Source organism: Myotis myotis, unplaced genomic scaffold (genome assembly GCF_014108235.1).
Source record: "Myotis myotis isolate mMyoMyo1 unplaced genomic scaffold, mMyoMyo1.p scaffold_m19_p_8, whole genome shotgun sequence".
NCBI lineage: Eukaryota > Metazoa > Chordata > Mammalia > Chiroptera > Vespertilionidae > Myotis > Myotis myotis.
Window position 1 is genome coordinate 9,350,396 of NW_023416390.1, and position 130,928 is coordinate 9,481,323.

The 130,928-nt window shown below is 38.4% G+C and overlaps 6 protein-coding genes across 28 annotated transcripts; 3 read left to right on the forward strand and 3 right to left on the reverse strand.

Annotated features, from left to right (window-relative positions):
• Positions 1–308: 308 nt before the first annotated feature.
• Positions 309–7,742, reverse strand: PPIL3 (peptidylprolyl isomerase like 3). Of its 8 annotated transcripts, XM_036319638.1 has the most exons (8): positions 7,133–7,176; positions 6,939–7,029; positions 6,462–6,529; positions 5,044–5,118; positions 3,950–4,043; positions 3,519–3,586; positions 1,138–1,256; positions 309–718 (listed from the first exon to the last, which is right to left on the reverse strand). In XM_036319638.1, the coding sequence occupies exons 3-8, from the start codon at positions 6,462–6,464 to the stop codon at positions 592–594; spliced, it is 486 nt and encodes a 161-aa protein (XP_036175531.1). In that variant the 5' UTR covers positions 6,465–6,529; positions 6,939–7,029; positions 7,133–7,176; the 3' UTR covers positions 309–591. The 8 variants fall into 8 exon arrangements, with proteins under 8 accessions (XP_036175531.1, XP_036175532.1, XP_036175528.1 ...); XM_036319639.1 differs by lacking the exon at positions 6,939–7,029 and having other exon boundaries at positions 7,074–7,216; XM_036319635.1 differs by having other exon boundaries at positions 6,462–6,595; positions 6,939–7,209.
• On the forward strand, positions 7,383–22,832 carry NIF3L1 (NGG1 interacting factor 3 like 1). Of its 5 annotated transcripts, none has more exons than XM_036319630.1 (7): positions 7,383–7,512; positions 9,758–10,218; positions 11,060–11,222; positions 13,358–13,484; positions 13,745–13,883; positions 15,995–16,078; positions 22,342–22,832. In XM_036319630.1, the coding sequence occupies exons 2-7, from the start codon at positions 9,783–9,785 to the stop codon at positions 22,524–22,526; spliced, it is 1,134 nt and encodes a 377-aa protein (XP_036175523.1). In that variant the 5' UTR covers positions 7,383–7,512; positions 9,758–9,782; the 3' UTR covers positions 22,527–22,832. The 5 variants fall into 5 exon arrangements, with proteins under 5 accessions (XP_036175523.1, XP_036175522.1, XP_036175520.1 ...); XM_036319629.1 differs by having other exon boundaries at positions 7,480–7,561; XM_036319627.1 differs by having other exon boundaries at positions 7,495–7,619.
• Positions 22,833–23,825: 993 nt separating this feature from the next.
• ORC2 (origin recognition complex subunit 2) lies at positions 23,826–53,657 on the reverse strand. Of its 6 annotated transcripts, none has more exons than XM_036319620.1 (18): positions 53,435–53,657; positions 49,341–49,395; positions 48,114–48,220; positions 47,515–47,658; positions 46,415–46,504; positions 42,275–42,367; positions 41,580–41,611; positions 39,334–39,394; positions 38,407–38,600; positions 37,105–37,203; positions 34,797–34,906; positions 33,106–33,238; positions 31,907–32,003; positions 28,525–28,671; positions 27,521–27,692; positions 27,166–27,227; positions 26,417–26,535; positions 23,826–25,185 (listed from the first exon to the last, which is right to left on the reverse strand). In XM_036319620.1, the coding sequence occupies exons 3-18, from the start codon at positions 48,211–48,213 to the stop codon at positions 25,099–25,101; spliced, it is 1,740 nt and encodes a 579-aa protein (XP_036175513.1). In that variant the 5' UTR covers positions 48,214–48,220; positions 49,341–49,395; positions 53,435–53,657; the 3' UTR covers positions 23,826–25,098. The 6 variants fall into 6 exon arrangements, 5 of the variants coding, with proteins under 5 accessions (XP_036175513.1, XP_036175512.1, XP_036175515.1 ...); XM_036319619.1 differs by having other exon boundaries at positions 49,341–49,422; XM_036319622.1 differs by having other exon boundaries at positions 48,117–48,220; positions 49,341–49,422; positions 53,435–53,656.
• Positions 53,658–60,788: 7,131 nt separating this feature from the next.
• On the reverse strand, positions 60,789–102,647 carry FAM126B (family with sequence similarity 126 member B). Of its 7 annotated transcripts, XM_036319028.1 has the most exons (15): positions 102,544–102,647; positions 94,887–94,986; positions 93,724–93,802; positions 92,631–92,736; positions 91,251–91,352; positions 90,439–90,494; positions 85,476–85,655; positions 81,367–81,447; positions 79,318–79,433; positions 77,164–77,259; positions 73,983–74,099; positions 72,950–73,037; positions 69,163–69,322; positions 68,262–68,429; positions 60,789–63,918 (listed from the first exon to the last, which is right to left on the reverse strand). In XM_036319028.1, the coding sequence occupies exons 7-15, from the start codon at positions 85,560–85,562 to the stop codon at positions 63,317–63,319; spliced, it is 1,515 nt and encodes a 504-aa protein (XP_036174921.1). In that variant the 5' UTR covers positions 85,563–85,655; positions 90,439–90,494; positions 91,251–91,352; positions 92,631–92,736; positions 93,724–93,802; positions 94,887–94,986; positions 102,544–102,647; the 3' UTR covers positions 60,789–63,316. The 7 variants fall into 7 exon arrangements, with proteins under 7 accessions (XP_036174921.1, XP_036174920.1, XP_036174918.1 ...); XM_036319027.1 differs by lacking the exon at positions 90,439–90,494; XM_036319025.1 differs by lacking the exons at positions 90,439–90,494; positions 92,631–92,736 and adding an exon at positions 101,760–101,793 and having other exon boundaries at positions 102,544–102,601.
• A 198-nt stretch (positions 102,648–102,845) lies between these two features.
• NDUFB3 (NADH:ubiquinone oxidoreductase subunit B3) lies at positions 102,846–111,423 on the forward strand. Its single transcript, XM_036319030.1, has 3 exons — positions 102,846–103,003; positions 106,850–106,997; positions 111,133–111,423. The coding sequence occupies exons 2-3, from the start codon at positions 106,852–106,854 to the stop codon at positions 111,287–111,289; spliced, it is 303 nt and encodes a 100-aa protein (XP_036174923.1). The 5' UTR covers positions 102,846–103,003; positions 106,850–106,851; the 3' UTR covers positions 111,290–111,423.
• A 7,837-nt stretch (positions 111,424–119,260) lies between these two features.
• On the forward strand, positions 119,261–119,695 carry LOC118661708 (elongin-C-like). The gene has a single exon (XM_036320025.1). It carries the CDS (start codon positions 119,356–119,358, stop codon positions 119,692–119,694), a length of 339 nt encoding a protein of 112 aa, XP_036175918.1. The 5' UTR covers positions 119,261–119,355; the 3' UTR covers position 119,695.
• Positions 119,696–130,928: the final 11,233 nt, after the last annotated feature.

A 130,928-nucleotide genomic window follows, 5' to 3' on the forward strand; every position in this document is an offset into this window, starting at 1 on the left:
TTTCAAATGGATCATCTGTTGAACTTTATCCTGCCATATTTTAAAAGATATATTTTAAAAAAATGTTCCATGGGCAAATCAGTTGGGAAATTTTGAGTGTTTACTGGACTCTAGGATATCTCTGAGCCCCTATTATAAATCTAAAGACCAAAGAAAATAGCAAATGTATTGGCTGGCCTTTCTATATACTTCTTCATCTTGTCTTTCTTCTTTGTAACCTCACAAAGTGAACAATTAATGGAAAATAATACTTCCACGATGTGGACTAGATATAGCAGAAGTTTATAATTAGGCTGCTCAAAAATGACTGATTTGAAACTCAGCATTTAAAAATGATTGTTTTTATGTAACAAAAGGTAAACATTTTTTTAAAAAAATTAAACTTAAATACATTGGATATAGTTATAGTAAAGAATATATGCTCAATCAGAAGAGTATAAGTTATTTGGTTCCCCTTGGTATCACGGACTCAGAAGATCTTAGTTGTAAACAAGCAGGATGATACAATCTCTGACGTAATTCAAGCTGGGTAAACCGCAATAGGTGTGTTCCTCAAATAGTCTGCCAAGTATTTGTCCATGCCTATTATAACTATTGAGCAAATGGGTTGGCATGAATAGTTATATCCTTAATGTGTACATCATTAAGAGGTCGGTATGTCTTCTCATTTACTGGTAACTTCTCCAATTCATCTAGAGTCTCCAGACCATCTATTACCCTGAAAGAGAAATAATATAATGGATGAAAATTTTCTGATTGAAACACAATATCCATATATGTATAGCAATTACAGTATCCTTAAGAGAAAAGGACCGTCCCAGTCTATCTTGTTTAAGCCACTGTTTTTCAGATCTGTTAGTTGCTGTAAAATGCTATCTCAATGAAAAGACATATTACTGTTAATTTGCATAATGGACCAGAAAAAACATATTAACCTGTCTTGGAGAAAATCAGGAAATAGGCTGAGAGAGGTTATAATTTCCCAAGGTCACAGGGCAGGTTAAGTTGGGCTTACATTCCAGGTAAGTTTAGTTCTTAGACTGCACTTTCCATATTAGTTATGCTACTATCACAGCCACTCATACGCATCCTTTGCAATGAAATTCCAAAGACGAATATCATAACCAGGATACTCACTTTCCAAATACTGTGTATTTCATGTCCAAATGTGGCTGCTTGCCATAGGTGATGAAAAACTGAGATCCATTGGTATTTGGGCCATTATTAGCCATAGATACAACACCTCTAACGTTGTGCTGCAAAAGATAGTCCAAAGTATTATTTATCTATGTTTTTAAATAAATATTCCAAATACCGGACTAAAACAAGACATGCACTCTTTAACCTCCCAATATTTAAGGAACCAAGAAAACATTTAATCAGCTTCAATTTGGGCAAACCCAAATATTCAGTTGCTGTATTATCTGTATCACTGACAACTTATATTGTTTATATATCAAATCATATCCCCCAATTAATTTCATTTTCACTTTGGAGACATATAGCCACGAACACTTTAAGTAGTACCAATGTATAATAGAAATAATCCTTACATTTATGTTATGCTGGAATGAAATGATCAGGCAGACAATAAAACCAAAAGCCCCATAATCTCTTCACACACACACTGGATTCTGGCTAGTTTATCTGTAAAACAAGGGAGTTTGGACTAGTTCTGGGTTTACTCATAATTCAAATGCTCACAAAGGTCAGCAGATAGAAAGTTGATGAGTGGGCAGAATGTAAACATTAGGGAGTGGTGGAATCTGGCTAAAGGAATAATATATCTCTTGCCCAATGTCTTTAAAAATTTTTTTTAACTAATGGCCATATAGAATGCATCTTTGGGTCTTCACCCATTGCCAGTCAGTTCATAACCCCAGGACTAGGTGATCTAGGCTATTGTAGGAATTAACAAGGAACCTTAAAATATAATCAAGGTGGGATCGGTCCTACTGATGATTTTTCTCTATATTTGGGAGAGGGGGAGGAGAAGGAGGTAAGGTCCTACTTTTTTATTCTATTTTATATATTTTTATTGATTTCAGAGAGGAAGGGCGAGGGAGAGAGAGAACATCAATGATGAGAGAGAATCACTGATCGGCTCCCTCCTGCATGCCCCCTACTGGGGACTGAGCCTGCAACCCAGGCATGTGCCCTTGAATAGAATCAAATCCGGACCCTTCAGTCCCCAGGCCAATGCTTTATCCACTGAGCAAAACCGGTTAGGGCTACTTTTTTATATTTTTAAAACTTCCACTAGTGAGTCTGTAACAGCAGCCAACGTTGAAAACCACTGGTTTAGGATTACAGATCAGTGTTATGAAAACTGCCATTAATTAATGTCTAAAAGGTTGTTTTGTTTCTAATTCAGGAAAGGATGATTTTTAAAATAATGTATCACTTCCTAACCTCAACTCCTATAACAAGGGTAGTATTTCTTTATGATAGAAAAGCAAAAAGATAAAATAAATTACTCCTAGTCTAACTGTCCAGAGGTAAAAACTGCAATTTAATTTTTTTTCCAGAAAATCCACGGTATATTCTAATGTAACTGAAATATAATATACTAAATTACATATTCTGATTGAGGGGAATTTGTCTCTCTTGTTTGTTTATTTGTCTCTCTTTTTTAAATTATGAAGTTATCATTCTGTGCAGATACAAAGTTTAAAAGACAACATAATAAACTGTTAATTGATGTCACTTCTGGGAAGTGGTTTTATTTTTTGTTTTAGAGAGCGAAAGGGAGAGGGCGGGGGGAGAGAGAAACACCAATCGGCTGTTTCCCACGTACACCCCGACAGGAGATCGAGCCCACCACCTGGGCGTGTCCTTGACCAGGAACCAAACCAGCGACCTTTTAGTGCAAGGGTCGACACAACCAACCGAGCCACATGGCCAGGGCTGATTTTGTAAAATAGGTACGCATCAGTTTTTTAATTTTAGAGAAAAAAAATCTTTAGAAAGTTTTAGAAATAATATGATAAAGAAAATTAAAATCCCTAATTTTACATGCTAACGATATATTTACATGCACTTCTCTTTTAACCTTGCTGAAATCTACCTCAGACATTAAGTAACGTTAACATAGGGATATTTAAACATCTAACAGATGATAAAAGTTGGATATTGATAATGGCAATATTGCAACCAGGAGGTCTCCCCACTCTCAAAAAAGGCCAATGGTTCATGTCATCCAACAAGAATTTTATAGTGAGACATGTAAGCCCCTTTGGTATGTTACTGATTAAACATTTCAGGCCGGACCCAAAGATGAGCTCACTTAATATCAACATCCATGTGATGGTGAGATTCCAGCATATATTTTAGGCTAGAACTGCCATTTATATTTTCCTCCTGATATCATTTATCAAGTGTGCAGAAACTACAAAAAGAGTGGGTATATATGTTCACTTGTGATATTAACTTATATCACATATTACTACAACACATGTATCAAAGTTTCCAAGTATATACATGGCATGAAAAAATAATTTTAAAGCTTGGGGACATACCTTAAGATATTCACTGTATTCATCCTCAAATTTCTTGCCCCAGATACTGTTACCTCCTCTTCCGGTACCTATATTACAAGACAAATAAAAGAAGTATCTAATTAGAGAAAGGCTTTATTTTCTAAAACTTCAAGGCTTTTTGTAACTCTTAAAGTACAAATAAAATTTGATATGTCCTCTCTTACATCCCAAAATTTCACTTTATAAACCAGAAAAATAAAATATCTTCTACAAAAAAACAAAAACTCTCCTTATCAATATTCATCTTTCAGAGCCTGGTGCTAGTAGCTTCAGCTTAAATACTGCTTACTATTATAAGGTAGCCCAATTATAAATACTCCATGTGCTTTTATTTTTCTATTCTTTGTCTATCCCCCGCCCTCTTCATACTATATACCATTAATTCTCCAGATATTAATGGGATAACTTACCTGAGGGGTCTCCTGTTTGAACCATGAAACCCTTGATATTTCTATGAAATATACAGCCATTGTAGTAATTACTGGCACAAAGAGCCAAGAAATTCTGAAGAGAGTAAAAAACAATGATTGAGAAATCATGTAGCAGAAACACTTAAGGTAAAGAACTCAGTGTATTTACTAAAAGCACTATAACAGCATATTTCAACTATGTCTTTTAGGCATTACTTTGGATGATGTTGCTTCCCTGCCTAAAGCACTTTTATGGCTTCCTCCGGGTTTTGGAATAAGATACAGACTCCTCAGCAGGGCCTACCTCTACATCTCTTGATAATGACCCCTCCCGTGTGGCTTACTATGTTAACCCCATCAGCCTTCTGAAAATTCATCCCACAGAGGCAGGCTCTCCTACCTTGAGGCCTTTGTACCTACCATCTCTATGCCTGGAATGTTCTTTTATAGCTTTTCATGGAGATGCCTTCATTACCTTTCACACTCAGTTTAAGTAGTATCTCTTTCTTGGCTAGGCCTGCCTTCACCTTCTTTTAAATAATTCCTTCCCCATTATTCTCCATCTCAACATTTTATTTCCTTCAAGGCATTATCACGCTCTAGAATTAGTTTTTTTCTAGAATAAATTCCCTCCCCCCTATCTGTCTCCCCACCTAGAATATTAGCTCCACAAGTGCAAGGAATGTGTCCTGTTCATCACTGTGTTTCCAAACACTGTCAAGACAGCCTTTCACAAGTAACTACTGAATGAGTAAATATGCATAGCTGACTTTTCTTCCTTCTATCCTTGTCATTTAAACAAGTGAAATAATGTAACATACAGTTCTCTTACCTGATATCTAATGATTACTTATGTTTCCTAAGGAAAATGAGCCAAAAGGAAAAGATGCCAGCCACCCTATCTGCCCTTCAATATCAGGAAAGGTAAGTGGAAATCAGGCCAGAAATGATGATGGCTGGTTTTTCCTGACAGTGACTTCATACAGAAGTGTTTCAAGTTTTTTGGGACATTGTTGGCTTTTTAGATCAGTCAGTTTCAAAATGGTTATCCTGCTGCATTAACTCATTTTTTGTTTGTTTACAACGGTACTCACTTCACATGCTTTGGGTGTCCTCTCGCAGAAGATTTCTATTTTAATATCACCTACATCTGTATGCAGTGTCACCGACTAAAAAGGAGACAGAATGGGAGAACAAATGAGATTTCTTCAGGTGACTTTATGCACTGTATGACTTCCCTAACTAGATATTAAAGACATTAAAGACAATGTAAATAAAAACAGAAATACTATTTCAGAGATGACCTGTCCACAAAGCAGCTCTTAGAGAAACTGTAATCCTTCAAAATTTACTTCAGCAGTAGAAAAAAAGCTCCAGGAGATAAATATATGTTAGGGTAAAATGGTGTCTATGCTAAAAAATTGCGGAGCAAATATTTTGATTGAAATAATTATTTTAAGTTTGAATTTTTCATCAATAAAAACAAAAACAATTGCCGAAACCGGTTTGGCTCAGTGGATAGAGCGTCGGCCTGCGGACTGAAGGGTCCCGGGTTCGATTCCGGTCAGGGGCATGTGCCTTGGTTGCGGGCACATCCCCAGTAGGAGATGTGCAGGAGGCAGCTGATCGATGTTTCTCTCTCATCGATGTTTCTAACTCTCTATCTCTATCCCTTCCTCTCTGTAAAAAATCAATAAAAATATATTTAAAAAAAAAAACAAAAAAAAAAAACCAAAAACAATTGTAATGTTAGAATTACTTATTTAAATGGCATTCACCATCGTTAATAGTTATTGAAAAAGGGTATGAGAATGACTTTCAAAACATTGTTTCCACCCTTTCCCTTATGTAATTTAATTATGAGGGACAAAGTTAAAAATTCCTTTCTCGACCAAAGGCAGGACACAAGAAGCATCAGTGTTTCTAGATTCTAACTATGCAGAGGTAACCACAGTTCTTCTTTTCCATGGTACTCTTATTTTTGTTTTTTGTTTGTTTTATCTGTTGCTTCAGTGAATACTCCTTTTGTTATCCACTTCCCAAAAGAAGGAAAATCATTATTCTGGGGCTTCCTTGTTCATTTCTCTTCGTTTAAGATTAGTATCTAGCAGTCAGAGAGTATGGCCAGGTTGAGGATAGAAAGCAGGGGCGTGTGTGTTGGGGAGAGGGATGGGGGTCATTGCTCATTGCTGTTTTCCACTTCAAGCTCTAGTTGCCCCCCTTAAATACAGAGCAAAGGGTTCCCGTTAAAATTATAATACCAGGGCTAAACCCTTCTGCTCCGCCTACTCTCCCTTCTCATCTCTATCTACCTTGTAGTCAATCTCTTTCTATAAAAGGAAAATTCTCTCAAAACATAACTTAAAAAGTAATGCTGCTTATTTCTCGTTTTGTTTAGAACCATTTTTCACTGCCTTGCCATTGATATTTCCATGCAGTTTTCTTTCCCTTGACTGAATTTCTAGAAATTACTTACAATGAAAGACATTCATAAGAATTCTATAAAACTTACCATTTTTCTTCTTGATGGTTACTGTTGCTTAATTTCTCAGTCTTACCGAGAAAAGTTCAAAAACGAATCTCCATTCCCAAAAGAAAAAAAAAATTAAGTTCATTTTTTTCTCTCTTCTCGCATGCTTATGTTTACTGCAAATTTAAAAGAAAAAGTCTCGAAGAACACCCGCCCCCCCCCCCCCCCCCGGCCCCAAGTAATAAAAATCGGGTGTCGGAAGGGGTGAAGAGACCCTACCCGACTTGAGCGCCAACCCCCCGACGACCCGGCCCCTCCCCCAGCGCCGCCGGGCGAGTCCTCCCCGAGCCGGTGCGCGGCCGCCCCCTGGGCCCCGCCCGCCCTCCGCGCGGCCGGCTCTCTCGGACCCTGCAGGGCGTGGCCCTCCCCTCCAAGGCGCCGCTTAAAACGCCCTAATCGCAGTGCCTTCTCTGCTTCCCTTCCCCAGCACCGGGCCTGCTACACCACGTGCTTTCTTACTTTATTCGATCTGCTGTTTCAGCAGCAGCCTCTCCACCCGGAACGCTCACGCGAAGCAGCCGGAGAACGAGAACACACGCCCTGCAAGTATCTGAATAAACCAGCGAAAAATGAGCGCGACACCCCATACCTTACCACTTCGGGGAGCACAGCTGCGGCCGAGACAGAAAAGGTGCAATGGCAGGTGCCCCCACCCCAGGTCTGAAGGTTCCAAATTCGTTTCGTGAGGCCACCGGAAGCCGAGCACCGGACCCGTCCGAGAGAACGCCCCTCGCGGGCCCGCCTCCTCCGCCCCCCCCATTGCCCCCCCCCCCCCCCAAATCGCAAACCAAAGCGACTGGCACTAGGGAGCCGGTGTCAGGTAGCCCACCTGGGCCACTGCCGACACGGAAAGGAACTCTTCTCACACTAGGGCAGGAATCCCACCCGGAACTACTGTGGACAGCCTCTGGCAGTGCCTGGCACTCAGCGGTAGAATGGGAGGGACCACTTCCGCCCGGCGCCTGCCCCAGCCAGTTCCCACGAGATCCCGCCCGGGGCCGGAAGTGACGCGCGAGGAGCGTTCTCGGGACTGGTGAGTCTCGGGCCATTTGAATCTCGGCGGACGAAGCTGCGGACCTCGGGTTTGTGCGGGCTGCGGCCGTTCTCCGAGGGCTGCTGTGAAAGGGGGCAGAGGAGGAGGTAGGGACAGACACGGGGCTGCCGCGGGAGAGCCTGGGGCGCCCGTGGGCTGGCCACCGGCTCTTCACCATGCTGGCCGTGGCCTGCATGTAGACGAGGTAACCTAGAAGGTGCAGTTTTGCAGCTGTAAAGTGGGACCTACTAATGTTATTCAATAAACACCGTGCTGACTCGAGGTCAGGTATGGTCACCAGCTTTACGTTTCAGTATTGCGACCAACTATGAGCTGGGCACTTCCTTCTTCAGAGTTGGAAATCGCAGTGGCTAAGTAACTGGTTACGCAGCTGTGACTCTGGCGCGGGGGGGGGGGGGGGGGAGGATGGGGGAATGGTCAGTATGGCGTTAGAGTCCTTGCTCTTGTCCAGCATGCTATGCTGCCTCTCATCGTGAATTCTGGCATCAAGCTAGGCAGCTTTGCTGTCGCCTGATCTGTGAGATGAGGAGTGTTGGTTCCAAAGGCAATTTCAAATGTAACTTCACTGCCCCGGTTGCCAGATTTAGAAGAGCCTGGAGAGTGGAGTGCTGTCAGGCCGAGGACTCTGGAGGGTGGAAGAGGTATAAGGACATTAGAAGATCTTCCAGGTCCGTAGGCTGGAGTGGTTAACAGAGGCTCCTCAGCACTTCAAATCATATATTGAATAAATACACACGTCTCATCTATATATATAAAAGCCTAATATGCAAAGTGTCCCCTTGGGAGTTCCATTGCTCACTGTGACATGCACTGACCACCAGGGGGTAGCGTGGAACCAAGGAAGGCCCCGGCTGGCAGCTGGCAGCTGCTAGGGACCCTACCTGGGCATGAATTTCGTGCACTGGACCTCTAATATTAAATATTTTTGCTGTAGAAATGTCTTAAAATTGCTTTTGAAATCATTGGGTTGTGAATCTTTTAATTAAATTTACTCTTCGCTATGCTTTCTTGTTAATTATTGCGCAGACTATGAAATGCTTTTCTTCAACAATTGAAGAATGGAGTTGGCAATGTCATTTTTTGTATTGGATATAGCTGTCTAGAACAGCAATTTTCAATCGTTGCCACAAGAGTTTTTAAAACATGCAAAACCTGACTATTTAGTCAGGAGCATTGACCTCTTTTCCCATAGATTGTCAAATAAAAATAACAACAGCCAACACAGCAATAGCTGTCGGGGTGAATGAATCAACATTATACAGTATCTAGGTTTTTTGTCAGATTGGCAAAAAAAATATATTTTTTGGTGTGCCGCAGAATTTTAGTAATTAGTTTATGAATGCCATGAGATGAAACAGCTTGAAAATTGCTGCTCCCCTAGGCTTCCAGGCTCTGAGCACTCCCACCTCTTGAGCCTAGCGTTCCTGTAGCAGGTGTGGGCTCAGGGGCAGCAGCCCTGCCTTTTCCTGTCTGGACCCTGCTCATTTGGAGTGACTCATCTGTGCATCTTATAAAGTACTTAAATTATATATATATATATATATTTGTAATTTTTTTTTAACAAATTAGTTTTTAATATACCACCCTAATTCCAAACTCTGCTGAGATGGGGTGGGGGACAGTGCCGGTCTGCAGTAAGCGTTTAGTGCTGGCCTGTGTTGGTGATACTGAGATATGTAAAAGATCGTTCCTGTTTCCCAGTAGCATTAGCACACTGGGGAGACAGACATACAGGAATCTAATATTATGAGACTACTTGGGCAAAATGGGGCGGGGCAGGAGAGAGACACCGAAAAGGAAGATCTGTCAAGAAAAGGCTTTATTTTAGGAAGTTGAAGGAGACCTGGAAAGAAGGGTAATGTTTAGAGAAATGGAGAAGGCAGGAGTGGGGCTGAAGCAGGGATGGGGAGAACTAGAGCAAGGGTGAGGTGCTCTGGGGCGGAGGGGTGAGCGTCTGTGTAGTAGGTACCAGGCTTGTGCCGGGTGACTTACACATAGGAATGCACCTGCTCCTCTCGATGGCCTGAGGTGGGTTGTAGTGTTTCTGTTTTATAGATGAGGAGCAAGCTCAGAAAGGTTACGTAACTTACCTAAGAAAATGCTGGTAAGTGGCAGGGGCGGTGCCTGCACCCAGGTATGTACGACTGCAGCTCCTTTGCTCCTGTCTTGCAAAGGTACGGGCCTAAAGTGTGCATGTGTACCATTGTTTGTGTTTTGACTTCAGATAGTCAGTTTTTCCCGGTTTCTGTATGTTGTCATCTCACCTACGCCTGGTCCCCACGAGAGTCCAGCTTGTTCGTTCCCTGGTCCGCAATCCTTCCTCTTCCTTCATGGACCTGAAGGCTCTCCTTTCCTCCTTGAATGACTTTGCCTCCCTCTCCTTTGCTGAGAGCTGGGACAATGTTGGATTACTGGTGGAACCAAGCCCACCACACACGGTGAACACACTCTTCCTGACCAATGATTTGACCGAAGAAGTGATGGAGGAGGCACTGCGGAAGAAGGCTGATTTCATTCTCTCCTACCATCCGCCCATTTTCCGGCCCATTAAGCGCATAACCTGGAAAACCTGGAAGGAGCGCCTGGTGATCCGCGCTCTGGAGAACAGAATCGCCATTTACTCTCCCCACACGGCCTATGATGCCGCACCCCAGGGGGTCAACAACTGGCTGGCTAAAGGGCTCGGTGAGAAGCCTCTTGTTCTCTCATGTTTCTTATTCTCCCTATAAATGCTTTGAAACTTTAGAACGTCTTTTCAGTAGAGTTTTCACTGCTCTAGGGTAGGATCGTTATTGTGTATGCAAAATATATTTTAAAATAATGTTGCTGAAATCTGGCAACCAAATGACATTTGAAAAATAGCATTTTTATGACTAATGAACGAGGCGAGCCTGGGAAATCCTCATGCTAGTCTGAGCTTTGTGATTCCTCACTCAGGTGGCATAGTACCTGCCACCCGGCCACTCCAGAAATGCTTGTTAAATTGAACTGAAAGCTTGGGCCTCTCTGGCACATACTTAATATGTCACTCATATAGAGCAGAGTTTTAATGAGGGAATTCAGCACATGTGTTTTAGCTTTACTTTTAGTACGTCTTTTTATAGTTTACTTGTTTTGGGCTGAAGCTTTTATAAGGCTATAAGCTGGATTGATGTGGTCAAGTAGCTGTGAGGATTTACACACTGAATCATATTGTACATGGGTAAATTTAATAAGCAGCACAATTGCACGTATCATCTAAAACTGCATCAGTCTTTCTTGTCCAGATTTTTGTGGTATTTAAGAATACTGGAAAATAATTCAAAAAATAAATTTGATTTTGTATGTCTGTATTAAATCCCCCATTGTTGGGTAACATTGGTTGTATAGGAAAAGGATATGTGTATATGTGTAGGGTATATAAGCATCTGAGAATGATTTTAAAAAATACTAATTTCTTGTAAGTTTGGGGCATAATAGTTTATCTTTTTAATTAAAAAACAAAACAAAACACAAAAACTCCCATTTTCCTACCATTTTTTTCAAGGCGTTTGCACCTCCAGGCCTATACATCCTTCCAAAGCACCCAACTACCCGACAGAGGGAACACACAGGGTAGAATTTAATGTTAACCACACCCAAGACCTGGACAAAGTCATGTCTACAGTGAAAGGAATTTCGGATGTTTCTGTCACTTCCTTTTCTGCTAGGTATAGTATATTTTCCTCTTTTCTCGGTGGGTACTTATTTGTAAAGATCTTCCTTACAAATTCTATAATTCTGACATTTAGGTTTGAAACATGGTTTTCCCTGGGATGTGTTTACAAAACAGCCTGCTTCTCATTTGGGTCCTCAAAGGAGGAGAACCATGGGAGCTTTTCAAAGCAATAAAGATGATAAGTAACACTATTTCCTCTGTGGGAGGGACTGTACTACACATTTTACATGCAGTGTTTCTCATCCTCCTGGTAATGGTGAAAGGTAGTTGCTTTTACTTTAGGGCACAAGCATACCTCAGAGATGTTGTGGATTTGGTCTCAGACAAGCATAATAAAGCAAGTATAGTTAATAAAGCGAGTTGTAATCTTTTTCCTGGTGGAGGGTCTTGTCTTCAGTTTATAAAGAAAGACAATACTCGTGTAGTTCAGTAAAATGAGGTATGGCTGTTACTCAGTCCCAGTATCTTCAACTCAAGTCTTTTTCCTTCCTTTCAGAGAAGTGAGTATCTTTCCAAACACATATAGCGACATAAAGAAATGTATAGCTTTGTTTTATTCGTTGTTCTCTTAATTAAGTGGTATTTGCCATATTACTAACAATATGTTTAGAGATCTTCCCATGTAGATATATAAGATTTCTCTTTTTTTTAAAAAAATATATTTTATTGATTTTTTTACAGCGGGAAGGGAGAGGGATAGAGAGTTAGAAACATCAATGAGAGAGAAACATCGATCAGCTGCCTCCTGCGCACTCCCTACTGGGGATGTGCCCACAACCAAGGTACATGCCCTTGGCCGGAATCGAACCTGGGACCTTTCAGTCCGCAGGTCAACACTCTATCCACTGAGCCAAACCGGTTAGGGCTATAAGATCTCTTTTTAACCGCTGTGTAATGTTTCTTATTACGGATGTACTGTAGATTATTTTCTTCTTTGTTTTGTTTTATTTATTGTACTGTACTGTAGATTCTTTAAGCATTCCTCTTCCTACCTGATGCCCCCCCCCCCCCCCCCCCCCCCCCCCGTTTTTTAACTGATGCACATTTAGTTCATTTCGAGTTTGACCACATCACAGTTAATATCTGGGTTTGACCATTAGTCAGGGCCCACGCATTGTTTTTGCTTTTTCTTTTCAAAGCTCCACAGATGATTCCAATATTGACAACACTTCCAGATTATATTTTAAGGTGCCTTTTAGTTCTAGAGTTCTATACTTGGAGTTTATGGCTAAATTGCAAAACTTTCTTGATGCCAGCCTTTTTAGAGAGTCTCTAGGGCCCTGTTCGGCAAACTGCGGCTCGAGAGCCACATGCGGCTTTTTGGCCCCTTGAGTGTGGCTCTTCCACAAAATACTGACTTCTGCGCATGGGCCACGAAGTTTCAATCACACTGTATGTGCGCGCCCGCACGTGGTATTTTGTGGAAGAGCCACACTCAAGGGGCCAAGGAGCCGCATGTGGCTCTCGAGCCGCAGTTTGCCGACCACTGCTCTAGGGCATTGCTTTTCAAAGGGCGATAAGGACTCCCTGCCCTTATGAATGGGGTACTTATGAAAAATGCAGATTTTTTGCTTCATCCTAGATCTGTGTAATTAGAATGGGGTTTGCCTGAGAATCTGTCCAGGAAATTCTTGTATGCAGTGTTGTTTGAAAATTAACTTCTCTAGGGCTTTAAGAAGAATTCAGTTTGCCCCAGCCCATTCACAGATGCTGTTTCACTGGATCTGTAAAAGGGTCCAGCAGCTGTCATTTTAGGAAGCGATGCACGCCTGGATTAAGAGCCATTAGAACCATGGTTTCAAGGTGAGGTCCTTGGACCAACAGCATCAGCATCCCTGGGAACTTGTTAGAAAAGTAAATTCTCAGACCCCCACCTAGACCTACTGAATCAGAAACTGGGGGTGGGGCCCATCCATCTATGATTTAAATAGTCCACAAGGTGATTTCGATGCATTTTAAAGTGTGAGTAACACTGTTCTAGAAAATAATTTGGTTTGGGATTGAATCCTAAATGTCATATAAATCTAATCTATTATAGGGAGTTGTAAATTGTAGATTACTTAAAATACATTTTGATTATATTTATCCTGGACCAGCGAGTGACTTTTCTTTTTACTCTTTTTCTAGGACTGATGATGAGGAACAGACGCGGGTCAGTCTGAACTGTAGTCAGCAGGCTTTGATGCAGGTGGTGGCTTTCCTTTCCCAGAACAGACAGCTTTATCAGAAGACTGAAATTCTGTCACTGGAGAAGGTAATAAAAATATGTTACATTGCCGAACATTGTCTGGCAAATTCATTTGTAAATTGTTAGATCAGTAGGCCTTCCCAGGAGACTGAGCTCCTCCAAGTCAGAGAGTGTTTTTGTCAGATCTGTATCCCCTGGACACAAACGTTGGCCTGGAGCTGTGAGCTCACAGTGTACATGCTATATTGATCTCAGCATTTGCTCTTTGTTCTAGGTTTGTTTTCTAGGACTGATGATGGACAGTTTCTCTAACTCCTGTTTTTCAGCCTCTGCTTCTGCACACTGGAATGGGACGGTTATGCACCCTGGATGACTCTGTCTCCTTGGCAACCTTGATTGAGCGAATCAAAAGGCACCTAAAACTATCTCATGTTCGCCTTGCTCTTGGGGCAGGGAGGACCTTAGGTAAATACGTCTCCTTTATTTGTCCAGTATGCCTACTGTTAACACTGGGCAAAAGTTGAAAAACTCTTCATTGTATTGTAAGTGAAAGAAAGCCTGTAAGTAGTTATGGGAGATGCCTGACTGGTTTACGCTATCAATCAGGTGTCTAGGTTGTGCTGTGGTGAACATCTCATTGGCTACCACAAGATTTATTTCCCCACAGTCTGTTCATCTCAAATCGGCAGGGCAAGTCTGCCCGTTGTAGGTGGTCACTGTTGCAAAGGGAGAGTCGTAAACCGTCATGTAAACATTCTAGCCTAGAAATGAACTTCCGTTTAACTCATAGTCGAGTTGGTCACATTGCCCGATCCAACCCAAGCTGGACATGAAGTAACATCCTAGCACGTGCTTGGGAGAGAGCTGGGAAGCGGGACTGCTCCGGTTTCCATGCAGATCTTGGTGTTTTACGATCCTGGTGATGTTTTATAGGGAGGTGCTACGAAGTGAAGTGACCACTGCAGTTTCTGAGTCTTGTAGCCACTGTCTTTTCTATCGGCTCTTCCCAGTACTTTCGGGAAAAGGAACCAACAGAGCATTATTTGACCCCTGCAGTTTGCCTAGCAGTGTTATGAGTACGTTAAAGTATGTGAGTTCCCACTGCAAAGGGGCCTAGAGGTTGTGGATTCCGAGTGTCTTGGGTGAAATTTATCTACTTGCTGCATGACTTTGACAGGTTATTTAACCTTCTTGTGTCCCGGTAGCCACATCTGTGAAAACTGTGGTGGTAATTAAACCTAACTCATCAAAGTAGATGTACAGTCCACGTGGCAGGGCACAGTAAGTGCAGTAAGTGCTGGCCTTAGCTCTGTGGTAGGTGTCAGTGTGGTAGGTGTCAGTGTTCCCATTGTGTCAGTGAAAACACAGAGGTTCAGAGATACTTATTCAGAAGTCTACAGTTGGATCAAATGACTTGTGGGCGTTAATTTCCAAACAAAACAGATGGCAGAGGTGGGATTTGACTTCCAATCCAACTCCAAAGTCCCTTTTAAAATAGCACTATTGCGTGACCACTAATGAAGGGTTTATTCTCGAAACATAAGTGCTAAATACTTGTTGTATTTGGGCTTGACAGTTTATTTCACTCTTCAGAGGATGCTCCTTTATTTATTTTTGTTAATCCTCACTCAAGGATATATTTCCATTGATTTTTAGAGAGATGGGAGAGGGAGAGAAACACTGTTGTGAGAGACACACATCGACTGGTTGCCTCCCACAGGGCCCGACCAAGCTGGGGATCGAGCCTGCAACCGGTGTACTAGTATATGCCTTTGACCGGAATCGAATCCGGGATCCTTCATTCCGTGGTCCGACGCTCTAGGGCCAAACCAGCCAAGGGCCAGAGGATGCTCTTTTAAAGTAAATATGGTGCCCAACTGATTTAGCTCAGTGAATAGAGCATCGGCCTGTGGACTGAAGGGTCCCAGGTTCAATTCCGGTCAAGGGCATGTACCTTGGTTGTGGGCACATCCCCAGTGGGGGGTGTGCAGGAGGCAGCTGATCGATGTTTCTCGCTCATCGATGTTTCTAACTCTCTATCCCTCTCCCTTCCTCTCTGTAAAATATCAATAAAATATATTTTTTAAATATATTTTTAAAATAAATAAAATAAATACGATATTTAAAAATGTGTCAGATCCATTTGTAGCATTCCTCAAACTAGCCCTTTCAGTTCCTCTGCTTCCTCACCTGAGAACAGAGATAGTACCTGCCTAACTCTCCCTGTTGCCTGGGGACCCAGTAGGTTACTTCCCGTAGTAGTGCTACAGTACAGCCAAGAGCTGTACTCTTAACATTATTCAGTGGGCGCCTTATATGGGCTTGTGCAGCCATGTATGTCTAAGGAATAGTAACCCTGCCTTGAGTTAGCTATGCTATGCAATACCAAAGAATAATCTGTCTGCTATATGAGGACATGTTTTATTATTTTTTAAAGTTTAGTAAGCAAAATTTATATACTGGTGATGAGGGCAAGTGTGAAATCTGCATTACATTTAGGATTTTGGGTGCAAATTGTAATATTAAAATGAAGGGGACTTGTAAAGTACTGGTCTCTTGCTTCCTTTATCTTGCAGAGTCCCAAGTCAAAGTGGTGGCTGTGTGCGCTGGCTCTGGGAGCAGTGTTCTGCAGGGGGCAGAGGCCGACCTCTACCTCACAGGTAGGGCAGCCTTTGATTTCTCTTCTCCCCTTTTGTGTGTGTGTGTTCTTCCCCAACCGTGGTTTATCTTTTACAGGTTAAAAAGGCAATTTTAGGACTGCCCCTGACATATAGATGGAGCTAATAAACTTTTTTTGAACCTGAACTAAATAGGAACTACACCAAAATTGGGGACATACCTTATTGTTTGTGGAGAGAGAAAAAAATCATTTAACAATTTATTATCAGATTATTTAAAAATACTAATGTTTAGCATTTCTTTAACCTATCTTCTGTTTGTTTTTTTAATTGTTTTATTGCTTAAAGTATTACAAAGAGTATTATATATGTCTCCTTTTTTTTTCTCCCCTTGACCTTCCCCTAGCCTCCCATACCCCCCAGTGTCTTGTGTCCATTGGTTATGCTTATATGCATGCATACAAATCCTTCGGTTGATCTCGTACCCATCCCCTGCCCCTCCCAACCCTCCCCGGCCTTCCCACTGTAGTTTGACAGTCTGTTCAATGTTGCTCTGTCTCTGTATCTATTTTGTTCATCAGTTTATAATGGTCTTAATTATCCATAAATGAGTGAGATCATGTGGTATTTTTCTTTCATTGACTGGCTTATTTCACTTAGCATAATGCTCTCCAGTTAACCTATCTTCTTCCTAAACATGACTTCTCTCAGATTTCATGTCACTTTCTATGTGTTGCCTTAGCTAGAAAATAGTTCTTCTTACTCAGCCCTAGAGTCAACCATCAGTTCATATCAGTTCTAGCTCCAAAATCTTTCTAGAACAGGGGTGGACAAACTTTTTGACTCGAGGGCCACAATGGGTTCTTAAACTGGACTCAGAAGAAGGAGCTGCGGCCGTGTTTCCCGACGTTGCCATGTTAACACTGCTGCTGGTGAAGGAGCGGAGGGGAGATCAAGAGAACCCTGCGCTCTTTCGGCTCCGCAGGCCGGATAGAACAGCCAAACGGGCCGGATCCGGCCCGCGGGCTGTAGTTTGCCCACAGCTGTTCTAGAACCTTCCCCTTATCTCTACCCAGGCATCATCATCTACCCGAAGAATATCTTCAAGCCTCTAATCTTTTATTTTATTTTAAAATCCTCACCCAAGGTAGCAATACTTATATCAGACAAAATAGACCTCAAAGTGAAGGCCATAACAAGAGATAAGGAAGGCCACTTCATAATACTAAAGGAATCGATATAACAAGAGGATATAACCCTGATAAACATATATGCACCCATTGCAGGAGCACCCAAATACATAAAAAAAACTCCTGGAAGATATCAAGGGAGAGATCGACAACAATACAATCATAGTAGGGGACTCTAACACATTGTATGCGGGAAACGTGTTTATACGTTCTACCAGTGTAGTAGAGCGCGGGACACGTATTAATACATTTTTTATAGACTAGCGGTAGAATGCGGGTAACGTATAAATACGTAAACCTAAAGTTATCGTAATTTTACTGAACCTGAACGTTGCCATTTGCACAAAAAATTAGCAAAAATGGCCCGTGCCACCTGTTAGCGCGCGATAAAAACTACCCACAAACAATGTGTTAATACACCACTGACATCACTGGATAAATCCTCTAGACAAAAAATCAGCAAAGAAAACAGCAATCCTAAATGACTCACGAGATCAAATGGACTTAACTGACATCTTCAGAACATTTCACCCCAAAGCCACGGAATATACGTTCTTCTCAAGTGCACATGGGACATTTTCAGAAATAGACCACATATTGGGTCACAAGCAAAGTCTCCCCAAATTCAAGAAGATTGAAATCATATCAAGCATTTTCTCAGACCACAACGGCATAATATTAGAAATAAACTACAATAACAACAATCCCAAATATTCAAACACTTGGAAGCTGAAAAGCATGCTATTAAACAATGATTGGGTTAACATAGAGGTCAAAGAAGAAATTTAAAACATCCTGGAAACTAATGACAATAAAAACACAACAATCCAAAATCTATGGGACACAATGAAAGCAGTCCTGAGAGGGAAGTTTATAGCTCTACAGGCCTACCTCAAAAAAACAAGAAAAAATGGTAATAAATCATCTAACTCTACAACTCAAAGAATTAGAAAGAGAGCAAGAAAAGCCCACAGTATCCAGAAGGAAGGAGATAATAAAGATCAGAGCAGAAATGAATGACAGAGAGACCAAAAAAACAATACAGAAGATCAATGAAACCAATAGCTGGTTCTTTGAAAGGATAAACAAGATTGATGAACCTCTAGCCAGGCTCACCAAGAAGCAAAGAGAGAAGGACCCAAATAAAATTAGAAATAAAAGAGGCGAAATAATAACAGACCCCACAGAAATACAAATGATTGTTAAAAAATACTATGGATAGATCCACTCCAACAAACTAGACAACCTGGAGGAAATGGACATATTCCTAGAAAAATACAACCTTCCAAAACTCAATCAGGAAGAATCTAAAATCAATAGGCCAATAACTGTGGAAGAAATTGAAGCAGTCATCAAAAAGCTTCCAGCAAACAAAAGCTCAGGGCCAGACGGCTTCACAGGGGAGTTTTACCAAACATTCAAGGAAGAACTAAAACCTATCCTCCTCAGACTCTTCCAAAAAATTCAAGATGAAGGAACACTTCCAAGCTCATTCTATGAAGCCAGCATCACCCTCACCAAAACCAGTTAAAGACAACACAATGAAAGAATTACAGGCCAATATCCCTCATAAACATAAATGCCAAAATCCTCAACAAAATTCTAGCAAATCGGATCCAGCAGTACATCAGAAAGATCATACATCATGACCAAGTAGGATTTATCCCAGGAATGCAAGGATGGTACAATATTTGCAAATCAATAAATGTGATACATCACATTAACAAATTGAGAGATAAAAATCACATAGTCGTATCAGTTGACACAGAAAAAGCATTTGACAAAATCCAACACCCTTTCTTGATAAAAACTCTCAGCAAGGTGGGAATAGAAGGATCATACCTCAACATAAAAAAAGCCATATATGACAAACCCACAGCCAACATCATAATCAATGGGCAAAAACACACCATTTCCCCTAAGAAAAGGAACAAGACAGGGATGCCCACTCTCACCACTCCTGTTTGACATAGTATTGGAAGTACTAGCCATTGCGATCAGACAAGAAGAAATAAAAGGTATCCAAATTGGAAAAGAAAGAAAACTGTCCTTATTCGCAGATGACATGATACTGTACATAGAAAACCCTAAAGACTACATCAAAAAAATTATTAGACTTAATAAATGAATTTGGCAATGTAGCAGGTTACAAAATTAACGCCAAGTAATCTATGGCATTTCTATACAGCAATAATGAACTTACAGAAAGAGAGACTAAAAAAGCAATCCCATTTACCATCGTACCAAAAAAATTAAGATACCTAGGAATCTTACTAAGGAGGTAAAAGACCTGCATGCAGAAAACTACAGGACACTGAAATAGGATATAGAGGAAGACATAAACAGATGGAAGAACATACCATGTTCGTGGATTGGTAGAATCAACATCATTAAAATGTCCATACTACCCAAAGCAATCTATAGATTCAATGCACTCCCCCTTAAAATACCAACAGCATATTTCACAGACCTAGAACGAACTTTCCAAAAATTCATCTGGAATAAAAAAAGACCTCGAATAGCTGCAGCAATCTTGAGAAAGAAGAACAAAGTAGGAGGGATCTCAATACCAGATCCAAGCTGTATTACCAAGCCACTGTTCTCAAAACAGCCTGGTACTGGCAAAAGAACAGACATATAGATCAATGGAATAGAATAGAGAACCCAGAAATCGACCCGCACCAATATGCTCAATTAATATTCGACAAAGGAGGCATGAACATACAATGGAGGCAAGACAGCTTCTTCAATAAATGGTGTTGGGAAAATTGGACAGATACATGCAAAAAAATGAAACTAGACCACCAACTTGCACCATACACAAAAATAAACTCAAAATGGATAAAGGACTTAAACATAAGACGGGAAACCATAAAAATACTAGAGGAATCCACAGGCAGCAAAATCTCAGACATATGCCGAAGCAATTTCTTCACTGATACAGCTCTTAGGGCAATGGAAACTAAAGAGAAAATAAACAAATGGGACTACATCAAAATAAAAAGCTTTTGCACAGCAAAGGAAACCATCAACAAAACAACAGGAAAGCCCACTGCATGGGAGAACATATTTGCAAATGTTATCACTGATAAGGGTTTAATCTGCAACATTTACAGGGATCTCATGAAACTTAACAAAAGGAAGATAACCCAATCAAAAAATGGGCAACAGACCTAGATACTTTTCGAAAGAAGACAGAAGAAAGACCAAGAGACATATGAAAACATGCTCAAAGTCACTAATCATCTGAAAGATGTAAATCAAAACAACAATGCGGTACCATCTCACCCCTGTCAGAATGGCTATCATCAACACATCAACAAATGACAAGTGCTGGAGAGGATGCGGAGAAAAGGGAACACTCCTTCACTGCTGGTGGGAATGCAGACTGGTGCAGCCACTGTGGAGAACAGTATGGAGCTTCCTCAAAAAACCAAAAATGGAACTCCCATTTGACCCAGTGATACCACTTCTAGGAATATATCCCAAGAAACTAGAAACACCAATTAGAAAGGATATATGCACCCCTATGTTCATAGCAGCACAATTCACCAAAGCTAAGGTTTGGAAACAGCCTAGTGCCCATCAGCAGATGAGTAGATTAAAAAACTGTGGTACATCTACATAATGGAATACTATGCTGCGGTAAAAAAGGAGTTCTTACCATTCGCAACAGCATGGATGGACCTGGAGAATATTATGCTAAGTGAAATAAGCCAGTCAGAGAAAGATAAATACATGATCTCACTCATTTATGGAATATAATGAATAACATGAACTGATGAACAAAAACAGGTCCAGAGACAGAGAAGCATCGATAAGACTGTCAAACCACAGAGGGAAGGTAGGGGAGGTTGGGGGTAGAGGGGGGGAGATCAACCAAAGGACTTATATGCAAGCATATAGGCCTAACCAATGGACACAGACAACAGGGGGGTGAGGGCATGAGTGTGTGTGGGGGGGATGGGGGTAATGTGGGGATAAGGACACATATGTAATAATAAAGAAATTTAAAAAATAAATTCTCACTCAAGGATATGTTTTTATTGATTTTATTTATTTTTTTCTTAAAAATGTATTTTATTGATTTTTTACAGAGAGGAAGGGAGAGAGATAGAGAGTTAGAAACATCGATGAGAGAGAAACATCGATCAGCTGCCTCCTGCACATCTCCCACTGGGGATGTGCCCGCAACCCAGGTACATGCCCTTGACCAGAATCGAACCTGGGACCTTTCGTCCACAGGCTGACGCTCTATCCACTGAGCCAAACCGGTTTCGGCTTGATTTTAGAGAGAGGAAGTGAGAGAGAGAGAGAGAAATATTGATCAGTTGCCACCATGTAAGTGTCCCAACTGGGGATCGAACCTGCAACCTGGATATGTGCTCTGAGTGAGAAATACCTTCTTACCTGGCTGACTTTAGATGTCTATGATCTATGAAGCATCACTTTGGCTATAACTTCAGGGATGAGAACCATCAGTCAAAAGACCAAATAACAGGCCTCTGCTTCCACTTGTCACCTTCCTTTGAGCTTGACATGGAATTGGGTGAAGGGAAATATATCCTAGACAGACCAGCAGGTGAGGAGCTTGCTCCTTGCAGATACTGTATAAACGCTCTCATTTGCCTTTTCTTTCCCACAGCTGCCAACCTGTACCAGGCTTTTCTTTCCTTTGCTTTCAGCTATTATTGTAGGGTCACCAAGAATTTCCCCACTTTCATGCCTCCTCCAGCCAGTGCTTTTATAACCTGGGCACCCAGACTCGTTCCTAAAGCATGGCTTCTAACTGGGCCACGTTAGTATCTTTTTCTCCTTTTTATCTTTACTATTATAGATCAAGATGCTTTAATAGGTGCTTGAAGAAAAAGTATTTCTTATAATGAAATGACACATATGAGGGGTAGAAATGTGGGCAATTAAACATTCCTGGGGGAGGAGGGTAACTCTTTTTCTAAGAACCTTTTTTCCCTTATATTTTATGCCTTTATATTCCTATATACATTTCAAAATTATACTTCATATAGAAGCAAACGTAGTCTTTCTGCTGTTGTGGCTCAGCATTGCAGACTCTGAATCTAATGTTTAAGTATCTGCTCTTTCCTTTGCTGGCAGGTGAGATGTCCCATCATGATGTTTTAGATGCTGCTTCCCAAGGAATAAATGTCATCCTCTGTGAACACAGCAACACTGAACGAGGCTTTCTTTCCGATCTTCGAGATGCGCTGAGTGTTCACTTGGAGAATAAGATTAATATTATCCTGTCAGAAGCAGACAGGGACCCTCTTCAGGTAGTGTGATGCATACGGCACAGAGTGACTTCTACTTTACAAATCGTTTCCCTCCTCCTCAAACGCACATGATCAGTGGAGTCTATCCTTCTGGAAGAATGTTTAGAATGTACATTGTCATTTCTGGTTTGTTAATCTGCTTCACCAAATGTTCTATAGTTTTTAGGGTAAACACTGTAATGTAACTATTATTAAAGAACAGATATTTAGCCCTGACTGGGTCGCTTAGTTTTGAGGAACTTCAATATGTTTTTACTGAAAAAAACAATACTATAAATAAAAGTGATTCTCTCCAAATTGGAATTTTATTAATAATAAAGACTACTGACATATTCTTCTTGCAAATAGTATGGGCACAAAAATTATAAAAATAAACTAGTGGATATTTTAAGGGCAAATGTAAAGTTTACACATTAGATCATTAAAGATTTTGTGTACTTTTTTATACTGCAAGTTATAAACTAGATATGTTAATAAAAAAAAAAGTGCAAGCCAGTAAGTATATGCTATCATTTCTGTTTTTAAAAGGAAAACAACAGACAAAAACCCTTATCTGTGTATAGACTACCTCTGGAAGGTTAGGCTATCAATGGTTGCCTAAGGCAGTGGTCGGCAAATTGCGGCTTGTGAGCTACATGTGGCTCTTTGGCCCCTTGAATGTGGCTCTTCCACAAAATACCAACTTCTGCGCATGGGCCACAAAGTTTCAATCACACTGTATGTGCGCGCCCGCACATGGTATTTTGTGGAAGAGCCACACTCAAGGGGCCAAAGAGCCGCATGTGGCTTGCGAGCCACAGTTTGCCAACCACTGGCCTAAGGAATTGGATCAAGGAATAGAAAAAAACTGCTTTTCATTAGCCGTTGGTACAATTAAAAGAAGTTTTAGCCCTAACCAATTTGGCTCAGTAGATAAAGCATCGGCCTGCGGACTCAAGGGTCCCAGGTTCCATTCCGGTCGGGGGCATGTACCTCGGCTGCGGGCACATCCCCAGTAGGGGGCGTGCAGGAGGCAGCTGATTGTTTCTCGCTCATCGATGTTTCTAACTCTCTATCCCTCTCCCTTCCTCTCTGTAAAAAATCAACAAAATATATATAGTAAAATTTTAAAAAAAGTTTTAGAGTCAGTAATGTATAAATTCTTAAATATTTTAATAGTAATTGTCTTTAAGATTAAACCCTTAATTGACGGATTTAATATAAAATTGATTAATTATATGCCACAAAGAAATGATTTAAAAATTCTGAGCATTTTGGGAAATATTTTCATGAAAGGCATTTACAAAATAAGAAATGAGTAAAAAATGCTGATGTGATATATACTTTATTACAGTGATATTAATGATGATTTTCATTTCCAAGTATGAAATATTTCAGGGAATATGTGAAAACTGTAAGCTGAGTACAGTGACCACGGTTAGCCTTTTTTTCTTAAGAAAAAGGCTCGTGTAAATATTTAGAAGGCTTGAAATTGTCACTAAGAAAAAGACAAATGCCTTACAGTGAGTTTTAGATGTACTTGATAGAGAAATCAATTAATTTAAAGCCAGCCTGGCCCGCGTGGCTCTGGTTGAGCGTCGACCTATGAACCAGGATGATTCCCAGTCAGGGCACATGCCTGGGTGTGGGCTCGATCCAGGGGCATGTGCGGCATGTGGGAGGCAGCCAGTCCATGATTCTCTCGCATTATTGATGTTTCTATTTCTCCCTCTTCCTTCCTCTCTGAAACCAATAAAAAATATTTAAAATTTAATATAAAGCCAGCTATTAATATGCTACTCACCTGCATTTATTCAAGAAAAGAAATAGATCAATATACAAGAATACTTAAATTTTTATTTTCCATTGTCTTGAAGATAGTGACTAAAAAATTAAAAAGTATTTCTCTAGCCTGGCTTCTCACTTGTATCATGAAGGTGTGGCACAAACATTAAGTGTTTCATATTTTTCATGTGCTTTCTAGGCTGGGTATACACTCTACATACTTGTTATGCTTTTCCCACTACCCCAACTGAATAGTGTCATGCACCCCCCGCCTCCACCCAGTATGTAGTTTAAATCCTAAAGGAGAAAGCTGGATCACCTAGTTTTCGCCAATTTTATTCCTTTCGTTAAGCCAGTTCAGAAACAGCAAGTCTTCTCCATTTCACTTATCAGCTCTGACACAGAGCAGATCTGTGTGATGCCAATGTCTCTACTTCTGCACGCTGGAACAAGCAGCCCCAGGAGTGTTAAAAGGCCCTCAAAGAATCAGGAGTAGTATCACCTCTAATATAAAAGAATTAAAAACATCTAGTTCCAAATAGTCCCTGAGCACACTATTCACTCCAGCAAGAATCTCCAGAGAGGTAATGAATGAAAGGCACAGTTTCTCCAACTTGAGGACCACTGAATAGCATAGTACTAGAGCTGGTAATTAACTAGCCAGGCTAATCGAGGTTCTAATTCATGACATCCCCCTCCCACTTTTAAATCTTGTACAATGGAAAGAGTCTGGTGCTGGATGTAAACACAGTTTAGACTGCAGGAGAGGCAGCCGGAGTACAACCTTCCACAGAATATTCAGGAGTAAAGGAGGGCTTCAGGACTCCTCTTCCTCCTTTTCCAGGAACTCCGACAACGTCCCATTGTCAATAGGAATGAGTAAGTATTCCACTCCATCAGTTCCCTAAAAGACGTAAGAATACCCTGGATGTTAGTCATTTGTAAGATAAATTTGAATCCTATCGTAGTTTAAAAAATGGATTTAATATTTTATATAAATTTGGCAGTATAAAAGTTAAGGGGAAAGGGCACACAGACACACACACACATATTTAAAATACACTGGGTTTTTAGTTAGGCCACTTTCTAGTGGAAAAGAAGTCCAGCGGGTAAGTGGATTATTTTCTTCATCCTCTTTTATAGAATCTTATACTATTGATTTTTTTGTTCTTTAATTTCCCTTTCAAGTGGATCCATTCCATTGGTTTTAAAATACATTTAGTATCTCCCATTATTAAGTAACCTCATTCTTTTCCATCTATCACCCAGCCTCGGCACCTTTTCAGAGAGTTGTCTAACAATGGTGGTCTCCATTTCCTCACTTCTCCCTCAACCCAGTCCGACCGAGCTACTGCCACTATTATGTCACCAAAAGAGCTTTTGTTTAGATCGGTGATTTTCAACCTTTTTCATCTCTTGGCACACATAAACTACTAAAATTCTGTGACACACCCAAAAACATCTTTTTGCCAATCTTACAAAAATAGGAATAATTTTGATTCATTCACTGGATAGCTATTGTATTGGCTGTTGTCATTATTTTATTTGACAATCTAAGGGAAAAGAGATCAGTGCCCCTGACTAAATAGTCAGGTATTACATGTTTTAAACATTCTTGCGGCACACAGTGTGCCGTGACACACCGGCTGAAAATTGCTGGCTTATACCAAGGGATTCCATATTCCTAAACCTAACCATCTGTTTAGTCCTCCTCTACTGGCCGCTCAGCAGCACCTGACTGTACTTTCACACTGAACAAGCATATTTGCAAACAACTGGCTCCAGGAGCGTTAAAAGGCCTGTTCTGCAGACCGTTCTTTTTTTCTTAAAACATGCTTTTCTTGGCTTCTGTAACATCATGTCCTGGTTTTCTTCCTCACTCTGGCTGTTTCTCTCACCTTGTAGGCTTATCTTTTACTTGGCCATTAACTGTCACACTTCTAGGCTTAGTTCCTGGCCCTCTAATCTCACTACCTTATCTCTGTACAGAGCTCAAATGGCCCACTGCCTAAATGGATCCTTGACCACGAAGGAGCCTCAGTAACACAATTGGATCTCGGTCAGAGGCACCCTTGTCCTTAAGTAAACAAGCAATGCTCTTCCTGGAATATAAAGCTGTAACAGCAAAGTCTCACCTTCTTGGTTCTTATAAGCTTGTGGTCCCTAAATTCAGTTAACTGGGCCCGAAGTGTCAGATCACTATTGACAAGGAATGCCTCCCGACACTGCTGGTAAAAATCTTGAAAAGCAAGTCCTGGAGAGTTGAAAAGCAGATGTGAACATAAGTCAGCATTTCGGATAGAACCCCATATACGGATACCCACATCAAAGAGCACAGAGATAAAGTGCTGTGGCCACAGTATTGCAAAGCAGTCATTAAGTGTTGATTTAAAACCAAGGTAAGTGCCTCTGGAAGAAGCAAAACTAGAGAATACTGTGGCTTATATTTTTTAAACAAAAATAATTGGTTGAAAATAGGCAACTGTGACCAAATGTTGCATAACCCTACAGGCAGTTTTAAATAGTGTGAATAAAGTTGACTATTAAAGAGGGAACTAACAAGTAAGTCATGAGAGCTGAACGATTATTAAAATGTTTAACATATTATTTTTACTCAAAGGGAAAAAAATCTCCCAAGATGCCCAATGTATGAAATGTATGTAATTGGTAGACACACATCCATAATTAGCACACGAAATTTAAAAAGCAAGCGGGGTTTGCTTCTCAATAGGGTTGTGAGGATATTTGCTATGTGGCAGACACCAAGATCACAGAGCAAACCATTTATTCACTGCTGTGAAAAACTGCAGTGCTATTAGATTCCAGAAAAAGGAATTTATGGGGTGAAACAAAAGTGACACAATTTAATATAAATATTGAATACCTAGGTAAGAAGGGTTATCCTGGTTATCCAGCTGATACTTTATTAGTAGCCTGAAAATCCCCCTAGGGAGAAAAACACACAGGAGCTCAAATCCAGAATGTTAACATCAAAAGATAACAGCTAGTAGTAAAGTACATGAAGGGAATGTGGAATACTTGGCTTGTCTATGTTAGCTTCTGTTCCTTTCTCCAAGGAATATTACATACTGGCCTCATCATTGATGTTTCTATCTCTCTCCCTTCCTCTCTGAAATCAATAAAAATTAAATAAATGAAAGAGACCTGGGTTCTAGCCCTAGCTCTACTACTAAGTAAGTAAGTAAATAGGTAAAAGAAACTATAGTTTTCATTCTTACCTTGCATTAGGGGTAAGGCTTCGTAAGACATGAGTTAGGGAACTAAGTGGTAGTGATCCAGACTGTTTAACAAGAAGAGAATTCTCATAGGAGGTTTCTTCAGTATAAGGACTATACGTAGTGGTTTCATACCAGAGCCAGTTATAAAGACTCTGCTTTACATGATCCCACACTAAAGCACAAAATCAAAGAAATAAAAACAATTACTAATTATTCTCATATTGTCCTGTTACTAAATTCTACTCCAGGAAAGAATGAGAAAACATTAAATAAAAAAATGAATCCTATAAACTTTTGTTTTTGCCATTTCCCCATCCAAATCAGTACCTGACAATCTCATGATCAATCAGCATTTGAACCTTCATTAGTATGTTAAATACAAGTTAAAATATATTAGTGTTACCACGGCATTCTTTTAAAAAGCTTGAATAATTTTTAAAAATATATATATTTTATTGATTTTTTACAGAGAGGAAGGGAGAGGGATAGAGAGTCAGAAACATCGATGAGAGAGAAACACCGATCAGCTGCCTCCTGCACACCCCCCAATGGGGATGTGCCCGCAACCAAGGTACATGCCCCTGACCGGAATCGAACCCGGGACCCTTGAGTCCACAGGCCGACGCTCTATCCACTGAGCCAAACCGGTTAGGGCAAGCTTGAATAATTTAACATTTTGTTCAATAAGATTATCACAGTCTCTAAACTAAACTGCATAAAATAAATGTTGCAATACCTCAGAGTAGAAAAAGACCAAAATAACAGTTGAGTCTCCTCTCTTTCGAGGTTTAGGTGTAACACACTTACTTTAGAACTCGAATTTTTATTTCCAATAATTATGTTCTAAGTCAGATTGAGGACACCTAGATTCTTGGCTACCTGTGTCTTTAAAAATACAACAAAAATAAAACTGTACTAAAAATTAAAAATGCTGTGACAACATTAAGAAAATTAATCTTGTAAAGACTGATATTTCAAGAAAGAAAAAGTTATATTTAACTTACTGAGAGGAGCATTGAGGTGATCAATAGATGCTATAAGATATACGTTACGTAAAGATGACAACTGTGCAATAATTTGCTGGCTTTTGTCTCCTCTCAACATTTGGCTATCCAAATTGTGGATAAGAAGGAAGAGTTCTAAAGAAGAATCTAAAAAGAAAAATAATTCAATTATTATTTGCAATGAGTATTTGTGAAATCCCCACCACATACAATATGGATTAAAGAATATATCAAAGGACAAAGTAACTATTGCTTAGGAATATACAATTTATTTGAAAATATGTCAGTCATTCATAAAATAGGCAAGACATTATTAAACTCTTTAAAAAAATAAAATTAATTGAAAATCAATAGGGAGTAGAGTAATTAGACTTAACTGGAATGGTTAGCACTTGAATCAGACCATAAAGAAAGCCATTTTAATAAGGTATAGGTAATAAGGCAAGATACATATAGATTGGAGGTAAATCTGTGCATGATGAATTGCAAGGTTGGAGTGGAGGGGAAAGACACACAAGAAAGAAGAGAGAGAGAGTTCTCGTTAAGCATTAAGATTAATATAGAAAAGCCTTATTATCACAACAGCCGAAGGAGATAATAAAAGAGAGGGGGAGGCTTAGGATATTATTGCTCAAGGAATCAGAAAAGTGAGAGAAGTAAAATATAAGTCAGTGAAGGAAGAATTTGGAGGATGAAGCTCTCCACACCATCCAATACTGCAGATCAAGATAAAGGATGAGCCAAGGCCAATGTTTAGTAAAAAGGAAATTACAGGTGACCTTCAAGTATACAGCTTAAGTAACACAGAAGAAATTAAGAAGGAAAGAGGTAAAGAGCAGAAGGCGGATGTGTCTTCAAAAACTCTAAAATCATATTGAAATAGGAAAGTAAAATAGCATGGAAGGGTAGTAGAATCAGGTAATTGTTTCCCTAGGATTTCTGGAAGAAGTCCTATACATATTTTTAAAAGCTGTTTGTAAGTCTCTCAGGAGTTGATAAGAAATGGGCATTTGGTAGTTATGATGAAGGATGAGCCCTTTAGAGAGAGTAAGTACATTTCTCTTGCCCTGGGGATAGAGGGACAAGAGAGACAATATAATGACAAAAATTCTGAGATGACACATTTTCAAAGACTAGGGTTCCTTGAATGCAAGAAGCCATCAGTCAAAAATTTTAAATTATACATAAATATAAATTACACATAAATAACATATACTATATTTACAATTGTAATTACATATAATTATATAACAAATATACACTGAGTGGCCAGATTATTATGACCACCTGACGTATGTAGACAAATTAGCTATAATTTCACGCTGAAGTTGCTAGAGGGCCAGACCATTATAAATAGGGAAGCAGGTTGTTTACGACAGTAGAAGTGATTTTTTTCTGAAAATATGGGTAAACAATGCAATTTAACAGCCTTTGAATGTGGGATGGATATAGATATATATATATATATATATATATATACACACACACACACTGAATGGCCAGATTATTATGACCACCCCATCAGTACTTCGTTGGGCCACCTTGTCTTCAATACTGCGGGGATTCTTCTTGGCACTGACTTCACGAGATTTTGAAAGGTGATGCGAGGAATCTGACATCATGCCTGATGAATAGCACTGTCCAGTTCTGTGAGATTTGATGGTTGTGGAACCAGCTGCCTGATGGCTCTTTTAACTTCGTCCCACAAATGCTCAATTGGATTGAGATCTGGTGATTGTGGGGGGCCACCTAAGCAAGGTAAAGCCTCCCTCATGTTCTTGAAACCACTCCTGCACAATACGAGCACCGTGGCATGGCGCATTGTCTTGTTGGAAGAAGCCATCTCCATTGGGATACGCCATCAACATGATAGGATGAACTTGATCAGCAACGATACTTAGGTATGTTGTGCTATTCAGACGTTGTTCCACACGAATTAAAGGGCCCAAATCATGCCAGGAAAACATGCCCCAAACCATAACACTGTCCCCACCAGCTTGAAGGGTTGTACTCATGCATGTGGGGTGCATGCTTTCATGCTGTTTCCACCAAATTCTCACTCTGCCATCTGCATGATGCAACTGGAAACGTGATTCATGGGACCACATGACTTTTTTCCAATGCTTGGCTGTCCAATCCTTGTGCTCCTGTGCGAATGGGAGACGTTTTATCTTGGTAACTGCAGACAGCAAAGGTGTTCGAACAGGCCTTTGGCTTCCATATCCCATATGATGCAGTGTACGGCTAATTTGCCTACAAACATCAGGTGGTCATAATCTGGCCACTCACGTTTAAATATATCCCATGTTCAAAGGCTGTTAAATCGCGTGGTTTACCCATATCTTCAGAAAAAATCACTTCTACTGTCGTAAACAACCTGCTTCCCTATTTATAATGGTCTGGCCCTCTAGCAACTTCAGCGTGAAATTATAGCTAATTTGCCTACAAACGTCAGGTGGTCATAATAATCTGGCCACTCAGTGTATATCACATATAACATGTATTATATATACAATATGTATCTAGTACACATATGCATATATATGAAACGACTTTGGCATCTATTTTAATGAGCATAAAAATGATACCAAAATTACCCATCAAATCAAGCATAACAAATTACTCCTTCTAATTCTTAAGCAATGACTGACTGACAATTGTTAAAGCCTAAATAATTTTATTTCTAATTTTCTGAAATGCTCACATAACCAGAAAATTCACACCAAAGAATAACAAAATAAAAGTTTTTCTCCATTCCATATTTTAGTTTATGAAATTACTGAAATGCAATATTTACTCAGAATAAATAAGAATTTTTAATAAAAATATTAAATATAAGAGTATCACATAAAATGTACCAATCGACTGGAGGCACTTTACAATCACCAATGAAACCTGAAAATTATTCTGAAATAAGAGGCTTTGGCTAGCCCTAACCGGTTTGGCTCAGTGGACAGAGCGTCGGCCTGGGGACCGAAGGGTCCCAGGTTCGCTTCCGGTCAGGGGCATGTACCTTGGTTGCGGTCACATCCCCAATAGGAGGTGTGCAGGAGGCAGCTGATCGATGTTTCTAACTCTCTATCCCTCTCTCTTCCTCTCTGTAAAAAAATCAATAAAATATATATATATATATATATATATATATTTTTTTTTTTTTTTTTTAAAAAGAGGCTTTGGCTTATAAAAAAATCAAAGTAGTAGGAATACTTTTTTCTTGTTAGGTAACTAGTCAAGTTCATAGAAAAAGAAAACACAATTATTTTAGAGTAATCTAAATCAGCATTGAGAAAAGGAAAAATAATCCTCATTTGTGTGTATACTAATACATGAATAAGTGTATGCTTAGCTTCACCCTAAAACTAGAGCATCTACTTCATGTTACCTTCTTTAAATTTGTTTATTATCCAGTCTAGTTGATCCAGTACATTTCGGAAAGTACCCATATGATCGAGGACTTCTTCTGTTATAGAATTCAGGATCTGTATCATAGAAGTGCAAGAGGTACATAAATTATAACTTATTCTGCATAAAAGATAAATACAATTAGCAAATCAATCCTTTTTTATAAATTAAAAATGAATTTAGATTTCCCTCCAAGTATGAAAAAAATTACTTTTTAAAAAATGCTACTGGGCCCTGGCCAGTGTTCTCAGTGGTTAGAGCATTGGCCCTCAAGGGTTCGATTCCTGGTCAAGGGCATGTACCTGGATTGCAGGTTCCATCCCCGGCCTCAGTCAGGGAGACAACCAATCGATGTGTCTCTCTCAAATCAATGTTTCGCTCTCTCCTTTCTCTCTCCTTCCCCCCTCCCTTCCACTCTCTCTGAAAATCAGGTGAGGATTAGCAAAACAAGAAAGTTTCCCGGTACTTAAGTATATCTATCTTCATAAATATATATATATATATATATATATATATATATATATATATATCGCATAAGTTAGAGCTAAAAGGAAGAAAACATGGAATAGCAAAGATGTAAAGATAATAAGAGGGATGCAACAAACCCTACCCCCCCAAAAATACCAACAATATGAGAAACATTAGAAAACTATTGATTTATCAAAGGAAACAGAACAGAAACACTGACATTTTTAGAAAGGCATACTACATCAGTTAATATCCAGCACCCAAAAGGTTCATATTAATTTTCAAATGATGAAAAAATATGAACATTTGGAGTAAAAATTACCTATAAATTATTACAAAACTACGAAGTATTACTTATATTTTTATTAGAGTACCAAAGTGACATAAAAGCCTAATAAAAATTGAGGTCCCACATAATCCTGTCCTTCAGAGAAATATTATTAGTATTTGGTACAGTACACAAAGCTAACTTTTCTCTAAGATTTAATACATTATCAGTTACGAAGTAGGAAATTCAAAGATGGGGATTCAAAGCTATAAACTTCTGAGTCTAAGCTCATCATCTTAATTAAGCAGGATGCAATCCTACTAGTAGGAAGTCTAAAAACAAAAACTGAATACTCCAGAATGAGAAGTAGCAACCTCATTAACGTGGAGGTACAGACTGGCAGGAGATATGATGTGGTTCCTTTTAACATTTTTGAAACTTACAGATTTCACACTGATTCCAGGAAAGAAACCATTGATGACAATATGAATGGAATCTTGCAGCATGGTGGCTCGAAATCTTTCTAGTAAATCTCTCTTAGAACCCAAACCATAAAGCACAATGTTGAACCCCAGGCTGTTAGGAAAGATAGCATTCATAAAATTAAAGTTCAGTACCTGTTATTGCCAATTTTATAATCAACCAGTTTCCTTATTTAAAGCTTATAAAAAAATACAGAAGAACTGGGATGGCTAAATAACTATAATGATTCCCAAATTGTACAAGGTAAAAGCACAATTTTATTATTAGTACACAAAACTTAAGCGGTCCAATTTTAGTAGCTCTCTCTCCAGCTCATTCTACTTTCAACCTGCAGATGCTGGGGGTAGAAGGACAACATGGGAGGTGCAAGGCACTAAAACATTTCACAGGCTGCAGCAGCCTTTTAATTGGTAGATTAAACTGCAAAGGTAAGCAGGGGCTAGGTCTCAAAGGTCTTGGTAAGTCAACTGACATTAATTAGATTTTATTCCCAAGACTATGAGCATTTACTAGGAACTAGTTAGTTGGTAACTGAAAGGTTTTAAGCAGGAAAGTAACATGTTCTTTTTAGAAAGATCACACGGGCTAATGGGAGGAATAGATAAGGAGGGACAAAACTGACTTGAATTAGGTGTCAAGGAGAAAAATGTAAGGTGTCAAAAGCTATATAGGTGAAATCAATAGGATTTGGAGAGTAATTGGCATAGACAACTTTACATGAATGGGGTGGACAGGAACTGTGCTAGGCAGCAGGGGCAGGTGGGAATGATGGATTTAAAATGAGTTAAATTTTATGTATGTTGAATTATTTACAGGGACATCCACATGGAAATCTCCAATATTCAGATATCCGTATTTACTGCTGAAGATTGTGATCTGAGCTGGGTTGGGCTGGAGCTAGAGTTATGAGAGTTATTCGCATACAAAAAGCAACTGAGGCCAAGAGAGTAAATGAGATGAACCAGAACACCACGCACTAGGGGTCAAGCTAAAGTTCAACTCCATGGTTGTTTATGGAGGTCAGTCAGAAACAATATTTATGTGATGCTCTGTGGCAATGCAGGATAGCCTAGAAATAAACAGAAGAGAGATAAATCCAAAGGTAGAGATTAGCAAGGTAGAAATGGCAGAAAAAAAAGAAGGGAATTCAGAGAGGTAGCAAATACTCAAGTAGTTAACTATGAGGTATAGGCTGGGAAGCAAAGCAAATCAAGTTATAGACGTTGACATACTAGAAGAAAGAAGAAGGGGGGTTGGGGAAGGAGATCAGAGTGAAGAGCTGCTTTGTACATTTATAATGACAGATCATAAAGTGTTACTGAGAGGAGCTGAGGCCTACCAGGGAGGATAATCATTCTCTTACTAGCATAACCCTTTGACCTGTTATTGGCAAATTAAATTAAATTTAGAAAAGACAAATTTCTAGAAAACTAGAATTTCTGAGCAGAGCCATACAATAATGACAGTCCACATTTGCATCATAAAATTGAAAAAACACCTATTTTTTCAAATTTTTATATATAACTAAAAATATATATCAAGCTTGTTGCAAAAAGAAAATTAAGTTAAATTACTTTGATTTTAACACAGGCTTATATAAATGTACATTATTCTTTATTTTACAAGGGTTTGCAATGATGATAGTACTTACTGTAACTGCAACATCCATTTATGAAACAATTGTTCATATTGTTGATTTAGTTGTTTAAGTTCAGCAGAAAAGGAAGGAGAAACCTTGCTCAATAAGTTACGCAGAGTTTGCTTTAAAAAAAAGGAAGAGAGGGAAGAAAATCACTTTCAAACCAGACATCAAATTAATCCAAACTAAATATATTTTCTTACAGGTAGAGGTTAGGAGAGGAGACATTAATTTGGTAATGAGTGCATGAACTGAGTATATATAATATCTCAGATATGATTTAAATATCCTATCTAATAATAGACAAAGATGCAAATTGACCATGCCTTCGCTATGCCCACCAATGGCTAATCAGAGTGATATGCAAATTAACCATCAACAAAGATGGCAGCTAATTTGCATATACTGACTGGGAGCGAAGACTGAAGACTCCGTAGAACAGGGGTGGGCAAACTTTTTGACTCGAGGGCCACAATGGGTTCTTAAACTGGACCGAGGGCTGGAACAAAAGCATGGATGGAGTGTTTGTGTGAACTAATATAAATTCAAAGTAAACATCATTACATAAAAGGGTACGGTCTTTTTTTTTTTTTTTAGTTTTATTCATTTCAAACGGGCCGGATCTGGCCCGTGGGCCGTAGTTTGCCCACGGCTGCCGTAGAAGGAAGCCAAGCAACGGAGCCGAGGTAGTGGAGACGGGCGGGAGAAAAGTGGCAGAGAAGGGCGGGGTAGGAGCGGCAGAGAAGGGCGGGGTAGGAGCGGCAGAGAAGGGCGGGGTAGGAGCGGCAGAGAAGGGCGGGGTAGGAGTGGCAGAGAAGGGCGGGAAGCCATATTCTTGCAGGAATCTTCCTGCAACGGGCTTCTAGTTTGTTTATAATATTCTTTTGGGTACAAATATGTGATAGCAGTAAAGAATTTGCTAAGTTTTCCCCCAGAACCATTTACATGATTATAAGCAGATATTAATACCATCTCTTCCTTGGAACAGTTTGGCTTCTTTTTTTTTTTTTTTTCCTTTTCACTGAATTAATCGGGTGACACTGGTTAACAAAATTATAAAGGTTTCACAACCTTTGCACATTTCCACAACACATCATCTACACACTGTATTGTTTGTTCACCACCCCAAATTAAGTATCTGTCTATCACCATTTATCCCCCCTCTATCCTCCTCCAGCTTCCCCCACTCCCCTATTTGTCTTCTTGATATATGTTTTCAGCTACTTTCTGATCTGAGTCTCAATACCAATACACCAGGTCACAAAATACAAATAACCACACAGCACTATGTCATCCAGGTCACAGAGACTTACCCTATATTTTCCTCTTTTCTGTAGGTTGAAAACTCTTGTTAAAAACCCTGAACACCTTAGAAAATTGCACTAAAATCTAGCTTGCAGAGAATAATAAATCTTGATACTCTCTGAACTAATAATCACCTCTTTCTTCTTAGATTATCAACCCCACTTTCTACTGAAAGATTCTCTCTCGAATGGTTCTGTCTCCTCTCTAAGAGAGGCATCAATAGCTATGTGTTATTTCTCATAACACGAGGTGCTGGAACATAGTATATAGAACTTGTTACTGTATTGCACTGAGCAGGTTTTCCATAATATCAAGAAGCAAGATATCCTCTGCTTTTTGCAAGGTTTGTAACTGAGAGAGTCAGGTCAATTGTTTTATGAACAGTGTGAGATTTAATAAATATGTGGCTTAAATGAATAACAAAGATTAATGGTACATGGATATCAAATAAACCATGACTCTGATTATTATAGATCCTGAAGAAATGATAAGAGAAAAAATGTGTAATTATAGTCTGCCAACTAGAATTCTAACCCAGTGAAACATCTATATATATATATAAAAGCCTAAACGACTATCCGACCATTCGACCGTTCACTATGATGCACACTGACCACCTGGGGGCAGATGCTCAATGCACAGGCATGGAAACATGGAACAGACTGATGAATCTCAGAGGGAAGTGGGGAGAGGGATGGATGGGAAGAGATTAACCAAAGATCTTATATAAATATAAGAGGCCTGCGGAGATCGGGCCAAAACCGTGCACTGGGCCTCCAACATCCCCTGAGGGATCCCCAGATTGCAAGAGGGCACAGGCCAGGTCTAGGGATCCCACTGGTGCATGAATCCGTGCACCGGGCCTCTAGTTTAGTATATAATAAAATATGTAAGAGTTACATCACGTTAATTTGTGTTTCATTTGATCTGGATAATAATTCTGCTTATGTATACTTAACTCTTCAAATCAGCTTGCAATAAGAAAAATTTAGAAGTAACATTTTTTGCAACATACCTGATCCAGTTTAGCTTTCTTTAGTTTCTGCAGTGTTCTATCAGAGGTTAAAACTTTTGAACTGCTGTGAGCTTCAAAATATTCTTCTACTAAGTCACTCTGAAAATGCAAAGTAATTTCTTAGTTTCAGATATTTGTTTTATATCAGAACCAGACTGTAATAGTAGTGTAAAATAGCATATGTGAAATTCTTTATTTGGCAGTCAGTATATTCTATTCAAAGCAACATAGATTTTGGACCAAGCAAACTTAACTGCAGTGATAACACTGAGTAACTTTTAGGACCATAAAAGTTAAAGAAATTACTAGACTAAGGTAGTCTATTCCCCAAAATAATTCTTAAGTCTCAACATATAATTTCCACTTAAACTTTAAAAAGGGGGGGTTTACATATCAGAACCTTTGTCTTGCCTCACAGAGTCTGAGCAAATCCTTTAATATTACTGCAGTTGAAGCACTGTGAAAATGAGGAAGACATCAACAGCAAGGTAAAAAGACTTGCCACTATTATTACAGTAAGATGGAATAAAACTTGTTCTACTGATTTAGAGCAGGGCTAACCTCCACGGTGGCTATGGGATAAGAAGCCATCAAGCAGTGGGCTTCCTGACTGCTCTGAATCTTTACACAAAAATACCAGGTTAATTAGCCTTTGCTCAAGCCATGATGTCTATGGTTTTCTTCCAAGCAGCTCAGCATGGATCCATAGCCACATTACTTATTACCTACATTTACTTGAATACATCAAAAATGTTATAAAAAATAAAACTATATAAGAAGGTATACATTGAGAAATCTTGCCCCCAGTTATCCAATCTATATTTTTAATTAAAAGCTCATTTTTATACAACTGACTTGATATGTCATTTTCAGCATACATTATGGTATCTATAATAATAAAAGTGTAATATGCTAATTAGACCAGACATCCTTCTGGACAAAGCCAGGGCTGCAAGGTAAGCCCAGGTCCCAAGTGCCTGCTGGTGGCTGGAGGGAAGCCCAGGTCCCGGGTGCCAGAGGGAAGCCGGTGCTGGCAGCCGGGGGAAGGAAGGCCTATTCTTGCACAAATTTCATGCATTGGGCCTCTAGTTATTAGATAAACAGGGATACAAACATGCCAACACAGAAAGTCCAGAAACAGATAAAGATACACGGGAATTTATGTGAAAGGCTGACAAAATATAGAGAAGTGAAGAAAAAAAGTATGCTGATTCCCCCATTTGGATCTCTTCTCTTAGGGTAGCATATCTTTGCAAAATTACACAATTTTTCTTGAAAGTTTAAGTCTCTCTCTTCACTTACTGTTTTATCTCTTTTCATTTTCTTAGAAGGTGTTTCTTTGTAAACAGGAGCTGAAACTACTCTATTCTGAGCTTGAGTCTTCGGGCTCAGTATGACTTTATTAGTGTCCTCTTCAAATTCTTGTGCAACCTCTTCATCGTCCTCTGAGTTGGAAGCAGAATATTCACTTTCGCTGTCAGAATGAGACCTTGGGGCTGTGGGGGTAAAAAGCAATTGGGAAAATTTGACAGTTTGACAAGAGGTATGGGGTAATAGGAAGAATGTGGGCTTTGAAGTAAGAGAATCTGACTTCTGGTTTTGCCATTACTTGCTGGCGATTTCACCAGAACTAGTTATATTAAGTTTTTGGACCAGTTTCCTCAATTATCAAATGAGACTAACAGTGCCTAATTTAATAGAGCATTGTGAAGATTACAGTGAAATGTATGTAAAGCAAATAACAATGCCTGACACAGAATCTGTGGCAGAAACTGTCAGTCATACCTACTACCAGTTTGGCTCAGTGAAGGGTCCCGGGTTCGATTCCGGTCAAGGGCATGCACCTTGGTTGCAGGCACATCCCCAGTAGGGGTTGTGCAGGAGGCAGCTGATTGATGTTTCTAACTCTCTATCCCTCTCCCTTCCTCTCTGTAAAAAAAAAAAAAAATCAATAAAATATATTAAAAAAAAAAAAAAAAAAAACTCAGTGGAAAATAAAATACAGCCCTAGACAGTTTGGCTCAGTGGATAGAGAATCAGCCTGCGGACTGAAGGGTCCTGGGTTTGATTCTGGTGAAGGGCACATGCTGGGTTGCAGGCTCAATCCCCACTAGGGGGCATGCAGGAGGCAGCGGACCAATGATTCACATCATTGATGTTTCTATCTCTCCCTCTCCCTTCCTCTAAGAAATCAATAAAAATATATATTTTAAAAAAAGGAATACATACCTATTAATCTTTTCCTTAGAACACGAGTTGCTGTTGACAGAAATTCACTTTTATCATTGTTCTGTTTAAAAATAAAGAAACAATATAGTTTAAATAGTCAAATAATAATGATGAAATGGGAATTAATGATGGATCTGAGTGAAAGAGGCGAGAAAATAAAAATATTTTGCTTTCAATAGACTAATTAAAACTAGATGAACCTAGTTCCTAGAACTAGAAGACAATGACAAATGAATTTGTTGGGCGGGGGGGAGACACAACAAAAATGATACAACAATTCCAAGATTCCTAGAGTGATTCTAGCAGTGTATTCTAGATATCTGTAAAGTATGTATGTACTTTTTTATTGTTATATAAAGAAAAAACATAAGTATATCAGCCTTTTGAAATATTTTTCAGATTAGCAGAATTTTTTTTTGTTAAAAGTTATTTATGTCCATTGATGATGAGTAAACAAGGAAATAGGCATTCCTATGCATATAGCAATGGGACTTTTATTATTTTTATAGTATTTTTAAATTTTATTTATTTTATTATTTGGATGTGAGGGCGATCTGGCTGCGACATCTGTCACCCCACTGATCGCCAGGGTTGATTCGGCTGATCTGGCTGGCTAGGCGGGTGTCCCCCTCCTCCCTCACCGATCCATGTGCGTCCCTCCCGAAGCTGCGCGCTCAGTCGAAGAGGACGACCTCACCCCCACCCCCCCCAGGAGAGGACTGGTCTTCGGTCAAGGGTATACGAGTAGCTGCGCTCCCCTGCTAGAACCTCCAAACAAGCTCTCAAGGAAAGAAGCACTATTAAAGATAAAGGAGACTCTGACATGTCTAATCCCACACCTAGACTGCCTAAATAGGACATTTCTGCATAAGCCATAACCATGGCCCTGAATACTCACATTCTTTTTTTTTTTTTTTTTTTAATATATTTTATTGATTTTTTACAGAGAGGAAGGGAGAGAGATAGAGAGCTAGAAACATTGATGGGAGAGAAACATCGATCAGCCGCCTCCTGCACATCCCCCACTGGGGATGTGCCCGCAGCCCAGGTACATGCCCTTGACCGGAATCGAACCCGGGACCCCTCAATCCGCAGGCCGACGCTCTATCCACTGAGCCAAACCGGTTTCGGCCTCACATTCTTATAAAGGGCATGAATTTAGCCTATATACACTCTAGGACAGGGGTGGGCAAACTTTTTGACTCAAGGGCCACAATGGGTTCTTAAACTGGACCGGAGGGCCGGAACAAAAGCATGGATGGAGTGTTTGTGTGAACTAATATAAATTCAAAGTAAACATCATTACATAAAAGGGTACGGTCTTTTTTTTCAATAGTTTTATTCATTTCAAATGGGCCGGATCTGGCCCGCGGGCCGTAGTTTGCCCACGGCTGGTCTAGGATGTCCAAATCAAAAACCACCCAGACCTGGACACACTCACCACTCACTCATTATCATGGATTCGCCTTGCCCATCTGGGCTTGCCCACATCCAGCCACGGCCACTTAACAAGGCATAATGAAAAAACAAAAGCACAAAATCATAGAGGAGAGCATAAAAATTCTCAAATCCTTTCCACTAACCTGGAATGTAGTTTCCAAATGTAAATCCTAAAAAGGTAGACTAATGGACTTCATGGATCTTGGGTCCAATCCCCCAAGAAACAACAGAATATTATCTATAAAAGCAAAGCAAAACCAAACCATAAAAGTTCCAGGCCAGCCCTAACCGGTTTGGCTCAGTGGATAGAACGTCCGCCTGCGGACTGAAAGGTCCCAGGTTCGATTCCGGTCAAGGGCATGTACCTTGGTTGCAGGCACATTCCCAGTAGGGAGTGTGCAGGAGGCAGCTGATCAATGTTTCTCATCGATGTTTCTAGCTCTCTATCCTTCTCCCTTCCTCTCTGTAAAAAATCAATTAAAAAATATATTAAAAAAAAAAAAAAAGTTCCAGGCCAGGTCTACTAAGTTGAAAATACCAGGGATAATTCTAACACAGAAAAGGCATGCTGTAGGGTCCAAAAGACCTGGCTTCATTTCCCAACTTTCCTCCTTATCTAAGTGAACTCAGACAAGTCACTTCACCTCTCTGAACCTCGGATTCTTCATTTATAAGTTAGGTATTTAATTGGCAAATACCTGTCAATCATAAAGCACTATACAAATCAAGAGACGAAAGCTCTATTTTTCAACTTGTTTTACTTTGTAACACTAAGGTTTTTGCTAGTTTTTTAGTCAATTGCTTACCTTCAGTTGAACTTCATCTGAAGTCAAATGCCCTAAAGAATGAAACAAAAAGCCATTACTTACTATAAATACTTCACTTTTCATCACAGTCTAGCAAGCTTCATTAAAAGCAAAGTTGCAGTTTCTACCCAGAAGCCATCACATATTATTGAATTCTCAATTAATTGCATCTCCACTAGAGGCTGAATTATTGTTATTAATTACGTGATCACTGTGATTAGTGACAGCTGTGTCCTGAACTTCTATAGCATTCATATAGCAAGAAAAAATGGAGCCCTTTTCATTATTCATTATTTTCAAAGGACACAGTTCAACCTAGTTCAAATGGATCACTCAAAAACAACTGCTGCACAATTCTCCACAAATTATAAGTGTTATTTCAAATAATATTTGCCAAAGCAAATCTTCTGCGAACAATTGGCTACCTCAAGCAAATGACAACAGCATTTTTTTTTTTAACAACAGGATTTTACAACTGTTTCTAGTTGGCCCTATCAATCTGCACAACTTCAACCAGCACAGATCTTCATTGATAGCTAAACATGGGTATACTAAGGCACACAGGTTGTTGAATGAATTTCCAGAATAGAAAATAAAATACGTAAATATGTACTCATGACAAGGAAAAAAAAAGTAAATACTATAACTTGAAGCAACTAAGAAAACCCTCTTCAAATAACAGGTAAAAATCTTACCCTTGCTACATTGAGGAATGTTCGTCATAATTTCAGGATCATTCTTCAAACTGAATGACACATTTTTTCTTGGAGTTCTTGCTAGTTCTGAAGCTATAAACAGAACAAAGATATAAAATACCTTTTAACAGACAATAGATGTAGAGGGGAAATAGCTTTATTTCACTTATATAAAGTCTTAAAAAAAAAGAAAAAAAAAAAAAAAGAAGCCTGCCTGCTACTATTACCTTCCGCTTAAAAAAAAAGGGAGGGGGGCCTTGAATTTTGTAAATTAAAGCCACTTTACTGACTCAAACTCTTTCTAACCTATTTCACACAGTTTTATGCCCCAATCTTGAAACTGACCCAAGATACTCATGAGAGTCCCCACAAATGCACTGGCTTCTTCTTTTTCTTACCCTCCTTGGTTCTCTGTATCACTCATTAGAGATTTTCAATCTTTCTCTGAAGTTACTCTTTTATTTGGGTTCAATAACATTCTCCCGGTCCCTGGCTACTCTTTTTCACTGTCCTCGTCCTCCCCAACAGCCTACCTGTACGTTTGCCTGAGGCTCAGGCGTTGGCCTTCTCATTGTGCCTGAACAATATGCCATTTTTGGATAAAAGACTGATCCACAGGATAGGGGAAAAACTTCACAACAAAAAGCCACATACAAAGTAACTTAGCTGACTGGGATCATTTTGGTTTTACATTGAAACAAAATTATTCTATCTGCTTTTAAATAATTATTAACCTACAAAAGGATCAAGGGGGGAAAAAGGAAGCGTTCAAAAGGAAAAAGAATGAGTCCCCCATGTATGGTTACTTACTCTAATAACAAAAAAAATAGGGCATATATGCATGTCTTTTTATTTTCATTTTCCTAACAATTTATTTGCATTGTACTTTACACACCTGGTCTGCAATATATTGGAAATTTTAAAGTAAAATTCCTCTTTGTCTAATGATAGCTTCTCATCAGGTTATTTATTATCTGATCCTATGTAACCAATCTATTTTCCATTTCCCTAAAGTCATCTTTCTGCAAGTTGGTTGAACTCCCCCACATCCTTTCTACTTGGCTCTTTTGTTTGCATTTATCTACTCATCCTGGACAGGTTTTCTGTATTTTACAAAGCCTTCCAATCTAACTCCTAGTCTACTTCTAGCCCTACATCATGTTTAGCTCAATTTTATTTAATCATCATTTATACTCAGGTAATAGGTTATTTTCTGACAGAACATAAGTCATTTAAAAATATGAAGGTGTTTTATTTATTGGTATATTTAAATGTAAACACAATTAGCAATAATACTTACAAGTAAAAGAAGCTCTTTAAAGAGCATCACAACAAACAGAGGTCCTAACTAAACATAGATGTTGGAAAACATAATTAGTCTCAAATTATCCAGAAAACTATCTTTTCATGACAAGACAGAAATGCACAACATTATATTTAAGATTCCTGCAGCTCATACACATATCCTATGGCTATGGGCATGTTGATGATCTGCTTGGGGAACTTCTACTTGACTACTTCCCTAGGGTTGCACTATTAGTTCTCCTCTTTCTCCAATGGTCTTTGTCCTGCTTCATTGCCCTAGGGTAGGGGTGGGGTATGTAGGGCCGCCACAGCCACTTGAGGCTCGAGAAATCTTTTGGTCTGGCCCTGCCAAGACATTAGTGGGGAGTTCATTAAATGTTTGACCAAATATAGCAGGCTCATTTTTAAGCTGATAATTTTGTATGGCCCACGAATGATGTTATAAATACCCAAATGGCCTTTGGCAAAAAAAGGTTCCCCACCCCTAACCCAGGGCTTCATTTTGATCTTGGTGTCTAGCTGATCCTCCCTCTAATAACTACATTAGCATTTTTCTGGTTTCTCAGAGACACTCTACAGCAGCAGTTCTCAACCTGTGGGTCGTGACCCCTTTGGGAGTCGAACGACCCTTTCATAGGGGTCGCTTAAGACCATCGGAAAACACATATATAATTACATAGTGTTCACAGTAGCAAAATTACAGTTATGAAGTAGCAACGAAAATAATTTTATGGTTGGGTGTCACCACAACATGAGGAACTGTATTAAAAGGTCGCAGCATTAGGAAGGTTGAGAACCACTGCTCTACAGAATTCAGTCATTTTTCACAGATCTAAAAACTTTTACTTTCTTAATGTATACAAACACAGCAATTAATATAAATTACTGTATGTACGTTAGGTTAAAAATTAATGATGTATTTAATATTACACCTTTCAGAAAAACTGAATTTTACAAATGAATGAATCATATTATTTTCAGGAATAGGTCTTTTTTTTTTTTTTTAAACCCTTATCAAAGGATTAAAGAGAGGGAGAGAGAAGGAGAAAGAGAAATATCGATCGGAACCTGCCCCAACTGGGACTGAAACTGCAACCCAGGCCTGTGCCTTGACTGGGAATTGAACTGGCAACCTTTCAGTACACAGGATGATGTTCAACCAACTCAGCCACTCCAGTCGGGCCAGAAACAGGTCTTATTACTTCTTATATGTTCCTCACTAGTGTCAATACCTAATAAGAGTGCTTTTCACTTGACCTTGAACATTTACATGGTCATTGGCATAAAAATATACCACTTAAGCAATATACGTTGGTGCTTTATGATAGATTATAAACCCTCTTATACAATCACTAGAGGCCCAGTGCACAAATTCATGCATGGGTGGGGTCCCTTGGCCTGGCCGGCCATCAGGGCCTATCAGGCCGGCCAGGGGGAGGGACCGCAGGAGTTAGGCTGGCAGCGGGAGGTTGGCTGTGGGAGCGCACTGACCACCAGGGGGAAGCTCCTGCATTGAGCGTCTGCCCCCTGGTGGTCAGTGCACATCATAGCGACTGGTCACAATCACTTAGGCTTTTATATATATAGGATACATTTTACCAGGAAAACCTCATTATAATGAACTAATTTTCAGGCAAGGGGTGTCTGTTAAAGCCGAAAATCCGTCATACAATAAATAAAGGAGGTTTTCCAAATGTGCATGTTAAAAAATTGACAAACTGGTTAGTTCACCTGTTTTTACTTATGTAGACACATATGTATAATTAAAATTAAGTACATATGAAGTTTAATGTCACAGAAAAGTTTTCTATATATATTACTACAATTTTAAATTTATATTGAATAGGTCTATTAAATGCAAGTGTGATTCACCAGCCGCTGCAAATAAACAAATATACACGGCTGGGGCTGTTTAATGCATGTGGGAACATCTGCAGCACTGTTAAAACTGCTGCAGAAAGTAATGTCTGGGACAACAGAATCAATGACTGCAGCAGTGTGATCACGTGCAAATCATTTGCTGAACACTGTTTATGAACAGTGATTCTTGGATTTCAATATGTAGACTATAGTTGTAGATGTATAGTATTTATTTATGTCAGCAAAATTACTACAGTGTTTTCTCCAACATATGACCTATTCGCTAAAATTTGTTAAAAATAACAGTGAAATAATAACAAAAAATATAACCTGTTCATTATAAGCAAATCTTGGTTAAAAGCATTTTAAAACTAACAGGGTGTTAATTTTCATATATGAGATATAGACTGGAAATTTTGTTCATTAAATCTGAAGTCTGTTAAATTGAGGTCTGCAAAATCAAGGGTTTACTGTCTTCCTAGAATTTCATATGCTTATGGACCACCTTAATTTTCAAAGTGCTTTCACATGTTATTTTCTTTGACAGTTTAATTTTAATGTTTTATTCTCTGAAAATCAGTAATTCATGTGTAATTGGTATAAATGGTAACCTGGGTAAAAAAATGTTAGAAGAGCACATTCCCAACACTTTTATATACATAGTTTTCTATATATAGTGTAAAACCCTTATGTAACAAATTCAGAATATGCCTCACTTACTGAACAAAACCTTGTTAAGAACCTATGCTAGAGGTTGTGGGAAGAAAAAGAAGACAGGGTTCCTACTATTAGAAGCTTATAATCTAGCTGAGAACAGAAGACATCTGAACACATAAAAACAAAAACTAATAACTTTAAGTATGCTCAATAACATACAATGACATCCCTCATCATTCCTTTAGGGAATGCAGTGGGGAATGTGGTTAAACACACCTTCTTAGAAAAGGTGAATAGTGATTACAAAAATCAACATACCTAATTTAGCCATCTTTTCAGGGTGTTTCCTATTCTGAAAAGAATAAACTTTATTCCCACCAACGGTAGCAGAGCCATTTTTCAAAGATTCTGAAAGAAAATACAACATGTATTTAGAAAAAATTTTATTTAATTAACAGAAAAAAAGGACAAAGTTTTAACTAAAAACTTAAATTTGTACCCATCACTACCTTACATAAAGGTTTAATAATATACATAAAATATTTTAAAATAAAAAAAATACACAACAGGCTATGATACTGTTTTTATAAATTTTATTTTTTTTAACTTTACTTTTTTATTTTTATTGATTTCAGAGAGGAAGAGAGAGAGACAGAGAGATAGAAACATCAATGATGAGAGAGAATCATTGGTTGACTGCCTCCTGCACGCACCCTACTGGGGGCCAACCCTGCAACTTGGGCCCTGCCTGACTGGGAATCCAAGTGTGACCTCCTCGTTCATAGGTCGACACTCAACCACTGAGCCAGGCTCCACTGATTTTTAGAGAGAGTGGAAGGGAGGGAGGAAGAGAGAGAAACATGGATGAGAGAGAGACACATGATTGGCTGCCTCCTGCACGCACCTTGCAAACCAAGTATGTGCCCTTAACTGGGAATCGAACCCATGATCCTTCAATCCCTGGTTGGGGCATGTGTGAGAAGCAACTGACTGATGTGTCTCTTTCTCTCTCTCACTCCCTTCCCCTCTCTAAAAATCAATTTAAAAAAAACTGTGGAGAAAATACCTATAATAGAAACTCAGTACTGCCCACCTTTTCAACTACAGAGAAAAAACCTGAAGCAATGCATTGCTCATGAGAAACATATTAATATAGCACCCACATGAAAAGAGTTCTGGAGATGGATGGTGGTGATTGTAGCACAACATTTTGAATGTATTCGATACAACTGAACTGTACTCTTAAAAATAGTACAGATGGCAAATTTTATGTTATGTGTATTTATAATAAAAAAAAATTTTTTTTTTGGAAAAAAATAATATGGCACACATTGCCTAGCCTGCCAAACTACTTTATTGTATCCTGCAAAGCAATTTTGGCTATTTGTAAGTATACATTTCCCTCTCTCCCCAAGTACCTTGAACATCTCGTCCTAAAACTTCCACATAGTTCTTATCTTTTAAGACTTCCCGGCCATCTTCCTTCAAATCATATTCCGGCTTCTTTATTATTTTTTTTGTGTTGACCAAAAGTTGAGGTCGCTCCTTTTTTAATTTAGCTCCTATAAGAACATCCAAGAAATTAGAACATGACAGGTACAAATTCTTTCTAAACATTACATTTAAATAAGTAAAATAATTATACTACTTATATTGTCATTACTAAAAGGATGGGAATAAATTCAGTATTTTTATCTTTAATTAAAGAAGATCAAGGTAACAGTGAAGTGACTTGCTTTATGAAATTATTTCAAATTAGTTAAAAATATAATCTGACCACTCTTCCACTTATATAACTAAGTTTAAAAAAAAATAAAACCTTGAAAGTGTATTATCATCACTACTGATCATTTCATATTAGATACGGCTTATTTTTAATTTTCAATAAAGTTTGAAAGGAGTAAACTAAAAAGTAAAGTAGTTTTTTACAATCTTACTAGATTAAATACTTTGTGCTATAGTTTCAAAATAGAGTGCTATATTTTAAAAAGTGAAATAATCTATAACCATTACTTATTACCTCCTTCTCTATCAAGAATGTGATTAAGAACATCATCATCTCCCACAAACCGAACCTCCAGCACATTGTCTTCCTTCAATTCCAATTTATTCATCATTGCCAACCTAAACAAAAGCAATAAAGCACTCAAAAGAGATGAAAAATTCTGATCAACAGCCAAAGAAATTAAACACTAACATAATGAATACATGTATATGTATAACATTTTGAAGTCTTTATGTATGAAAAATATATTATGCATTATTGCGTTATTATTATGGTGTTGTTTTTTTATATATATATTTTTATTGATTTTTTACAGAGAGGAAGGGAGAGGGATAGAGAGTTAGAACATCGATGAGAGAGAAACATCGACCAGCTGCCTCCTGCACACCTCCCACTGGGGATGTGCCCGCAACCAAGGTACATGCCCTTGACCGGAATCGAACTGGGGACCTTTCAGTCCACAGGCCGACGCTCTATCCACCGAGCCAAACCAGTCTTGGCTATTATTATGTTTTTGATAATAGGTAATTCAATGCTTCATCTGAAAGATAAAAGAGGAAGTGGTTCCTGGGATGTGGAAAGGGCTAAATCCAATCAAGACAACTAAAATGTAGTAGCAGGAAAACAATTCTGCCTATAAAGAAAGCATTAATCAACGTACAAAATAGCATTACCAGAAAGGGAATGGTTAACACATGAGTTTAGAAAATGTGCAACCAAAGAATACAGATTGGTGGATTTTAATTTCCGCTCTCTAGGAATTAATATAGTCCCTTCAGAGAAGTCTGTACATTTCACTGGTGAGCCAAGCCTGGACCAAATAACCCTCAAGACCCCCCTTTATTATTACTGCATTCTTACCAAACAACTTTACAAATATAAATACGGCTTTCTAGGTATCTTGGTAACTAAATAGTAACCATAAATCTTTCCAATATTTTATAGTCAGTTCTTCATTGAACTTGAGTTTGGCAGACAAAAGATTAATCAACTCTAGCTACTCTGACAAAAGTTAGCTTCATAACTTCTAAGACCAACAGCCTGATATTAATTAATGATTCCAATGAACTGCAAGCTAATCAGTTTACCCCCAAAATGATTTTTCCCCCTCTCTTATAAATACTACTTTTATCTTTTCTCCTGACAAGAGGAACTACTGACTGTACCCCTCATGAGTCAGTTATTTGCATGGAGACAGACAACTTACTAAATGTTGGAACTAGCACTTAAATGACTTACCTGTAAAGGCATTACACATTCTGCAGCTGGAAAATTCAGGTGCAGTCACCAGTAACTGAAACAAGAACTCAGCCAGCGTCAGCTAATAGGAAAACAAAAGCAACCAAACAAGGTGATGGGTTTTGTTTTTTTGTTTTTTGTTGTTGTTTTTTTACCACAGTGGTGAGGCTCTTGTTGATTATTACCACCTAATTGCTTGATGTGAACATTTATTTCAAAACTTCAAAATTATATACAACAAAATAATGATTCAAAATACCTTCTGGAAGTCTATACACAGAAGTTGCTGCATTAGAGTTATGATGTAGACAATAATTTTTTATTGCTTTTGTCTTTTATTTATTTATTTATTTTTTTCTTAATTAAATCTTTATTGTTCAGATTATTACATTTGTTCCTCTTTTTTCCCCCCATAACTCCCCTCCTCCCAGTTCCTGCCCCACCATCCGCCCTCACTCCCCACCCACTGTCCTCATCCATAGGTACACGATTTTTGTCCAGTCTCTTCCCGCATCTCCCACACCCCTTCCCCCCACCCAAGAATAGTCAGTCCATTCCCTTTCTATGTCCCTGATTCTATTATGATCACCAGATTATTTATTCACTTGATTCTTAGATTCACTTGTTGATAGATGCATGTTTGTTGTTCATAATTTGTATCTTTACCTTTTTCTTCTTCTTCCTCTTCTTAAAGGATACCTTTCAGCATTTCATATAATACTGGTTTGGTGGTGATGAACTCCTTTAGCTTTTCCTTTTCTGTGAAGCTCTTTATCTGACCTTCAGTTCTGAATGATAGCTTTGCTGGATAAAGTAATCTTGGTTGTAGGTTCTTGGTATTCATCACTTTGAATATTTCTTGCCACTCCCTTCTGGCCTGCAAAGTTTCTGTTGAGAAATCAGCTGACAGTCGTATGGGTACTCCCTTGTAGGTAACTGTGTTTCTTTCTCTTGCTGCTCTTAAGAGTCTCTCTTTGTCTTTTGCTCTTGGCATTTTAATTATGATGTGTCTTGGTGTGGTCCTCTTTGGATTCCTTTGGTTTGGGGTTCTCCGTGCTTCCTGGACTTGTAAGTCTATTTCTTTCAGCCGGTAGGGGAAGTTTTCTGTCATTATTTCTTCAAATAGGTTTTCAATATCTTGCTCTCTCTCATCTTCTGGCACCCCTATAATTCTGATGTTGGTATGCTTGAAGCTGTCCCAGAGGCTCCTTACACTATCTTCGTATTTTCGGATTCTTTTTTCATTTTGCTTTTCCGGTTGGGTGTTTTTAGCTTCTTTGCATTTCAAATCTTTGCCTTGATTCTTGCGGTCCTCTGGTCTGCTGTTGGGAGTCTGTATAATATTCGTTATTTCAGTCCGTGTATGTTTAATTTCTAGTTGGTTCTTTATTATAAAATCGAGGGTCTCATTAGATTTGTTGAGGATCTCATTAAGTTTATCAGCAGCTTCTAGACAGTTCTTGAGAGACCTTAAAAGTGTGGTTCTGAACTGAATATCCTCCATTGACAGTTTTGTCCTGTTTCTTTGTCTCCGCATTTTTTATGCTTTCTTGGTGCACCCCCTAGTGGTCTTTGTGTGCAGTCCTCCTGTAGTTAAGCCTTGATTGTTGTAGTTAATACTAGGGGGATTTGACCTCTAGGCCAGCTGGCTGTGAGAATCAGCTGTGTCTGCAGTGGGAAAACTTCTGTCCTCTAGGGAGGTGCTAATCTAGCCTTTGCCTGAGGCTATCTGGCAAATGGCTCTGCGAAGGGCTTGGGCGGGGTGGGTGGGTCGCTCGGGCTCGGGATCAACAGGGTGGGCCGGAGAGAGCAGTTATGGCGGCTCTCAGTTCCGTCCCTAGGGGCTCTGCCTCACAGAGTCCCAGCAACCGCTGCAAACCTCGAAGAGAAAGCTGCCTTCGAGTTCCGACTGAAGCCAGACAGTCCCGCTTCTCCCGTTTGAGTCTGGGTCCCTAGAGACTCGCCCGGATCTGGAGCTCAGAATCTGAGACTCCGTCCCGATTGAAAGCACCAACCGTGCCCTCCGCCGCCAGCCCACTCCTCGCGCACTAGGTACCTGAGTATTTCACTTCAGCACTGCGCCTCCTCTGAGTCTGGGTATGATATTCTCTTTCCTCCTAGTTGTAGAATTTCCACTCAGCCAGCCTTCCTGTAGTTCTGGATGATGTCCGTTCCGTCTTTTAGGTGTGTTTTGATTTGGTTGTTCAAGGTAGCAATCTCCGGCGTTAACCTATGCCGCCATCTTGGTTCTCTCAAGGTGATGGGTTTTAACAAACAAGTTAAACAGATAAATGCAGTTCTTACAAAGTCAAAGTTGTAATGACAGCAGAGTGACGGGTAAAATGACTATTACCGTTTTGGCCAGGAAACCTTAGTCACTGAGACCTGGATTGGGGGTGGATACAGGGAAGAGGCCGAATTTTGAGCACATACTGCGCTCGGCACAGTTTTGAATATTCTCTATGTATTCTCATTTAATGCTCACAGCAACTCAATTAGGTTTATGCTTTGTGCATAAAGACATCACTTCATCTATGATTTATTTATTTATTTATTTATTTTTATTTTTTATTTTTTTTATTGCTTAAAATATTACAAAGGGTATTACATATGTGTCCATTTTATCCCCCCGCCCTAGACAGTCCCCTAGCCTCCCCTATCCCCCAGTGTCTTTCCATCTATGATTTAGTGAACACTGCCAGCTGACACATCCTTCTGGTCCATCTACCTACCTAGGATATTGCTTATGATGAGAACACAGGTGTATAGAAAGTTTAGCGCATCTACGTAACATTTGTATAAAATAAACTTACGATTTCTTTATATCTGTATAAAGCTTTTTTGAGGGCCTATTTGCCAGGCACTGTTTTAGGCACTTTCATGCATACTAGATCATTAAGTCCATTGAGGTTAAAAAAAAAATGTGTATCATTCCCCCCTTATTTACAGATGAGTAAACTGAGTTAAATAAATGTTAGGCACCAATTTTAATATCAGATAAACCCGGGTTCTGACCTTAACTCCACACTTCGTAACTGTGTGGTTTGGACAACGTTGGGGTTATTAAATGAAATCATGTGCCGGGCGTATGAAAATGCCCATTAAACGTTCCAGTGTGTGGCTATTTTTACTCTAAACTCCCACTTGAGCATGCAGATCTCTTGGACGGCTCTGCAGCCTACCGAGCGGTTGGCTGGAAGGTGCCGCACAGAGGAGGACGGGGTGCTGTGCCAGGGCCACGCGCTCCCCATCTGCAGGTTAAGGGGGGACAGCTGTGCTGCTTCCCCTAGGAGTTCAGCTATGATGGTTCCCTTAGGTCCAGTGGTTCTCAACCTCTGGCCCTTTAAATACAGTTCCTCATGTTGTGACCCAACCATAAAATTATTTTCGTTGCTACTTCATAACTGTAGTGTTGCTACTGTGATGAATCGTCATGTAAATATCTGATATGCAGGATGGTCTTAGGCGACCCCTGTGAAAGGGTCGTTCCACCGCCAAAGGGGTCTCGACCCACAGGTTGAGAACCGCTGCCTTAGGAGTTCAGCTGTGATGGTTCCACACGTTATACGTCCACATCGGTTCCCTGCAAAAGCCCTACCGAAGGGCCCGGCTTATCACCCCTGCACGGCCGAGCGCTGACCCGCTGGCTTCACTCCGCGCTTCCAAGCTGGGGCGCCCCACGGGGGTTCGCTGCAGGGCGGTCCCGGGACGAAACCTCGGTCCCGCCGGCCTCCCGGGGCCGCTCCTCCGCCCGGACACCACTCCGCTCCTGACGGATACAACTGCGTGCAGTCCTCCCTCTACCACCGCCAGGCACGTGGGTCGCAGGCGGCCCTGGCACAGGAGGCCTGTCACCGCCGGACAGACAGACGAACGGTCTTCCCACAGGGAGCCCGTCACCCCAACACGAGCTGACGGACCTCGGCCTGGGCCTCGCGCCGCCGACCCGTTGGCTGCGCTCCGCCAGCGGGGGTCTCGGGGGCCGCGGGCTGGGACAGCCTGGGAGAGAAACGGGGGAGACGCAGCGGCCCCGGCGCGTGTGCCGAGGGGAGACCCGGGGACCCGCGCCCCACGTCCGACGCATCAGGACTCACCTCACCAGCAGGGAGCTCAGCGGGAGGAAGGCGGGCTGCACGGCGCCCACCACGCACCGTGTCTCCGCCGGCGCGGCTCGGCCGCCTCGCGCCCGCCGGACGCTGCCCCGCTGCGGGGGTCGCGGCGGGGAAGGCGGCTTCGGCCGAGGGGGAGGCAGAATTCGGGTACGAGGAGCCGGAGCCGGGTCGCAGGGTCCAGACCAAACCCCCAGACCCTGGCGGGGGAGGGAGCGCCGCTGGGACACACCGAATCTCCCGCCCTGCTCCGGGGGCGGGGCTCCGGGGAACCAATAGGAAGCGGGACCGGCCGAGAGCGACGGCTCTGCTGGCCACCCGGCGCCGACCTGGGGGCCCCGCCCACCAAGAAACCTGAGGGAAACTAATCCGCACGCGCGGGGCGGGGCCTTTCCTTCATTTTTCCGTTTCCGGGGGCGGGGAGGGAGCGAGAGGGGGCGGGAGTGCAGGCTGGTTCCCAGGAGGTCCGCGTTTAGCGGTTTCTCTGCCCAGAGAGAATCTTAAAAGTGTTCATTGATTTCTCTAGATACGGTGTTGTTTTTTTAGGAAAAATATAGTAAGAATGAATTCCCGTTTTTTTTTAAAAAAAAGTATGTGTTTTTGTTTCTCTTGTGTGGTTTTTTGGTGTTAATCCTAGCCCGAGGATTATTTTTTCCCCCTTTGATTTTTAGAAAGTGGAAGGGAGGGAAGGAGAGAGAGATGCATGGATCCGCTGACCCGTACACGCTCCAACCCGGGGCGGGAATGGAACCTGCGACCCTTCCGTGCACTGGTGACGCTCCAACCAAGCACTGGGCAGGGTTATTCACTATGTTATTATATTTTAATGATGTTTTCTTTTGTACTTTATATTTCCTGAGGTTTTCAAGATGAGCAAGTATAACATCTATATATACAAAAGGCAAAGTGACCATCCCACTGGCCGATTGGCCAGTACCTGACCACACACTGACCACCAGGGGGCAGACGCTCAATGCAGGAGCTGCTGCTGCTGCGCTGCAGTGACTGGGCAGTGGCGGTTCTCTGGTGACCCACCGTGAACCAGAGAGGAGGGAGCCCAGTTCCTCGCAGGGCCACGCGATCCCACCTTCAGCCGTGGGTTATGTTATTGCTGGGGCACTGTCAGCCCTGATTCTGGTTTACTTACTGCACGCTTGTGTTTGCATTCCACACGCTGTACGACAGCAACTTTGCAGAGTGCCCTCTCGCACACGGGAACCCCTCAGGGGATGTGGGAGAGCCGGTTTTGGCCTCACCCCTGCAGGCCAGGCCAAGGGGCCCCACCTGCCAGAGGGACAGGCTCACTCTGCAGATGCCCTTCGAGCCATGGCACCGCCCTAGGTGTGGCTGGCCAAGGAGGGACTGCAGAAGGTTGGCTCCAGGGTGTGTCCAACCTTCCGCAGTCCCTCCTTGGCCGGCCCATCTCGCCCAGTCCCGTCCAGCCGGCCAACTTCTAATTAATTTCCTTACAATGTGCACGGATCCGTGCACCAGGTCACTAGTTTTGAATAAAAGGAAACAACTGAAACTGTCAGTGACTCTCATCTTTCCTAACGCAGATCCGGAGCCGAGGAGAAAGGAAAACATAAGGCTCCTGAGTTGCATTATACCTTCCTCTTCTGGAACTGCTAGCCCATAAGTGGTTTTGGATTAAGGCAGTGGTTCTCAACCTTCTGGCCCTTTAAATACAGTTCCTCATGTTGTGACCCAACCAGAAAATTATTTTCGTTGCTACTTCATAACTGAATTGTTGCTGCTGTTATGGATCGTAATGTAAATATCTGATATGCAGGATGGTCTTAGGCGACCCCTGTGAAAGGATTGTTCGCCCACCAAAGGGGTTTAGGCCTCTAGTACTAAACCAACAGCTCTTTATAAGGACCCACGAAAGGAAACTTCCTGACATTTCACTACTAGAAACAGTGTGCTTCATCTGAGAAACTGATTTTTTTTAAGGATACCAAAAGTCACATAATCTTACTTCTCTCTGCTCAGAGATAAACTTTTATCTCAACAGTAACATACATGTATTAATTTTACTTCTGCCTTCATGTTCACTCTTATTTTATGGTGCTGTATGTAGTTTTATATATTGCCTTAATTTCATAAACTGCCTTAACTTAATAGGGTGTCATAAAAGGTTCAAGCATACAATAAAATAATGCAATGAAAGATCATTTTAAGGTATGAAATTTAGGTAAGATATAAAATTAACTCAGAGAAATCCAGTCTAAAGCCAAATAAAGCAGTATTTTTACTGTACAAAAGAAAATTTACATTCTTAATGTAACTAGATACAACTAGGGAAAAATTACACATCTCTTAAGAAACACAATATTTAACATCTTACATGTTTCTGCATTGCAGACTAATAATGAATTTTATACAACTTTATTTACAATACCTTAAAATATTTTTTCATCTCTGGCAGATATTTACAGGTCAACAGTGTCTACATTTCACATTTCAACAATCAACAATATTAACCGGTTCAGTAAAACAGTTAAGATAATGGCTTACATGCACCAATAAATATGATCTTAAATGTGCAGGGTTGGTTTTTTTTCAGCTGAAAAAAAATGAAGGATTTCACTAGTCCTAGGTTGAAAGAACATCAGTCAGTAGAGATCATATTTTCTTCATGCCTATCCTATTTAAATTTTCACCAGCACTACTTATTCTCTGAATACTTGGGAAGTTTATACCAAGCCATAGGTTGACGCTGGGTTAAAAAAATGAAAAGGGGGTGCGGGGAGAAGAGCTGATCTATATGTACATTCCATAACCTTTTATGAAGCAAACATGTGAAAGTGGGATATTTTCTTTTTACTTGTCCATTTTGACAGAGATCAGACTACATAATGCTCAAGTAGGAAAACCTTCAGAAACTGTAGCTCAGGAGAGCCAATTATGGGGAAACTCATCTGCCATAAATACCGTTTCACTTAACCACTTAAACTGACTGTAAAGCCAGCATAATTTTTAGAATAAAAGCTTCATTATAAAGCAGTTGATGTACTTATTACGAATATTTTAAAACACATGGAGCATTGAACATTATCTCTCAATTCAGTTTGGATGATAAAACCCACAAACCTATATTAATAATTCTTAGAAAGCCAACTTCCTCTTTCCCAGATAGCTGGAAAAGATTAATACATTCATTACTTTCAACTACCACCTGATATGAAAAATTATAATACATAGAACCTATTTGGAACATCAGTTAATATACAATTACATTTCATATTTTTCACAAAAAGATCACTCTTTAATAGTTTAAGTAAATCTTTTAGTTCTTATTGGTCTATACATTTTTTTAAAAAGAGTATTTTAGCTTTTCATAACACAATCATGTTTTTCTGCAAAGAAAAAAATATACCCAGTGATCAAGTACATAAATTATGTAAACTTGCCAATTTAACCCATATCATACTAAAAATAATTGCCATTGCCCATTTGAAAGGTGCATTTCCATAACTTTCCCCTCAATTTTATTTTTTAAAAGTCACAATATCATACAATATACTAATTTTAAGAACCTGCCCCCTTTTTTATTCAATATTGAGGAAATAGAATCCTTTATTTGAGTTAAGGAGACATGAAAATGTGCCACAGCAATATTTGGACTTAACCTGTAACTGGTACTTTTGCTGGAAGTGTAAATGTTGACATTTTACTAACAATAAGAAAACCTCAAGTAGAATCTTGCAGATACTACTGTATATCTATGTTCCAGATGAAAGAATAATTTAATATCTATTTCTCCCAGGGCTAGAAAGCAGTCCTTCATGTTAAAGTAGCCTCATTCCTTAACAGGTACTTTAAAAATTATATTTGGCTGACACATTTTCTTTGGTAAATTTTGTAACCAATGAAGACATAAAGAATTTCATCTCATATCATTAACACTAAGCTGTGGACACTCAAATACAACAAACCAGATTGATATCAATTATGAAGTTGGGGATGGACTACCCAACTAAGTTCATTTCGCTTTGAAAATAAAAAATTTTTTAAAAATGATTTACTTAACTTACTTCCAGATACACAATTATTTTTTAAAAGATTCATTTATACTTTAAGCCACACCTAATTCTAATTATTTGGGTAAAATCTATATTAAACATAATAGCATAATAGCAGACATCTGAATGTGCCTTAATTTGTAAACATTTTCTCAAAAATCCAAAAGGAAAACATAGAACTTACATTTCTGTACTGTGCTGCCAGGTTATTTCACATCATTCCTAGCTTTCTGCTAACATCTGTCCTGAACTGTCTGCTCATGTATAAATTTGTCATGTGACCAATGGCTAAGAGTACACAAATACTGGAGATTAAAGTTAGCAAAATTTTGTGGTTTTATGGTCAGATTTAGAAGAAATGTGCCTATAAGGCAGGGTAAGTTTTGGTGATGATGACTCCTCTAATTCTCATGGCTTAGGATCACCACACAAATTTCTGGCACCATCAAAAATCTAGTATAATTTAAATACACATTGGATGATTCTATGAATATGATTTTCTAAGTATGTTCAATGCCAATATGATATACTCATTAGGTATATAACACAGGTAATACTAAAATGTATGTCTTACATTAATAAACATGAACACATTGGCAATGGAAAAGTGTATCAATCTAGTAACTCATTATGATTTTACTTGCACTGTTAACAATTTTACACTGCATCTCATCTTCTTATAATCTGGCAAATAAGCTAATATTTAGAGTTTCAGTTATTAATAATATCTAGTTTTTCAAACAACTTATTTCTGAAAAAGCACTTTAGAAAAAATTAAAGTATTACAAATAATGGTCGCAACCAACTTGGTGGTTTAAAACATGACAATAATCATTCAACTTGAAAGATAAAAAGTATCATGTTTAGACTATTTAACATAGCCATAGTATAGAAAAGCTGATCTAAAATTCGTATAGGTTTTCCAGCCATTGGCATGACCTATTCAACATTTTTAAACTGAAAAATAAATACTTAAGTGAAATACTGATTTAAAAAACAACAACATAATGCCCTAACTGGTTTGGCTCAGTGGATAGAGCGTCGACCTGCAGACTGAAGGGTCCCAGGTTAGATTCCGGTCAAGGGTATGTACCTTGGTTGTGGGCACATCCCCAGTACTGGGTGTGCAGGAGGCAGCTGATCGATGTTCCTAACTATCTCTCTCCCTTCCTCTCAGTAAAAAATTAATAAAATATATTAAAAAAACAAAACAACATAAAACAAAATTTACTTTGCAATCCAAAATCAGAAACACAAATAGAAAAAGAAAAAATCAGAAACAGAGGGATCTCCTTGCCAGTGTTTGTACAAATAGTGTGCTATCCCCTAAAGACACATACTAATTTTTTTTTAATTTACAAATGAACATGCAGAGAATTAAATGAGACAAATGATTGTCAACAATTAAAGTACTCAAAAATGGACCCATAACACACCTCAAAAAGTGAGGTAGGAAAAACACCCCATTTCATTAAAATATTCATAAATATAGTGCAAACTAATCAATCTGAGAAAAGTTATTTTCAGTATTCCAGTGTCTAATAAATAATTATAATTAATTTAAAGCTACTAAGTGGAATGTTAGAATATAGGTTGAAAATATTGAGCTTATATAGCTGAGACTACCACATTTAAAACATTTTACATTGTATATACACTTTGAATAACATGACGGTCACCATTCCATTATGAATACAAATCTTTTTAGTCACATAAGGAAATGTTGCTTTTATCTATCAGCTCTAAGCACAAAGGAAGGTTCAATCTCTTTTGACATTAGAAATTAATGGGATTAAATTTAATCTTTACTTTGCAATCCTCCATTGTGCAATACAATTAACCTGCTACTTAGGTGACTGTGAAAGCTGGCTGATTCAAAAATTACTTTAAAATAGCTAGAAACACTGATCGAAGCCATTTCATTGGGTTTATTTTTGCATTTAAATAAATCCCCAGCAATATAATCAACTATAAAATGGCAGCATTTACTGTTATGTGGCAGAAAATAGTAAGGCATAAATTAGAATAAGAAAAATGTATCTATCTTTATACCTGTGGTATAGATACCTACATTTCCAACACTTCCCCACCTATATTTATTACTCTGTATTTTTCTGGATTTGATACTTTTCTTAATGTGCTGTATTCACCAACTACTAGTCCAAAACTGTACAGAAACTACAGAAATAGAGTGTTACATAACACATTTACCATAGTACGAGTAAAGGGTGGCAGTAGGGCATTTTGATGGGAGACAGGAGTTTTATTCTGGCTCTGCTTCTTAGTTATGTGACCTTGATCATGTAACAACCTTTTTGAGCCTCAGTTTCCTGAAGATGGATGGGGGAGGGGAGTGTTGTTAGGAGACTAGCAAGATTATCTCTAGGGTCTCTGCTAATATAAAATTCTATAATAAACAGGCACAGAAGAGTAATTAGGAGGGTAGGGGTCAGGATTTCAAATTACAACCAACCCTCAGCCAGCTTCTAAAAAGTTTATTTAAAAATCTTACTTCTGGCCCTAGCTGGTTTGGCTCAGTGGATAGATCATCAGCCTGCAGACTGAAGGGTCCCAGGTTCGATTCCAGTCAAGGGCACATGCCCGGATTGTGGGCTTGATCCCCAGGGGGTGGGGAGGCGGCGTGCAGGAGGCAGCCAATCAATGATTCTCTCTCATCATTGATGTTTCTATCTCTCTCTCCCTCTCCCTGCTTCTCTGAAATCAATAAAAATATATTTTAAAAATATCTTACTTCTGAGTTAGCTTTTCACTTTTCATTTTAGTTTGCTTTCTATGAACATGATTTTAATTACTGCCATAGAGAAGAGTTCTGCAATCCTTCAGAGTTTTTTTAATCCAGCCTGGTATAGATGGCATCAAATTGTTTTATTATAGAAAACAAGTATTTTCTCCCTAACTAGCTGTTCCAAAGATAAAAGGACTTTCCCTTTTAAATGAACATTAGGAAGTATAAAATAAAAGGATGTTAAAGGATATTGCTGGCATATATTTTAACAACTATTGTACATCTGAGACATATTTTTAATTAAATCCAATAAATAATGTAGATGAATATAAAAAATCTCTTAAAAAATTTGACTTATGGATAGGGGAGTCTAGGGGACTGTCTAGGGCGGGGGGATAAAATGGACACATATGTAATACCCTTTGTAATACTTTAAGCAATAAATTTAAAAAAAAAATTGACTTATGGTTTGTTAAACTAACTCATTCCATTTAAACTATACCTTGCACAGGACATAAATCCTGAATGCAAAGTTTGAACTAAATAAAATGTGGTGGTTTTTTTCCCATTAGGGCCAAATCACATCACTTAAAAGAATGAAACATAAATGTTATGGTTTATGCAACATTAATGGGTTATGTATACATACAAAATACATATGTAGACATACACATAAATGAAATCCTCTAAGTTGACAGTTTTCAAAACCAAGTTTTCAGGTATAAGATTTCTAACAAACCAAAGGGAGATCTTATAATATTTGTTAGAGTTTTGCTGTAATTTGATATTATTTGGTTTTTGTGTGTGCTTTAACTAAAATTATACTAGAGTTAGATGCCAATAAATGTACAATTTATTGAATTAAAAACAGCCTCCTAAGTCAACTGGGTATTTCTGCCATAAAAGTAAATGACCTCCAGCCATGGCTAAGATCTCTCGCCCTGGTTAAGTATAATGCTCTTTTCCTTTTATACCTAAACTTTGCTTTCCTTACTATGTTACAAATCTTTACACTTCATTTATTTTGGCTAATTTTTAATTCATTTATCTGATATCTCTTAGTTAAATTAGAAGGGATACCTAAAATATGTCTTTGTAATATATACATATACACACCATATATATACACATACGTACACACACACATACAAATCAATAAATCTCTATCAACTTTTAGCTTTATCCTAGACTTTGGCAATTTCGTAGATACTAGTTCAGGTTCTAGTTTTCCATTTTAATATGAGATGAAAAATGTTACAAACCACCAAATTCAAACAAGCATCTAATTGCTTTATAAAGATTATAACAGAAAATCCATTTAAGAACAAACAAAACAAACAAAAAACCTCTTACAATCAAAAAAAAGGAGGGGGGAGAATTATAGGTATGAAAAGAATAAGAGGCATTTTTCCAGTTATTTTATTTATCAAAATCTATTATAGTTTTAATTGGTAGAGGTAAATTTTAAACTTCGTTAATTATGAGAATACTTGCTTTCTATAAATTCAGTATATTTTTCTTTCACAAAAATAAAATAAAATGTCTAGATATACAAAGCACTAATAGTTCTGATGTATTCTGTGGAAGAATAACACATAGCAGTTCAAGTCACAATATACTGATTTTCAAAAACCAACATATTCTCTTCTATTTAATCAAGCATTAGAGCCTGAAACCCAGAAGAGGTCATAATGAAATTTTAACCAACCAAATCAGATTTTTTTTTTAAACCAGTAATGCATTTTTGTAGCATAGTTACCAAATGCTACTTTACATACATTCAACATTTAGCTTACTGGCATGATTTCAAAGTTTTATAAAAATGAGAAACTTTTGCAGCTATATGATTAGAAGGTACACAAATTGCATTACATCAAACACAAAGGCAGTGTGGTCCTTGTAGGAGAAATCAAGTCAGTACCCCCTTGTAGAAATGTTCTATAAAAATGTGTCACATTGAAGTGTCAGTGTTTTCAGCCAATTATCTGTCCCTGATGTATTTCCTTGGAGTATATATCAGGACTTCAGGTTTCTTAATCCAAAACATCTGACTGAATTTAGGTACATCTAGAAAGCAGCTGAAAGGGTTTCTCCAATAGTCTGACATCACAGAAAGTACTTGAGAAATCCCTCTCTTTACCTGAAGACGTACTTGTTCTACTTCAGTCATAAACTCACAAAGAAAGAAAACCAATCAAAACTTCCCCTCACACACACAATCCCACATAAGCTAAACAAAGACCACCCCTCCCTCCACAAAACCCCAGCACCAAAGTGTCAGTCATTCCTGGGAAAAAGAACATGCCCCTTGGATTCTCTGATTTGTTAGTTGTTCTAACTTTAAGGACAGAAATAACCTTATGTCCTTGTGGGGAGGAGGGAAGACATGTTAATAATGACTATAAGCCATTGAGAAAGTGCATTATCAATTATTACACAATCAACTGCCCTCTAGTGGAGGTGGCCACACTTGATTCAAATGCCTCGGTAACTAAACATTCATATCCTCGAGATAAAAGAGATGGGAGAAAAAGAGACACTCATTTTAATAAAAAAGTGCAGAGTCTACCACCTTTCCCCATGCTTCTCAAGAAAATGATTGCACAGACTCAGAGAAGTCCAAAGTCATAGCAGAATCTCTGAGGCACTCCTGGTTGAGAGAAAAAAAATATGACCCAGTATTCATAGTTTATAGATTATGAGAACAAACCCGTTTTTTTGTGTGTGTTTTTAAAAGAAAGCCAAAGAATCATCTCATAGGGATCATATACACCATTTCCTCTAACATATCCTCAGTCTCACAGTGTTGAAATGGGACCGATCAGCCTACGACGGATTGCACATCACCCAAGGAGAAAGGAAGGCATGGAAAATGCAAATATTTTATACTGCTTCACAAACACATTCACAAGGAATCGGTGAAGAGAAGATATAGGAAGGAGGAGAAAGAAAACATTATTGCTGTTTCCATACAAAATACAGTATGAACATACCTAAACTAAATCAACTCTGATTACCATGACCAATATTTTCACAATGTGGGATGAAGTTTCTTCTTCACAATGAAATGAAAGATGAGAGAGGATGTCAAAACTACACCTGGGATATTAGCTGCATATTGAAACTTGGGGATCGAGACTGCTTGGTTAAGGGGGCGCCTGGGCTGAGGAGCTCTTTACCTTCTCCAGCTTGACCTAGCCGGTCTTCCTGTAGACTGATAGTCGAGTATCGATTAGCATTACTAGTTGCTAAATTAGTAACTCCCTCAGTACCAACCCCAAAGCTGGTACCTGCTTGACCGCCATTTACATAGTCAAATGATTTACTTGAGGAAGCACTGGCTGTCCGGATTAGACTTAAACTATTGGTTTTTGGCACCACCTGGCCAGCAGGCAGACTCAGGTGTTTCTTCATCGGTGTCAGCTCAATTGAATCTAGACTAAGATCAGTAGGTTGCTGTACATACTGCCTGCGAACTACTGAATCTCGAGGGCTTTCACTGGATTTGATGGGAGACGCTGCTTCTTTTTCCTTGACTGAACGCCCAGTTGCTACTTTCCTTAAGCTTCCCCTCTGAGAAGAGGAGGATGGTTTGGTCCCAATTGGCTGATTGCTGAGGGAAGCCCCTGATGAAAATCCTTCATCTGCATCATTTAGGTTTACCGACTCCTCTTCTCCATTTACTCCCTCAGCACCTAAGAAACAAATCAGAAAGACTCAGCAATAGCCAAATTAAATAAGAAGTAACTGTGAATAACAACTCGACTGACTTTAACTCTTGGGTAATGTTTGATATAGGTTAGCAATGGCTTTGTTATCAACACTGCCCCTAAATAATTTACGGGAAGAAACCTTAATCTACACAGAATTCTAACTTTATTCATTCTGTTTATTTAGCTTTAATAGTCCAACTTTTGTAAAATTACCCACAAATTCTGATAGTATACTATCAGAATTTAGGATTATAAAACAATTTTAGGTAAAATACAACATTTTGTCATCATAAATCACTGTAATACATCCTTATCAATTTGAGGTGATCATATCTATTTAAATAAACACAATTTTTCCTATCTTCCTTAACCCACCATAAAATAGACCCCTTTCTAATTTCAGTCAACCAGAATAATGCAAAAAAAAATTATCTATAAAAAGCCAAACCCTTTTTAAAAATAAAAATGTATATTTCTTCAACAGTTCACTGCTGCTAAATGGCTTTAAAACCTTTATGATGGAAGTAGTAAATTTTCTAATTCTAAAAAAAACTTTACATTGCTCCAATTGTATTCCTTATTGTCTTTTGTCTTATGGACATATTTAATCACTGGTTTCCATATTTTCTTGATCAATTAATGTGAAGAAAATACTTGATTATCAGAGGGCAAGCTAGGGAACCAGCAGGAATATTTAAAAAGGACTTTTACTTCATGTATTATGTATTTCTGTAAAATTTAAGATTTTTAGTTTGAGAAGTATTATGTTTGTAATCCCAAAATACTATAATGCCCGATTATGTTTCATGCAGAAACTGCAGTTAACAAAAGAATCCTTTTCTTTGGATTTTGTAAGAAGGGAAGAAACATATATATTTAGCTTGCGGTTTCCAGAAAGCCCAATTGTCTTACTGAAAGTATGAAAAACATTCTCTTAGAAAATAATACACTTGCTTCTTTCAAAAACTGATAGTGATTTGCTACATCATTACGTATGCTTACCAGACTTCGAGAACTTTAACCTGAATCTACATGCAGATAGCAATATTATAGTTAAGGTAAAATGTTAGGAAGGAAATCTAGACAAATATTACCTTGTGATAGGGTTACCTAAGTAAACTATATATGAAATATTTAAACACAATCTTTATTTAACATAGTACCTGAAAAAATAAAAATATTTTCTTAGTTATATTTTCTCATAGGGATTAGTTATTTCCTTCCTTCAAAAGAAGAATGAAATAAGCTATCCTTAAAGCAAAAAGCACCTTGTCATTTTTATCCAGCAGTTTAATAATCTTTAAACATCATGCAAAGCCATATGAAAATGCAGCTGACACCACTTCTCTCAACCCCTTGTTCAAAAGAATAGGATACAATGTATCTCAAATAAAAACTTTAAATTATATGCACGTGATATCATCTTAGCAACTTCCTTCAGTTAGTATAAACAACTCCAAAATGCCCAAGAAGGGTTACTGGTTCAGAATTGATATCAGTAATATAAAACCAGGAGAGAACAGAAATGTATTATTGGATATATATATACACACACATATATATATATATGAAATTAGGAAAGGAGACTGAGAGACTTAGTGCTAGCTTCTGAATCCTGCCACATGCAGATCTGGTGCCCAAGCAATATGGCCATAAAGAGATGATGATAACATAAAAGCCACCATGCAAGAGAACCTACTGATGTTTTATATACTACAAATGCTGTTTCAGTATAGTGGAACACTGACTATATTTTAATCACAGGCATCCTCAATTTAGTAATAATTTTAAATTAAGCTTTAAAAAATCACAAATAGAACATTACTTGACAATCAGAATAAAGGTAGGTAATGGGCTCATAGTCTCAATTTCAACATACAAAAAATACAGTTTTAATTGTAAAACTATTTAAAACCACATACAAAAAAATGTTTTCTTTTTTTTTTTAAGGTCAATTATCTACGTTTATCCAAAAGCTCCAGTAGACTTCAGAATTACCAGAACTTTACATAGGTTTTGGTGCCCTAACCGGTTTGGCTCAGGGGATAGAGAGTCAGCCTGCGGACTCAAGGGTCCCAGGTTTGATTCCAGTCAAGGGCAGGTTTTGGTAATTTCCTTCCTTTAGTTTAAAAAAATCTCAAGGAACAAAAGGTAACTGTGTGGTGCTCTCCCTCTCCTGGGCTCGCCTGCACCTCTCCATTCCCCTCCTCTTTGCCCCCAGTCCCGTTACCTTCACCCATCTCTCTCCTAAGCTCCAAGGGCCTTTTCCTTCACCTCTCTAACTTATTTCCTGAGCCCATTTCTTCTACTGCTCATTTCTTCCACCTCTGTGACTTTCTAAATAAACTTTCATACACACATATATAGAGTAACTGTACCTTAGAACATTTTCCTTTCTAATATTCTCCCTGAGTGATAACAGTACTATTAATGATCCAAAGAAGAAACAAACAAAAATAATTTTTTAACCAAAAAGGATTTTTAACAAACTTTTCCATTATGCCTGCCTTTCCTTATAAATTTAGTTTCTACTAATACTGATTTAAAACTATAATTTAATCTAGATTAAAAGATAAAATAATTTTTGAGAAATTTCAAACACACTGAAATTTTAGACTCAATGAGAATGGCTATACTCTACCCTTACAAACTGAAATTTTCTACTATTGATACTACTATTTTTGTTCCTTTTTCAAAGTGTCTGACTTTAATCAATTGGAAAAAATGTTTCAACCTTATCCCACACTTTCTAGAATATCAAGTGTTAACATAGTATAACTACATTTAGCACAAACACTCTAACAATGGTAGGAGATACACATCAAGTGGCTCATTTAGTCATCTAGAATTTTAAAAAAACACCTGAAATCTATATAATTTTATTAACCAATGTCACCCAATAAATTCAATTAAAAAAAGAATGTTAAGAAATATAATGTTGTTCCATTTATATCAACTTTGGATTCAACATCTATTCACATATTTATTTTTATGCCTTTACACAAGATAAAACTGACTCCCAGGGATAAAAGATACAGAAAAAATGAAAAGGGAAGGTTGCGTTTCTCACAGGATCTCTGTAAAACAGCACCAAGTCTTTGGGTCCCTAGATCATGCACATGCAACACTGGTCAAGGAAGTAAGGTTAATCTGAGCAAATGGACAGAGAGTAGATTTAAATTCTTACTGAGCATGCTCAAATTTTTAATGCACCAAAGAGCAAGAGACTTCCTTAAGGTGGAAGTAACTGCTTCGTGTATGTTTGATCTTTAAAATAAGTAAAAATATGTTCCCTAGTCTAAAACTACTTGCTATGTTTCATAAATTAATGTAAAGGCTCCACAGTAGCAATTCATTAAATAATAAAAAAAAAAGTTAGGCTACAAGTTCCCTTTTTCACAAAGCGAACTCCTATGGCATCACATGGAAAGCAGCAAATAAACACTTTCCTAATCAGGGAAAAGTGTTCTTTTCCAGGTGGTGGTGGTGGCGGTGGTGGTGGTGGTGGTGGTGGTACCAGGGCAATGGGGATTTATGGAAGAGGGGGGATGATTCTCATTTTGAGATACCTACATTGTAGAAACAAGATCTACAGGATACCTGGCTTCTAAATAATACATTTCAATTCTGTTTGGGAGGTACATAAGATAATCATTATTTACAATAAATGATAAAATGTAGTGTGCACCAGGGTAGTACATTTATAGAGAAAAGATGTCAATAGTTCACTGGTTAGACCCAGGCAACTTGACCCAAAGATTATAAAAAGCCAATCAATACCAGTTTACTCTGTTAAAGAGGTAAGAAATTATTATTATTGACTACCCTGGGATTACAGATTAAATTGCCGACTCCACTTTATTCCAATTTCTTAAAGATAATGTATTAAAGTTTTAAAATTCTCTGCACATATTTTTTAAAGAATAAATTATTATATGAATTAAATAAACTCACATTGACTAATAAGGCTCATGTCCACTGTGTGCATTTTCCCTCTCCTAATGTTAGAATAAACATGCTCAGTAATGAAAAATCCCAAGCATTTGCAGACCTTTTGGAGACAGGCCTCTGCTTTGTTAGTAGCCATGCCAAGCTGTTCTTTGATTACACAGGGATGCAGACTCCAGGCCAGCACAAATGGTAACTAAAGATTGTACTTGACCTGAAACTGGGCATATGGGGGTTTGTGCTTTGCAAGGAGGAGCTAATACGCTAATACGTGGAAACACACACTAGAATGGAAAATGTTCTGCTTGGGGTTAGAGAGCCAGGATCCTTCTCCAGCAACTGCCTCACTGACTTCTGTCTCCTCATCTCTGTCCTACCCTCTGTTGTGGCTGCTGCTGAGTTGGGCTCCGGTGAGCCGTGCTCAGGGGTCCTGCGCACCAGCACCTCCCCCTCTTGCACACGTTTGATCCCTAGGTCAGTGGAGCCGTGTTGGATCGGGGAGCCAGGAATACTCGAGTCAGCCTCGTTTGAGAAGTCAAAGCCATCTGGGATTCAACATATAACATTTTAGTGCTTTTTGTGCTCCTCTATTCTTTCTGAGCATTTTGACCCAGGCAGATAAGAGAATGTATATATGGATATGATATAAACACAAACACTATTTATATAGTTACATGTGTGTGCACAGCATACACACACATAAGGCAGCAGATGAACAATGTGAGGTTTGCAAATGAATAGGATAGAAAAATAGGAATCATTAAAATGGCAGTTAATTTCTCTTAGCCAAGACAGCTTGACTATTCAAATACCATATGACTATGAAATACTGCTGGATTCAGCACTTACTAAAAAAGGAAAAGCAGATAAAAATCTAAAAAAAACAACAATCATTCCTTTTATGGATAGCTTGTATTACACCATTAGTTTGGCCAGTTATAATTTTCTCCCACAATGCTCATACATGCACCTTTTTCCCCAATTTGGTAAGAAGCTTAAAGAAACTTCTTTCCTATTGTTATTACTAGTTCAAAAAAGATAAAAATTAACTTGATCTTATTTTCTGTTTCAACATTCATAAGGAATTCTAAATAACATCTATTTTATTAAAAAATATTAAAATACATTTAAGTTACGTAAACCATTTTAGTGCTTTTAGAAATTGAACCATTTTACTTTAATTATAGAGTACTGTAATATCATGTGCTAATATAGTCTATAAAAACAGTGATAAATTTAACTGAATCCATGAGTGAGCTATAGGGATTTTGTCCTCACCTTCCCTCCTCCATCTATGGCGACGGATGGAAGCTGTTGTAATTGCAGTCCGAGAAATCCTCGGTACTGTCGGAGTGACTTCCACTTTAAGTACTTTCTGGCCTTCTTGTGAAGAATCAGGAGCATCAAATGGTAATGAATTTTTCATGGCATTAGCAACCTAAAATGATAATGTAAGTCTAGACATATTTACACCCTATATACAATTTATACTTATTCTACACTTACTCATTTCCATAATTTCTGAATATGTATTTAAAATGCGTACTATAAAATATAAAAGTAGAATGTGTCAGAAATATTTGTATTTCTATTGTTCTGTATTGTTCTAGGCATGTTTTTAAAATGAGAGTTTATTTTTTTTTAATGTCAGTCACCTTACCATTTCTTGAAGTATTGACTTTCAAAGAAGAAATACATTCCATAGAAGGAAAAATTGTTTAACATTTGAACCCTGACATAAGAAAAATTAGAGTTTCTGATTTTTCAGGTAATAAATAACATGCAAAATTTAACCTCTGGTTAAAATAATTAGCCTTTTCTCCAGTCCTTTGTTTCATAAGAAATTTTTCCCAACATGTCTGATATTTTGTCCCAACACTTTCTGCCCTCCGTAGAGGAGAGTAAAATATCTGGCTCAAGAGTAATTGCTGTTGTTTGATTCATGTTTCTTTTAGAGAGCCAGGATTCTTCTCCAGCAGCTGCCTCACTGACTTCTTTTTATTGACTTTTTTTTTATTGGTCTGTTTTCATTAATTTTTAGAGAGAGAGAAGAAGGGAGAGGGACAGACAGAAACATCCATGAAAAAGTAACATCATCAATTGGCTGCTTCCTGCAGGCCCCCTACCAGGGATGGAGCTAGCAAGCCAGGCATGTGTCCTGACCGACAGGGAATCGAACCAGCGACCTCTTGGTTCATAGCTTGACACTCAAACACTGTCATAGTCGCCAGGTGGGTTTATGTTCCTTAATGGGGTAGTGCTCATCTGGCAAAGATCTTGAGATAGAGGATTGTCATTCTCCCTCCCTCTCCACTTGGACAAGGACAAGTGGAGTGTAGCAACCTAGATAAGTGTGCCTTCTCTACCAACCCAAACATTCTCTGCAGAAGGAGTTGGGGGCCTGCTTCAAGGTCTATTGAGGGGTGGGGAGTTAAGTCTTTCAGTTTAGCCTTTATCAGTGCTAAAGATAATGCCTTATTTTTCTATTTGCCAACTATTTTATCTACTTATCATCTGCTCTAGATTTGAATAGAGAAAAGGAGTGTTATTTATTGGGCCCCTCAGAGATCCCCAATAATAAAGAACTATTCCAGGACTAGAGATTACTAATCTCTTTAACTATACTGCCTTGAAAGTGCCCCTCTACTTAATTTTTAAAATTGTTACAAAGATAAAAGCATGAATTTAAAGAGTCTCTCAAATGCAAAGTATTATTACTGTAATATAATTTTTAAAAATCTTGTTATTCATTCATTTTAATGTAAATGTTAGAGTAAAATCAGAGGTGATGACATTAGAAAAAAATGGGAATTTAAAGTACAAAAAAAGACAAAAAAATGGCTTTAAAAATTGTACTTTTAAAACACTGCAAGTAGCCCTAACCGGTTTGGCTCAGTGGGTAGAGCATCGGCCTGCGGACTGAAGGGTCCCAGGTTCGATTCCGGTCAAGGGCATGTACCTTGGTTGCAGGCACATCCCCAGTCGGGAGCGTGCAGGAGGCAGCCGATCGATGTTTCTAACTATCTCTCTCCCTTCCTCTCTGTAAAAAAATCAATAAAATATATTTTAAAACACTGTAAGTAAAAGTACATAAATAACTTTTAAAATACCATTATAAAAATACTGTAAAAAGTTTAGAAAACAAAAAGTTGCAAAGAAATAAAAATCCACAGTCAAATCACCTAGACAACTATTAGCATTTTGTATGTTTCTTTTTTTTTTTTTTTTACATCCTCATCCAAGGATATTTTTCCATTGATTTTTAGAGAGAGTGGGAGAGGAGAGAAAGAAAGAAACATCAATGTGAGAGAGACACGTGGATTGGTTGCCTCCCTCACGTGCCAGGGATTGAGCCTGCAACCAAGGTACATGCCCTTGACCAGAATTGAACCTGGGACCCTTCAGTCCGTAGGCCTTCACTCTATCCACTGAGCCAAATTGGCTAGGGCAACATTTTGTTTGTTTCATCTGTCCTATCTAGATTAAAAAAAAACAGTTGTATACTGTTTTACCACTTAACATAAGCTAGCATCTTTCTTTAATATAAATTTCCAAATACATAATTTCACCAAGCAAATATCGTATAATAATCATTCTCTGCTGTGGAACATTTAAACTGTTTTCATTCCTTTGAAATTAAAAATAACATTAATGCTGTGCTTACAACACATGATTAAAAAAAAATTAAAGTAGTTTTCTGGGATACATTGCTAGGCATGGAATAGTAAAACGAATACACACTCTGCTGAGGGGTGGTTAGAGCTGTGTTCTACTTCTACTGGTAACATAAAAAATGCCTTCCATAGCCCACTATTGGATGTTTACATTTGTTTTTATTACTATTTTTTTAAAATCCTCACCCGAGGATATGATTTTTTATTGATTTTAGAGAGAGAAAAAGGAGAGGGGGAGGGAAGGTGAGAGGAGGAGAGAAGAAGAGGGGAGAAAGAGAGAGAGAGAGAGAGAGAGAGAGACAGACATCGATTGATTGCCTCTCATATGCGCCCTGACTGGAAATCAAACCTCAAACCTTTTGGTGTACGAGACGATGCTCCAACCAACTGAGCCACCCAGCTAGGGTGAATGTTTACATTTGTTTTTTGGTTAATCATTTACCTTTTGGAGATATATTTATTTCGTGGCAAAGTATAAAATCTTTTCATAAAGACAAAATATTAATTGGCTTTCTTGTCATGCTTGTTGAAAATACTTCTTTTTCACTTTGTGCAAAGTATATTAATTTTGTTTTTAAGATACCCATGGTTTAGCAATTTTGTTTTTTAAAATACGTTTTTCAGAAAGAAGAAGGGAGAGGAAGAGATAGAAACATCAGTGATGAGAGAAAATCATTGATTGGCTGTCTCCTGCACTCCTGCACTACTGGGGATCGAGACCTGACCAGGAATCAAACCAGGACCTCCTGGTTCATGGGTTGACGCTCAAACACTAAGCCACACCAGCAGAAAGACACTGATGGTTTAGAATTTAGATGTGTAGGTGGTCAAAAAAATCATCAACCATTTTTTAGTGACTTGTCATATCATTTAAGTTTCGAAAGTCTTTCCTGCAGAAATTTGAGTATTTTCTTATTTTTTTTAATACCATTTTAAAAAATATTTTATTGATTTTTTACAGAGAGGAAGGGAGAAGGATAGAGTTAGAAACATCAATCAGCTGCCTCCTGCACACCCACTTCTGGGGATGTGCCCGCAACCAAGGTACGTGCCCTTGACCGAAATCAAACCTAGGACCCTTCAGTCCACAGGCCGACGCTCTATCCACTGAGCCAAACCGGTTAGGGCAGAAATTTGAGTATTTATAACCTATCCCCCTCTCTTTTCTTAAGGGCTTCAATTCTTTAAACTTTATTTGAATTGTATTTTGATACATGGTAGGAGGAGAAGGTCTAAACCAATTTTGTTTTCTTTCCAACAGTTAACCAACTGCTATTATGGAATAAACCCTTTTCCTCAATAATTTGGATTGCCTCAGATTTTGCATACTAATTTCTTATATCCTCGACAGGCACAGGTATATTTAATAAAAAGTAAACATTTTCACTTACCAATAGTGGTTGAGAAAAGAGTTCTAGCTGAGCTCTATAAATGATGTCATCAAGGACTTCCTGGCCAAGGTCCCACTGTCCATTATACCTAAGGAGAAGCAGGTAGTTTACCATCTTTAGCAAATATCTTTAATATTCAACAACAACCTTTTTATTGTTCCAAGTCCTACTATTTTGATTCTTAAACAAGATTTTCACATCAATTTTTGCATCATTCCACCTCTAAACAATCCCACTTTTGGTTACAAGAACAAAATGAAGATTTCAGATATAAAAGTTTAGAATAGTCTATAGATGTCTCTTCACATAACTTTTTATCATGTATTGATATTTAGGGTAACCTATTTAATGCATTCATGAAAACCTGGGTTATAAACTACAAGGAGAGACAGTTTTCTGTTATGTTCATAGCAGTGTTATTTATAATAGCTGAGACCTGGAAACTCATTGCCAATACCGACGATGTAAAAAGATCTTCCTGCCTATAGTTTCTTTTAGAAGTTTCATGGTTTTAGGAAACACATTCAACTCTTTAATCCATTTTAAGTTGATATTTGTGTAAGGCATAAGGTAGTGGTTCAGTTTCATTCTTTTGCATATGGCTGTTCAGTTTTCCCAGGACCATTTACTGAAGAGACTATTCTTTCCCTATTGTATATCTGAACATTGGTAAGAGTATAAGTCTTAAAAGCTCTCATCTAAAGAAGAAAGTTTATAACTATGTGTGGTAATGAATGTTAAGTAAATTTACTGCGGTAGTCATTTTACAATACAAAATGCCTAATCATTATGCTGTAGACCTAAAACTGAAACCTTCCATGTGGTTTGAATTTAATAGTTGTTATACTGTTTTCAAGTTTAAAATGTACATTAATTTAAAAAAGTACTAAGAAGAGTTCATATTAGAAAAACAAGATAATGGGTCCATCATTAAACAAAAGATTTAGTGTTGTATGATAAAGAAAAAAAAGAGAAATATTAAGTTTCCAAACGTTAGGAAAAATTCACCTAATTCCGAAGACCACCTACTTACATGGCATAATAAACCCCTGTGAGAAGTTGCACCATAAATTCGGGATCCAATACTATTCGACCACAGAGTTCTTTCCAGTGTTTTTCTTGTTGCCGTGGAAACCCACTCACACAAACCCTAGGAAATACAGTATTTATCATGAGTGATTTCTGATGTCATTGAATCAAATATTTTGCTTTTATAAATTCATTTATTCAGTTATTTGTTGCTCAAACATTTATTAAATACAGTCACTACTTACCAGTCACTGTCCTGAGCCTAGGTATACAGTTGTGAACAGGTAAAAATAAATAAAAATAAAACCTGTGCCCTCATAAAACATACATCCTAGTGGACCATATTGATAAAAACAATTTTATTCAGATAGCCAGGTCTTTCAAATTCATCCTTCTCTTTCTTCACAAAATAAATGCATAACTTTCTCATATTCCAAATTTTATCAGGATGAATTAGTGAGAGATACAGAAATCTCAAAGCAAATAAAGGGACATTTCAAACTACTGATGTCTGTGAGACCATTTTTAATCAAAGTACCATAAACAATCCTCTACCTGCCATCTCCTTAGAAGATGCTTCCAGGAAATGATGCTTAATAATTATCAAAAACTGTAATGTACCTATGTTCTTTCAATGAATTAATTTATTGGAATAACTATCATGGTGAGTTAAGAGAAATATTTTCATTTTTAGTACATCATAGTATCAGGAATTTTTTTCAAATTTCAGTTTACATATACGTATTTTTGTAGCAGAGACATATAATTAGGTGATCAATAATAGATTTTAAAGTATAAAATAGCATTATATTAGTATAAAATATGTAGGTAAAATATAATGACATTCAATTTCACAAAGAAAAATGGAAAATACAGGTTGGGGCAAAAGTAGGTTTACAGTTGCTCGTATGGGAAATAATACAATAATTAATTAATAATAGTACAAGAATAAACTGTGTTTCACATACTCACAGCTGTAAACCTACTTTTGCCCTTCCCTGTATAACGTCAGTCTATTAAAGAAAAGCTTGTTCATTTATTCCTCAAATGGGTGATGGGTATCAGATCACTGCAGTATTTACATTATATACATTTAAAACACTGCCTGGCCTGTGAATCACAGACTTTCAGTTTTAAAAGATGGCTCAGTGGTTGAGCATCGACCTATGAACCAGAGATCATGGTTCAATCCAGGTCAGGGCACATGCCTGAGTTATGGGTTTGATCACCAGTAGGGGCCTTACAGAAGGCAGTTGATCAATGATTCTCATCATAGATGTTTCTATCTCTCTCTCCCTTTCTGTTCCTCTCTGAAATCAATAAAAAAATATATTTTTAAAAATTGATCCAACCTCTACTAGTCTTATTATGCAAAATTTACTGAAAATAATATTTGCTATTATTTAAGATAGAATGAAAAATTATAAATAAATATTAACTTAAAAAACCAAAATAGTCATTTATAAACAAACTAGAGGCCCAGTGCATGAAATTCGTGCACGGGTAGGGTCCCTAGTAGCTGCTGGCTGCTGGCTGGGGCCTCCCTTCCCCTGGCTGCCTGCATGCCACCACCAGCTGGGGCCTCCTGGTGATCAGCTCACATCTAACTCCCAGTTGGTCAAACTCCTACCTGTGGGGACAATTTGCATATTAGCCTTTTTTTATATAGGATTTATCTGTAGATAGGCAATAAGTGCTTAAACAATGTATTCTCTTGATAACAGTATCTAGGTTAGAGACAAGAACTTTGTTAGTCATTAATTATGTTATTACAGGTAAATGAAAATAACATACTTATTTTAAGCTCATCTATAAAATCAAACTTACAACTAACTTGGATTGGTCTCCCTCTTTGTGAGTGTGGGTGAGACCTGTGATTTGTTTCTAATCAACAGAACATGGCAAAGGTGATGGGATTTCCATGATTGTGTTATTTAAGAATGTAGTGCAGGTCTCCTTTCACTCTTCTACTTTGAAGAAATAAGCTGTCATGTTAAAGGCAGCCTATGTTGAGAGGCCCACAGGGCAAAGAACTAAGACTGGTCCTTGGCAGAGTCAACAAGAAATTGAAGCCCTCAGTCCTACAACTACAGGCACTAAATTCTGCCAACAAAAGTATATAATTCCTCATCCGAGCTTCAGATAAGACTGAAAATCCAGCCAAAATCTTAACTGCAGCTTTGTAAGATCCTAAGCAAAGGACCCAGCTAAGCCATGCCTAGACTCCTGACACACTGAAACTACAAAATAATGTGTGCTGTTTTCAGTGCTAAGATTGTGGTAATTTGTTATGATGCAACAGAAAACTAATACAGCATTTAACCCCTTTGGGAGGCTCAGTTTCCTCAAGTAAAAATCAGTTGAGCCATGGCTGGGTATCTCAGAGGGTTAGAATGTCATCCCAATATACCAAGGTTGTGGGTTCAATCTCCGGTCAGGTAACAGACAAGAAACAACCAATGAATGCATAAATAAGTGGAACAATAATTAGATGTTTCTCTCTCTCTCTCTCTCTCTCTGTCCCCCACCTCCTCCCTCCCTCGATACCTCCCTCTTTTTATAAAAATCAATAAATAAAAAATAAGAAAAAAATTAGCTGAACAGGATGAACTCATGGTTCCTTCTACAGCTGAAATTCTGTGACTCTAAATGTCCTCTATCTCCAAACTGATTTTTATTACTTAAACTTCCTTTCTATAGTAAATATTTAAATTTCAACCCAGGTCTGTCCAAATTATTAGAAATTCTGATTTAGTAAAGATTAAAGAACACAAATATAAATGAGACATACAATTGGTACTATTACTAATTTTCTTATACAAAGCAGAGATAATAATTTGTGAAATATATAAAGAAAAGGATTCACATTCCTTAAGACTTTCTTCACCTATGGGACTATTTATTCAAAGCTCTCAAAGTGATTAGGTATATCAATAAACCACTCTAAGATTAAGACATCTTTGCTTTTCTTTATGTTCAGATAAAAAATACTTTTTTGATGCTGAAATATTTTCAAGAAGACAAGATGCTTGAGAGATAAGGATTCCTACAGGAATATAAGCTCCATGAGTTTTATTTACTGCTATACATCATAAGTTAAAATAGTACCTACCATAAAGAATATGCTCAGTAAATATTTGTCAAATAAATAATGTTATAATAATAATGATAATTATTATTCTCACCTGGAGCCCATCCGACAAAGAGATTGATAAGATGAAGCAGGCATATATACAATAGCAGAATTGTAACACAACATAAGAAAACTCAGGACTTCAAACCTACGAAAAACAAAAAGGAGTGGAAAGGATTATAAACAATCACTTCTATTAGACACTGTGGTAAATGATTTCTTCATTAGATGGTTATAACAACGATGCCTTGACACTACTTTCATGATTTCTCAACCAGATTACTATAGTCTCTTCATCAATGTTCCCCATATCCATTCCTAATGTAGATGACTGCCCTATCTACATTAGCCCACTGTTCCTACTGACTGCATGATAAAATCCAAACTCATCATGGCACACAGGTCCTTTAAAATCCACCCTCAACCATCCTCTCTAACCTTACCCTACCTCCACTACCTACCACATACACTGTCTACATCAGTGATGGTGAACCTTTTGAGCTCGGCGTGTCAGCATTTCGAAAAACCCTAAGTTAACTCTGGTGCCGTGTCACATATAGAAATTTGTTGATATTTGCAACCATAGTAAAACAAAGACTTATATTTTTGATATTTATCTTATATATTTAAATGCCATTTAACAAAGAAAAATCAACCAAAAAAATGAGTTCGCGTGTCACCTCTGACACGCGTGTCATAGGTTCGCCATCACTGGTCTACATCAATATTCTCACCACTCCATGAATATGCCATAACCTTTCATAACAATTTGCTTTTATACATACTGCTCTTCTTTACTAGAACATCCTTAGAAAACTCATGCTAAGGTTTCAAGTCCTAGCTCAAATTTTTACCTTAGACATAAAGCTGTTCTTAATTCTCCCAACTGAAGGAAACTATTCCCTTATCTGTATAGCGCTAATATAGCATTTATCCCATTGAATCATCATTCTCCATCTTTTCTCTGTTTTACCCATTTGGTAATAACTTTAGACCCTGATATATTCACCTCTACCTCTAGTGTCCAACACAGTGTCTAACACATTGATACTATAATAAACATTTATTAAAGGGATAAAGAATGCTTTCCTAATCTTTACAATGTCTAAGAAAGTGGCTCCTAAACCTGGAGCAGATTATAGTTATTTAAGGACCTTTTGAAAAAATATATTCCTGTATGTCAACTCAAATAACCAACAAGAGTCTCTAGGGCAGGACCCCAGGGAATTTGTACTTCTAAAAAGCTTCCCATAGATGGTGAAATTCTTTGTACCATTTTTACAACATTTTTTGTAAGTCTGGAATTATTCCAAAATGAAAAGCTAAAAACTGAGTTGTAAGTCTGACTCAGAAGCAGTCAAATGTTCAGATCTTTTCTTCTCTATGTTACCTGGTTTATTGAAGGTTTCTTTTCTGAAATTTAAGATTTCTTTTCTCAAAGAAGAAAAAGGATATTTCTACCGAGAAACCACCAGGCACAACTGTGGTTTAGGGTGGGGGTTGGAGGGGGAAGACACCATACTGAACACAGGAACATTAAGTGAAACAAACCTTACTGGAAATCAAGACCTCAAGCTCTCCTTCCCCACTTGGCCACCAGAATGCTAGCAGCTAGCCCTCTATTTACAGACTAGACTTTTCTCTAGGGAACCTGACCCTAAGAAGAAAGATTTAAAGATATGAACTTAGAAAGTTCCCCAACTGAACAGCCCAGTGAGAAGTTGTGTGAAGTTCATGGTCAACTAGCCCTATTAACGTGGTTAAAGCTTCTCAATTTTATTCTCCTACTCTTAAATATATGGGAGAGAAAAGACATCTGAGGAATTCCACTAACAAAAAATGAGACCAAAATAAAAAATAGAAAAAAAGTACAATTTAAAGGAAACAGAATACACAAAAAGAAAAAAGAAAACTTTGAATAAGGCAAATTATAATTAATATTCTCAAAAATATAAAAGATGTTTCAAAAAAACTTCAAACACACCACTTGTTAAACAAAATCAGTATTTTAAAGACCATTCAGAAAGCAAGAAAAACTTTTAGATACACAAAATATAATTGCAGACATTAAAAACTCAAAAAAAGGACTGACAAATGAAGTTAAGGATATAAGTAAAGTAAAGCAAAAGAAAAAAGATATGGCCAACAAGAGAGAAAAGAAGACTATTCCAGGACAATTATTACTGTCCACAGTTTTTACCATTACCGATTTTGTGCAGTGAATGTTTCCCTCTGAGGATGAAGATCACTATAAACAACCCTGATGAGGTCATGCTGACACAATGCCCCTTCAGTCAAAGCCATGGATCCAATTGTTGAGGGCTATAAAAATAAGGTAAAGTATGAGACTGTCTCTAAAATGAAGTAAAAACCTGTATCACATAAAGATATTTGTTTCAAAAAAGGGCAGTTTCACACCATTTCTTCTCTTTCAAAACCCTTTCCATTTTTCATTTATACACATTCTATGGCTCTTTTTGAAAATTATATACATATATACATACATATATACACATACATATATAATGTATAAAAATAAAAGAAGTTGCTGAAAAGACTAAAGGTTACAAATATGTCCATTTCAATTTGTTTGTACTCTACAACATGAGCAGTCTTGGGGACTGTGCATTCATACTAAGTACTCTCATTAATCCCATTCTACAATGGAGACAGCAATGTGTAGAGTGCTATAATTATAAAACACAAACAATATTGAAGGCTATGATCAAATGTCTCTTTAATAGTGACATAATTGATTTCATGTTTCTATAGTTAGAACCATCCATTCATAAATGTTTCACTATCCTCCATTTTATTTCATAATATGATTCACAGAACTTAATTAAAATTAAATTACTCAGAAATATTCTAAGCTCAAATGAGTCCTGGGCTAAATAGCAGGCATTCTGCCAAAACCGGTTTGGCTCAGTGGATAGAGCGTCGATCTGCGGACTGAGGGGTCCCAGGTTCGATTCCGGTCAAGGGCATGTACCTGGGTTGCGGGCACATCCCCAGTGGGAGATGTGCAGGAGGCAGCTGATCGATGTTTCTCTCTCATCGATGTTTCTAACTCTCTATCTCTCTCCCTTCCTCTCTGTAAAAAATCAATAAAATATAAAAATAAATAAATAAATAAATAAATAAATAAATAGCAGGCATTCTATTTCCAACACAAAACAAATTCCCAGAGGACATCATTAAGAAAAAAAAAAAGCTATGAGACAACAGGATATTGAGTGTTGATAAGAAAATGGAATATAATTTTTAGACTACTGGTAAAGCTTCTTTAAATGCTTTCCTCACGATTTTATGCACTAAAAGCCACCTGAGGTCAGAAGCTTGATTCAGAACACATATCCTTAAAGAGAGGAGGCAGAAGGAGTTCAGCTCAACAGAAGTCATCTACCTGTATAATAAGCATTGTTCTCATATTCAACCAAATAAATATATGCAAAAATCAGAAGTGGAATGTTAGTGAACAGCTGGAATGCATCAACTAGAATTCTTTAAATGGAAATATAATCATTACAGTGGTAATATTCTTCTAAGTAGCCATTTTCCTAAAAAATAACCCCCCAAAAATAAATAAAAAAATAAAACCCAACCAAACATAGATGATTTCTAATTACTACTGAAGACTTAAAAAAATTAAAGAATATGGTATATCAAATTTAATTGAAAAATAAAAATGATTTAAAGAATATTTTTGAAAACTCATAAAAAAAGATTAAAAATGATACTGGTGAAGAATCCAAAGAAACAAGAACTAGAAGAAAATTACCCATTAATTATTTTCTGCCACTCTTGACAACAGCTCAACTTTATATTACTAATTGGAGGCCTGTTTTCATGCACTGATGGGGTCCCTCAGCCTGGCCTGCGGGGATCAGATCGAAACCAGCTCTCCGACATCCCCAAGGGGTCCTGGATTGTGAGAGGGCAGTTCTCGGGTGATGCACCCCGGAATCGGGCTCCCTCCTCTCTGGTTCCAGGGTGCATCACCTGAGAACCGCCACTGCCAAGTCACCACAGCTTGGCAGCTCCTGCATTGAGTGTCTGCCCCTTGGTGGTCAGTGCGCATCGTTACTACCGGTCAGAAAGTCACTTAGCCTTTATATATATAGATAACAAACATCTACTTTTAATAAGTAAATCAATAAAGATGTATTAGGAATATTTACCTCTGGTAAGAGGCTGACTTTATATCTTTATTCAGTATACTTTTAAATAATTCTACCTTTCCAATTTTACTTACCTCATGGTATATTGAAGGCTTAGATAAAGAAGGGATAGTAAAAGACAGAACTTTGTTGTTTCCATCTTTATCAGCAATTTCCTAGTTAAAAAAAAAAAACAAAGATAATGAAATAATCACAGGACTATTAGAAATAATAATTACTTCCTTAATTTACCAAACATATCATTGGTAACTGAGGAAGATGTTTAGAAATAGTAATATAAATAAAAAAACTGCCCAGCCGGCATGGCTTAGTGGTTGAGTGGCCATCTATGAACCAAGAGGTCACGGTTTGATTCCTGGTCAAGGCACATGCCCAGGTTGCAGGCTCGATCCCAGTAGGGGTTGTGCAGGAGGCAGCCAATCAATGATTCTCTCTCATCACTGATGTTTCGCTCTCTTTCCCTCTCCCTTCCTCTCTGAAATCAATAAAAATATATAAAAATAATAAAAATTAAAAATAAATTATTACCCTAATTTATCTTTGCTAAATTAGCAAATTTGTACACTTTGGTGGGTGAATTATCCTTTGAGAGATTTTAGTGCAATACTAAGTAAATCAAATACAACATGACAGCAAAGACATGAAGGAAGCAGGCACACAAATCAATTTCCATGTTTAATTTATACACAGGGCAGGGAGATTACAAGTGATTAGATCTTTAAATAGAAACATTAGTTCTTTGAGTGAAACAAATTAAAGGCCTTAGGCAAGAGCTCCATACTTATTAAAATAAGAAAAACACACTATTCTAACACAGAATGAATCTTGACTAAAAGAAACTCTTAAAATTCTTCAGCAATAAACTAATGACTTCAAATAAGCTACATATTAACATAATTATTAGTCTAAGTAATTAAAAATAAGTTCATATTTAGGTCATTCTTACTGAACTGTAAGAAAATTCTTGTGAATTTTAAAAGCATTTTATCTTTCAATGAAAAGGACAATGTACCCATCATTTTTTACATCCAATCTTCTATAGGTATCAATAAAAATCTGCCTACAGTAGCCAGGGGTGAAATGCTCTTCCTGCATCACTCCCTTTCTCTACTGCCTCATTTGTCTATGTTTCTTTTACACTTCATATTAGTACACATAACAGGCATAATCATAGAGAAGATTGACCTTGTTAGACCTGGGAAGGTGATCAGAGAGAGACTAAGTAGTTAAACAATATGAAAGGAAGAAACAACTATAAAAATAACTACCATCACCAAAACACAAACCCAGAACATTCCTATGGGGCTCATTTCTGAGTTTTATGTCATAGGATAGTACCAATTATATGTGAACAATGGTCCTACCTATAATTTTGGCAGGAAAAGGGGTTTAAAAATTCTGCCGTAACCGGTTTGGCTCAGTGGATAGAGCGTCGGCCTGCGGACTGAAAGGTCCCAGGTTCGATTCCGGTCAAGGGCATGTACCTTGGTTGCGGGCACATCCCCAGTAGGAGGTGTGCAGGAGGCAGCTGATCGATGTTTCTGTCTCATCGATGTTTCTAACTATCTCTCTCCCTTCCTCTCTGTAAAAAATCAATAAAATATATTTAAAAAAAAATTCCTTAGAGAGCCAGGCTGGTGTGGCTGTGTTTGAGTGACGACCTGTGAACTGGGAGGTAGCAGTTAAATTCCTGGCCTGGGTTGTGGGCTCGGTCCCCAGTGGGGGGCCATGTGGGAGGCATCTGATTGGTGATTCTCTCTCATTGATGTTCCTGTCTCTCATTCCCTCTCCCTTCCTTTGTGAAATCAATAAAATATGCATATTTTTAAACTTCCCTAGAGAGATCATTTATCTACTTTGTAGTCAAACTAGTTACCACTACATCTGGGCCACTGTGCCTCAGAAAGTTTATGCTAACTAAGATGAGTAGACATGATTTAAGTTAGGCAATAAAATTTTAATTTTTATTCCTAAATTTTAAATTAAGCCAAATACTTTTGATCTACATTTGTATTTGTGGAGAAGTGTTTTCTGAAATTTGTTTAAGCTGAGGGCAATATAAAACTCTTCTCGAGGCTATCTTAAACAAGAGAGAAGTGCTAGGGAAGGAAAGAAAAAAGAGAAATAAGTATATAAAGAAAAACCAGTGTGGTAAGAAGAAATGAGAACCACAGAGAAGAGAGAGCAGATATCAAGGGAATTAAAAGATAGAAGCCTGAGGTTGCATTTCTGCATAGAATTGAGCAATATTTTTATAGTACACTATTTTTGAGATGCCAAAATTAAACCACAGCATCAACTATTGTCAAGAACTTGTCAAGCATTCTGATATACAAAATATTGCTTCATTTGTCCCACTACTAAATTTTATTACCCTAATCAAATTAATAAAAGTAACAGCATAATGTTAAACCTAATCTAATACACCAAATTCAATTATTAAATCACTAAACACTTACTAAGTACCTGTACAAATCAATAGAGGAGACACAATGAAATATGAGACAAATTTCCTACTTTAAAAAAACAGTGTCAGGCAAATTAGCAAGAGAATTTTATACCAAGACCAGCTTTTCATTTAAAAAACTCATCTTCAATTATGATACAGCTAATAATCATAATAATTAAAACACCACAGGCACCATGCTGGATTTTTCTACTTGTTTTTAATCCTATAACAATGTCCTATTTCTGTTTTACATATGACGCAACTGAAGTCAAGATATTAAGTAACTTGTCCAAATTTAAAGCAGCCAACAAGTGGCAGGGCCTGGTTTTAAACAAAATATAAGTGGCTCCAAAGGCCTTGCATACACCATCCTTCAGATATATGTTCTAGTGATGCAAATGTTTTCTAATGACTTTTGAAGGGGCAATACTTAGAGCAGCAAGCACTGGTTCAGAAGAATATTATTTATTGTGAGGTGCAGTGAACTGGTGTTTCCTTTTCTCCGCATCCTCGCCAACACTTGTTTGTTGAATTTTTGATTATAGCCATTCTGACAGGTGTGAGGTGATATCTCATTGTCATTTTAATTTGCATTTCTCTGATGATTAGTGACTTTGAGCATATTTTCATATGTCTCTTGGTCATTTGTATGTCCTCTTTGGAGAAATGTCTATTCAAGTCTTCTGCCCATTTTTTTAATTGGATTATTTTTGTTGCGTTGTATGAGTACTTTATATATTTTGGATATTAACCCCTTATCAGATGTATCATTGGCAAATATGTTCTCTCATATAGTGGGTTCTCTTTTCGTTTTGATGGTGAGTTCTTTTGCTGTGCAGAAGCTTTTTATTTTGATGTAGTCCCATTTGCTTATTTTCTTAGTTTCCTTTGCCCTAGGAGATATATTGGCAAAAATTCCACTACTGCCTGTTTTCTCCTAAGATTTTTATGGTTTCATGCCTTACATTTAACTCTTTTATCCATTTTGAGTTTATTCTTATGTATGGTGTAAGTTGGTGGTCTAGTTTCATCTTTTTGCATGTGTCTCTCCAGTTCTCCCAACACCATTTGTTGAAGAGACTGTCTTTACTCCTTTGTATGATCTTGCCTCCTTGGTCAAATATTAATTGACCATAATGGTGTGGGTCAATTTCTGGGGTCTCTGTTACAATCCATTGTCTATATGCCTATTCTTCTGCCAGTACCAGGTTGTCTTACTGATAATGACTTTGTAGCATAGTTTGATATCCAACTTTGTTCTTCTTGCTCAAGATTCTGCAGCTATTTGGGGTCTTTTATGGTTCCATATAAATTTTTGGAGTATTTTTTCTAGTTATGTGAAGTATGCTGTTGGTATTTAATAAGGATTGTATTGAATTTATAGATTACTTTGGGTAGTATAGACATTTTAATGATATTAATGCTTCCAATCCATGAACATGGTATACACTTCCATTTGTTTGTATCTTCCTCTATTTCTTTTTCAATGTCCTATAGTTTTCCTAATCCAGGTCTTTTACCTCATTGGTTAAGTTTATTCCTAGGTATCTTTTTGTAATTGTTACAATGGTAAATGGGATTTTTTTTTTTTTTTTTTAGTTTCCCTTGTGCTCAATTTAATTAACTCAAATTTTTCAACAGACATTTCAATTTTTTTCTAAATATTCTTTAAGTATAATTTCAGAGGACTTTAAAAAATACTTAAAATTTCCCAAACTATCACTTTCAACTTACCAAGTTATAAATTCCTAACAGAAGTGCTTCAATGCAACCATTACTCTGTCTGTCCCGGCTAACTGTAAGCCGTAAATAAACCCACATCAATTCTGGCAAGAACTGCAGCGTGAACCTCTTAAGTCGAACTTCAGAGCTACGATAGAGCTCAAACAGCTGGTGGCAGACAGGTTCCAGGAGCTAAAAGGAAAATAAAGTGCATTAGTTATTTCCATTATTTTGGATATAACTGGATTTTTTTAAAGGCACGTATACTTATATCTTATTTTTAAACTAAATTCTCAACATAATTCTTGCATATTTTGAATCAATACAACCAAAATCTTAATCTCTATGTAGAGAGATTACATATTAAACTGACAAATATACTAACTATAAGTAGTACTTTATGGCCCTATAATGTCAACATAACTTTTAATATACTGTACTACTTAATTTAGTTCAGCGGTTCTCAGCCTGTGGGTTGCAACCCCTTTGGCAGTCAAACAACCCTTTCACAGGGGTCGCCTAAGACCATCCTGCATATCAGATATTTACATTACGATTCATAACAGTAGCAACATTACAGTTATGAAGTAGCAACGAAAATAATTTTATGGTTGGGTCACAACATAAGGAACTGTATTTAAAGGGCCAGAAGGTTGAGAATCACTGATTTAGTTCTTTAACCAATGTACCAACTTATATTTAACAAATTTCCTTTTCTGTTCTTAACAACCCTTAGTATCCTCCATTTTAAAAAAGTTTCTACTGAAAGAAAATAATCTCAAATGATCTTGTTGAAAGTTAAATATTAATTTAAGACTATGATTTAAATAAATTATATACCACTCAGTAGAGAAAAGAATTTTGCAATATGTAATATTTGGACATCCAAAATGCTGATATTTTAAATTAATGCTAGCTAATAAGAGACTGATAAATTCTACTAATTATATTTATTTGAAATATTTTAAAAGGAGGAAATTCTACAGAAATAGTTTTTCCAATATTTAATTGGATAATTCTTCATAAGATATCACACAATATGACTTACAAGGAACTTTATGACCTTGAAAACTTAAGAAAATGAGCAGTTTAAATAAATCTTCCCCTTTTCCCTAAGCATGTACTGCCAATTTAGAATGTTTTCTTTGGAATAACTGCAAACTAAACAAAAACTATGATTTTAAAATGCAGACAAACACTGACAGGAAACTATAATGTTTAAAATTTAACACTAGTTTAATCAAACATTCTAGAATAAAGCCACTATTTTCACAATGTAAATTAAAAGTCAACTTATCCTATGTTGATTGTACACATAACATATTTAGATGAGTTAAACTTAGCTCTTAAGGAACAACTAAAGCTAAAAAAATTTATACACACACATCCTCGTCTAGTAAGCCCTTTATGTGAAATCACTATCATTGTATTCGAAATCTTAAAAACCAGTCCAACTTTCTCATATTGAAGTCTAGATCAAACAGTTTACCCAAGGACACAGAATTTAGTGGTGTAGGAAGACTCTAGAATTCAGGTTTTCCAACACCCGGTTGATGTTCCCATTATACCACATTCCTTATATTTCAGCAAAGATGGAGTAGGAGGTGAGAGTTGTTTAATTACAAATAGTATATTCCACATAGTACCAATAAGAAATATACTTTTGAAAATAGTCAATTGTTGGCATCTTTGAAAAATGCTAACAATATTCAGGTCTTTCGGGAAATTAAAGATTATTGCTCTTATAAATTTATTACACACACACACACCCACACACAAGGCTTTTATTTTTATAAGTTTATTTGAACCAAACTGATGACATATGCTGGGGAGCAAGATTTTAAATACTCCCTAAATATCCTATATAATAAAAGCCTAATATGCTAAGTGTCTGGTCATCTGGTTGTCCGTTCAACCAATCAAAGTGTAATATGCTAATGATATGCTAAAGTCGCTCAATCTCTCGCTATGACATGCACTGACCACCACGGGGCAGACAGTTGACTGGTCGACCAGTTGCTATGACATGCACTGACCACCAGGGGGCAGACTCTTCAACCAGTAAGTTATCTTGCTGCTGGGGTCCGGGTGATTGGGATTGAGACGGGCTGGACATGCCCTGGAGCCCTCCTGCGGTCCCTCCTTGGCTGGCCAACCTCCCACATCCCTCCCTGGCCCTGACAGTGCACCAGTGGGGTACCTCAGCCTGGCCTGTGCCCTCTCGCAATCTGGACTGAGGGACCTGCCCCTCCACCACTCCTATATATATATAGACACATACACACACACTAGAGGCCTGGTGTACGAAATTTGTGCACTCGGTGGGGGGGGGGGAGGGGATCCCTCAGCCCGCCTGTACCCTCTCGCAGTCCGGGACCCCTCAGGGGACATCCGCCTGGGATTGGGCCTAAGCCAGCAGTTGGACATCCTTCTCGCAATCCAGGATCTCTCGCTCCTTACCACCCACCTGCGCACTCCTTACCGCTTGGCTCGCTCCTTTTTAGTGCTGCCGCAGAGGCAGAAGAGGCAAGCCTGGCTTCTGGTTGAGTGGCCCCTCCCCCTGTGGGAGCGCACTGACTACCAGGGGGGAGCTCCTGTGTTGAGCGTCTGCCCCTGGTGGTCAGTGCGCATCATAGCAACTGGTTGTTCTGGTGATTCCGCCATAATGGTTGCTTAGGCTTTTATTACATAGACATCTTTTAAATCTACTTTCCTCTTTAGTAAAGATCCTAAAATTACCTTCTCTAATTTTTTTTTTACCTTCTCTAAATGTTATTGTCCATGGAACAATATTATGATTTATTTTAGAAAGATCTTAACTTCCTTCCTCAGTAGCAAAAACTACATGTAGGAGACTATATTTTAATTAAGCATTACAAAGAAATACAGGCTGAGGGAAATTATTATTCTGTTTTGTTTTTTTAAAGTCGGAGGAATAGTGGCTGGAAATCCAGTAACTTTTAATCAGATACCATGGCAAAATAAGATTGTTAAAAACTTGCCAATGCTATCTGTTAAAAATCTTTAATTCCAAGTATATGTATTAGGCCATTGTGTTCTCAGTTTCTCAGTATTATACATGACTCTGACCTTTCCTAAATGAAATTATCACCCACATCAAAAGGTGTTAAAAGTCATTTTCTTCTGGTTAAAAAAAAATAAAGCTTAAGAATAACTGACACATTCCCCAAATTTAGCCAACAGTTTGATAAAATAGTTACTAAGAGACATGCTCTCTGATGAACACACTGAGACAATCTGGCTTGAATAATGGACACTGAAGCCCAATTTGGGTTAAAGAGAGAATGTGAGGTGAGGAAAAGGGGTAAAATAGAAAGAAGTTATAGTTAAGGTTCATCTGTGAAAAGAGACAACAAAATGGGGTAGGTAATAAAGAAGCTAGTTAAATAAGGTTTTTAAAAAATAGAATATGATTCTTTCTTTGCCATACTTCATTCATCAGGAAAGAGAAGAGATCATTAAAAGGAGCAATCTTTGAGATGGCTAGGGAAGATGGGATCCAGGCCTATGTGAAAGAGATGGCCTTTGATACACTAGGATACTTCATCTACTGAATAGCAGAAAAGGCAGGAGAGTATGGGTAGAGATGCTGGTATATCTGAATGGGAAAATAAGAGAGCTCCCAACTACTTTCTTATTCTTTTTTAATGACATAAAAAGCAAGCTGAAAATATGGAGTAAGGAGGGTAAGAATATGAGAAAAGAAGTGTAAAATGAACAGTTAACAGTGTACCAAGAAGTCAGACTGTAAGAGATTTTTAGTTTGGGATTTAAAGTGCAGAAAGGTGGAGGTCTCCGTGAAGTAGAAGAACCGCAAGTGACTAAGGTATCTGGAAGGAGGGAAATGAGAAAAGTAAAGCAATATGTTGGTGTAGAGATTAATGTTCTATATATTAATGATTCTACAGAGCTTACTGTTCTGTTTTTCTTAAGTATGAACACATAGTTAGAACCTTATGATCTGACAGGAGAAAAGAATGGACCTGCTCTGTCAACTGGTTGATTATGCTGACAGCTGGGCCTTGACCTTGAATCTCTAAAGTTATAATTTTTCCATTTCTAGCCATGACAAGGTCTGACACGTTAATAGTTTGAAGTATTATAATATAAAATAATATGAATAACTTTTTGTTTATTGAATAACTTTTTTTAATGTCATAGCTTCCACATATAACTGAATCAAGGAAACTGATACTTTTTTTTTTTTAATCCTCACCCGAGGATGTGATTTTATTGATTTTGGTTTAGACTCTAAAATTTAGGGGGGGGGGGGGGAAGAGGGAGAGAGAGAGAAAAAAAAACAATGACCAGTTACCTCCCATCTGAGCCCCTACCAGGAATCAAACCCAAAACCTAGGCATGTGCCCTGACCAGGAATCAAGCCCGCCACCTATTTGGTATAGGGGACAGTGCTCTAACCAGAGAATGTGAGTCCCAATAAAAATGACAGCATTTTAGAATCTCATTTTGTATTTCACTATTCTTCTAATTAATATTTATTAAGTGTTCATTATATACATAATAAAATACTAGATTCTATGAAGTAACAAATATAGAATATATGACTACTGCCCATGAAGAGCTTACAATCTAAAGAGAAAGCATAAAACAAATTTTAATAAGCAAAGCTTAAATGTTAAGACAGTGCAAAACAGAGGGTGGGGAATACACACATTCATTATTCAAACAGAATTTTGAAAATGCCTGACCAAGGATATGCATATATGTACATTACCACACCTGAAGTTATAAAACATTCATAAATACACAGCAAGAGAAAAAGAAGCAAATGAATCCTGTAACTGCTGCTACACAAGGTAACAGATGCAAGTCTAACTGAGAGCCAATCCAAGTTTAGGAGATAGGAAAGAAAGAGGTCAATAAGCAAGCTTTTAGTGACTGGACAAAAATGAAGATGCGCTTTAAGTTAAGCTGCTGGTTAGGAGATGATTACCTGAACTTCTTCAAACTCACTCCCGTACACAGCAGAGGCACTCGTGGAGGCTGTATCTGGGAAGATAAGAAGCTACTTTCCTGTGTGTTCCTTTCATTTTCACTTTAAAACATACATGAGTCCCGTGGTGATAAAACTGTATGTCATAACTATTGTGTTAATGAAGAGATAATGTGTGTATTTTGCATAAATTAACAAATAGATTCAATAGCTGAATTTTTTTCCTTTTATGACAAACTGAATAAAAGAAAACTCTAATTCTAAGTTTATTAATCTTGACTATGTAGGCTAAAAAGTGCTTTCTCTGATAATTTTCAAACTAAATTTACTAGCAGTATCATTTTATGTTACCAGTCTAAGTTCACTGATTAGGGTGATTATACGTAGTTCTATATTGTCAATAAAATAACTGCGAAGAATACTTAAAATAAAATAAATAAATCTCAATCTGTGTATGGTTAAAATTTGGCTTCCAGAAAAGGAAACATTCCAGAAAAGGAAGCAAAGGAAAGTTTCAAATTAAATAAATAATCTGCAAAAACAATGGTCAGATGAAGAATCAAAATATACTGTCCTCAGCAGTAACCAATTTGATCAAAACATTTAAAAATATGGAGAGAGAGAGCATGAGGAAAGCCAAAGCAACTATCAGAATGAAAAATAGCAGAAAAAGTTTTCCAGTCTCTTAAGAAGAATTGAAAAAAAAAAAAAAAAAAAAGAGCAGGGAAAACTACAAAACTTAAATATATGTGCTTTAGTACACATATTTCATTTTATTATGTTGAAATTATTTTTCTTATAAACTCTCCTACCTCATTATTTGAATCTTGAATAACTTTGTAGAGGGCTGGTACCAATGTTTTTTTCCGGTGTAAAGTTGCTGCATAATTGGTGATCTGAGTGTCAGGTAATGCCTAAAAAAAAAAAAATTAAAGGAAAACAAAAGTGAACTTAATATTTGGGAAGTCAGAAACTTTATTTTAAAGGAGCTCCTCTTGAAAATATTTATGAGTCAATTAAGAAAAGAAATTAATATAAGAACCATGAATGTTAAAAAAACAAATACAGTGGGGCCTTGACTTACAAGTGTCCCGACTAACAAGTTTTTTGAGATACCAGCTGTCTCTCGGCCGATTTTTTGCATTGAGTTGACAGAGTAATTTGAGTTAACGAGCTCCTTAACGAGCTCAGTCTCGGAACGAATTAAACTCGTAAGTCAAGGCCCCACCGTAGTTATAATACACAGGGTGAGGCAAAAGAAGGTGTATAGTTGTGAGTACTCAAAACACAGTTTATTCTTGTATTATTAATTAATGATTGTATTATTTATTTTCATTACAACTGTAAAACAACTTTTGCCCCACCCTGTATAATTCTAACCATCCTATATAATAAAGAGGGAACATGCAAATTGACCGTCACTCTGCCACAAAGATGGTGGCGCCCACAGCAGGGGGGGGGTGTTGTTTCCATAACACAAGATGGCTGCGCCCACAGCGGAGGCTGAGTTCCTGTAACGAGCCTTAACGAGCAATCAGCAGGGACCTGAGGCTGTGCCCCCCCCCACCCCAGACCCTTCCCCTGTTGGGCTTGACAGGGGACCTCAGGCCACTCCTCCCACCCGGCGTGGCTTGACGGGGGACCTCAGGCTGTGCCCCCGCCCTGGTGCCATGCCGGGGAACCTCAGGCCGCTCCTCCCACCTGGCGGGGCTTGACGGGGGACCTCAGGACATGCCCCCTCGCCCCGGCAATGGGCCAGGAGACCTGAGGCTGCGCCCCCCGCCCAGCAGAACTTGACAGGGGACCTCAAGGTGCGCCCCTTACCCAGTAGGGCTTGACAGGAGACCTCAGGCCACACCCCCGGCACTGGGCCAGGGGACCTGAGGCCACAACCCCGCCCTGGGGTTGGGGGAACTGAGGCCATGTCCCCCGCCTGGCAGAGCTTCACAGGGGACCTCAGACCATGACCCCGCCTGGCGGGGATTGATGGGGGGACCTCAAGGTGCGCCCCCCGCCCTGGTGCTGGGCCAGGGGACCTCAGGCCATGCCCCCCACCTGGCACCGGGCCAGGGGACCTGAAGCTGCGACCCCGCCCAGCGGGGCTTGACAAGGGTGGGACCGGCCAGATCTGGATCTAGCCCAATGGGGGTGGAGCCGGCCGGGTCTAGGTCTTGCGTGATTTCGAGGCGCACATGGGTGGGCGGAGACTTGACTCTGGTTCCTGTGGCACGCCCCAGGCTCTGACTGGAGGAAGATTTTCATATACATTTTACTAATTTTCTTTCATCTCTGACACTTCTATTAGAGAGAAAGGGCAAATAGCAATATTAAAATATTTCCTCTAATTCAGTGGTTCTCAACCTGTGGGTCGCGAACAATGAAAATACAGCCTGCATATCAGATATTTACATTACAATTCATAACAGTAGCAAAATTACAGTTATGAAGTAGCAACGAAAATAATTTTATGGTTGGGGGTCACCACAACATGAGGAACTGTATTAAAGGGTCACGGCATTAGGAAGGTTGAGAACCACTGCTTAATTAATCCCCTTTTAATGTGCATGAATTTCATGCACCAGGCCACTAGTTAAACCATAAAAGTGATTAGAAATCACATATTATAACCAAGATTTGCTGAAATGGGTCATCTTAAACTAATCTAGTCTAAAAAAGTAGTTAAGGATATATTTTAATATGTTTTTATTGTTTAGAGAGAAAGGAAGGGAGGGAAGTAGAGAAATAGAAACATCTATTGGCTTCCTCCTGCACACCCCTTACTGGAGATCAAGCTTGCAATCTAGGCATGTGCCCTGATCGGGAATCGAACCAGTGATCTCTTGGTTCCTGAGCCATACCGGCCAAGCAGTTTAGATAGATTTTAATTCTTGCATTTTATGTTTATAAAACACTTATTTCCATAATGTTAGTAATTATAGTTTTCACTCAAATCAATGAATGATTTTAAATTACAAGAAATAAAACAAGGCAAAAATCCTATTCCTATGCCTTATTAAAAAAGTTTCCCCTCTTTGAGTGGAATATTTTAAAATTTATATATCCCCTCATCAATTCTAACAAACTATTTTCATTTTTACATATTATCTTCTAGCCATTATTCACATCAGTGCCTTTACAGAGAGTTGCAATTACAGAAACATTATTTCATACTTTGCACCACTTCATATCATAATATTACAGTTTCCCCAAGGAAGAGATTTTTACTGCTTGAATTACTGACATATAGAATCATTATGACATATTCTTACCCCTAATCCAATTTACCTTGAATTCTGATAACCATTCTTCCACAACACCACGTTCAGATCCCAGCATCTTCCTCTACTTTCTGTTACTCTTATCTCTGAAAGAAAAAAAGCACTGAGTTGAGGATAGCATTACTACTTACAGAAACTACCAAAAGTAAGTAATAAGTGCCTTTCACTAAAGGAGACATTCATCTAGTATATATTTTAGATAAGAAGGCTTAGTTTTAGAACAGAGCTCAAACTAAACATTTTTAAAGAAAGAAGTTTTATTTTAATATATTTTTATTGCTTTCAGAGAGGAAGGGAAAGAAAGAGAGATAGAAACATCAATGAGATAGAGAATTATTGATTGGGTGCCTCCTGCACACCGCCTACTGGAGATAGAGCCTGGAACCCAGGAATTGAACTGTGTCCGCCTGGTTCATAAGTCAATGCTCAATCATTGAGCTACACCAGCCACGCTGTCTTTTTTTAAATATTAAATCAGTTAACACATCAGTAAGCAAGACTAACTATGATAACTGCTCTTAAGGGCTTCTGATGGACCAAAATTATTAGATAAACAAAGCTACACAAGTATTAGGACAACATATGAGATAGTGAAAAATGAGTTTTGCTACAGCAAATTTTCAAGCTATTTAGATTAAGTCTGAATCTTAAGCACGTAAAATGTGCTGTTATTGTAAATACCAAGTTCCCTAAGGAAAAACCTAGAGTTATACTATCCAATACAGTAGCCACTAGCTACAAATGGCTATTAAAATAAAATAAAATTTAAAGATTCAATTCCTTAGTTGCACTATTTAGTACTTAGTAGCTAAATGTGGCTTGTGTCTTCCATACTGGACAGCACAGATATAGAATACAGACATCATCATAGAAATTCTATTGGACAGCACTGATCTAGATGTAGTTAAATAATACAGTTATAATAAGTAAATTTGATGTCAGTAACTGTAAAGGTTAGACAACAAAAAAGTTAAAAGACAGAACTATTAAATAGAAAACACTTTTAAAAGTAAATTTCAAAGACATTAAAATGTGATTCTTTCAAGTCTCCTAGGTAAAATTGCCTAATAAATAGAAGCTATCCACCAAGGATTACCAAAAAGTCTAATATGTCTAACTGTATGGGAAATTCACTTTATCCTTTAAAAAGTTAACTTCTCTAATTTTTACCTCTGTTCTAAGATCAGTTTTCTAAAGGAGGAGGTGGCACAGGAATGCGGCAGAGTTCAAGTGTGGAATTCATTTGTTGAGACTTAAATATTTTCCAACTCTACAAAAAAATGAAAATAGAAAATTGTAAAATATTGAGACATATTCTCAAGAATGTAATACAAAGAAGAGCAATTTTGGTAAGACAGTTATAATATAGTTTACCTAATTTAAGAAATAGAGACTCACGAGACTCAAAAATTTCTATAGTAACTAACATTTACTTGTGTACCATTACCAAACCTAATTTTTAAAAAAATTAGAAAGAAAGTCTGAGTTTTAGTTTCAAATATTCATTCATTATCGGCAAAACCTTGAGTAGGTTATTTAAATTTTCTGTAGCTGGAGCCTCACTTGAATAATCTATAAAATTAAGATTTCCATACAATAATTCTATTAATCCAATAGTACAGTGATATCATACACACACACACACACACACACACACACACACACATGCAAACAATCATTAAACTTTATTATGCAGTATAAAACCAAGCTTAAATAATAAGTATCAATGACTATAAAATCATTTTTGGATGAGTATCACAGAACTGAAAATTTTATCATTTTAAAAAAGAACACAGAAAATGCTATTACTTAAATTTTTGTCACAAAAAATACGTTAAAGGGTTTTTTTTTGTTTTTTTTTTAAAATATATTTTATTGATTTTTTACAGAGAGGAAGGGAGAGATATAGAGAGTTAGAAACATCGATGAAGGAGAAACATCGATCAGCTGCCTCCTGTACATCTCCCACTGGGGATGTGCCAGCAACCCAGGTACATGCCCTTGACCGGAATCGAACCTGGGACCCTTCAGTCCACAGGCCGACGCTCTATCCACAAAGCCAAACCGGTTTCGGCGTTAAAGGTTTCTGATTGGAGAAAATCATTTTCAAATTGCTAAAGTTATACTTTTCACACAAATTGATAATTCTTTTCGTATAGTTGCTTATCTCATTATGTTCTATTTCTTTGATTCAAAACTGTATTACCATTTAAAATCTAAAACACCAAAAGAAAATTAACGTTTTATAATATGTTAACAAAATGTTATTTTAAATACAAAAAATACATCAGTAAATATCTCTTGAAATTTAATTACATTATCATTATAATTCAATGTTTTTCAAACTACATACGTGTCAAGATCTCTCTACTCCAACCACAACAGCTGACTTTATCTCTTATATGAGATTTTTACTTCATGAGATGTTCAGCAGCAAGGGAAAGTCTTGAAAAGGACCAAGAATATCTCCGAAAAGATATACAAGAAACTCGTAACTAGTGCCCCTTTGGGAAGGGGCACTTCATGTCAAGGAGACTCGATCTTTTAGTGTCTTGGGAATTACGAAGGCAACTGGCAGTTTGAAGCAGTACAGCAGATTTGAACCTCTGTAGAGATGGGTCTCTAAGGATACAGATACTAACTAGGCTCTCAATTAAAAGAAAAAAAAACAACAAAGCAAGAAAATCCAACATGGCAAATGATAGGAAAACTGAGTATTATTAAATTTTAACACAGCTTTAAAACAGCTCAATCCCTGATTAATTAAAGGTAATTAGCCCCTTCACCGATTTGAGCCACAGGAAGAAATGGGAACCCTATCTGGAAGGTAACGTTGTCTCTGAATCTTTCATACAAAAAGTCTGGCTCACAATAAAAAAAAAGACTAAATATCCATGGTGACAAAAATATAACCAAAAATTAAGAGAAAAAAAAGACAAAAACAGCATACATATTCCTCTGAAGTGCACATGGGCTATTTTCCAAGATAGACAATATGTAGGCTACAAATCAAGACTCAACAGATTTAAGAAGATAGGTATTATACAGAGTATCTTCCATGACAACAACGGGATGAAGACAGAAATCAAAAGAAGGAAAACTGGGAAAATTCGCAAGGTTGTGGAAATTAAACCACACACAAGGGAAATTAGAAAATACTTAGAGCCAAACAATAATAAACACACAGTGTTTCAAAACCTCTGGGATGCTGTGAAAGTGGTGTTAAGGGGGAAATGTATGGCTATAAATGCTTACATTAAAAAACACGAAAGCTCTCAAATCAACAACCTAACTTTACAACCTAAGGAACTAGAAAAAGAATAAACTAAACCCAAGGCTAGTAGAAGGATGAAAATAATAAGGGTTAGAGCAGAGATAAATGAAATAGAGAATAGAAAACAATACACAAAATTTAAAAACCCAAAACTGGTTCTTTAAGAGAAAACACAAATTCCTAAAATCAGAAATGAAAGAGGGAACATTACTACTGATTCTACATAAATAGAAAGGGTTATAAAGAGAATATTGTGAACAACTGTACACCAACAAATTGGATAATCAAATTCCCAGAAACACAAAACTTACCAAGATTAAAACAGGAAAAAATAGAAAATCTGCACCCCAATAAATTCAATAAAAAATAAAGTAGCCCAGCTGGTGTGGCTCAGTGGGTGAGCATCATCCCATGAACCAAGAGGACATGATTGGATTCCTGGTCAGGGCACATGCCTGGGTTTCAGGCTCAATCCCCAGTAGGGGAAGTGCAGGAGGCAGCCAATCAATGATGTTTTTCTCTCATCTATGTTTCTCTCTATCCCTCTCCTTTCCTCTCTCTCTAAAAAGCAATAAAAACTTTTTTAAAAAAAAAAAAACTCAATTATTTTTTAATCTATTGTTCATCAGATTAGATGTGCTTTTCTTTAACTTTTTCTTTAAAATGTCTTAACAAGGAAATCTTATTAAAAGAGAACTCAGCCAGGTGGATGAACCCATGCAGTGATTGGTGGTGCAGAGTGGACTGAAGGCAAAAGGAAGTGCCTTTTCCAGAGGAGAATCCAGAATGGGGGACAACAGAAAGGGGGCTTAGGAAGCATGAGTGGGTTCAATGGTAAATTTGATTCTAACATTTTCATGGAGTTCAGTGTTTTACAAATAGATCAAAATAACTCTTTTGTAACCGATGCTTTGTCATTCAATAAATTGGTGCCATTTATCATATTTTATGACTAATTTTCTGGCAGTTATATTTCAAACCTAGAAAGAACTATCCTATATAATCCTATATAATAAAAGCCTAATATGCAAATTGTGCCCTCAACTGGAAGTTTGACTGCATGCTATGAGGTACGCTGACCACCAGGGGATGGCGCGGAACATGGCGGGCGTTGGAGACATGACACTGGCAGCAGGCAGCAGTGGAAACGCTGCCAGACCCGATGGGCCCTGACGAACAGGACCATGGTGAGATGGTGGAGCAGGTGAACGGGCGGCACCGGCCAAGACGGGTGCAAGCAGGGCCCGATGCCCCACCGATCACCCTGCAGACTGCGACCAGCAGCAGCAGTGGGGGGCAGGGCCACCGTCCAGCTCCCAGGTGCTGAGGGAGTTGGGCGGGGGCCTGATGACTCCGGCAGCGGGGGGGGGGCGGGGGCCCGGGGGCCCAGATGCTGCCCAGGGCCCAGAGGTCAGCTGGGACCTGCCCTTCCACGCCAGACGCAAGCACTTAAATCCTCGGCCAGGCCTAGGGACCATACCTGTACACAAATTTCATGCACCAGGCCTCCAGTAATTCTATAACTAATCAAAGTCACGCATCTTAATATATTACACAACTAAGTTTTTACTCCTTTCTCCAAAATTAAAGCTGACTCATTTACTTTTTCTAGTACCTGTCTCCATGACAAATAGATACCCAAACAGAAAGTCTAGAATTCATAAAGATGCACCAGGAATTTCTAAACAGGGTCTGTGTCAAAATCAACACATTCACAATTCCAAGTTTTACTATATATTATAGAGTGAGTGTTTACGCAAAAGCTAAATGTATCATAGCAATATTGCAAAAAGACCTTTAATCAAGAAAACTTCCAATTCTTTTTTCCAACTGTAGTTTGATTCTAGAATTAGATAGCTTCCAGATACATTGAGAGAACAAGATATAAGTAAATATCTGTGCAAATTAACACAGGCCTGAATCATGAAAGCAATTACCTTGGTTTATGGAAAGCAGCTAAGTTCCAAGTAAAAACTAATCCAAACCAAAACATTCAGCACGATTTTTATTTCTGGCATCTTTAGCTCCTGGATAGAAAGTCTATCCCAGCTATGACATTAAATGGTGAAAATGTATTGAGCTATAAAAATATTGGTAGATTTGACAGCCCTTTCTCTCAAGCAAAAACTATGATTACTGGTTCATATCACAAGTAAGAGAGCCTTGAATTAGATCAATGATTTGTAAGTGGAAGCCAGCAGTGAACCATATCTGGGGAATATTTTTCTTCAAAATATGTATATCTACCTTCCTTCACATTTCCCCTACCAAAAAGATTCTGAAGGAAAGTGGAGATGATATAATAAATATGTATGTGCCTTTAAAAAAAAAAACCTCCTAGATTATTCTGTGTGTGTGTGTGTGTGTGTGTGTGTATGTGTGTGTGTGTGTGTGTGTGTGTATATATATACATATAAAACTCTCCACTTTCATGGAGATTTTCTGAATTAGGTCTAATTCTATTTTTAACACTGTATCAATAGCAGGCAAAAGGAGGCGAGCTACAAAGTGACAAGAACTCAGTGGAAGGCTCTGCAGGTAAGAGGCTGTACTCACACCAGCTATAAGCAACCTTCAGAGCTTTCTGTGCCAGCTGCCTCCAAAATCCATTGCATCACATTTTAGACAATGACAAACGTTCAACTCATCATCCTGAGAAAAGAATATAGTCTACTTACAAGACAAAAATGTAAAAAGAAGCTATTTTGGACATCAAAAGAAACTAAGAAGTCACAGACACTGAAACAAAAAATTCCTCTGTTCTTGCATTAAAAGAATAACAACAAAATACTATTTTGTGCAACTAATAACTTGTTTGGAGACTTTCTGCCCATATTTTATCAGTCTAGTTTTTTTGTGTTTTGTGTGGGTTTTGTTGTTGTTGTTGTTTTATTTCAGAGATTAAGGAAGAGGGAGAGAGTGAAACATCAATGATGAGAGAGAATCATTGATCAGCTGCCTTCTGCACGCTCCCCACCGGGGATTGAGACCACAACCTGGGCATGTGCCCTCACCGGGAATCAAACCCGCGACCTGTCAGTCCACAGGCTGATGTTCTATCCAGTGAGCCAAACCGGCTAGGGCTGTGTTTTGTTCTGTTTTTTTTTTTGTTTGTTTTTTGTTTTTGTTTTTTGTTTTTTTTTTTGTAGCATGGGTTTTTCTATTATAAAGCTCAGTCAAGCTGAAAATTTTAATCATTCTAGAACTTAATAAACTACTATAAGGTGCCAAAACTGTGTATTAAAAACAAACTAAATCTATTGCATGTGAAGATGGCTTGAGAGTTGGATTTAAAAACAAGCTTTCAAGGTGCAATTTAGAGCAAATTACTGTACTTCTTTACAGCCATTGTTTCAAATTCCTTATAAACAGCTCCAATACAGAAATGTGTCAGAAAAGTAGACTTCTAATGATATTCAACTTTATTGTATTCTACAATGACACCTACTGGCCATTAAAAATCAGCCACTGGCAGCTCTAGTAGGCTCATTACATAATAAGAAACACACACACACACACACACACACACACACACACACACACACACCCTACATAAAAGCAGATTTGTTCACAGGTACTCACACTACAGAACTGCAACTAGAAGTAGAAATATTCTTTGTGACTGAGATAGTATTATTCATGCAAAAAGTAAAAATACAATGAAACACCGAGTGTCAAAATTTTTATCTGGAGCATTGATAAATACCTTAGTACTCCACTTCAGAACTAACAAAATCTAATGAACCACCTCTCCTTACCAAGTGATGAATTTTTGGGTTAGGCTCTGGGACATATTAATAGAAATTAGTAATAGAAAAAGGGAAGTTATAGTACACTTGCTAATACTTTATTAGTTCTTATCTTCTAAGGTAAAGGCAACACTGCAATCAGCTTACATTTTGGTTATTTATAATGCTTCTTTTAAAACTGTTTTCCAGTGAGCTACAAAACCAAGTTTTTAGAAAATAAATATTGTATATATATTTTTTAGATTGATTTCAGAGAGGAAAGGAAAGGGAGAGACAGAAACATCAATGATGAGCGAGAATCACTGATCAGCTGCCTCCTGCACACCCCCTACTGGGGATGGAGTCGAAACCCAGACAAGTGCTCTGACCAGGAATCAAAACAGTGACCTCTCTGCCGAGACCGGTTTGGCTCAGTGGATAGAGCGTCGGCCTGCGGACTGAAAGGTCCCAGGTTCGATTCCGGTCAAGGGCATGTGCCTGGGTTGCGGGCACATCCCCAGTAGGAGATGTGCAGGAGGCAGCTGATCGATGTTTCTAACTCCCTATCTCTCTCCCTTCCTCTCTGTAAAAAATCAATAAAATTTTTTAAAAAAGAAAAAAAACAGTGACCTCTGACCTCCAGGTTCATAGGTCCAGGCTCAACCATGGAGGCACAATGGCGGGCAAAACCAAGTTTTTAATGTAGTCTGTCCTTCCATAACATATACTTAATAAAATCCCTATGTTAATTGTACATTTCATTGTGCAAACATGGCAATTCAGTTATTTATGTCTGCAAATACATTTTCCCTTGGTCAGAGAGGTTCAAAAAGCACACTTTTTAAACCTAAGAAATAATCCATAACCAGTCTCTCAGACCTACAGAGCAAATTACTTAAAAGATGACTTTTGCATTCCCTCTCCCCATTCAGACCACCACGTTATTTTCAGTCTTTAACATCCACAATATCTAGGGAGATATATCTATCTATATATATATCTAACAATGAGATTTCTAGTCATTTTCCAATTTGCACTTACCTCCCACTATAGATTTTTGAGGCTCTCCACTTTCCTGAAGATTAGAAATAAAGAAGTATGTGTAATCAGCCTCGACCCTCAAAACAAATAAATTCCTAAACTGCAAGCACGACTCTCTCAACCCAAATCCGTATTTGGGAGAAGGTCTTCGTGACTAGCCTTCATGCATCCACCGCCTGCAGGGGTGACGAGCACTCAAACCAACGGGAAAAAACACACACAACTATTCCGACACATCAATGGGCTGCCAGACCTCCTCTTCCAGGAGGGACAGCCTGGTTGTGGGGGTAAATGACAGCCACGGGTTACATAACACACGGTGAGAAAGAGTTTCAAGGATCTGCCCGCCAGTAAATATCGGTCTTCTCCGCTCCCCGCTCCCACCCCGACGAACAGCCCTGAAGAAGCGCAAACCCTCGGGTTCCTCTCAGGCGCCTGCAATGCCGCGTCCTTTTCTCTGTCCGCGCTTCGTGCAGGGACCCCCTCCGGCCCTCGCGACTCGGCCCGGCTCCCGCCCGTCCTCTCTGCAGGTGCCACCGCAGCCCCCGCGCCCTAGGCCCCACGTCGCCGCACCAGGCTCAGCCTCCACCCGCCTCAGCTGCCCGCTCCTCGCGACCTCCCAGCGGCTACCTGGGCTACGAAACGTCCCGGAACCACCGACAGCGCGGCTGCCACCTTCCCAGACCGTCCCCGTCAGGTCCCCGCAGGGCTCCTGCAGCCGGAGGTGAACACCCCTTCTCGGGAGCCCTCGCGCCCCCCAAAGACAGCGCGGCCGCTCGCTTACCTGTCACCCCACTGCCTCCGGCTTCTTACCGCCACCGCCTCCCGCAGCCGCCTGCCAACTGCAGCGCAACAAGCAGCCCTTCCACTGGCCGAGTCCACGTTGAACAACAGCCTCACTTATTGGCTGCCGGAGGTCCGCGGCCCGCCCCTCGGTGCAGCTTCTAAGGGATTCCGGTCTGCGAACAAGGAAAACGTCGCCTCTGTCCCGCCCTTCTGTCCTCCACAATGGCTCCGATCGTCGTTAGACGACGGATGCACAGGTGTGCGGGGAAAAAATGTCGACTTTCAGCCTCCTTCGCGTCATCTCCACCTGGTCCGTAAGCCTGTGACCCCGTCCCGGAACGTTACATGGCTTCTCGGCTTTCCTGCCGGGAGGAACTCCAGGTGACAACTTCCGCTTCCGGTCGGCTCCGGCTGGAGGGTTGACTATTGAGTGTCCTGAGAGGTCAGATTGCTGTCAGGTAAATTAGAGAGTTGTTGGGAGATCTCTTAACCGGAACTGGGAATGAGATACCTATTCTGGGGAATTTAGAAAGGGAGAGACAAAATAAAGCAGGATGATGCGGGTGTGTGGCTCCAGACGGAAGGAGATCGAAGAACTAGCGGGGGAGAACTGCGAAGTCCTGGGATGGTGGGGGTGGTTGTACGAGGATACAGTGGGAATGTCGGGTTATTCAGTCCAGATGCTTTTTTCCTGCTCTGCCACCAGCAGCACCCCGTCCCGTGTTTTTTGTTTGTTTGTTTTTGTTTTGTTTTGTTTGTTTACCTTTGAGTTGAGTAAAGGCAGAACAGCCCCCAAATCAAAAATTTGTGAAGGAGGGCCCTAGCCAGTTTAGCTCAGTGGGAAGAGCGTCAGCCTGCGGACTGGAGGGTCCCAGGTTCGATTCCGGTCAAGGGCACAATCCCCAGTGTGGGGGGTGCAGGAGGCAGCCAATCAATGATTCCCTCTCATCATTGATGTTTCTATCTCCCTCTCCTTCTCCATTCCTCTCTGAAATCAATAAAAATATGTTTTTTAAGAAAAATTATGGAGGAATAATTTTAATGCCTGCCTCACAAATATGTATAGTTTTAAGTGAGATTTTTTTATTTTTCTGCTATGAATGTTTTAGACACGATGTTAAAGTGAAAAAGCAGGGTACAAAGTCACATCCATTTTTAGAGCAGTTTACTCTAAAATGTTTACTATTTTAAAATTGCATGTACATCGGTGCAGGGACTGGAAAGGACACTAAGAATTCATTCGTCTTTTATTTTCTAATGTTCTTAAGAGTATCCACAATTTTAAAAATGAGGGGAAATTGGGGTGTATGCTTGAATGTCTTTGGTAAACCATAAAATTGCATGCGTTGTGAATGGTATTATCCTCTTATTTCCTTCTTAGGGATTCCAGGCCCTTTTTTGTGGAGGTTGATATTATAGGTTCACTCCAAACATAGGCAGATAGCTTTTTAAATTTTCATGATTACATGGGTTTTCTTTGTGGAACTAGCTTCCTTGCAATTCTTGTTGGAACAGCTCTGAGCTGAAAACAATGGCCTGTTGTTGAGTCCTTGGCATAATTTGTCACTTTATCTAATGTTCCCTTTTACTGTGAAATATACATAACAGAAGGGTGTATAAAAACATGAGTACTTTTTAAAGGCTTATAATTAAGCAAACACTTGTGTACCCACCCTTCAGGTTAGGAAGTAAAGCATGGCCAATACCTTTAGAACATTCATTCTCAGCACAAGTGATAGGCCTTCAGGCAGATGAAAATTGGTTCTGAGAGGATGGAACAGTGTGTGAAAAAATCATAGGTACTACTGTGGTGTGTGGCCCTCCCAAGAGCCACAGTACATAAACGTGTATATAATATATCCGTGGTATTGAAATTTCATTGGGGGAAGGGAGCAAGAATGTGATAAGGAAAACAACTGTCGAAAAAAGCTCCTTTGGCGTACAAGAATTAAGAATAGGTTGAAAAACACTGCCTTAGCAGCTCTGATTTTATGTCCTCCACCAAGGGGTGACTACTGCCCTGACTTGTGATAAGCATTCGCTTGTTTCAAGCATTCATTTCATTTTCCATCTATAATGCATTCCTAAAAAATGAATTGTTGGGTTCTTCAATTTATATTAATGGGATCAAAGTATACGTATTATGATTCACCCCGTTCTCATCGTATTTGTAAGATTCATTCACACTGTTGCATGTTGTTTTTTGTTGTGTAATATTCCATAGGTTTCTATTTCATAATCCATTTTTGGATATTTGGGTTGTTTATAATTTGGGACTAGCATCAATGATGTGGTTAAAAAGGGTCTTATAAAATATATCTATTGTTATATACATGCAAGAGTTTCTCTAGAGCAGTGTGTTGTCCAATGAAAATATAATGCAAGCCATATATGTAATTTAAAATGTCTCAGTAACCATATTAAAAAGAAACAAAATTAATTTAATATAATCAGTGTTAAAAATTATTAATGAAATATTTTGTTTTCTTCATACTGTCTTCAAGATTTATGTATTTTACACTTGTAGTATGCTGTTTTCATAAACACTTGATCTATGTTTATATTTTATCAAATTTACTGTTGATAAAGTAAATCTGTATACCCAAATTGTTCGAAATGCACTCTAAATTTTCCAATAATTAACTTGAGAACCAATTTTGAAATTTAAATTAATTAACATTAAATAGAAAGTCTAGTTCCCCAGTTGCACTAACCTCATTCCAGTGCTAGTGGCTACCATATTGGGCAATGCAGATCTAGAGTATATAAACTTAGGAGTAGAATTGGTAGGCCATAAGGTATTCAAATGTTCAGCTTTTCTAGGTCATGCCAAACAGTTTTTCAGAGTGGCTGTGCTAAGTCACATTCTTGCCCCCTGGGTGTGAAAGTGGAAGGCACATCGCAGTGAGCTGAAGTTTATTTTTATGTTATGTATAAAAATAATACTAGTAAAACTGAAGTCTTTATGTTACTATTGAGGGCATATTTTATTTAAGGAAACAAACTTATCAATTAAAAAGGGGTCCTTTTTAAAAAAATTTTTTTTATTAGTTTCAGGGAGGAAGGGAGAGGGAAAGAGATAGAAACATCAATGATGAGAGAGAATCATTGGTCTGCTGCCTCCTGCACACCCCCTATTGGGGACCGAGCCCACAACCTAGGCATGTGCCCTGACCGGGAATTGAACCATGACTTCCTGGTTCATAGGTTGACACTCAACCACTGAGCCAAATAGATGATGGATAGATAAATAGATAAGGTCACATGCTCAGATTTCGGGTTTCATCCCCTGTGGGGTGCATATGTGTGTGTCTGTCTCCCACCCTCCCCCTCTTCACCCCCTTTCTTTCTCCCTTTCTCTCTTTTTAAAAAATCAATTTAAAAGAACATGTTATTTTAAAAAATTCAACCCATTGTCTGTTTTGTGTACAGGCCATCAGTTAATAATGTTTTTTACAATCATGTACAGTCAGTTTGATATTAAGGAACACTAAACTTTAAGCCCTAGTGAAGCAAAATGTTATCCCCCCCAAAAATTCCATTTTCCTCATCAGTAGACCTGTATTACAAAAAAATATTCTCTGTTATTATTATGTTTTGAATGTTATCAACAAAATATTTGTGGAAAGTTGTTTTCTCTTGCTTTATAAGTACCCACATAGTCTAAAATATTTACTATCTGGCTCTTTACAGAAAAAGTTCATGCGATCATGTATATGTTTAAACACAATAATGCTGCATTTTAATAGGATCATCTAAAGAAAGTAATAAGTCAGTATGTAAAACATCTTCATTATGCATATTTATGCACAATGAAAGGACTAGAAGAAAGAGAACAGTATTGCTTAGAAATTAGGAACAAGGGCTCTGAAACCAAGCTGCAAGGTTCAAAACCCAGTTGTACCATTTATTATTGTTGTTACCTTCAGAAAGTTACCTTCATGCACCCTCATTGTCTTCATCTATAAAGTGAAGATAATAATTGTAATTTAAGTTCAAATAGTGGCTTTGGAAGTAACAGAGTTAATACATGTAAAGTCCTTTAGGGTACGTGGCACTGCCATTATTTTAATGGAGAAAGGAATAAACAAAATAAATGACCATCTCTAAGTGATGGGATTATTGATTATTTTTCTTTTTAATTATTTTATATGTGTGTGTTTCCTAACTGTGAACATACACTGGTTATGTAATAACATGCTGTTTTATTCTCTCTTTAAAACATTAAATGTTTTACCTTAAAACATTAATAGTAAACTTGGTTATTGTGCATATTTCTCTCTTACTTTAATCTTTTCCTATAGACATGGCCCATGGACATGAACATGAGCATGGACATGGTCATGGTAAAATGGAACTTCCAGATTATAGAAAATGGAAGATAGAAGGGACACCATTAGAAACTGTGCAGGAGAAGCTGGCGGCACGGGGGCTCAGGGATCCGTGGGGCCGGTAAGAATCATTAAATAATTTAGATAGAATTTATCATAGAGAATCATTATCTGTTTCTTTTTCATGTATTTCCCTTTTTAAAAAATCATTGAAAATGGCTTTTTACATTAAAGTTTTAAAATCCGTTTTATTGAAGTACCATTTACATACAGTAAAATTCACCCATTTTAAAGTGTTTAATTCCATGAGTTTTGATAAATGTATACAATTATGTAACCACCACAGTCATGATATAAACGATTTCTGTCACCCCAAAAAGTTCTTCCGTGCCCCTTTCACGCTCAGTGTCACCCTACCCCTGGCTCCTGGCAGCCATTGGTCTGCTTTTTGTCTCTCCAGTTTTCGCTTTCCTGGCACTTGGTGTGCTGCTTTGGAGACTTAGGCCCATCGTTAGCTTGTATCCCTAGTTGACTGCTGAGCAATATCCTTATTGACTGCTGAGCAATATCCTTATTGACTGCTGAGCAATATCCTTATTGACTGCTGAGCAATATCCACTGTGTGCACAGACCTCATTTTGTTTGCAGTTCACCAGTTAATTGCCTTTTGTGTTGTTTCCAGTTTTTAACCATTCCGTTATGAGTAAAGATGCTATAACCAATCAAGTACAAGTCTGAGTGAACATGATGTTTTCATTTCTCTAAGAGTAGGATTTCTAGATCATAGAATTAGTGTGTGATTATTTTCATAGGAAAACTGCCTAACTGTTTTTCAAACTAGCTGTACCATTTTGCATCCCCACCAGCAATGTATGAGAATTTCAATTGTTCAATGTCCTCCTCATCAATCCCTGGTATTATTGGTCTTTCAATTTTAGCCATTTTAGTGAATATTGTGCCTCTTTGTGATTTTAATTTGCATTTCCATGGTTCCATGACAACATGATCATAACATTCTTTTCCAGTGCTTATTTTTCATTAGTGCTTTCCCCCTGCCCTTTTGGTGCAGTGGCTATTCACATATTTTGCCCATTTATTTATCAGAGTGTTTGTCTTCTTTTACTGAATTACTAGAGGCCTCGTGCATGAAATTCATGCATGGGTAGGATCCCTAGGCCTGGCCAGTGATCAGGGCCGATCGGGGCCTTCTGGCTGCTAGCTGGGACCTTCCTTCCCCTGCTGCCGGCTGCCAGCCAGGCCTTCCTTTGTTTCACGCCGCCCCCTGGTGGTCAGCACACGTCATAGCGAGCGATTGAACTCCTGGTCTCCCGGTCGAACTCCCAAGGGGACACTTCACGTATTAGCCCTTTTATATACATAGATGAGAGTTCTCTATATGTTTTTAAAATTTAAGTCCTTTATCAGATATATATTTTACAAATGTATTTTGTTTTATTTGTTTAATATTTTTCTTTTTTTTAAATGTATTTTTATTGATTTCAGAGAGGATGAAATCAAGCGAGAGAGAGAGAGAGAGAGAGAGAGAGAAAGGGTGGGAGAAACATCAGTGATGAGAGAGAATCGTTGATTGGCTGCCTCTTGCACACCGCTACTGGGAATTAAGCCTGAAACCCAGGTATATGCCTAGACCGGACCAGGAATCAAACCATGACTTCCTGGTTCATAGGTTGATGCTCAACCACTGAGGTATTCTGGCTGGGCTACAAATGTTTTTTCCTAAGAGTGTGGCTTATTTTTTCATTTTTTAAATAATGTCTTTCAAAGAGTTTTAAATTTTGATGAAGTCCCAATCTGGCACTTTTCCATTATGGTTTGTGCTTTTTGCACCCTAAATTGTCTCCTATGGTTTCTCTTAGAAGTTTTTATAGTGTTACTTTTATATCATGTGAGGTGAGGATGAAAGTATTTTTGCATTTGGACATCCAGTTGTTCCAGCACCATTTGCTAAGACTGTCTTTCCCATATTGATTTACCTTATGCCTTTGTAAAAAATCAATTGACAATATCTGTGTGGTCTATTTCTGGATTCTACTCTGTTATCCTGATCAATATGTCCACTCTATGACAATACTTCACTGTCTTCAAATCAGGTAGCATAAGATCTCCATTTAAAAAAAAAAGCTATTTTAGGTTCTTTGCATTTACATTTAAAATTTAGATTGAGTGTTTCAGTTTCTATAAAAAGCCTTCTTAGATTTTAATTGGGATTTCACTGAATCTATAGCTCAATCGAGGATAATAGATATCTTAACACTATCGAATCTTCTAGTCCATGAACAATTTAGATCCTCTTTAATCCCTCAGCAGTATTTTATTGCTTTATATATAGGTCTTTACATATTTTATTAAGTTTATCCTGAGTTTTTTCATATTTTAATAGTATTGTAAATGGTATTTTAAACTTTAATTTTCAGTTTTTTGCTAATATATAAAAATATAATTGGGGTTTATATGTTGACTTTGTATCATGTTCCCTTGCTAAATTCACTTTTTAGTTCCAAAATTTTTTACAGATTGTTTAGACTGTACTTCATAAGTGATCACTTTGTGTACACTTGTTTTATTTCTTCCTTTTCTATCTATAAACTTTTAATTTCTATTTTCTTTGCGTTATTGTACTGGATAACACTGCTACTATAATGTTGAATAAAAGTGGTATAAATGGACATTCTTGCCTGTTCTGCATCTATTGAGATGCTCACATAGTTCTTTTTTTAAAAAAAATATATTTTATTGATTTTTTTTTTTTTTTTTTTACAGAGAGGAAGTGAGAGGGATGGAGAGTTAGAAACATCGATGAGAGAGAAACATCGATCAGCTGCCTCCTGCACACTCCCTACTGGGGATGTGCCCGCAACCAAGGTATATGCCCTTGACCAGACTCGAACCTGGGACCCTTGAGTCTCAGGCTGACGCTCTATCCACTGAGCCAAACCGGTTAGGGCTCACATAAATCTTTTATTCTCTTAATATGATGAATTACTCTTACTGGTTTTTCAAAGATTAAACCAATCTTGAATTCCTAAGATAAATTCTATTTCATCATGGTATATTATCCTTTATATATATTGCTGGATCAATTTTCTAAAATTTTGTTAAGAATATTTGCATCTGCCCTAACTGGTTTGGCTCAGTGGATAGAGCGTCAGCCTGTGGACTGAAGGGTCACAGGTTCGATTCCGGTCAAGGGCATGTACCTTGGTTGCGGGCACATCCCCAGTCGGGGGTGTGTAGGAGGCAGCTGATTGATGTTTCTCTCTCATCAATGTTTCTAACTCTCTATCCCTCTCCCTTCCTCTCTGTAAAAAAATCAATAAAATATATATTTTTTAAAAAGAATATTTGCATCTAAAATAAATAAAAATTAAAAATTAGAAAAGAATATTTGCATCTGTGTTCATGAGGGATATTACTCTGTAGTTTTCTTCTAATGTCTTTGTCTGACTTTGGTTATCTAAATTGTATTTGCTTAGCTTATATTTTCTAATAAGTCAGATTTTTAGTTAAGTGGTTTTTGTTGTTCATAACATGATTTTTTCCCCACTCACTTATCGCTGCCTGTGAGAGAAGACTGTTTTCAGGAGAGGTCTCAGACTTCTGTTTACACCTCTGTTTAGGGGCTCAGAAGAATGATTGCCAGAGCAGGAAATCAGTCTTCTAAACTTCAGGCTGCTGCGACAGAGAAATTTATTAGTAGTAAAAATAATGTCAAATGTTACAAACTCTCTGTGCCAAAATATGTCACACATCACCCTGTTTATTCTTTATAACCACACTATAAGGTAGACAGTCATCACTGAGTAGGAGAGGAAGCAGGCCCTGACAGGTTAAGTAACTTGCACATCCTAAAAGGTTGTGAATCTAGTGTGAGTGGCAGAGCAAAGATTAATACTCTAACTACCTCTGTCCACGATGCTGTAATGACTAGTATAGGCAAAGCCACACGGCTGACCTGTGATGGATAGGGCCAAAGAAAGTCTTGCATTTGAGGATTTTGTAAAAATTCTCAGTATTATGATTGTGAATATGAAATCAAGTGTTTTTTCTACTTTATATGTGAAACATGGGCATATAGACCTAATTATCCTATGTCACAGAAAGATACCTATTGTGGTCCATTTAGATGGTCTTAAAAAGGTTGCATCTACATCTGTTAAAAAGATGAAAATTAAATGTATTTTACTCAGTGAATGTGCATGTATGTGATTATAACCTTTGCCCTTTTTTTTTTCTAGCAATGAAGCTTGGAGATACATGGGTGGCTTTGCAGACAATGTTACCTTTGTTGGTGCAATGTTAAAAGGATTCAAATGGGGATTTGCTGCATTTGTGGTAGCTGTAGGGGTTGAATATTTCCTGGAGTCCCAGAATAAAGATAAGAAGCATCACTGAAGATATTACCTGGAAGTATCTTAGTGATTCTTAACTCTGTTATTAAAATAAGATTTCTTCACTGTAGCCTACTCATCTGTGTGTTTATCCCTTAAAGATACTAGTAAGATTTAATAAAGAATACATGTTCCAGTCTGGTTTTGTCATTCTTAAAAAAAAGATGTTTCAAACCATATCAGATTTGCTTTAGAACATGTGGTGGTTGAGGTACACGTAGCAGTGCATTCTCTACAGAGCAGCCAGCCAGCATATATTTCAACAAATGTGTATGTTTTAAATGGATGGGGTCTAAAAAAAATTAAATAGTGATAAAATTTCCCATCTTAACTATTTTTTAGTGTACAGTTACTGGTATTAAATACATTCATAATGTGCAACCATCATCCATCTCCATAGCTCTTCATCTTTTAAAATTAAAAGTCTATGCCCATGTATAATAATAAAAGGGTAATATGCTAATTAGACCTGACAACCTTCCGGACGAAGCCAGGGCTGGAGGGAAGCCCGGGTCCCGGGTGCCAGAGGGAAGCTGATGCCGGCAGCAGGGGGAAGGAAGGCCTACTCTTGCACAAATTTCGTGCATCGGGTCTCTAGTTATACAATAATTCCCTACTCCCCCTTACATCAACACCTGGCAACCACCATTCTACTTTCTGTCTCTATGATTTTGACTTCTCTGAGCACCTCATGTACTAGTGAGTGGAATTATACACTCTTTGTTACTGGCTTATCACACTTGGCCTGATGTCCCCAAGTTTCATCCATGGTGTAGCATCAAAATTTCCTTTATTTTTAAAGCTGAATAATATTACATTGTGTGTAGATGTCATAATTTGCTTATCCATTCATTCATTGATGGACTCTTGGGTTACTTCCACATTTTAGCTATTATAAATAATGCGGCTGTGAACATGGGTATATGAACAGGTTTGTAAATGGCGGTTGGCCTTGTTGCTTTTACTATCTCCTGCAGGTGGTTAGAGAGACCTATACAGTATTATACTATTAGATTAGATACTTCCTGCCCAGTTCTGATTGACTATGTATCATGTTCATTTTTCTTTATTGTGATATTTTCTACTCTTGATTTAGTCCTCTTTCCCATGTTGTGAAAAGTGATATTTTTTCTAACAATACACTAGACATTTCCCCCACATTGAATTTAAAAAATTTAATTAAATCTCTAAAGTTGAGACAACTCAGATTGTTGAAAAGAGATATTTTTTGCTTTAATAACAAAGCTAAGCCCTAGCCACTTTGGCTCAGTGGATAGAGCATCAGCCTGTGTACTGACAGGTCCCCGGTTCGATTCTGGCCACATACCTGGGTTGCAGGCTTCTCCCTGGCCCAGGCCCTGGTCAGGGCATGTGTAGGAAGCAACCAATCGATGTGTTTCTCTCACATTGATATTTCTCTCTAGGTTTACCTCTCTCTTTCACTCTAAAAATGAAGGAAAAATATCCTTGGGTGAGGATTAAAAAAAAAAAAAGCTAAATCAGTGGTTCTCAACCTTCCTAATGCCGCAATCCTTTAATACAGTTCTTCATGTTGTGGTGACCCCCAATTTCATTGTTACAAATTGAACATAATTAAAGCATAATGATTAATCACAAAACAATATGTAATTATATATGTGTTTTCCGATGGTCTTAGGCGACCCCTGTGAAAGGGTCGTTCGACCCCCAAAGGGGTCGCGACCCACAGGTTGAGAACCGCTGAGCTAAATAAAACTCGTGATTTTTTTTCTTTGTAAATTTTAATTTGTAAATATAAGCTTGAGAAATTACTAAACAAATGAGAGGAATTTCTAATAAGTTGATAGTAAATGGAATATGGTAGAATGGAATAAAAAAAGACATAAGATAAGGGAAGAGTTTAACAAGGAATAAAGAGAAGGAACAAAAAGCAATAGAACAAGTAAAAATAGCAAGGTGGTAGATTTAAACTTAATTATATTAATTATAGCAAATGGTCTAAAATTTAAACTCTAAAACATTCCAATTAAAAGACATTGTCTTGCCCTGTCCATTGTTAGGGTGGGTGTTGTCCCGCTACACCAAGGTTGGGGGTTCAGTCCCTGTTCAGAGCACATACAAGAATCAACCAATGAATGCATAAAGAAGTGGAACAACAAATCAATGTTTCTCCCTTTCTCTAATCAATTTTTTTAAAAATGTATGGAGTTACTGCCTGGATTCCATAGGAGCTGCAAGGCACACAAACCACTGTCATTTTAGCTGTTGCTATCACTTGGACCAGAGTCAACTAATGAGAGCTTTGTTCTTAAGATGTATGACCATGGAAAAAATGCTAATTATGTGTTTGCTAGTCTCAAAATAAGCACTGAGGATGATTATATGTAAAAGTATTGGCCCCATTTTGTATGTAGGGCAAGTCCCTAGTAAAGTAACAAAGCCTAAGATGGCATAGCTAGTAAATTCCAGAGTTAGATTTTGAATCCAGGTTTGACTCCACAGCCCATAGTAAACACTATATTACGCTATCATGTCATATGTGATACGTACTATAAGATGCTATAAAATTATTCTTTGGATTTTTTATTTATTTTTTTGGTATGGGACAAGTTGTATTTACAGTTCTTCTTTGTAACAATAATATGGTATGAGATAGTTATACAATACAGACTAGACCAATCGAACACATTTTACACAACGAACACTCATAAGGCGGAGTATGAAGATTATGGAAAAATGCTAAAGCCAAAGGAGCAATGGTCAGAAAACTGGTTAAATATAACATCTCTTATATCAGCAAGTCAAAGAAAAAGCTACTCTATATCCACAATTCTTATGTGTGCCAAGGAAAAGCGATAGAGCTTAAAGAAATGAAGGACTGGACTTCAGGAGCTATAGGTTCAATTCCTAGTTCTGTTACTAACCCCCAGGAATATTTCCTCGTCTATTAAAGTGAATCTTTGTGGGTTCTTCGTGTGTTATAGGGGGAGATCAGAGGACCTCAATGAGTGCATCAGCTAGAATCTTACGAGCTCAAATACATTGCAACCTAAAGTATTATTATGAAATCTTTAAGAGATGATTCCAGGTTTTCCTTAGTTCCTTTTCTACAAAATGGTACAATTAGTTGTAACTAACCATTGTCCTTTAAAAAAATCTAAGGTATGGCATGTAATGTTTTATTAAAAGAGACAATGGTGAATACAGTAATTTTACTGTACAACTATACTTTGAAGGGAACTGTGTTTTGACATACCAAAAAAAATGATACACACATTTTTTTATAGTGATATAAAAGATGTGTACAAAGCCGGGCTGGCGTGGCTCAGTGGTTGACCGTCGACCTATGAACCATGAAGGCACAGTTTGATTCTCAGTCAGGGCACATGCCCAGGTTGCAGGCTTAAACCCTAGTGTGGAGTATGCGAGAGGCAGCCAATCAATGATTCTCATCATTGATGTTTCTATCTCTCCCTCTCCCTTCCTCTCTGAAATCAATAAAAATACATATTTTTAAAAATGTGTACCAAGACAAAGGCATGGAAAGAATAGGAATTTATGCATGTGGAAAGTTAATATGGTGGAAGAAACACATTAGGAGAAAATGAAAAAGGTGAAAAAGGGATTACAGGATATTGGTATAATGGAAATAGTAGAAACAAGCAGAACTTGGTGTACAGTAGGGTGTATTTATCGTCATCCACTTGCTGCTTCAATCAAATGTAGACCTTATGAAACTGTGGAAAGGAAAATGCTTTATATTAGGGTTTTTAAAAATATATTTTAAAATTGCAGGGGCGAACAAAGGGACTTTTCAGCAAATTTTTACAGACTGTACTTGATCTGTGTACATGGAATTTATAATCTATGTTTAACGAAACTAACCTTCTTGAAGTAGATAAGTAGCTTAAGAAGATTTTTACAAAGAAACTGCTAATGCAAGAATAAGCAAACAAGAAGAAAATAACAGCTATGAACTCTTTGTCAAGAACATTATCAGATACATACAATGACCTAATCACGAAAGAGAAGTCAAGCAAAAATAATAACCACCATCATCATCATCAAGAAGACCAAAGTATGAACTTGGACTCACTATCAGTAGTACAATGAGCCTTGCCCTGAGAGTATATTGATATATTAACTAATGATAGGATATAATCATCATGTTAAGCAAAACATTTTTAAAAAATGTTTCACCTTTGTCTTCTTTAACTTCTATATTTGTTTATTCTTAGTGTACATAGATGATAATATTTACATAATACATATAGAATGTTAAGACAAAGATTGGGGTTTAATGTGATTTCTCCTCACAGTATTCAGTGTCGTTAAAAAATAGCACTTAAGGAATTCATCAGATTTTTAAAGTGTTTTTTTTAATGTATAGTTTACTATATAACACCCAGGTAGGTTATCAAGAAAAATTAAATGTTATTTTATATGGCCTCTCACTCAGTTGTCAACATGAGTTACAAAGTTTCATAATAAAATCCTCATGTGGCCGAAACCGGTTTGGCTCAGTGGATAGAGCGTCAGCCTGCGGACTGAAAGGTCCCAGGTTCGATTCTGGTCAAGGGCATGTACCTGGGTTGCAGGCACATCCCCAGTAGGAGATGTGCAGGAGGCAGCTGATCGATGTTTCTCTCTCATCGATGTTTCTAACTCTCTATCTCTCTCCCTTCCTCTCTGTAAAAAATCAATAAAATATATTTAAAAAAAAAAAAATCCTCATGTGTTATCGGAATCTCTCGAGTTGCAAAATATTCAAATTCAAATAGATGTGCTAATAAGAATGGAATCTTCCAGTTGAGTCCTGGTTTACCATCAGTATCAGTTTTCAGAGAGGAGGATGTAGTGCACAGGGTTGTTTTGAGGTTTTTTTTGCTTTTGTTTTTATTTTTGTTTTGGGTCAGAACATCAGCTTCAGAGACTCAGAGACTAAAACACTCCATGGAAATTGCATTTACCTGCCAATAATTCTATCAGAAAGAATTTACTGCAAAGAGGAGTTTTATTTAATTTTATGTATTATGTTAAATATAAAATATGTTCTGTATTTTATATAGTATTATGTTATTATACGTTATAAATATTATATATAATTTAACTATTCAATTGTGCACCTGAAACATATATAATTTTGTTAAGCAGTGTAACCCCAATAAATTCAATAAAAATATAATAAAAAATAAAAACTATTCAAAATGCGAGTTCATATAAAGATTAAATTTCATATTGTACTTTATTGAATTACCTTTGATACATATAAACAATTTAAAACATGGCTTTAGCCATTAGAAAATGACAAAATCTTTTGTCTCAAGTTCTGTACACTTTTCTGTTTAATCTCATATGCCAAAAGATGAAGTAACTCTTGAAATGTCATCACATATTACAAAACTAACTGGAAAGAATTTTGGTTGTTGCTAAAGACATGTTTCTGAGAATCGTTACAAAATAAGAAAATTATCTACAGCTCAGATGTAAGTCAGAAGACTCTGTGGCATTTTGAAATGCCATATGTTTCATTTTCTGTTTTAAAACGGAAAAGACCATTATTAATAATGCTCCAATGCTCTTTAAAGCACATTATGGTTAAAAAGAAGTATTTTGCTTTTAGATTTTTACCAATCATAGGATTTGTAAGTTACTAATTAAATCTCATTTAATAAAGCACTTAGTACCCCCCCCCCCTGCAAATGTCCCACCCACTCTAATTTTAATTACTCAATTCCTGAACTGAATTTGGAAATAATAGCATCCAACTTACATTTTTCTGCTAACTTGGTAATTAACCAAACATCTTTCTAAATTTACTTATTTTAAATACATTGATCATTTTTACCTTGTTGAGTAGCTAAGATTTTTTTAAAGTCTTTGCAATAAATGAAATTCACAATTAAGTGAATGTTTTGTGATTCTAGCTCCTCTAGTGCTATATGTATGAAGTATTTTATTTCATTTATTCTCTTGCTACAAAATTTCCATGAGAAATACTAACTGTTCAGCGACACAATACTGAAGGCCGATGCTGTGGCTCACAGTAACCATAGCAATAACTGTCCTAAAAATAAAGAGGGCCTGTATCAGCACAGATGGGATCCTCTTACTGAGGAAGAGTCAGGTTCACAAGCAGTGGTATCACCTGAACTTAGGAATCCCACTTGATAGTAACGTAATATGAGAACATGAGGGCTTCATACAGATATAAAGGCATATATTTAGACCAGACTTCCTAGTGAAACATAATTAAAAACTAAAACAATAGCTGTAGATGCTAGGTAAGTTCCAACAAGGAGACATGGCATGAACAGGTAGTATTTCTCATGTCACAACTCATATATTGAACAACACAGGGGATTAAACTCAAGGCATTTATTTCTTAATTCATGACCCATAAATGCTTCCTTATATTTAATCTGGGTTTATCAGCAATTATGATTCTAATATATAAATGTGTACATTTTTAAGTAAACTAGAGGCTCGGTGCATGAAATTCATGCATGGGTAGGGTCCCTAGGCCTGGCCGGTGATCAGGGCTGATAGGGGCCTTCTGGCTGCCGGCCAGGGCCTTCCTTCTGGCTTCCAGCCAGGGTGTCCCTTCCCTGGCTGCCAGCTGCTGGCTGGCACCACCCTTCCCCAGTTGCCAGCTGCTAGCCAGGGCCTTCCTTTGTTCTGCACCTCCCCCTGGTGGTCAGCGCACGTCATAGTGAGTGATGGAACTCCTGGTCTCCCAGTCGAACTACTGAGGGGACACTTTGCATATTAGCCTTTTATATACATAGATGAAAGAAAAAGTGTTACAGCTGGAAGATCTATATACATTTCTATTATAGCACTTATCATAATGCATCATAATTATTCATTTACTTGTTTGACTTCCTCATTAAATTATGGCCTCCTTGAAAACAGGGACCGTGCCTGTGTATCTGTGTAACAGGTAAGTACCTATTTAGTATGTCTCTGACGAATGAATTTATCATTAGAGATCTAAAAGTACAAGTGAGGTAAGAGATGATTTGTCACAGATTAACACCTCTTCTAGGAATCCATAAAGGTTTAGTGGGAATGGAGGATTGGAAAGACACATATTTTCCCATGTCTACGAGGCTTCATGCATTCCAATTGCTTATTAGAAAATGGAGGCCAGTTACAAAAGACCCATGATGGTGACCTGGAAACATATTTCGAGATTAGAAGGCACTCCCCTCGTTTCCAAGGCAAGGATGTTAGAACTGAGCTAGGCCTAAGCTTTCTGACACATGCTCTGTAACCTTCCCTACTTATGGATGAGTTGGTGATAAAAATACTAACCATCAAAGGTCCAGACCAACTTCTGCTAAAAGCAACCAATTATACTATGGTCATTGCATGCAGTTAACATTTCTCCTTTAGCACAATAGTGATTTTTTTGTTGTTCTATTTTGTCAAAATTACAAGGAACAGAACCCCTGAATGCAACTAATAGGGCATGCTTGCCTAACCTACCTCCAACGTCCAAGTCAAGCAGCTCAAGGAGTTGCAACTAGAACAGAGGCAGACAACTCAACTTGTTCTTCAAATTCTATTCATTCATTTAAATATTTATTGAGCACTTCCTTTGGTTTTGTTTTTATTGTTTTTTTTTAAAATGTTTTAATTGATTTTTAGAGAGAGAGGAAGGGAGAGGGAATAGAGAGAAAATCGATGGGAAACATCATCAGTCTACTGCCTCCTGCACAATAAAGGCCAGCCACTCCTTTATAACAGGGATCTTCATGGCTCTACGGATACATCAATGAGCAAAACAAAGTTCTCACCTCTTGGTACTTACATACTTGGTACTTACATGTGGTATATCTTCCCAACCATACAATTTTTTTCATGGGAGCATATATCTGAAATTGTAGTTTGAATCAGTGAGATTTGATTCTTGATAATAATCTTTTCATCTATAAATTGCACAGAACTTGGGAGGTGGGGGTGTGGTCCTGGCGTGGGGGCTGTGGAGGTGCACAGGGACCTGGTGCGGTGGCTGTGGCGGCTGCGGGACTGACGAGAAACTACTAAACTTCCTGTGCAAGCGAAGTAGAATTTCGTAAGAACATAATGGATGGAGAAGAGAAAACCTATGGTGGCTGTGAAGGCCCTGATGCCATGTATGTCATATTGATATCTTCAGATGGTCATGAATTTATTGTAAAAAGAGAACATGCATTAGCATCAGAAACAATAAAAGCCATGTTGAATGGCCCTGGTCAATTTGCTGAGAAGGAAACTAATGAAGTCAATTTTAGAGAGATCCCTTCACACCTGCTATCAAAAGTGTGCATGTATTTTACTTACACGGTTCGCTACACTAACAGCTCCACGGAAATTCCTGAATTCCCAATTGCACCTGAAATTGCACTGGAACTGCTGATGGCTGCGAACTTCCTAGATTGTTAAATATAATAAATTATAATAAACTGTTAACTTTTTCCAATATTTAAAAAAAAATTGCATAGAACTTTGTACCTTCCTAATAAAGCATATCTTGCCTTATCTTATAATTTAGGTATTTTTATACTTGGCTTATTCTTCTCTAGAAGGTTATAAATTCTTGAAAACCTTGCTTTATTTATCATCTTATCTCTTACACAGTGCCTTACACATGGTAAATGTTCAACAGGTATTTAAGTTGGACTTAGTTCTGTTTTTAAGTGAAGACACTATCAACATTTTTAGAATGAATATAAATTCTCATTTAAACTACTTACACACAATTACACTATTTTTTTTCCACAGTGTTTTGAGGAAAGGAAACCCTCATAAATAATTACTAAAGTGAAAGTAAGTTTACTTTAAAAAAAATTTGGAATCAGTTTTTGTGAGGGCTATACATTTCCCTTTTGTTTGACCACCTACAATCAATCTTTTAAAAAGGAAAGAAAGAAAAGAGTAAGAAAATAAAAACAACCATCAGATGTGGAAAGAGCTTTAAAATATGTCACTTTTTGAAAAAAATAAAATAAAATATGTCACCTTTTTATTTCATGTATATCACTCTTCTATTTTAAATCAGAATCTCCACCTTTACCAAACTAGGTAATTTTATTCAATTTATGCATTGACCACCTCTTTTTTAATCTACTTACAAACATTTATTATACTTGGTTCATATATTAAATAATTCGTTTTCCCTTTTTGCTATCTTTTAAGGTCAATTTATTATTCTTACTAATGATAATAAACAGCATAATAAAGTGTATAATTTCAGAAAAAGTGACAAAATCTAAACTAAGTGGCTTGCACATGCAGCCTCTGAGGAGAAATATAGGGGTTTGTGTGGTTCCCTGCACAACTTGCGAGGTGTCCTGAGTATGTTCATGATAGAGTGAGGCTGGCCTGACTGTACAGATTAACTGGAAGCATTCTTCTCAGGATCCAACAGTTTTCAAGGGCCACAGGAAATACTGAGACACCTTTTCACTAAGCCACAAATCACATAGATTTAGCTTCAGTGCCATCAGAATTTCAAAACTCAGCATCAGCAGCTGGTTGAAGCCCAGACTATTTTCCCTGATTACCCACATTCCCTTTCACTCCCTGTCTTACTTAGTGGAACTGAATTCCTGCCACAAACGTAATAAATTTCATCTCTTCAAGCCCTCAGCCTGATGCTTGTACTTAATTTACCTCATTCAACTTTGCTTAACTCTTGTCTTACCTCTAGATTATGAATTCCTTGAGACTAAAACCATTTTTAATTTTCTCATTCCTTCCTGGTTGCCCCACTGTGGGTCCAAATGCTCACCCATCTACACAATTAAGAGACAAAGATGCTAATTGACCGTACCTTTGCTACGCCCATCAGCCAATCAGAAGAGTATGCAAATTAACCCAACAAAGATGACCGTTAAATTTGCATACTGCAGGCTGGGTGGGGCAGTGCAATCTGCTGCCCGCCCGCTGCCATCTGGGCCTGCCATCTGCGACCCAGGGAGCAGGCCTAAGCCAGCAGGGTGGTTATCTCCTGAGGGGTCCCAGACTGTGAGAGGGCACAGGTCGGGCTGAGGGACACCGCCACCCCCCCCCCCCCCCGCCAGTGCACAAATTTTTGTGCACCGGGCCTCTAGTCTATATTATAAAAGGCCAGTGGCTGTAATGCCATAATGCCAGCACGACCAAATGACCAGTCACCAGGAGGTGCATGGAGCACCTCTCAGTCCCTCCCCCTGGCCCGCAAGCTGCTTGTGGTGGCGGGGCTCACGGCTCAAGACTGGCGGCCGGCAGGGCGGCGGGTGGATGGGTGTGGTGAGACGGGGTGGCAGGTGGGTGGGTGGGTGAGGCTGCAAGCACGGTGGGGTGGCGCCCACATGGGGAGGTGCATGTAGGTGGGTGGGGCCGCACAATTTCATACTCTGAGCCTCTAGCATAAAAATAAAGCTGTGTTCCAGAACTGCTTTGGTCTTACTTAGCCTCTGTTGGGATTACCAAAGCTGTACCACACATTCTGACTTATGTTAAGGTTGTACACATAAGCCACACATGGCTCTACATAGACATGTAAGTATTTTTAATACAGCAGAAGTGTGTCTGAGTGTCTTTAAAAAAGATCAGTATGATCAGGAACCCATGTTTGTGGAAGGCTAATTTTTTAATGACCACTGTAGAAGCAAGCAATTAAAAAGATTAATGTTTGCAGTAATACAAAAGATGTCCCAAAATATTTTATTCAACTTTATTTATACAAAAGTGCCTTGCTGTAGAATTGGTATTTGTGTCAATAGTACTACTAGTTATTGCTCAATTAAAAAAAATTTTAACATATTTTTGTTGATTTCAAAGAGGAAGAGAGAGGGAGAGAAAGATAGATATATCAATGATGAGAGAGAATCATTGATCGGCTGCCTCCTGCATGTCCCCTACTGGGGATTTTGCCTGCAAACCAGGTGTGTGCCCTGACCGAGAATGGAACCCTGACCTCCTGGTTCATAGGTCAATGCTCAACCACTGAGGCACAGCAGTTGGATGTTATTGCTCAATTTTGATTGAGACAGCAAGAAGACAGGTATTTCTCATAAGGCATATTTGATGTGAAAACATATTTCAATTCAACCTTCAGATTTACATAACAAAGGCAATTGAAATTCTCAACTTTCAACTTGACACAATTTTCATAGCACTGAGGTGGATTCCAATATTGCCTGGAATCTGGCCACATGGCCAGAAAGTTTAACTTCTTTCTGGTAATTTTTGTTTATTGTGATGTAATTGACATGCAACATTGTATTCATTTTAGGCGTATAACCTAATCAATTTGATATATGTATGTATTGCAAAATGATTACTAGAATTAAATTTAGTTAACATCCTTCACTTCACATAGTTACAATTATTTTTTCTTGTGCTGACAACTTTTAAGATCTACTCTTATAATTTCCTGGAAAATTTTCACAAGAAAACTGGTAGGAAAGGTGGTTGGCCTATCTGGGGTAAGTCCTGAGTTGGGACAGAGGACATTACCAAATCAGGTCTGGAGAGAACACTGAAAACTAAAGCCAGAAAATCCTGCCCAAATACATTGTGTAAGTAAAAAGGACGTGTGCATAGATTAAAATTCAGGAAGATTGACAGGCCAGGCAGGCAAAGAAAATAAATGGAACAGTTTTGGATAGTAAATGGCAGGTTGTTCAGATGAAATCTGGTGATAGCTTGTGCTACCTGAGACTGGATCTCACATTTTAGGGCTGATCAAATTCATTTAAAGAGTCTGGAATGGGACAGACACTGAACTTCATATTCTGGCAATGTTCCAGGGGTACTGTGTCTTTAGCTCAGTCAGTTTCTGTCCAAAGGGGATGTGATGGGGCAGATTAACAGGTCATTTATATTCATATCACCATTTTTAAACCATTTATCATGTTATGTGGTGTAGTTTTATTCGTGTGTCTTATACTTGGTTGTTGCTGTTTTTTTAGTTTCTTTGATCTATATGGGTTTATAATTTTTATCTAATTTGTAGTTTTCAGCCATTATTTCTTCAAGTAGTTTTTCTGTCTTCTGCACTCTCCTTCAGAGTTTTCACTGACATGTATATTAGGGTGCTTGAACTTATATTGCAACATCCCTAATATCTAATATCGATGTTTTTTCCCCCCCAATCTTTTTTTTTTTTATGGATAGTTTCTATTGCTCTGTCTTCAGATGCACTAATCTTTTATTCTTCAGTAGCTAATCTGTTGCTAACTTATATTGACATTTCTGGGTTTAATTCTATTGATTGATTGTAGTCATCATATGGCTGTATTTTCCCAATTCTGTGCATTTTTGTAATTTTTTAAAATTAAATGCCAGACATTGTGAACTTTGTTGGGTGCTCAATATTTTTTGTTTTCCTATTAAATATTTTTGAACTTTGTTCTGAGATAAAGGTAAGTTATTTATAAACAGTCTAATCCTTTTGAGACTTACTCTTAGCTTTGTTATATGGGACCAGAGCAGCCTTTAGTATAGGACTAATATACCCCCCACTACTCAGTGATCCATTTACTTTGTGTTGGGAAAGGGCTCCTTGCAGTGGAGTAACATCATGGAAGTAGGCATCACAGATAAGGAATAGCAGCAGTAAGACACAGGAATGCCACATCTGCACCCAGGCTTGGTCACCATCTGTGTCAGCATCTCCCTCCAGGCCTGGAACATTGCTGAAACAGCTGGTGACCTTTGAGCTCTGATGATTTTTCTCACCTCTGACCTTGACTATTTCTCTGTGTCACATTCTGTACTCAGCACATCCCTTTAGTACTTCATGAAGGCAGACAGCAGATACACAGAACTCCAACAGACCCTGGGAGAAATCAGATGGACAGGGAAACTAGAGAAACACAGTAGAGAGATGTCTGACCACTAAAACAAGAAGATAATTAAATCCTGGTTGACCAAAAGAAGAGGTCAAGGAAGAGGTTAAGGGACAAGAAAACAAACAACAAAAAACTAAATAAAAAAGGAGGTCTATAAAGAGACTGAGAAAAAATAATCAGATATATGGGAGGTAAAATTGGAGAGAGTTGGATTCTAAAAACAAAAGAATGGGGCAGGTCAAGAGTGTCCAGCTAAGCCCTAACCAGTTTGGCTCAGTGGATAGAGCATCAGCCTGCGGACTGAAGGGTCACAGGTCCGATTCCGGTCAAGGGCATGTACCTGGGTTGCGAGCACAACCCCAGTAGAGAGTGTGCAGGAGGCAGCTGATTGATGTTTCTCTCTCAGCGATGTTTCAAGCTCTCTATCCCTCTACCTTCCTCTCTGTAAAAAAATCAATAAAATATATATTAAAAAAAAAGAGTGTTCAACTAAGATGGGTGTACCTATAGGGTTAGGGAACCTCATCAATCATTTCCCACCCCACTTTGGGAGTCCTGGCAACCAGGTTCTTACTCTGCAGGTAGAAGATTAGAAGAGTCATCTCTGCTAAATCTGATCAAGTTAACAGAAAAGTTTTGAAAATACTGACAATAGAAGTTCCCCAAGTTAATAGCTCAACTAGATCATCCACTGAGATGCTTAAGATGGAATAGATCTACTTAGGAGCTCAGAGCTTCCAATTCACGTTTGCTTGCCTGTTCATTTTAAAATCAGCTTTATCACTGTATAATTTGCATAATGTGCATAAATACACTCATTTTACATGTACAATTCAGTGAGTTTGACAAATGTATACTCCCATGTAACTACCATCCAATCAGTATGGATAACTGACCAAAGAGTCTAGGGTCAAATTACTTAGAAAACCAAGCAAAACAAGATAATTATTAACTCCAGGGAAAATCAAAAGTTGTGCAGGAAAAGACAGGTGATCATAGTTTGGTACATGGCTTGGCTGTGACTGTTGTTTGCAGTAGTTACTTAGTAGTATAAGTAACAGATTAGATACTGAAGAATAAAAGATTAGTGTATCTGAAGACAGAGCAATACAAACTACCCAGGAAAAAAAGATGTTGTTTGCATGATTATAGTAATACTAGAGGCCCAGTGCACGAATTTGTGCATGGGTGGGGTCCCTCGGCCTGGTCAATGATCAGGGTAATTGGGGAGGGATCATGGGAGGTTGGCCAGCTGTGGGAGGTTGGCTGTGGGAACGCACTGACCATCAGGGGGCAGTTCCTGCATTGAGCGTCTGCCCCCTGGTGGTCAGTGTGCGTCATAGCTACAGGTCAACCAGTCATTTGGTTGTAACGGTCGCTTCGGCTTTTATAAATATAGATAAGTACTGAGACTGAGCTAATCAAAATCAGACAAGAACTACTTGGAAAGATAAAAAGGTTGCGGTGAACATGGAGTGAAGATTTGGGAAAAAGAGTGCTATAGTCTCATCTTGCATAATATGAAGTCAGTAGGAAATACCTAAACCTAAAATAATCAAGTAGTAACAATGTAGGCATATCATTTAGAAAAATCCTGTATAATAAAAGCCTAATATGCTAAGGCCACTCAACTGCTTGCTATGATATGCACTGACCACTGGGCAGACAGTCATCTGATCAACCAGTCACTATGACGTGCACTGACCACTAGGGGGCAGATGCTCCAACCAGTAGGTTAGCTTGCTGCTGGGGTCTGGCTGATCAGGACGGAGGGAGAAGGGCCAGACACACACTGGAGCCCTCCCACAGTCCCTCCCCAGCTGGCCAACCTCCTGCATCTCTCCCTAGCCCTGATCGTGCACTAGTGGGGTCCTCCGGCCTGCCCTGTGCCCTTTCCCAACCTGGGACCCCTTGAGGGATGTCGGAGAGCGTGTTTTGGCCCCATCCAACAGGCCAAGTTGAGGGATCCCACTGGTGCATGAATTCGTGCATCAGGCCTCTAGTAAATAAAATAATCATCTAAAAGAAGTGTTAGATAGAAAAAAAATAATAAAATAAAAAATAAGCCCAGCCAGCATGGCTCCGTGATTGAGTGTCAACCTATGACCCCAGTCATGCTTGGATTCCTGGTCAGGGCACATGCCCTGGTTGTGGACTTGATCCCCAGTAGGGGGCGTGCAGGAGGTGGCCGATCAATGATTCTCTCTCCTCATTGATGTTTCTATCTCTCTCTTCCTCTCCCTTCCTCTCTTGAAATCAATAATATATATATATTTTTAAAAAAATGAATGAATGAATGAATAAATAAAAGAAGTGATAGGTTGTCTCTGGGGAGGGGTTAACTAAGTGCAGAAAAAAACACTTTGTTAAATTCAGCATTCATTCATGATTTTCTTCTTCCCTTCCCCACCCTTTCCTAAAAATCCAGCCCTAAAGCCACTACATGGGGCAGGGCAAAATAGGCACCCAAGCAGATGGCTGTTTGGGGTGAGCTATCCGGGCCTGAGCAGTTCTTGCTTCATATAGGCATTTACAGTTATAAGTTTCCTTCCAAGCACTGCTTTAGTAGCACCCCATAGGACTGGACATGCTGCCCTGGATTTCCATTCATCTCAAAGTATTTTTAGATTTTTCTTTTGACTTCTTTGACCCACTGGTTACTTAGGAGTGTGCTGTTTAATGTTAACATATCTGTGAATTTTACCAATTTTTCCTGTTATTGACTTCTATTTCATTCCATTACCATAGTCAGAGAACATATTTTATATTATTTCTACCCCTTTAAATGCATCGAGGTTTGTTTTATAACCTAGCAGATGGTCTCTCCTTGAATGTATACTCGTGTATATTGATAACATATTCTGTTGTGTGGAGCGTTCCCTGGCTGTGAGTTAAGTCTAATTGGTTTATGGTGTTGCTCAAGCCTTCTATTTCCTTGTGGATTGTTCAGTTGTTCTATCCATTATTGAAAGTAGAATAGCTAAGTTTCCCTTCCCCTCTACATTTCTAATGTTATTCTTGTAGTCTGAGTAGGGCTTTCTTCTTATTTCCTGACCACAACCACTGTGGGTGGGAACCATACCAGAGTTGTTGGAGAGCCAAGGCGACTTAGAGTATGAATGCCCTTGTTGACAGTATGACAGAAGGCCAAGGTCTCTCTGAACATGGGAATCTTAATCAGAATGTTCAAGGCTAAGATACCACAGGCAGGTGCAAGGTCAACAATTACAGTACACTGCCCACGCCTGCCCTTCTATAACCCAAATGACTGGTGTCACTGTTGGCAACTGGCCTCTTTTGTAAAGTGGTATAATACATGTTACGGACCAGCTAGTGTACTGGAGGGGTGGTTATATGTGGGGCTACACGCAGGAGAGCGAGGGGAGAGGCCAGAGAGGCTGGAGAGGCTACTGAGGCTAAAGCTCTCCTAAGGGAGAGCTCAGGTGCTGCTGAGATGAAAGGGGGAGAAAAGGCGGAGACAGGAGAAAGGCTGGGGAGAAAGGGCAGGCTCGGAGGATGTGCTGAGAGAGACTGGTGCTGCTGTGACGTGTGAAGCGGGAGAGGCCTGGAGAGGCTACTGAGACTCCTGAGGAAGAGAGCCTGTGAGGCGGTGAGTCTGGGGCAGTGTGTGGCTGCTCGGATAATAGCTGTGGGTGCAGAGGCCACTGCTGCTTTGTCGGAAAACTGGTTTATCAGCCGGTGTGCGGCTGCCTGTATAGGACTTTGCTGTGAAGGACTGTTTTGTCTGATGGCTATATGGCCACTGGCTTCTACAGCCAAGGCTTTTTCTTATATACACCCACAACTTCTCATGGCTTCTCCGTCTACCACCCGGCATCCAAGAAGGTCCAGCCCTGGCAGAGGGGCTCGGCCCTGACAGCGAGTGCAACGAGTGCAACGGGCAGGGTTTGAGAAGGAACCTGCCCTGACAGTTGACGTAGTCATTAGCAGAATTCGGAAGAATACACAGACTCAGAGCAGCAGCGCTGTGCTGCTCCCATGACCAGCTGTTCAGTTTCACCAGTTTGTTGGCTGATGGCTTATTGTTTTCAACAACTGCCTGACATAAATGGCTCTACACGTAAATCCAATCAAATATTGGCTCCTTTGAAGCAACCGTTTATGAGCTCAGTGTTTAATAGTTGTTCTTACTCCAGGAAGACTTCCCTCGGCTGTCTTTACCTCTGGTTTTCTCTTGCAAACCAGCCAATTTACAATTTAGCCCATGTTTTGAACCTCCTCCCATTGCTTATCACCACAACCTCCAGGTTTTTAGAGAGCAACCTCCAGCTTGAATTTCTCCATGTTCTGTTGCAAATGAAGTCAGTTCATTTGGGAATTGTTTAAGAGCTATGTGTTTTATGGACTGCTTCTCCCCCAGGCACAACCACTGAGCCTGGGCTTTGTCAACCTCCCTGGTCTAGGGGCTGAACCAGCCATGGGCAAACTACAGAGGGTCTCCTGTTTGAAATGAATAAAACTAAAAAAAAAAAAAAAAAAAAAAAAAAGACCGTACCCTTTTATGTAATGATGTTTACTTTGAATTTATATTAGTTCACACAAACACTCCATCCATGCTTTTGTTCCGGCCCTCCGGTCCAGTATAAGAACCCATTGTGTGCCGAAACCGGTTTGGCTCAGTGGATAGAGCGTCAGCCTGCGGACTGAGAGGTCCCGGGTTCGATTCCGGTAAAGGGCATGTACCTGGGTTGCAGGCACATCCCCGGTGGGGGATGTGCAGGAGGCAGCTGATCGATGTTTCTCTCTCATCGATGTTTCTAACTCTCTCTATCTCTCTCCCTTCCTCTCTGTGAAAAATCAATAAAATATATATATAAAAAAAAAAAAAAAAAAGAACCCAATGTGGCCCTCGAGTCAAAAAGTTTGCCCACCCCTGAACGCTAGGTGGAGGAGGAGGCAGCAGCCTGAGGTCCTCTGGTTTGATTTCTTCTGGCTTGAACCACCACTTTAGGAGCTGGGGTAAGGGTAACTAGGATCCCAGTATTCACCGCACTCCAGCCCACAGTAGAGCTTAGATATCAATGTAAGAACATCCAAGCCGGTGGAGAATTTGTATAAAAGCTTGAGTCAAACAGAGAATACGCCTGGAAGCAGGATCTCAACAGACTGAGAAAAAAAATGCTTCGAAGAGCAACAGATTGCAGTTCCTTTTATGCATTTGAGATTAAAGAGGGAAGTAAGGAAGGCTACATAAAGGCAGGAGAAAGCAAGGTCAGGGTTGAATTACAGGACACAAACAATAATTCGGTGAAGGCCAGGGGTGGGGTGGGAGCCAGGTGGAGGGGGGCACTGGAGGAAAATTGAAGGGGGTCTTCTCTAATACTCTCAGCAATAGAGAAGAAAAAAAAAACTCCCTCAAAAACAAAAGAGATTATGTGCTCTCTTGGGGTGGTAAAGGGATCTGTAAGGGGGCCTTTCAAAGGTGTGTTAACCTAAATCAGCGGTTCTCAACTTGTGGGTCGCCTAAGACCATCAGAAAACACATATATAATTGCATATTGTTCTTGTGATTAATCACTATGCTTTAATTATGTTCAATTTGTAACAATGAAATTGGGGGTCACCACAACATGAGGAACTGTATTAAAGGGTTGCGGCATTAGGAAGGTTGAGAACCACTGACCTAAATGAACAGACACAATGGACAGGGCTTGCTTAAGGCAAAGAAAATGAAAGAAGTGTGACTACCCACCATGACCTGCCCAGTTAGAAATTTATGATTTATTACCCCTCCTTTGTGCACTTTCTGTTCCATGGGTGGGGCTGAACGAAAGAAAGGATCCTTTATCTTTCAACCACACTCACCCAGGAGCTCGCTTCGCTTCGGTATCAGGTAGCTAGGGGCAGGATGAGAATTGCTGACATCCGGTTCCTCCCCTTCGGAGCCTTGGGGGGAGGAAGCCCTGTGTTCTTGCTTGCAGCACTCCAGAGTTGGGAGGGTGAAGAGGAGTCTTGGTTGAAAGACCACAGATGATCTCCTTTCTTATCTAATTTTCATATATTTTCTTGAGTAGATGTTTATTCATTTGCTGTTTTCTCTTAGGATGATTTCCAAAACTTTAAATGGTTATTTGTTGTTTGCTTGTGTTATAATAATTTTCATCAGGTGCACTAGAAAGTGGATGAGCCCAGCTCCTCATCGCTGTCATGCCGGTAGTCAATCTCTTGCCAACAAAAGTTAGCTGCCACCAATCAAATGCCAACAGGAGTTCCCAATATGGGGTTGGGAAAAAGGAGAGACTTTCTTCAGGTGAGCAGTTTGTAAACAGGGAAACAGTCTCCAGAGGATCAGAAAGTGTGCCTTTTAAAGCCGAAACCGGTTTGGCTCAGTGGATAGAGCGTCGGCCTGCGGACTGAAAGGTCCCAGGTCCGATTCCGGTCAAGGGCATGTACCTGGGTTGCGGGCACATCATCCCCAGTAGGAGATGTGCAGGAGGCAGCTGATCGATGTTTCTCTCTCATCGATGTTTCTAGCTCTCTATCTCTCTCCCTTCCCCTCTGTAAAAAATCAATAAAATATATTAAAAAAAAAAAAAAGAAAGTGTGCCTTTTAAAGAGCAAGTTCCCACCCCAGTGGCTGGTCCATCTTAATGTAAATGAGGTATCCAAATTGGCCCAGACTGGTGGACCAAAATAGCATTGTCCTGACTGGCCAGCGGTCTGTGTTTTGATGGGTCATTGTGGAGCCTGATTGGCCAGAGTGGATGCAAATGGGGATATACCTGTCTGTGTAGTTCAGATCCGAGGTGCTGGTGGTTTATCAGCCCACTGGTAGAAATAGATAGAAGTCTTTTATCACTTTTTATAACGGTTGAC

Coding starts and splice junctions, on each gene's coding strand:
- PPIL3 (XM_036319632.1), bottom strand. CDS start 7,708: ATGCAGGCCACGGCCAGCATGGTGAAGAGCCGGTGGCCAGCCCACGGG. Junction 7,030..7,308: donor CCGTGTCGGCAGTGGCCCAG/GTGGGCTACCTG, acceptor TGGTTTATTCAG/ATACTTGCAGGGCGTGTGTT. Junction 6,596..6,938: donor GAAACAGCAGATCGAATAAA/GTAAGAAAGCAC, acceptor TTAAATTTGCAG/TAAACATAAGCATGCGAGAA.
- NIF3L1 (XM_036319630.1), top strand. CDS start 9,783: ATGTTGTCATCTCACCTACGCCTGGTCCCCACGAGAGTCCAGCTTGTT. Junction 10,219..11,059: donor CTGGCTGGCTAAAGGGCTCG/GTGAGAAGCCTC, acceptor ATTTTTTTCAAG/GCGTTTGCACCTCCAGGCCT. Junction 11,223..13,357: donor GTCACTTCCTTTTCTGCTAG/GTATAGTATATT, acceptor CTCTTTTTCTAG/GACTGATGATGAGGAACAGA.
- ORC2 (XM_036319621.1), bottom strand. CDS start 48,213: ATGATGAATAAATTGGAATTGAAGGAAGACAATGTGCTGGAGGTTCGG. Junction 47,659..48,113: donor TCTTGATAGAGAAGGAGGTA/ATAAGTAATGGT, acceptor ATGTTCTTATAG/GAGCTAAATTAAAAAAGGAG. Junction 25,186..26,416: donor AGCTTATAAGAACCAAGAAG/GTGAGACTTTGC, acceptor TACGTCTTTTAG/GGAACTGATGGAGTGGAATA.
- FAM126B (XM_036319023.1), bottom strand. CDS start 93,774: ATGCTGGGATCTGAACGTGGTGTTGTGGAAGAATGGTTATCAGAATTC. Junction 91,353..93,723: donor AATGGTTATCAGAATTCAAG/GTAAATTGGATT, acceptor TTTTTTTTTTAG/GCATTACCTGACACTCAGAT. Junction 69,323..72,949: donor TCTTTTCTCAACCACTATTG/GTAAGTGAAAAT, acceptor TTATCATTTTAG/GTTGCTAATGCCATGAAAAA.
- NDUFB3 (XM_036319030.1), top strand. CDS start 106,852: ATGGCCCATGGACATGAACATGAGCATGGACATGGTCATGGTAAAATG. Junction 106,998..111,132: donor CTCAGGGATCCGTGGGGCCG/GTAAGAATCATT, acceptor TTTTTTTTCTAG/CAATGAAGCTTGGAGATACA.
- LOC118661708 (XM_036320025.1), top strand. CDS start 119,356: ATGGATGGAGAAGAGAAAACCTATGGTGGCTGTGAAGGCCCTGATGCC.